The sequence below is a fragment of the Falco peregrinus genome, chromosome 2, assembly GCF_023634155.1.
Source record: "Falco peregrinus isolate bFalPer1 chromosome 2, bFalPer1.pri, whole genome shotgun sequence".
Classification (NCBI taxonomy): domain Eukaryota; kingdom Metazoa; phylum Chordata; class Aves; order Falconiformes; family Falconidae; genus Falco; species Falco peregrinus.
The window spans coordinates 55238819-55364311 of record NC_073722.1 but is presented as its reverse complement, the minus strand read 5'-3'; the positions used below and the strand labels follow the sequence as shown (position 1 = coordinate 55364311).

General features: G+C 40.0%; 3 protein-coding genes across 5 annotated transcripts in view; 1 reads left to right on the top strand and 2 right to left on the bottom strand.

Annotated features, from left to right (window-relative positions):
• Positions 1 to 19322: 19322 nt before the first annotated feature.
• BEND4 (BEN domain containing 4) lies at positions 19323 to 56055 on the top strand. Its single transcript, XM_055794901.1, is given in 6 exon segments — positions 19323 to 19652; positions 19654 to 19751; positions 27713 to 28279; positions 41169 to 41260; positions 45289 to 45529; positions 48796 to 56055. Coding segments are annotated over 6 exon segments (1488 nt in total). The 5' UTR covers positions 19323 to 19380; the 3' UTR covers positions 49014 to 56055.
• A 3295-nt stretch (positions 56056 to 59350) lies between these two features.
• On the bottom strand, positions 59351 to 98323 carry SLC30A9 (solute carrier family 30 member 9). Of its 2 annotated transcripts, none has more exons than XM_055794900.1 (18): positions 97999 to 98323; positions 96061 to 96237; positions 92605 to 92667; positions 88605 to 88704; positions 87148 to 87240; positions 86682 to 86764; positions 85255 to 85313; positions 84439 to 84506; positions 82212 to 82314; positions 80260 to 80315; positions 78767 to 78902; positions 78308 to 78347; positions 77789 to 77860; positions 77216 to 77323; positions 75793 to 75958; positions 69671 to 69800; positions 67183 to 67296; positions 59351 to 65688 (listed from the first exon to the last, which is right to left on the bottom strand). In XM_055794900.1, exons 1-18 carry the CDS (start codon positions 98093 to 98095, stop codon positions 65644 to 65646), a joined length of 1710 nt encoding a protein of 569 aa, XP_055650875.1. In that variant the 5' UTR covers positions 98096 to 98323; the 3' UTR covers positions 59351 to 65643. The 2 variants fall into 2 exon arrangements, with proteins under 2 accessions (XP_055650875.1, XP_055650874.1); XM_055794899.1 differs by lacking the exon at positions 59351 to 65688 and adding an exon at positions 69151 to 69284 and having other exon boundaries at positions 97999 to 98229.
• Positions 98324 to 107519: 9196 nt separating this feature from the next.
• TMEM33 (transmembrane protein 33) overlaps positions 107520 to 125493 on the bottom strand; it is a 42429-nt gene continuing 24455 nt past the window's right edge. Inside the window, exons 2-9 of one of the 2 annotated variants that reach the window (XM_055795965.1) lie at positions 118615 to 118640; positions 118442 to 118506; positions 117255 to 117349; positions 116666 to 116853; positions 115627 to 115694; positions 114711 to 114844; positions 111855 to 111938; positions 107520 to 110470 (exon numbers count right to left, since the gene is read on the bottom strand). In XM_055795965.1, coding sequence (XP_055651940.1) covers positions 110341 to 110470; positions 111855 to 111938; positions 114711 to 114844; positions 115627 to 115694; positions 116666 to 116853; positions 117255 to 117349; positions 118442 to 118498 — 756 coding nt within the window. In that variant the 5' untranslated portion in view covers positions 118499 to 118506; positions 118615 to 118640 and the 3' untranslated portion in view covers positions 107520 to 110340. The other variant, XM_055795964.1, reaches the window with a different exon arrangement.

Genomic DNA, 125493 nt, shown 5'->3' with positions numbered 1-125493 from the left:
TGCTTTTCTTATTTGTATAGTGTTACCAAGGCATATATGAAATACATTTCAAAGTACAGATATCAGCTCATTTACAGCTAATTATAATAGGCAAGTGGTGCAGTAAATGGAACACCCGATTTTCTCCCCGCTTTTTTTTCCTTTTGGTTGAAGCTTTTGTGATGTTCTCCAGGTGACTCCCATGCATAATGTAACACTAGCAATGCTGTTTGCATAATAAGCTATTTTCTACCACAGAAGCAGAAACATTTTATCACTATAGAGAAGGCTTGGATTATGAATACATTTTCATATAAGTTGATTTATGTGAAAATTACCAATAAATGCATTCTAGCCATAAGTAAAATGTTTGTTCCTACTTTAAGAAGTAGTATTATTTGAAACTTAGGGGGAGGGGAAATGCATATCCCACCAAGGGAAACTATTTCATTAATATGATTCAAATGTCAGAGCTTGCAGTCACCTTCCAAAGCATGGAGCTCCCTCAGTTTGCTCCAGTGAAGTCAATGAGAGTGGAAAATGCTCAGCACTAGACAGAAGTACTCTGCATCTCACCACATTGAACCACCAGTTCTAGGGCACTTAATGCAGTATAAACAGCAAAGCAAGCCCTGCTCCAACCCAAAGGCACCTGTTGCCATCTTCACAATAGTTGTTTGTTGCCCTCTAGCTCAAAATGCTACATTTTCGTATTATGAGGTGCATGTTTCCTTATGAGTCTTTTTTAAACATATTTATTGGAATTACAGCAACATTCTCAATAAGACCTGGAGTCTCACTCACCTGCCCAGCACTACAGGAGCTGGACTATGAAGCCTGGGTCTAGTCCAGCAAATGCAGGCAGGCATCCTCCATGCACTGGAGCAGCCCCACTCTACTTTCATACCCATGCTGCAGCAAGTGGAGCGGTGGGGTTAAAAAAGGCTCCACGTGGCCCTACACACATTTTGAGATCAGCGCAAGATCACAGCTCGTGTGTTTGGTCACAGATGAAATGTGACCTAGATGCATATAAAGCACCAGCACCAGTCTCAAAACCGACACCCTTGAGACTAAGCTGGTGCCCTTTGAAGCCAGCAAAATAGAGGGCTTTGGATCTGGCCATTTGCATTGGAGGGTATCCCAGAACCAATTAATTGCCATTGCAAGTGTGTTTTTGATGGGCTAGGGTAAAGAGGCTTTCCTCGGGAAGCGCTGGACTTGCTCCTATTCAATGAGGAGCTGATCCTGCAAAGTACATGCTGTAGGCAAGCCCCAGTCCTCCTGAGCCTGCAGGGACCTTGGCGGAGCTGCCTGACAGAGCAAGGCTCTATCCCAGCGGAGCGGATCAAGCCTCCACCTTTGAAACAATGAATAAATGTACACCTCCATTTTTCAAAGCAATATGCCACTCAGATCTCCAGCTACAGTAAATCAAGGTGGTTTTATTGACACCAGAGGAGTTCTGCTGATTTACATGAGCTGAATGTCTGATCCAGAGCTGGTGATCAAGATTATTTCTGCTTAATAGAGATAACTCACAGAAGAAAACTTTTCATACAATATGTCAATGGCTTTCAACTCTACAAAATTAAGAGGCTAACACTGTAGTTAGTGCGGGGAGGGAGGGGGGAATTGACTACTACAAATGAACACACAATATTTTTTTGCTTCAGATGCCATTCTTTAGTTGTAAACATTGCTTAATGTCATAATTTCCCTGCAGATTTTGTAAGCTGCTGCAAAAATACTCTGTAGAAATCCATTGACTTTACCTGCATTATACCACAAAGGCTGGTGTGGATTTTTTTCCAAATACTTTTTTTTTTCTCTAGATGCCTTCCACTTTTACTAATTAACTTCCTTCTCTTTTCCCTGAAGACCTGCCTGTGAGGAAGAGCACTGTTCAGCAAACAGCCTTGAGCACTACACACCATTCTTCAGTTCAGCAGCTGCGAAAACGCTGCGAGCCTTTAGCAGGTGTCACTGAACCTCGGTGGGGAACGGAGCCCTCCGCAGCGGGCTCGGCGGTGCTCAGACCCACGCCACTTGCGGTCCAGCTCCTGTTGACAGCAGGATACGCAGTGCACTATCTTTGTGCAAGATCTGACAACGCTGCTGCCCTGGGTTGCCTCCGGGCAAAATCCAGCATCGTTCATTCCCACTCTCTGCTGCCAAGAAGTGTTTGTACCTACCTCTGCTTCTTACTTACATTTGCTGTTAGGGTCACCTTATAGAGCCCAGCTCACTATATTTCTCACTGGAGTGAGGGGTGTTTTGTATAAAAATGTAAATTAAACTCTTTTCCAAAGGGGGATATTCCCCGGGCACACCTTGAGTCCCAGCTTCCCTGCGTGACAGGGGCAGCACTGCTTTGTCCTGAAGGCTGCTGCTCAGGTGGCCAGCTCCACACCATCAGCCCAGCAGCACAAGTCAGCCAGCCCCTGTGTCTTGTTACCCATGGTATATTTTCAGCTCCTCTCAGGTGAGTGTTGTCCACATGTTTTGTCTGGGGATCTCTTTTTATGAGTACCACAAATCCTTGCAACCCTCCCTGCATAGTGTCCCCCTCCTGCTGTGCACTCATCCAGTCCCCACTGCATACAGATCCTGCCCTGTAGCCTGCTTGGTAGCTCTACCTTCATACCCAGGAGTCTGGCTAATACCGCTAAAGATGCCTTAGCAATGTTTCTTCCCCCTTGAGATTTCCGTCTGCTCTCTGTGCTCTGCCAGTGTCACTGCTGGCACTGGTGCTGTGGCAGCTCCATTGGCCCCAGCTGTAGCTCACTGAGCCAAAATCTCTGACATGAAGAAGGAACAGCCCAGGTTACCCAGCTGTGGACACACCAGCCTCTCCAAGTAGCAGGTACCACCAGGAAAGCTCTGGACAGGTTCCCTCATTTATCACTGAACCTGGGGCATGGGGAGTCTGTTCCAGCGCCCCTGGTCCTACTCCCCTGTAAAACAAAACTGATGCTAATTCACTAACACTGAGCCCTACATCTTCATATTTTCAATTTTAAAACATTTAAAACTATATTTTACTACCATTAAATAAATATGTGCCTCTATGATAGTAACTAGTACTGCTGCTGGAGCAGGGATTCAAGAAATTAATTCATATTCAGATGAGATGGTGTTGTAGAGGCGAAAGGTGGGAAGCAAGCTACAGAATGGGGGTGTTAGATCATGCAGTCTTAGTTACACATTTACTGTATCTATAACAGCTCACTTTTCTATTTTAAACCCTACTAAGTGGAGACTATTTAAATGTACTGCTGTAGTAATAAAGAAAAGGTCAACTCAATGTCTGCCTTGGCCATTAATCAATCTTTCCCACACTTTCTAATTATCTTGATTGCCTCATTGAATGAAGCATGGGACAGTGATCATATCTATATGTTCCTTGGTTGTATCTGCTCTTGGCACCTTTTTTTTTTTTTTTTGTGGAGACCAGAAAGGATATTTTCAAATGGCAACTTTTTTTCAAAAAATATCCCCAACTTCTTCCTCTGATAACCAACTCCTTTTCTGCCTTATCTCCCACCATTTTCTGTAGCAATTTTGCAGGCTGTTCCCTATAAAATTTTGAAGTGTCTTTAATCATCTCAGGCAGCAATTTTGTGTTGGTTTTTTCCTCTCTTTTCAGTAATCTGGGATTCCCAGCATTATTCTCTCTCTCTGATTATGAATTGTAGCTTTTTATTTTTAGAGGGAGCTTAATGCAATGCAATAACACACAAACACACAGGAACGAATTATAGACATGAAAAGATCAGATTTTTTTATAGTGATAATTCCATTTTACTCCTGGGTGTCACATACCCATGAGGGACCCAAGAACTTCAGCAAGAGCAGCCAGATAGCTTGTTACCAAGGCACCCAGGGGCTGCACAGCAGATCTCCATCCCCAGGTGACAGTGAGGGCTTTGTGGAAAGAGTGTGGCAAGGGACAGGCAGCAGGTCACATGCAGACTGCTTAGATCCAGCCTAGGGACTAGGAATGTATGTAGCAAATGTCATACAGAAAGGGGCAATTGTGCAGCTGCCATATGAGCTCTGGGAGATGGTTTAGTCTCAGTTCTGCTGTATGGAGAGTACCACAGAGACAGGAGACCTGCAAGGATGGAAACCTTGTCTTAATTCTTCTGTACCGAATGCACTGGGAGTTTGGGATGTTTGAAGAATGCAGAATGGGACCCTTTGGGAGCATTTCTCACCCCCTTTGATTATCTTTACAGCTTGATTGAATGAGTCATGCAACCCAGCTCCTTCAGATATCCATTAATGACAGGCAAAAAAAGTGTATTCAAGCCATCACTGTTTTTTGTGAGCTTTGTTTTATTCCTGTTCATAAATAGCTTCAGAACAAATGTATTCATTGTTCAAAATCTTTGGCCAGTAATTTTTGCAACTTAACAGAGCCTACAATTTGCTCAAGTAATAGCTTATGGTGAGCACAGTCGTCCTCCGAAGCTGCGTCAGTAGGCAAGCAGCTTCAACAGCCTTTCAGCAGAAGGCACCAGCAGTAAACCTCTACAAGCCTTGTCCCTTGCCAGAACTAGTGCACTGCTAGTGTGAAGCTCAGGTGCTCCAGCCACATCACAAAACCCCAGATCAGACTGGGTTTCTGTGGCATGATACATAAAGGGAGCTGCAATATTGCTGGCAAGGGGTCTCCTATTTTTCCTGGGACAAATAGTGCTACCAAAAAGATAACTGCAACTGTTAACATCCCCATTCTTTACATACTGACACCCTTAAAACCAGGGTGATTTCCCCAGCAACTCGAGGGCAGTGGGCTGAAGCTGGGGGAATTGAAGCCCACGACACTCCCCAGCACAGCACCAGGATCCCTAATCCAGGGCTGAGTGAGCTGGGACCTTTGCAAAGCAGATATCACCTTGGGTCCCAAAAGAGGTCAGCTGAGGTTGCTGGAGTGTCACAGCCATTTCTTTTCCACTCTTCCCCGCTTTCATGGCAGAAACAATCCACAGTGATGTTTGAGTGGATCCTGCTCCTCCACGTACCCTACTGGCTAACTCTTGGTGCTTCCCTGCTCCACATATTAACCACCCCCCAGATGCATATGTCTCTCCCCACTGAATATTTAGAGAGCTTGGCAGTCTGATTTCTCTCTCTCTGTCTGTCTTAATTGAGCATTTTGTTGGAACCAGCTACTGATTTCATACATTGCAGAGCCACACTGGCAGTACATGTGGTACCTTGCTAGATCTTACCCCTGGTAAATGGTGCATGCTACTCTAGAAATGAACAGTACAGCCAGGTTAGCACAGGTTAAGGGAGATTACCGTTATATGACTTAGTCTCATTTCCTAGTCTTCCAAAGACAATCCCATAGTGATAAATGAAACAGTATTTCTAATGGAGAATTACTAGCCGCAAAATTACAAACTTCAGATTCAGTAATAGTGCATTCAGGCAATATTTACATGACAAATAAGAAAAACCTCTGACAGAAGAATCCTTCATGTACTTGCCTGGTTTTATCACTCAGCTCACAGTTTTATCTTGCATTTAATCATATTGCCCTTCATCTGCCATCCAGTAGCCAAAGTACTAAAACAGCCTTAATCTCTCTGTATCTCATTACAATGTAAGACTCTGTTTTTGCAAAACTTTCTGTTAAGTATGATATATCTCAGCTGCATAAAATACATGCCCAAAATGCATACAGTACATGGAATAGTACTATAAATTCTAGGACCATCTTAAAAGCAAAAGCACTGGATAAAATGAAGCAGAAAATACAGTGATGGGTAGGTAAAGTGTTATTAATAGATCATAAAGGCAAATGAAAAATATCAAATGCAATCTCATTTAATAAAGAACACAGAAAAATACACATCAGTGGATTTGATGCCGTAAGACTTACTTTGAAGATTGTGCCCGTCCTTCCTCAGAGCTTATAATAAAGGGCTCCATGATGTCTGTTTAGGGCAAATACAACTATGGAGAAAACATTTTGTTTTGGTTTTAATCTCTAAATCTGTAATCAGTATGACATAATGTACTTTCGGGCCAGCACAACACGATACAGTAAGTCAACAATATTTATGATGATCGCTATTTACTTGATTAACTCCTCATCAGCTTTAGGCCATAGACATTCAGTACTGCATAGCACTAGGTCCTTAATTGGATGTGATTGTTGTCACACCTTGGTGTTAAATTTACTCTTCACCTGCCTGGCATTTGCAAGTGGAAATCCCTTTAGGCAAATGTATGTGTGAATAACTAATTATTATCATTATTGTTGTTATTTTAGCCTCATCTTGATGGAGATTTACACTCTGAAGAGTGGTAAGTGGCACTTTGGAAGTCTCTGGAATGACTGAATTTGGGCTGTAATATTATACTGCGGATAGCTGGTAATTTATTAGTTACACATTCCATTTGTCTACACCGGTTTCTGTATATTTTAAGATCTCTGCTTTTAAGTATCTCTAAGACCCCTGTTGTTTCAATTACTTGTCACTGTGGCCTGAGGTATCATTACTACACTGAGGATAATAAACAACTCCTCCTATTTCTGTTGCTAGAGCTGTGACTAACTTAGCATGATCAAGAAGCAGCATAGGATGGAGAAGTAAGTGCCATATGGTAGGCGGTTGATCCTAAATCATAACCTGCTCTGCCAGCTTTGTTACGTGGTCTTGGGCAAACCTCTAAACCTTACTTTTTGGAAGAGCTGAGCACTATATAAACCCACAACATATACTGACTACACAAGATCACATAGTAGTTTTGAAATTATATATCCTCTGCATTTTCTTTGCTGTAATAGGGTTGAGGTCTGATGCTAGGAATAGCAGGAATCTATTTAATGCAGCAAATTTAGAAAAGCAACATTGCAGGATTAAACATCAGAGTCATTTCATTTACATTACAGCGTGTGGCTGGATGTCAGTGTATGTTCTGATGGGGATAGCTTTAACACTTAGGGTCTGAGATGTTTGCCTTCTCACATGAAGTTTTAATGCTTTACTGAATATCGATTTTGACAACTGACCCGCAACTGTACTGTTGCCATCAAAGTCTAGGTACAGTTTCATCTGGTTCTTTCTGCGACTGTCTTATTAAGGCTCTCTCCATAGCTTCTTGTCATTTTCTCACAGCCGGTAATAACATTTGACCCATTTAACACAGAATTTGGGCCACGTAACTGCTGCTAATTTATTATGACCAGGTTCATCCTGTTGATCAAAAAAGTCCTCGTCTACAAGACCTGTGCCAGCCCTGAAGAATGCAGTAGTTCAGAGTTACATCTCATCTGTGTCCGTGCATCATCTAACTTAAAGTCAATTTTAAGGGCAAAGAATTATGTCATTTTTTATTTGTTTACAATGCCACAGAAGTTATACATTAAGCGCTCCTCCCTTTATAGAGGAGCAGAAAAAATGCTCTGTAAACTCAAAGCTCATACAGAATCCTGCTGTTAGGATTTTTGCAATCATATCTTTCAGCTCCTTTTTCCATTAAGTGTAATGTTAAAGAAAAGAACTGCTTTGCAAACATTTAATAGCTTCTATCTGTCTGAACAAATGAATCCATAAGTTCTTGCCTCTATATATCTTCCCCCCCCCCCCCCCCCCCCCCCCCGATATTCAAAAGAAGCAGTTTCTGGTTGTTTTTTCCTGCAGGTGCGAGACTGTGAGGTCCCAGGCATTTGAACATTGCTTCTTTTTCTGGGGTTTTGTGGACTGACCAGGCTGCAGGCTCAGAGTGTGAGCTGCACTGCTACACCATAGGACTATGTTCTTTCCTTATGCTGCCTGTAATAGGCTATGAGCACAAAAAACTCTGGTGGTGGGACCAGACAGAGAGCTGGGGTCAGTCTTAAAATGGCCAGTGTGGTTTGTTAAAGGACTGCAGTCAGAGTCCAAAATCTTTGATGCTGCCTTCCCCCACAGACTTTGCTACACTAGGCTGTTTGCTTGGAGGGGAAAACCATTAAATGAAGTATCACAAAACAAAAGAAAAAAAAATAGAAGAGCAAATGTAAGAAGAAATGGAAGAGATGGAAGAAGAGGAATGTGAATATGCATAGGTTCAAATTGTCGCTTTACACTCTGGAGTGAGCATTGGTTTGGTCTAAATAGGGAATTTAACCAGTACCAAGTTAGGGCGAATTTCTATCCCAGAAACTAACTACACATAAACTGTAGAAATGATGCTCGTACATGGCCAATGCAAAGCACAATTCCACCTGCAAAGGACACCAGCTGCCTTGAACGCAGCCAGCTGCCAGTGAAACCTGTCCATGTTGGATATGAGATTTTTTATTTTCTTAGGTCTAGGTGACCTAAACGTGGACTTGCCATCCCAAAAAGCTGCAAGTTCAATAAGAAGGTTCAAAACCCAAGGCTGCTGAGATCTCCAGGGACAGTAGCTGCTGGTAGCTGGGTCTCCTGCACAGATAAAAAGACTGGCAGCCTTTTGTCTACCCATTACTGGAATGGTTAGTCTCCAATTTGGGAAAGAAAACAAATATTGTTGAAAATTAAAACAGAGACAAAAGGGTTGTTTGTAATCTCCACGTTAAAGTTGTGCAATGGGATACAGAGTTACATTCCCTAGTGCTGGAAGTGGTGTGCAGTGATTTCCTCCAGTGCAGTGTTGCTACAACACTTGTATTTTATACCCCACCTAAATGGCAGAACAATAGGGAATGAAACCCCTCACATTGCTAACAACCTCTTTTTTTACCATGCAGGTGAGTAATGGGATAGCTGCATACAGTCAGCACTTTTAAGTTTGTGTCCTTACCACAAAATTGTAATTCCTCTCACATTTACTTTTCCCCTCCCTGCTTAAAAATCTTATTATATGAGCCACTATAGCATGGCAGATGTAAGCATCAAGCTTAGTTTTCCCCACATAGAGAAAATTAACTCCTCCCTCAATAAAGACAGACCAGCTTTTTTTTTTTGATACCTCACCCAAATATAATCTTGAGATGTTACAGACAGATCAGCATTACAGATAGTTACAGACATTTTACAAGACACAAAAATAAGAATTCACGTCTTTTAAAATGAAAATTTACTCTGGTTTTATATTGCTCTCTCTGTAATGGCATGAAGAACCGCAGACTTCAGAGGGAGCAAAAATCATCACATATATTTTCTAAAATATATTTCCCCAAAATAACCTTTGTATATGCATAATCTTCTAATTGTAGATTATTTTGTGTTAATTATATAAAATACCTTACTATCTGTCAAGACTCCCTCAACATCCAATTGCAAAACTAGTATTTTTTGATCTTTAACTATGTAAAACAGTGACTTTAAACCCAGTGAAGAGTGAAATAACAGACCTTAAAACCGCCAATGGAACAACACTGTCATTTCAGGCCTGTCAGGGAGTGAAGGAAGGACTGTTCTACATGTTGGGAAAAGAAAGGACCATTCCTCTAGCAACTCAGTGAGTTGTTAAGCCACAATTGTTTAAAGAACCTCATTAGCATAAGAAAAAGACTCTTGGTAGAAATGAATTAGCAGTCACAGTGCAGGTGAAGCAGACAGATAATATATGCAAGGTAATGGAATTTATTGTGAATATGGTCTAACACATGGCTGTCATCTCAGCCTGCTCTTTTTCTGATATATACTCCCATGTCATAGAAAAACAGCCTCACTGAAGTGTCCCACTCCATGTGGGAACAGAGCCTGTACCTGGAGAGTGTATCAACTTCTATGGCCCTTTGGGCATCTTTGGTCCAGAGCTCCCAGGGATGCTCACCATAACTGGCTGGCCCACCAAGGCCACCCCATGCCAGCCAGCGGTGGATTGCAACAATCTCATAACCGACACCTCTGGCAACTGAGTCAGGGAGAGGAGGCATTGAAGCACAGGTACACGTGTCTCAAACTGCAGGGACATATGAAGAAGGATCCAGTTGTCCTCCACGCAGTGCTTAAAACACACAGGTATACAGATCTCAGGTAAGATCCTGTCTGAATGTGGAGCAGTGAGCAGGAATGGAGACTTACAGGGACAGTCCTGCAAAACTTTTAGGTTGTATCACTGGGTTATTAATGTGCACAGAAACGTCTCTGTTAAGGAGTGATTCAGAGGATGGGGTTCTCAGCTGGTAAACAGGAGCCACATCTTCCCAAGACCAAGGGGTCACACTTATCTCTCCTTTCCTTGTGGCAAGGATCCCAAATACGAGGTATTACTGTCATTGTCATCATTGTCGTCATCGTCGTCATCATCATCATCATCATTACTTTGTATGGAAACACTGGTAACTGCTACTCTTTTGAAACCATGGTTAGCAGTGGTTGTTTGGAGAAAGAATAGAAGAAAAATTGAAGAAAAAAGAAATGAGCTCTTCTCAGACATATCCTCCCAACTCCTAGCCACCAACAATTTAGTGACTTCTTGGCATGGGCATTGTACCCATAACTCACATTTAAGAGTCAGCAATGGCTCTATGCTCTACATATTTCTCTGATATCTTTTGGATACATTACACTTCGGACCTCCTCAGCAGTCTACGGTGGTGAGTTGAGTTCATGCATGTGGCATATAGAATATCCTTGTTTTAAACTTGCTGGTTGAGTCTATGTGTGTCCCCCCAGCTTTTACAGTGGAAGGAATACTGAATCAGCATTCTTCATTCACCTTTCCCACACCACTCATGATTTTATAACCCCTTGTTATAAACCCTTTCAGTTACCCCTTCTCCAAACTGACGAGTCCACATTTATTTGGAGTCTTTTCATATGGAGGTTTGTACAAATGGTCCTGCCTAATTCACCTCACACTTTTCAGGAAGAAAAAAATGTAGATATTATACTGTATAATCTGAGAAATAATATTTGATCATGTAATTAGACTGTATCATAGGCAAATGCACCAGGGAACAGAGTTAATGTTGCATGTACAACCTTAATTTTATTTCCTGACTTTTAAATGCCGAACTAGGCAACTTTAACATTTTCTTAATGCAATTTTTGTATGGAATATTATATAGCCTATTACATATGCATGCATATTGAAATATGAAATACATTAGGCTGTAGCACACAGATTGTGGCACACACATCTGAGTACTAGGTGTCGGCACTAGTCTTGACTGGCAGTGGCACAAAGTTACACAGGTCATTTCACAGTAGTGCTCTTAATGCTTTGGATGACACTGCCCTGTTGTTTATTTTCTATATACACTGTAAGTCTTACAAAGCAGTGTAACAGAGACTTTGTTTGAGAACATTTTTTTTTAATTTAATTGATGCTGCTTTTTACAAACTCCTTACAAACCTAGCCTTATTCAAATATCGAGGCTTCAGTAACTTAAAAGGAAAAGTATGTCCTCAGAAACTTTAAAAATTATGAAAATGTGAAAGAATACTATAAAAACCTAAGTAATTTCCAAACATAATAATATCATGGCTTTACTTCCTGATCTCTGCAGACCTCCCTGGGTATGAAGACAGTACAATAGAAAGCTAAGAATTTCCCTTTTCAAGTGATAAGTGTAAGAAGTCCTTTTCTAGCTACAAAGGGCTATAAGATGATTGACTTCAAGGCTGACTTGTAAAGGATTAGACACTGTCCTTTCTCCATCTTGTTCCCCACTGTAATGTCAGGGTATCTCTGAAGCTACATGGCAGTTTTAGAGGTTAGAAGAAATCCTTTGCAGAGACATATTACTGAGCAAACTGCAGGGAAGACACTCGGATGAGCCAGAGTATGGGATTGATTGAAGTGGCTAATCTAAATAATTCAATACTCAGTCATCAAATGAAAAATAAAACACATCATACATGTGTCGTCATGAATGTGTGACACAAAAGGGTGCTGTCGGACATGGGGTGTCATTTCCCTGGTCAAAGACATCTAGTCTGTGTCAGGTTTACAAAAGGTTAATATCATATGACAGGAGCAAGAAATCTGCTGCCTTCAGAGGTTACTCTTGAAGAATGTCACCATGGACTGGATGGAATATACCACTAATAAATCACAGCAATGTTCTTCCAATAGACTAAGTGATTTTTTAAAAGGGCAAAAAAAATCAAATAACATATTCAGCTAACAGGTTTTGATCAGCCGATCATCTAGTGAATATTAAAAAAGCTGATCTGATGAATAAATTATTCAGTGGAAGCAGGAAAAATTAACAAATTATGTATTTGCTGAACAACAGCTAAACCATTCAGCATATATATAATTAAATATTTAGCCATACATATTTATATTGTTTCATCCAGGTGAATAAAAACTCCCGACTTTTTTTCTTTCTTCTGAGGAAAGTGGAAATAGCCTGTCTTCAGAAAGCTTGATCTCAGGTCAGCATCTCAGCGAAGCCAGCTTCATTTGCATTTTTAATCAGATGCCTATGTAAGTGAACATGTAAAATCTTAACTGTGCAAGTGTCAGATTTTAATATTTAGTTTTCCATTTTTCTGGATGCGTGTGTATCTGCATGACAGTGTGAAGAAAGAAAGGCTGTGTCTGTGCTCATGTTTTGGCTGGATGTACTTGAGCACCGTACCTTCTTTCAAGCCCAGACAGCTGTCTCTCTTGGTACTTGGGTTTTCCAGGAGCCAGAGCCTCTTGGTTTCAAACATACATATGTTCTGAAAACAATTAGGGAAGCTAATGCCCTTTCCTTGGAAAGCATGGTTTACTTCATCATTAATAGAGCTGATCAGAAAGGATTTTTATCTCGGCAAAAGAAAATTACAATAACCATTAAAAAATAAAACAAAAGGGGCTGGAGAATTACAGAGACAAAAAGAAAAAAAAAAGTTAAAAAATAAACCAAACCAAAACACCACAACCCTTTTTTTCTTAACAAGCTAAATCCTACATAAGTGAAATAGATGTTTGTGGAGGGAGAGCAAGAAATACTGTCTTCCTTGAAAAGCCACTTTCCTACCAGCTGAGAGGAAGATTTTCATAAATTTTTAAATGTTAGTCCAGATTAAAATAATGTAAATGACCTAAATTCTGATCTCCTTTACTCTAACTAAGGGTGGCAGAATCAGCACCAAAACCACTAGATATTTCTAAGGATGGTAGATGATAGAAGATTTCCTCAATTATAAAGACATTCAGGGACAGAGCATTAGTTAAAGTTAACTCTCCCCTCTCTGTTAATAGTCACAGGCAAGTTTCTCTCTCCTGTTTTAAGATGTAAATCCATTGTCACATAGCAAGGAAACAAGTCTATGATAACAAGGATGCTGAATAATGGCCAGGATATAAAGAGATTCTCATGATAGAGTAATCAAAAAAGTAAATCTGATAGATGCTTGGGGTATTATCATATTATTGTCTAAGACAACCACACACATATTTTTTTTTTCAGATCCTTTGCATTTAAACAAGTAAAAGCGTACATTTTTATAGAATGTCACTTATTTGAAGAGCTGTTCTGAGATCACCTCTGGATGTCTTTTGGGTACAACTCATCTGTGTGCAGAGAGCCAGAGGTGGGTGGTGCATCAGGTGAATTTCAGCCTTTGCAAATACAACATCTGTACATTTGCCATTGAGCAAACACAGGTTTACCTATTTACTTTTTTTTCTAAGCAGATGCAGCTTGTGATGGACATGTCACCATGCATGAAGACTTGCGGAGTGATGGAATTTGTTCTCACTTGAAACCACAGAACCACAGCACCACAGCAGTCTCCTGGCCCTGCTCCCACACAATTTTGCCTTTATGTACTGCTGTCTTCCCGCCCGCGCCCCCCCCCCCCCCCCCCATTTCTTTTAATGTGGGTGTTTCAGTTAAGTTTGTGTTTCAAAGGTTTTAGCACCTCTCCCAACAGAGCCATTTTGTGTTGCACCAGCCAGTGTGCAGTCAAGGTCTCAGGAGACTCAGGGTTTTGCCTATTGATTTCCTTTTTTCTGGACTGTAAGTAATGATTTTTGCCTCCAAGGACATCTTTTTGGGGTTTCCCACAGGATTACTAGTGTTACTTCTACACGATTATTAATGTAGAGGAAGTCCTTCATTTCATTTCCATGAAGTGATTGAACTCTGCATTTAAGAATGAGCTGTTAAATTGTCATGATTTCATGCAAGGTTTAGGGGTTGCCTGATAATGGAATAGTGATGGAGGCAAATGCAGGGAGGATTTTACACCCTCCAGTTCCTAACAGGCCCTCTTTAAAGCTGGGAAAGGCATCTAACCTGGGGTGAAGCCTATATTCAGCAAAGAATCCTGTGTCATGGATACCTTCCAGCATGGGTGGTATCTCCAGGCATCTGTCAGGCCTGTGTTTTCCATCAAATTAAGCCCAGGTGACTCTGCTTGGTAGATGCCGCATGGCTGATCATGTATATCCTGTTACGTGGAACTGCAGCCAGGTTCCCCATCTAGATGAGCTTGAGGAAGATTCCGCTTCCAGCTGTTTTCCTCTGTCCGTCCCATCTGTGTTTTAACTGCAGCTGATGCGCACAGCTTGCCTGACAAAATACTTGGCAGTATTTCTGAACAGCCACCGAGCTGCGTAGGTGCCGGGCCCGAACATTAACACTTTGATGTGAAATATCAGTAACATCTCTACCTGGGGAAACCAGGTTTTTCCACTCTAATTGAGTTCTAGCTCGGTGTGACTTCTGTCCTGCAAGGACCACCCTTTTGCAGGCCTGGGTAACAGGGGCTGGAAAGCAGATGAAGGGCAGGATCTAGCAGCACCAGCGAGGGTCACATCACTTTGGCAAAGCAGCTCTACGTTACGTGGTACTGGCCAAGACAAGAGCACCAAGCCTGGGCAAAGACAAGAGCTAATGCTCCAGGAAGGTGAAGCTATTCCAAACTGCTCCGACATAGTGAAGCTTTTATAGGGCAGACAAAAGTTTGGACTCTGTTATGTCATCTGTTTCACCCATGATGTATTTCTAAAACATTCTCAGCAACAAGTACCATATACTATTTCTCCTTTCTTCAAACTGCTTTATGTAAGCTATCTTTAATTAAAACGAGCTTTTCCATGTGTCCACAATTGATTCCTTAAAATATTAATAATTTTCCCTACATCGAGTATCAAAGCCATTACTTTTTCCTGTGTGTCCTTTAACTATATTTAAATAATTCATTTATCCATTTTCCAGCCCTCAGGGAGACTGGTTCTTTTTTTTTTCTTTTTCTTTTTTTTTTTTTTTACACAATGTGATCCCATTTAAAACACAGGGTATTTCCTCCTCCTAAAGTTATAGGATGTTTTCTTTCTCGCCAGTGTTTACTCAGCACAAGAATCCAGCTAGCTACCATTTTATTAAGACACAAATGTAGCACGTAAATGTGTCTGCCTGTGTATAAATGCCCTTTCCACTGCTCATCAATCTTGCGCTAATTAGAAAGACAAAAATATTTTAAAACCAATTAATGTCACTGAGAAACATTCCAGTAATTCTCAAAATACAATGTATCAGTGATAGATACATTTCAATTATTTCCAAGCATTTTCACAGAACACTGAGTAAGCGTAAGGGAAAAGCAGGGGCTAAAAGCTGGGTCACTTGCCTGATGGATCTCTGACATAGGATGTGGATGAAGGTTTAAGTGAGACCAGCAGCTCATGTTCTCCCTCAAAAAGCTCCTGAGTCACCTGATTAAAGTGCAACCTTGACAAATATGCACAGCGTTGTCTCTCACAGTTGGAATCACCAAAGAGGCTAAAAACAGCACCATGCGCTGCATAATCTCTAACCTCAGGGGACAACAAAAACAGAGAATTGCTGTGTCAATCTCATTTCCTTGTTAGGCTCATTATCATAAATGCAGGCCTTTGGTTTTGAATGCCACACTTCAATAACATTTACCTATCAACAGCTGCTGAAATATTGAATTCCACAGTCATCTTTTCCTTTTGATGCTTTCCCTTTTGTTTCTTTATCCATAAACATGAGCAACTGAGCTAAGCTTAAATTAACTAGCTGGGGTTAAATGTTTAGGGCATCAAATTATGGCTAGCCTGCTTGCAGAGTGGTTTAGATTACAGAGGAGAGTTGCCAATCTTAGCTCTCATCATGCACTCCAAATGCGCAGAGCAGTTCATGGCCAAATCCTGCATGCTTTAGTTATCACAGGAGCACTGCTCCCATGAATAAGTGGAGCGAGATTTAGCCCCTGCTCAGAAGATAGAGATGAATCGCACTTTTATTCTTTGAGTACCTCATGGTACCTTCAGCACAGGCATGTTCAGTGATTGATAGCCTGTGTCTAGATTGGGTATTTTTCTATATACTGACAAATATTCTGTTTGCGGCGATTTCTAGGGGCAGAGGAGTATACACTGCAGCAATGTTGGGTTTCTTGTTTTTCATTGTGCTCTTTATCTTTGTTTTGATTAGGGTTTTTTTCTGATGGTCAGTTACTTCCCATCCTTTTTCCGCTCAGAGATCTCTGAAATAATCCTGTTACAGATCTCCAGCCCTTAGCGTCAGTAAAACAGTGGAAACTTGCATCAGTAAACAGGTAGGGAAAGACATAACCTCCGCTTCAGGGTCAAATCCCAAGTGGTAACACAGTCTAAGGGAAATGAAGGTGTTTGGCTTTCTTGAAATGAGCTGCTGGTATCAGCTAAGGCTTCTCTTTTTCTGCCTTTTTTTTTTTTTTTTAAATTGATCAAGGTAAGGGCTGTGTCTTAACTGTTTTAATCCAGTGTGCAATCAAAATGGGACCATAATTCAGAGATAAATGTTGGGTTAATAGTAATTTCATGACTACATGCTACTCACGAGACCACTTGGGTGCTGTGAATGTGCTGTGCAGGGAGCGGCTGTGGCAGGGGGCAGCCCACAACTGCTTGCAGCAGGTACAGCTGCATCTGCCCATACTTCAAGACCATCCCTTCACCCAGACTGCCTTTTTGCCAGTCTAGGGCCACACTCCTCACCTGCAAAGCCATGTCAGTCCTTCTGCAAAAGGACTGCATACCTGTACAGAATTTTTAAGTAAAATAGTGTTCCCTTAAGAAGGGGCATCCCACAAAGCCAAAGGTGGGGCTGCCAGGGTTAAATGCTTCTGCTCCACAGGGCTGAGCTGCAGGAGCCCCTCATCTGAGGCACAACACACAGCCTTTGGGCCAGCACCAGAGTCCCTCCTCTGAAACTCAGGGGAAGAGTGGTAGAAGGAAAGAGGGGGCAGGTGAGCCCAATACATTTTTTAGGTCTACATACCCAGAAGAATCACTGGGTATGTAGACCCAAAAAGAGAGCAGAACAGATGAAAAGCCAAGCCTTCCTAAAAACAACCAAAGGGGCATTTGGTGGTGGGCACTGTCAAACCTCAGCAGAAGGAAATTCAGTGCATAAAGTATCTATTTCGTTTTCCTCTTGGCTGAGGTCCCCACCTTATTTCAGTGGCTTTGGACTCCTTTAACCCCAAACTGGCTTCTCTCTTCATGTCCGTAGAGATCCAGCATCTGCCTGATGAGCTGCAGGGACCCCGGATAAAGGAGGCAGCTTGGAGGACGTCACCTGCCAACCCCAGTTTTCTGTGTGAGGCTTGTGGTAGGGCAAGGGTTGTTTCCTCCAGCAGGAGCAGAGGGGTAGGCGTCAACACCAAACAGTAGCGAGTGCCTAGGGATGTAGTTGACACTTCAGCAGGTCATTTTGGGCTGTTTCTTTGAAACTAACTACTAACAGCCTAATATTAACTTTATACAATTTTATTAATGTACTGACCTGCGATAGCTGCTGGTCGCAGCTGCGGTAGAGGCTGGTCAGATGAGACAAGGTGGAGGACGCATTTCATTTCTGAGTGGAAGCAGAGTTTCTCTCTACACTTATTTCCAGTCTCTCTTTCGCATTACAGTACTTTTTTTTTTTTTTTAAGGCACAGGCGATCAAAGAGTCAGTCAGAAAACAAAAAGACTTATGATAGATTTTGCTTAAGTAAAGTAGTGATTTCTATTACACTAGCCTTTACTTAGAGGCTTTTGGCTGCTACAAGGAATTGATTTATTCTACTTGTCAAAAAAATCAAAACCAGCAACAGCCCAGCTCCTTGTACGCCCTGCCTGAAAGAAATGCCTGGCTTGTAGAAGTTAGCTCGACTTTTCTGCAGGAGAGGGGCCGAAGACCGCGGGAGTTAATTACATCAGTAGAGAAGGGTCGCTTCTCATTTCCAGCGAGCCCAACTCCGACTAAATAAATAAAGCTGAAATGGGAGAGCGATGACCACAATATGTGGCCGAAACTCCACGTGATGACAGAGGAATGATTTCCCACCACCACCGCTTAAATATAACTAAGGTGTTCTGTAATTTTACTTCCACAAGCCAGAGGGCTTATTGTAATCCTGATAAATTATAGCAGCAGAAGCAGGAGAGAAGTGGGACAGAAGAAGGGAAATGTTAATGCAAAATATAAAATTGCCTCGCAGAAAAAGAATGGGGAGAGCGAGCGAGCGGTTTGTTATCATTTATTTTTCTTCAACATATCATTCAGTTTCAGCTGTCTCCCATCTCACCCAGATCTCCACCATTTCTCAGAAACGTCTCTCGATGGCATCTCATTCTCCTCCTGTCTTTCACCAGCGCTTCATTATTTCTTAACTGTCCCTGAAAGGGTCTGGGCAGGAGGCGGGGGAGCGGCGGGGGGGTGCAGCGGGGCCAGCCTTTGCCCCGGCGTCCGCCTCATTCCAGCACTTTGCAAAAAGCGGGGAGCCGGGGGGGGGGGGGGGTGGGGGGCGTTGCAAATAATGTTAAATGTGATTAATCTCCCGGATTCCTGGAAATATGACATGCATGAGTTACAGCGAAACCTCTTTTATTTCGCCATGAAATGCTTTTGCATAATGAGAAAGAAAATGTCCTCTGTGCCCTAATCAACTCTGACAGGTCCTGGACTCCCAAATACTTTTATTTACGGCATTATTTATTGCACCCCTGGTAAGCGGGGAGGCGGGCCGGCGGCTTGCTCGCTGCGGGGGGAGCAGGGCCAGGCCGGGCCGGGCAGGGCGGCGGGGGCAGCGGCGGCCGCGCTCCGCGCCCGGCACAGGGGCCACAAAGTTTTCGCGGCGGCTCCGCGCAGCGCGGCCCGGGCCGTGCCCCGCCGCCCCGGAGGGCCGTGCCGGCCCGGGCGGGGGGCGGGGGGTCGCGGGGGCTCCGCGGCCGCTCACCCCGCGCGGCGGCGCCCAGCGGCTCACCTGCCCCCGCGGCGGGGTGCCGGGGGCGGTGGCGGCCCCGCCAGAGCCCGCCTCCCCGCCCCGCTGCCATTAGCAGAGATTACCCTAAACACTTGCCGGTCGCCGCCCGTCTCCCTCCAGGCATTGGCGCGGCCGCCTGTCAATCAGGCCGGCGCCCTGCCGCGCCGTGGCTCCGCCGTGCCACAGAGACGAGCCGCGGCGGCGGCAGACACAGCCCCGGAGCGGGGCCGCGGCGGGCCGGGGGAGGCGGCGGAGGATGGAGGAGGAGATGCAGCCGGCGGAGGAGGGGCCCAGCACCCCCAAAATCTACAAGCAGCGGGGCCCCTACAGCGTCCTGAAGACCTTCCCCGGGAAGCGGGCGGCGCTGGCCAAGCGCTACGAGAGACCCACCATGGTGGAGGTGCCCCGCGGGCGCGGAGCGGGGCAGCCCTTCCCGCACGCCGCCGAGCCGCTGCCCTACGCGCCGCACGGCCCCTTCCCCAACGGGCCCGCCCGCCCCGCCGCCGCCCCCGGCGCTGCCCAGGGCCACCCCCCGCCCGCCGCCGCCGCCGCCGGCCCCGAGCTCCTCGGGCCGCTACGGCCCCTGCCCGGCGGCGGCGGGGGGCGGCGGCGCGGAGCTGAGCGCAGGTACCCGCAACTCCTCTCCTCCGCCGTGCAACTTCGCGGGGCACTTTGCAGCAGGCGGGAGCGGGATGGGGGCCGCGGGCTCCCCCCCCCCCCCGCACGCACACACGCGGCCCCCTCCCCCGGGGGGTGGCGGCGGGCTCGGCCCCTGGCGGGGGTGCCCCACCTCGGGGCTGGCGGCGGCCGGCGCCCCGGGGCTGGGCGCGGGGGGCGCGGGGCGAACGGCCGGCTCCGCCCGCCGGTCGGGCATCGCTAAAGTTCCCGGGGGCGGGCGGGGCCGGGGCGGCTGCCCGGCCGGCGGCGCCCCCGGGGCGGCGGGGGACCGGGGAGGAGGTGGCGGCCGCCCCCCCCCCTCCCCCGCGCTGCCGTCGGGGCCGTGCCGCCAGCCGCCGGCGGGGCGAGCCGCCGCCGGGCGGTTCGCACCTGCGGGAGCGGCGCTGCCGTCTGCGGGGCGGGGGGGGCAGCCCCGGGCTGGCGGTCGCGGCCGGAGGGGGGGGCGGCAGGCCGGGGCTGGCTGCCGGAGGGAGCCGCTGGTGACGGCGAGGCTGCTGGTACAGGGGTGGCGGTTTTCACAGAGGGAAAATAGATCGGCTGCTCGCCCGCACCGTTTCCGTAAGATGCAGCGAGGAACGGGAGATCGGGTTATTTCATTTTTTTTTCTTTAAAGGTGTAAGATACCGAGATGCTGAAGGCATATCTTTCTTCTGGTGATGGCTTGGAGTTAAAAACCACGTAGATCTTGATATGCAACCTAAATTTGGCATCAGGAAATGGGAAATTGCATCTTTAAGCAGAGTACAATCAAAAATGAATTACAATAAATCCTATATAATTGCATAGGTCATTCTCTTTAATGAGATTTTATTAACCTGACTGTCAAGCTTTTGAGTCAGGCAGATATTTTATCTTCTTCAACTGATAAAAGTGTCAGCTATAAACCACCATATAAATATTCATAAATCTACACATCTGTGGCAGCCTATCAGCATCATTCTTTTGGACATTAAAAGCATTCTAATTACTTTCTGTCTAGCAGAGCTGAAATGCTGCCTGTTATAGTATGTGCTTGGCAGGCATGATTGCTTTTGTTTGCCATCACAAATAGCAGCATCCTATTTTATATACTGATGGTCCAGAATATATTCAGGGTTTGACTGAACAGGATGAATGTTATGAAGCACCATCTGGTTTTGATAACATCGGGTATATTAACTCATCTGTTAATTTTTGACACATCATTGATTTATTTATTTAGAAAAATTGGATCCTGTTTTGGTATGTTGCTGTTTGCCTTTGTAACAAATGTGATGACATTTCCTTACTAAACAGGGAGATATGCTAGTTAATAGGATATATGGCTGTGTTTTAATGCCTGTTTTTGCACAGAAGCAGCCGTGTACTGGATTAATTTTATCATGTCTTGTTACAAATAATTCAAGTACTTTGCCAAAAAAGTTTAATACTTGAATAGATTAGCCTGAAAATTCACGGCTCTGACACATCGTCCTGTGATCCGTGGCAGAAGGTCATCTTTTCTTTTTTCTTGAAAGTACTTCTTATGAAATGCCCAAATGGTGGTAGTTCAGTATTTTTTTGTAGCCCACAATCAAAACGTTGCCGATACATGTGACACCTACGTTTCTTTACAGAAGCAGACTACACCATGGAAAACAGCTGTATGGTAGATGATATATGAGGCCAAATTCACAGCAAAACCCTCTGGGCTTTGATGAGCAGAAGTTTGGACTTTCTCATGCCTCTGTAGACTGTACTAACCGGGTGCTGTGCTAGAACAGGCTTCAGAGCTTGGCATTGATTCAGTCCTATGCTGAAAGAAAAAGGTAGTTAAGGAACAGCCATTTGTGCACTGAAGTTCTGTGAAGTCCCTGTCCTGTCACGTACACATCCAGGCTTTACTTTAGGTTCCAATATAGGTCCCAACATAGCCTTCTCTCAGCTAAGACTTAAGTACCAAGCCAAACAGAACAGGAGAAAACAAACCAAAAACTTGTTACTGTGTGCAGAAGTGGAATTTTGTACAAGTTGTTACCAGAGGCTGATAAAGCAAGTAGCAAGGTTTAGACCTCCTGGGTATGGTAATCCTGAGGTACGAGCTTTGCTGATCCTACTTGGTGGTGGAGAAGCACCAGGTGCTTGTGTTGGAGGAGGTGTGGCACCAATAAGCTGAGCAGGGAGCTGTGAGGGTGAGCTAGGGGGGACCTCGGGGATGTATGTATGTGAAGTGCTTCCATCTTGTCATCCAGAGCCTTGAAATGCTCTTAACAAATGTGTGAGCCAATTTAATAGCTCAGACTGCTGCTCGGGAAGCAGAACTGGGGTTTTGCCACAGGGGAGTGGGAGTGTTTGTCTGTGCTCCGTGCATGGTTGCTCTGTGCTTTGCCCGATGCCCACAGGGTCTCTGCCCACCCAGCTCCTGGGTTCCCCACAGCAGCAAGGGGCACAGGCTGGGCCCTTTCCAGAGCACCTCATAGCCAGAGGTTCATCTTCCAAGTGGTGGATGTTGTAGGAAGGGAAGGATCCATCCTTTAGCATGTATCCAGCTGCAGGTCCACTGAGTTGTTCTCCACAAGGCAAGACAGTCACCATCCCTGACTCGCACAGTTTTCCCACGTAGCTTACCCGTCGCACTTGGTGGGTGATTACTTGAATGAAGGGGTGGAGGGCTATGGATCACGATTTTGTAGGGACACCCATTTTGCAAGGTCAATTTCAGAGATTCCCCTCTTTTTGCTGATACCTCTCCACTTGTCCAGGCAACAGTGAGCAAGCTGGCTAGTAAAATACCATTCCTGGGATGTCTAACTAGGTGCTAGCAACTTAAACCTTAATGCAGTTGGTTCTTAATCTTCAGGCATGACATTTCTGGCCCCTTGGGAGTCAGAGCACCAAGTTTTCTTTTGAGAGTGGGCATCTCACACACAGCCACAAGTAAGGACTCTTCCTGATTTTTTTTAAGCTTTTCCTAATGGTTGAAGCTCTTGCCAAGAATGAATTGTTTCTTCCTCAGTCCCTCTCTTAAGAGACCACCCTGGCCTGCAGACTCCACAAGAATTGCAGGAAGTGGGGTTAGCAGAAGGAGGAAAAGCAGGTGTTCTTCATCCTGTGACATGGTGAGGAAAGATCTAGCTCAGGATCCCATCTTGTAGAGAAAGATCCTGAATGAGAAATGTCATCTTACAGTGAGAAATGTGGAGCTGCGCTGCAACACAAGCCTTCTCTGCTCTACTGAATAGTGGTTACCCTGACCACTGCTGCTGCAGTAAGCCACACAAACAGGTACATTCAAAGCACCAGCAGATACCCATTTTCTCCTGTAAAATATTAATTTTTTAATAGTCTGTTCAGATTATTTTCCTGGTACGAAAACAGTGTGTGTCTTTGTGTTTGGTAGCATGTAAGTTAAACAGTATCATAGTCCACCAAAGAAAGTCTTCTTCCTTAGGAAGGCATGTTGTAGACCTTACAACGTGCCTTAAATTTTAAGGTGGGCTTTGATGAAAAGTAGAGAAGAGCAGAGCTGTCTTAGAGCTGTTATTCCAGTGATAACACCTGGCATGTTTAACATGACCAGTTAATAAAACTTCTATCATGTCTAGACTGGTCAAAGTGTTTTTAAGTGAACAAAGAAGGTGAAGATCATTTTTTTTGGCCTGCACTGAGAAGTTGGGAACCCTCATCTAGAAGTAGATTGTCAGATCAGTACTGCAGTGATCAAACACTTGCAGTCTACATCCAGTGGGCTATCAGTGGTCTTCATGCAAAATCCTCTAGAAAGCACCACTTAATTATGGGAGGTGTCAAATGCTTTCAGTTTTGTGACCCAATCATAGATATTTACAGCAGTGTTCATATCTAAAAACATAATGACAAAGTCTGTATGAATGGATAGTCATTTGGGAGGGTACAGAGCTGCTGCCCCAGGGCCTAAATTAATAATAATATGATACTAATAAAAAAAATCAAGAAATACAAATCATCAGGTGAGAGGACTGAAACACTGCAAGGTAAAGTGTGAGATGATTGAAATTGCTAAGAAGCCTGGACTTTGGAATCTTGCTGAAAATTAAGCACCAATGAATACATGCCCTGCAGGGGAGAGTGTATGGTATTGAGTTCAGACCCACTCAATAATTAAGACTTCTTAAACCAGCTGCCCAAGATTACGAAGGAAACTATGGAAAAGCCACCACCTGAATCCAGAGCCACTGAGACCCAGCACGATTCCTTAGTAATAAAGCTGTCTGGTCTAAGTATTGAAAAGATCCTCAGGTGTAGGAAAAGCTGATGTTACACCTGCCAGTCTTTTGAGACATCTTTCTGATGCATCAGTGTATGTTGTCAGGTTGAGTTTTGGAAGTTTGTTCTTCCTAAAACACTGGTTTTAGTCTGGCACTTGGATAAGAAGCCCTGTAGTTCAGCATGAATGAGAAAAAGATGTAAAGATGAATGCGGTATTTGGGAGCTGGTACCTGATTTGCCATATGATGGTATCTTCTGGTTGCTTGCACTCTTAAATAATCTGGTTAGGAATACTGACACTTTTAGCCATTTAATCCTGCTCTGTTAGCACTTTATGGGCCTGATCTGGCAAGTCCACCTTTAGGCAAAAGTCTAGTTAAAGCCAATAGAAGTTCTGTAAGACTAAAGACTGCGGGGTCTGAGGCATTAGAATTACATAGTTGGTGAGCATCATAATAAGGAAAAGGAGTATCACAGTAAGACTTTCATAAACTGTTTACACCGTTTTAGTCCGGTGCAGTCATTTCAATAGAATCCTCCGTTCCTAGAAAATACATATATTACATTAAATCAATTAGGGATCATAGATGAGTGATTATTCAGCAGTAATCACATAAAAACAACTTTTTGTCATTTCTTAGTGATTAGACATTGCACAGTGCTTGCATTTCTAATTACAGTCAGTCCGTAAAAGCTGAAATCCCAGTTTTTATGATATATGCTAAATGGGCAGCATTTGTTTTTGTTTCTTCTCCATCACAAGAAATAACCGCAGTTATCATTCTCATTTAGGGTTGTTCAGACTGTGGGTACGTGTACTGTTGCTGATGTAGAAGTCGCTTCAAAGTAGTACCCGCTTCAGCACAGAGACAGATGTTTCCAGAACGCGTGCTGAGAACATCCCTCGCTATTACTGCCCAGCAGCACCCACAAAAAAAACATTTGCAAATCTTTGTGCTAGCATTTCAGAATAGTCTTGCCTTGTCATGACTTTCATTTTTAAATCTTTGAGTATGGGTTAAAGTTAAGAAAAAAAACGGTAATTGCTGTTACTGTGTCTTTGTAGTTGATCTGATACTGAACTGAAGATTAAATCAATACTGTCATTTCTGTATAAAATTTCGGTTACATTTTAAGCCAGTATCACGGTGAATATGCCTAATGCATTCAATTTTATAAAAGAACTCATCATTAATTTTATCTTTACTGATATTAGTGTGTATTATAGAATTCTTCAGAAACGGGTATGTGAAATGTCAGGTTACTTTTTGCCATATTTTAGGAGAAACAATAATATTAGAGTAACATCTCTCATGCTAATCTAATCCCTTTTCAGTTGTTTCATTCATATTTTGTCCCCTTGCAACAAGGATATGCAAAGAATGAGTGACTGTTTTGTCAACAAGGACCATAATGATTAAAATACAAACAGTAAATATGACTTAAGGTCTGGAATCAGATTATAGGATTAAAATGAATGAAAAAACTGTTCTGCAGCAGGATTGCAAAGTTCTGATCAATATCATCCTGTAATAATTTTAAAGGGAAAATGTGGGAAGTAAAGAAGTAAAGCAGAGAAAGCATAGCTTGAAGTTCTTGGGGATGCTTGAGTTTCTTGATTTTCTTCTGGTCTATCACTAGGTCCCAGCCAGAAATCTGCAAAGTCACTGGGGTTCTGTGCTTTTAACTGATGTTACATCTGTTGTGCTGTGTTATTTTGAGCTTGCATCATAAGGGTTAAAGACAGGACAGCAGGTATGGAGGCTATAGAGCACCTGGCCCCTCACCAGCACCCACTTGCAAAGAGGGCAGCCGTGCCCCTGCATTTCTGCCCTTTTTGAGTTTGTAGTGTGGACAGAGGGCAATGCTTAACGTTTCGCATCAAAGATGTGTTGGAGAAATCTGCCCTGGTTTGTCTGAGCCTGTCTACAAGGGTGTGGTGTGACTCGTTAGCACAAGAGGCTGATTGCAAGGATGTTCTTGGGGCCAGCCCAATCCTTCCTTCACATGCTGGTGGGCTTTCTCTTCTCGGCCCTGGGCAGCCTTGCAGCCCAGCACTGCACCAGTGCTGGCTCTGTCCCCCTCACGTCCCTGCTCTTACGGCGAAGATCACGTGCCTGGGTGCCATGCCGGGCAGGTCTCCTCGGGCTGCCTTCAAGGCTGGAGGCACTTGTGTGCTGCTTCAGCCTGGCCCTCTTTGCAGAGATCTGGAGGATGGTAAAAATGCAGATCAGTGTTCTTTCAAATATTCTTCAGGCCAGCTGTACTAACCTTGGTGTGAAGTAGATTTTCCACCAGAAGGTGTATCTTCTGTGTCGTGGAGAAGTACTGTGAGAAGTGCCACCTCTTTAAAGGCCCAAATTCTGAACCTTTCTGTTCTTTACGTATTATCAGTGTGATGAGGCCAAGTTTTCATCTCTGCTGATGAAGTTAAGATAAATGAAGGTCTGGGGTGCTTAGTCTCATTTATGTAGCAGGTTGCCTTTTCAAAAGTAAATGCATTTGTCACTTTCTAAAAGTCAAGCCTGCCTGAGAAAGCTCTCCAAAATTGGCAGCGCTTAAACCTACCAGTCTTTTTTTTTTCTTTTTTTTCCTCATGCAAAATGTTAGTTACATCTTCTTAGACACCTAGAGGAACTCAGCTATGAATAAGCTAAAAAAATCTAAAAGGCATTATTTTTATTGGGGAACCTAACAGGTCGTATCATAAATGTCATGGTCATTTTCCATCCACGTCCAAGAGCTGTTACAGAGCTTGGGCTGTATACATAGCCACTGCAGAATGAAACATCCTACTGTGTAGGTTTAGGTTGTAGCTGCTATTGCTCCCTGAGACGTGACACCTCCTGTCACTAGAGGCAGGTCTGATTAGGTGCAGCATGGCATCTTTACCCTACTTCCAGATCTGGGCTGCTGCTTCCAGAAACTGCTGCACAGCCCTATGTAGGGTTTCCTGATTATGTCCAGAGAAGCTTGAAGAATCTGTACTGCTCTTTGCTGCATGATACTGGGCTACCCACAAACTCATAGGAGGTTAGCAGGACAGAAAAAAATTCCTCTTCTGACCAGAGGAGCTTCGTAGTTTACATTTGATGCCTTTCCTCAGTGTGAGAAGAGGGGTTTGTGCTTATTGCTCTTGAGTTGTTCTTGGACATACCTGGAACTTAAAGCAAAAGGAACAGAAACAAAGTCCATAGAATTGGGAGTGGGTCATGTGAAGTGTCTCATGCATAGTGTCAAGCAAGTGCAGCAAAGATGAAAGTTGGGGGGGGGGGAAGCTTGGAAGCCTTGTTGGAGAGGAACAGGGCATAGGATGAAGGTGTAGTGCAAAGTCCTGCAAATATGTACTGGCAATACCCACCAGCAGCCTGAAGTAGGCTTCCACAGATAGGATGGAATTTGTATCTTCTTCCCCATTTACTTTCTTAGTCCCTCTGAAAGAAGATGGCAGTAAGCAGTGACTGTCATCACAATGCGTTTCTGATGAACAGCAAGGGCATGAGGGCACTCTCAAAATAGAAGCAAAGTCAGGGTTGTTTTAAATCACAGTGTTGCAGAAGTATTAAAGCAGAAGCCATAATTTTAATGTGTTCAGAAATAAAATGCATGCTACTGTAAACAGTTCTGTACATCCATCTAGCTGCTACTGCCTGGCATAACCTTTTGCATTGGGTTTCTGTGATTCATCTTTTCTTTTGTTGCAGAGAGTCGAATGATTCTGGATGCCTTTGCCCAACAATGCAGCCGGGTTCTAAGTCTCTTAAATTGTGGTGGAAAACTACTGGACAACAACCACTCTCAGTCCATGATTTCTTGTATAAAGCAGGAAAACCCAAATTATAGTGAAAGACAAGAGCAATGTCAGCTTGGGAAAATGGTCCATAGTCAGACGTCAGACATTTTAGACATAGAGATGCAGTATATGCAAAAGAAGCAACAAACCTCAGCCTTTCTGAGAGTTTTTACCGATTCCCTTCAGAACTATTTGCTTTCTGGGAGCTTTCCTTCTCAGAACACCTCATCAGTAAATGATTTTAGCCATTTGGCAGATGTGGATCCACTTTCAACCTCTCCAGTACATACTTTAGGTGGATGGACATCTCCAGCAACATCTGAATCTCATGGTCACCCATCATCTTCTACACTTCCAGAGGAGGAAGAGGAGGAAGAGGAAGAAGGTTACTGCCCTCGATGTCAAGAGCTAGAGCAGGAGGTAATTTCATTGCAACAAGAAAATGAGGAACTTCGTAGAAAATTGGAGAGCATTCCAGGTAAGTAATCCCCTGCCATCTGATACTGTCAGTCAGTGATAAAAACAGTTTGGGTAGTAGTTTGTTTGAAGTTGTTCTCATCATTTTTTAATATTGCGATCATAGCAATCGAACACTGGAATTTGTCTCCAGCCAAAATTCCTGTAGCTGTGCCCGGCAGAAAATTATCTTCTGGTACTCATCCATATGGATCTTGATTCCTAGATTAGTAGGCTGTGTTCAGGATGGGGTGTACTGTTAATCCCAAATTCCAAACATCAGGTGGTTTGTCACAGTAATTTCAAACATATGCTTTTATACCTAATTATCTGTCTTGTTCTTTAAGTTACGTTGCAGCTTATAAACCTAATTCCTCTTTGGGGCTTCTTTTTTGGTTACTTAAAGAAACTATTCAAAGTTGCATCCGTACTTTTAACTGAAATAGATTTGCCTTTTACCTTGAACAGTATCTCTTAAATTGCTGTTAGCTCAGTGAGAAGCATAAATACAGCTCCTCCCATTCATCTTCAAATAAAACCTGAAAAAAAAGCTTGACAACAACTTATCCAGTTCAGCAATACCTACCAGCCACTGGGAGAGAGAAAGCAGACAGAAAAACCTTATCTAATAGAAACCTCCTCTGTGGAAAACATCTCTTGCCCCTTTAAACTTGGTTCTCATTGTTAAGGTGCACTGAGATACTTGAAGAGTATATGGTGTTGGATAAGAACAAAATATCTTGGACCCATGTCCTCTAAAATTTAAGACAGGCAAAAATACACCTCAAATAATACTAAAAGCAAATTGGAATTTAGCAAAGAAAGGAAGTCTGCAACACACTTCTGACACATATAAATGTTGGGGAGCTGCAGCTTTCTAGATGAAGCTTGAGGTGCTTAGGGTAGGTACGTGCAAAGTTAATTGAACTAATCCCTAAGTGGCAGAAAAGCACGGATAACATAGCATGGGTTGCAAGAGAGAAAATATCTCAGAGATGTTAACTATGTAGAAAGTAAGAAGGCAGTAACCAACCGCTGCCCCAGTATGTACCTGCGGTTGCAAAATCTGAGCAAAAAGCAAGCAGCAGTCTTCATAATTCTCCCCAGCTCTCAGTGATGTATCATGCATTATTTGTTTTACATTGTGTTTTTCCTTTGTACATTGGTCCCTAGGGGTACCAGCAAATCCCATAAGCAACACTGTGCAGAGAAAACCCAAAATTTAGAATGTTTCCCCCACCTCTCCCAAAATCTGGAGTCACCATAACTCATGCACTCTCACTGGATTCAGTAGTGGTTCATACATCATGTGGAAACACTGTGACAAAGGGAATCATGTGGACTTCAACTCCTGTTGAGCCCTGGCTTTAGGTGTATAAGACCAAAAATGATCATTAGGGTCTGTAATCTGACCTACAGCTTTCATTCAGTCACCTATATTGAACCCAGCAATCTTTATGACTGACTAAAGCACAACTCATATTTGACTCAAGTGGTATCTCAGAAGACCTCCAGTCCTGAGTTGGAGACTCTGGTGAGCAGTAGCTCTGCCTCTGACCCTCACAGCTGACTCCAGTGGTTAATTACACTGGTGAAAACGAGTGCCTTATTCCTTGCCTATCTGAAATCAGCTTGTAGCCATTGGCTTTGCTCCACTAAATGAAGTGCTGTATAGGCCTTGGTAATTTTTCTGTTTGAAAGTACTTGCGGATTGAAAGCTGACTTAATTTCCATCTTAGATAAACTAAGCAAACAGAGCTGTTCAGAACTCCTCAAATGAGTTGAATCCTTCTTTGCAGTTCTTTTCTCCCCTTCTGCTCATTTCTTTAAAATCTGGGCACTGGAGAGACATGCAATATGTTACCATCTGCCTGGGCAAAGGTGAGTAGTCTCTCTGTTCCCACCCACGGACCATGCCCTGGTCATTTGGCCATGGGTCATGCAGCTGAGCTTCTTGTTCTGTGCTCATTTCTTCGTAGATGTACATAGTTTGTATTTGGCTGTGTTCATGTACTAGGTGATCTGGATTGCTTTGGCTGCCCTGTTTGCCCAGTGTTTGCTGGTTCACCAGTTTCTGCGTCATCCAGATTTTTTTTGATTGTTTTTAAATTAACTTTATGATTCTGGTTAGAAACGTTCAATGGTATTGAAACTGCTGGAAGTCCCTGTCGAGCCTTGCTAGAAACACATCTTTTTGTGATGATTCCCTCAGTGACAAATACTGGAGATGTCAGTAGCAGGTTCTTAATCCATGTATGCTGATGTTGAGTGTTGCTGCTTTTGCAATCAGGTAACTCATGGTAGTAAGTTAAATGCCCTTCAGGAACCTAGGTATATTACATCTGTTCAACCCAACTTTTTCACACGAACCTGTAATCTCATCAAAGAATGACAATTGGGTTAGTCTGACAAGATCCACTTTCCGTAAGACCATTTTGACTGGCATTAATTATATTCATATTCCTTAGTCCTTAGCCAATCGAATCCCATTGCAATTGTCTGTATTTTGCTAGGATTAGTGCCGGGCTAAGCAGCCGGTGTTTACCTGGGTCATCAGTTACCCTTCATCTCCCTTTAAGTGAGAGATAAACATACATAAGCACAGCTGTTTTCCACCCCCCCAGAAATAATGAACCACCTTGTTAACAGTGTATCAAAGGGAGCAGACAAACATAAAGTAAATGTGCGAGGAAGGACATATGACTTCATCAGCCAACATAAAACTGTTACCAGATGCATCTGCTGCTGTCTGGGTGAGGTATACAGATAGGTCTAAAGTGACCCTTGCAATTGGGAAAGTGTTAAGAGCCACAGAAGCTGCCCTCGGATTTTGCTACATGGTAGGATAAAGGTCAGAGCTCCCCAGGCAGTCCCACAGCCACCACTGAGCAAGGTTAATCAAAAATCAACTAAAGGCAATGTCTAATTATTTTTGTCTCCAGTGCTGACTTTGCTCCAGTAAGCTTCTGCTGCCAAAGAAGGCAGCAGAAATTCTTCTATCACCTGGAACACCCAGCTCTGTATGTAAACAGGCGCAACACCCATTCTCTGAGCATTTTTTTGCCCATTAAGGCGTTGCACGCCTTGGGAGGGAGCCAGAATCACTCTGCTGAGGGTTTCAGAGTTGTTTGCCACTATCTGTCACATCAGAGTCATCTCAGAGCACAAACTTTGATGCACAAACCTCATGCTGGGCATCTGACAGGCCAGGCAATGTAATTAGTGCAGAGGCGAAGCAACTGCGGAGGCAGCTAGACGAGCGTGGAGGCTGCCATACTGTCCCATCAAGCTGCTGAAAGAGCTTTCTTTTTTTCGGATATAGTGGTTTTCCTTCTCATCCTTGAGGGAGCTGGGCTGGAGCTGCTGGGTGAGGCTGGCAGGGGACCCTGTGGGGCGGTGGGAGGCATGAACCGTGTTCTCCCCGCAGGTGCTGAGGCTCTCACCAGCAACCCTGTCAACAGAAGATAAAAGCACCAACCCCTCCTTTCTGCTCTGTCTATGAATCATTTTATCCTTTTCCTGAAATACTTTGCATTTCTTCTTTTTTTACTTTCCATATGCAAAAGCCCTTTTAAAATCCATGAGAGTTTGCGATCTAAAAATAGTTACCGCTGTACTTCTCTGCCTCTAGCTCTGCAAAGCACCATTTGCATGGCTCACAAAGAGAATACCGAGAAGTAGAGTGTTTTCTCAGCAGATGTAAAGGCAACGACTTTTTTTTAACAAATATTTCAGACAACATATCCTCCTGTAGCTTTTGGACACAGAAAATAAGATTTTTCAGTTTTTAAAACTCTGCCCTGTTGCTGTAGAAGCCCTCCAGTCCTGTAGGATCTTTTTTCCCATTGCCTAGCCTCACTCTTCAGCAGATCACCACTGGAGAAAAACAATTACATGGGTGAAATATTGCATATGTTTTGGTTGTTGGTTTGGTGTTTGTTTTTTTTTTTTCTCAAAAAATACCCATTTGATTTGACTGAAACAATACGTAAATTTATGTGAAATCTTAATTGTTTCAGCTATGGAATAAATTAAGAAAAATTTATATTTCAGTGCTTTGGTTTTGGAGCAATGTGCGTTCTTGCAGCTTGTGCAGTTTTCCCCAATATGTTTTTTTTTAGGCAAAAACATTAACCAAACGTTTTCAGTTTTCAGTTAATTTGAAAAGAAGAGAAACATTTTTATTCAGTGCATTATTTAGTCTTGCTTTGAAAAATAATTAAAGATTATTCCAGTTCCTGGAAGGAGTTTGGCAAATTTATCATTGACTCTTTAAGGTTTTGAGGCTGTCAAGAACATAGCAAAGTAATCCATCTATACAAGGAGAAAAGTGTCTCCTAATCTCTTTCCTCTGTATAAAAATTACTGTGGCTGTGATACATTCCCAGTAGTGAAATTAAAGACTTATTTGTGAAACTGCATGTAAGACCTGGATTTAGACCGTCTAATATATAAGGATATTAAGGAGTTCTCCTTCGCTATTGTCAGCATGATTTTCTCACGAGTTTTTGGCCTAAAAGGGAGAAATTATTTCCAGGTGGTTAAAGCAAAGGCCAGGAGTCATGAGCGAGGTTTTGCCTCCTGGTGCTCCTGGCTTTGCTGCATGGTTTTGGGCAAACCAGCCTGGAAGCAGTGAAAAGGTATAAGTAAGTAAGATGAAGATGTGTGTCATAAATACAGTAATTATTCTTACCTCATTAGCCCAGCAGCAAAAGATACTCCAGCAAAGAGCAGAAGGATGGGGGTGAAAACCCCCTCAAATGTAGAGAGGTGATCGCCTATAGAGACAGCGTTCATGGTGGCCGCAAGTAGGCAGAGCAAAGCAGGATTTGCAGGTAGAGTTAATATCAATGTAATTGAAAAAGAGTTTTCCGGGAGGTTTTGTGTGCCCAAGGCTTGACTTTTTTTTTTTTTTTTTTTCCTGACTCTATCGGATGATCTAATAAAAGATATTACTTTTCCCTACAAATCCTGTCTCCTTTATACTTTCAGAGCATCGCATTTCCAAAGAGCCTACCACAGCTGCAGTGTAGATAAAGCAGCCATCAAGGGTTATGATGAACACTTTTTCATGTCTTTTTTTTTTTTTTTTTTTTTTTGTCCTGTTTCTTGATGTTCACATTTAACCACTTCTTTGGTTTCCCTTGATGTTCTGGATGTTTTGGTCTGATCTCTGCCCTCGTTCTACTGTTCAGCTTCAAAGCATGAAGTTACTTCGGGAAGAGGGAGCCTCAAGCACGGTTGCCCAGTGTTTGGCATGAGAACCCCTTTGAATTTGCAGCATGGCTTTGCTTGCAGCTTGGGGCTGCCAGCTTAGTTTGCGAAGCCAGTCAGAGTACAAAAACTTACTGAAACACCTAACTGCAGCAGACCAGGGCTTTATTAATCTTTTTGGGATGCTTCTGGGTAAAAGCCCACAAGAATTTGGGGGGTCAGGTTTCTTAGCCTACTTTGTGGAGCAAGAGCTGGTAGGAGTTCTGTGGGGAGCTGCAGTTCAGCCTGGCGAGGCTGAACTCCCTGGTCTCAACTTCGGTTTGTGTTTTGCTCCTCAGCATTTTAGCAACACAAACTGCTGTCCCCGCTCACCGGGTGCTCCTTGGTTTCCCTGTTTGTTGTCAGCGGTTTAAATGTGTAGAGGGTTTACAGGGGAGATCCCTGCCCTGAAGAATTCATGGCCGAAAGGGAGGACAAGAAGAGGTACCTTCTATTAAGTAGAAGGACAGCGAGGGAACACCGGCAAAAATGAAAGCCACAGGAGCATGTGGCAGCATCGCTTAAATGAGATGCACAGCTGCCTTGTTTGAGCTCTTTCTCTTCTGTGGCTTAGGCAGAGGTGTACATCCCAGGGGCGTATGCAAGGGGCACATGTTTTCTTCTTTCTGGGAGAAATATTTTTGTAAAAGAAAATTGAAAGAAATACAATGGCTTTTCAGATGCAGATTAACAGAAGTTGAGTAGTTTTCCACTCCACCTAGAAAACACAACTGAGAGGAATTTTAAAAGTAATGGGATATTTGCTGTAATTTTTTCTCCCTTCCTTGCTTTTGGCAGGCACGTAGGTCAGTTTAGCCAATCTTTAACACCTTTCTGCATGTAATGACGGTTCTTCTGATGTCTGCTGGCTGCTCTCACTACAAATGGGTGCTGGTTTTGTTTTGCCATCCAGTTAAAGCATCCAGATTTGTAGGGTCTTGAGTACTGAGATCAATTCCTCTTTGCTAACCCCCATCTCTCCTTGCCCCTCACTCTTTTTCCAGCTCATGGTACCCCAACAACTTGTCTTTGCAGCCCATCCATGCAACTTCTCACTGGCTTTCAGCTGACGCTTAAAATAAATTAGTGTATGAGCTAAAATAATCCAAGCCATGTTATACTGCACACTTGTCCAAATCTCAGGCAGAGAAGGCATCTCCGTTAATGCTACAAGAAATTCATACTGCCATGTAGTTCGTCAGCAGGTTCCCTATCATTTGTTACATCTTTTTGACAGTCAAGCATCAATTTAGAAATGCCCTGCAATGAACTCAGAGTGAAGCATTGCTCAAGGTCGAATGAAGGAGGACGTGTTGCAGTTCTGAGCCACTCTTAACTAACAGCTGCCGATCAGAGTGGGGTGGATGTAGACGTACACCCTTCCCAATTCTCCTCCTCGCTGGCAAGTCAGAAGTAAATGGCCTTGAGTGCTAAGGGATTCATCTGCTGCTGTGCAGAACACCAGGAGAAATACTAGCCGGTGTCGGCTACACATCGCAAAATCTCATTAATGAACAGAATAATCAGATTTCTTACTGTCTGCCTGTGGGGCTGAGGCCGCTGTGGGGAGACACACAGCCAAGCTGGGGGTGAGCCATCCCTTCTTGCTAGGGCTATCTGATGCTTTGGGAGAGGTTGGATATATCAGTTATTTACATTGGAGATACGCCTTATTTACAGCAGAGCCCAAGTATCTCTTCCTAGTGCTGTGCTTTGGCAGTATAAACTGCCCTGGAGTGTGTTACACAGGAGGCCACATTCTGGGGAGGATAAATGAGAGCACTCATTTTGACAGACACCAGTACAAGTGATTGTAGCCCGATAACACCTACAATGAGCAAAAACTCAGCCCAGACTAGTAATGGAGAAGTTCTTGGCACTTCATAAAAAGTTCGAAACAATTATTAGAGCCAAAGGTTAAAAAAAAAGGAGCTGGTGGTAACTTGGAAACATTAGAAGTATGTTGTTGAAGGCCCCAGAAGACTATCTAGGAGGAAGAGGTTCATGCTGGTTACAGAAACAACCAGCTTAGAGGGAAGGCAAAGGAACAGAAGTATAACAAGCGGAGCAGAGGGAAAGTTGATGGTGATGAGTAAAAATCAGGGGTTAGGATCAATGGAAATTTAATAATTAAAATTAACACTGGAGTGCTGTGTTCAGGAAGGAAGTTAAAGGGAAAATATGGCATCCTAATAACAGTATCGGGCAACTACCAGGTGGAAGTAGTAGGGTTTGTCAATAATATGGAACTGCTCATTGGGTATTTCTGTTCTGGTACTTGCCAAGAATAATCCCATGCAGTCACACCGATATGATGACGATGGTAAGCAGATGGAAGTATTTTCCATTTCCACTGTAACTCTGGGTGTTAGCACACACTCAACAGGAGCTTCAGGTGGGACTGCAACCTCAGCTGTTTGCCCTCCTGGTGTCGGGACAACTGGAGAGCTTGTTAGCACCAGAATTGCCAGCCCTTTTAGAAATGATAAAGAGATGCTGGTTCGAGCAGAGGTTGTAAGACGGAGCAGTTCAAGAGTGGAGTCAGGAGTAGCTCTTTCGGAGACTGGCATCGCCAGGGGAGCTGCAGCACAGGCCACCCGGAGCAGTAGCTGCTTGGGCACACCAGCTTTTCATCCCTAAGTGCACATCAAATTATTACCAGAAGCATTAGGCAGCTGCTACCAAAGCACAGTGCTTTCAAAATCATGAGATTTTGACAACTCACTTCAGGAGCTAAAAGAAAAATGAAGGTGGACAAAGAGGACTCTGACTCGTTCTTTTATGTTTTGGAATATTTGGGGTGCTCCAGAAGACTGAAAGATGCAAATACTATATGATTTTTATTTGTTTTTATAAGGATACACGAGATGTCCTGGATGATTGTAGGCTCATTGGCCTGATACTGAGCCCAGACAAACTTAATTGCACAACTGATACTGGCTTCAATTAATAGATTACTAGAAGAGAATAATGGAGTTTGTTCCAAGCAACATCTTGCCAAATTATGGTTTTGATAAGATTAAAAGTTTGGCTTGCTGAGGGTATTGCAGATACTCAGGGTGTTACATAACATATTACAAAAAGTGATTTAAAAAATGCAAATATATTTGTGTTCAGGAAATTGCCATAGTGCAGCTGAATTTCTGGAGGGATTCTTTCTGAAACTCTTTACAGCCCATGTTTTTAATACTGTCATCGGTGAAAGGTAGCATACAGTCATTGCTCACAGCTTGCAAGTGGTGCAGAGGTGGCAGTGAGTGAGCAAGATGAGAGGTGAGACTTGGTCAAACATGGTGTAGCATTACTATGTGTTGAGGCACAGAGAAGCTTTACTTGGTTTCAGCCCCTGAGAAATGGACACTTAGAAAAGCTTTTGGAGGACATGATGGCTTTCTGGCCAAGTATTGATGCACAGTGCAGCCAAAAGGGCTGGTGTGGTCTTCAGATACACGGACACCTAAGTAGGTGTAGGGACTCTTGCTTTTAGCCGGAGCCCAGCGTGTCGGGAAGGTCAGTGTTGAGCTTAGCAAAGACAAGACAGAGAAATTACTTCACCACTAACTATAGGTACATAACAGGTAACAGGCATTTTCCATTTCTTTTCCAAAGACTTTACAAAACCCCACTGAAGGAAACCAAAATGCGGACTTGAAATAAGGTGTGTGTTCCTGAGGGTGAAATAACACATGCCATAACAACGAGCCGTGGGTAGAAGCTGCATCGCTGGGAGGTGACGGCTTGGGTTGTACTGTGTTGTACTTGCCGATGCTGTCTGGTGCAAAAAGGATTTAGTCTGGGAAGTTGCTGTGCTGTGTAGCAGGCCAGACTCGGAGATCACAGCCCAGCTTTTGTCGTTGGCACAGTCGGTGGCCACCACACTATTCAGCTATTTAATAGAAATTAGGATACTCCGCAAAGAAAGCTGTGTCAAGCCAAAGAAGCACTTGTTACAGCATACAGATGCCTAGAATAACAATGAAGCCTTAAAACTGGGATCAATAAACAACAAAGACCTGCCGCCTCTTACGCGTGTCCTGCTTAGCATCTTGGCAAAGCCAGCCTTCCCCAGCACGCTCGGGTCCCCGGTCGCGCTCCTCCTCACCCTTTAGCTCCCACAAAGATCTCACTCTTCACTCGCTGCAGGCCCGGTTACCTTGGCACTTCCAGTGTCTTTTCTGAGACACTGGCACTTTCAGAAGGTAAAGGCTGTGGAAACTTCTTGCTAATGGGCAGGAAAATTACTGCCTCCCCGCAGACTTTCTACTATATCGTAAGAAGTGTTATTTCGACATCAGTGTCTTTCCCTTGGTTACAGTAGGCACAGATCCCTGTTGGTGATGCCGGTGACAGTGGATACGTGCATAAGCATGCAGAGCATCAGCTCTCAGGGTTATGATCTTGTTAACTCCCCAGAGATCGCATGAAATTCAAAGAAATACAAAATAAATAAGCTATTAGGTTTAAATGATTATTCGTCCTCACAGCTGGGAGGCGCAGGCTCTTAGAATGTTACATTTGCTGCAGGGTTTGGAGGAAAAACTTCCTGTCATCTCTCAGCAAAGAGAATATTTGCAGAGCCATAAGAGGGACGCAAAAGCAAAACCAAAGCTTTGACTCTCAGCCTCGTGCTGCCCTCTTTGTGGCTTCCTTTAGGCTTCGATTAACGCAGCAGCCGAAGAAGCCTTGGCTTTGCAAGTAGCATCTGGTGTTTGAACAGACTGAGCTTATTTGTACCAACAGCAGACCGTGATGTACGATAGCTTTACAAGTCAGAAATGCTCAGAATCCTCCAGTCACTAGAATGATAACTAAATCATACAATTTTGTGCTGGAAACATTACTGCTTTTATGAAGACAGAAATTTTTATGAGCATCGGCCAGCTTTTAGCAGCTTTGTATTTCTCACTGGTAATGAGAAAGCATTTCATCAGCAGAATACAGGTGAAATAGAGCTGTACTTCATCTGCCAGGGACACAACAGGTTAAACCATTTTCTGTGTCTTCTCACTTGTGCCCCATCGCTTTGAAAGAACATGGGTAAATACATCTTTGGATAGCCTGCAGTGAAATTACTTACTGTGGGTAAAATACCATCCAGCTGTGAGATCAGCTCCTAAAAATTAGAAATTTTTGATGCATTATATTCTGTTCACTTTCAGGCCCCACGTTGTTCCACATAATTACAGGTAATATTACCAAGTATGGCTGAGAGCCATCAGGTTGTCACCAGGGACTTTTGCTAATAGAGATAACCAGAAAAGCAAGTGCAAACTTCAAGACTGTTTTGAGCACAGCTTCAAGGGCCCAAAGAAGTCTAAAGCTTCCAGGTACTGCGGATGCTTTGGCAACTGGGACATCAGTGAACTTGCTAAACAAAAAGTGACACATTTAGACAGGGCAGGAAAAGGATACTTCGTAAGTATCTCTGATTTCCCAGCTGTCACTCAACTCTCCTCCAAGTTCAAGTATCGTGCATCTTTCAGGCAGTAGTACAGCCATCCGTCATAGGCTCGTCCATCCTTCCTGTTACCTTGCAGGAGATGTGGGGGTCTCACAGGAGATGCTGGTTGCCCACGATACTTTCCATGCAGGTGGGAGGTTTTGCCGACCTTGTCACAGGGTTTCTGACACTGCTCAGGGCAGCAAGCCTGCATGATCATCGCTGTGCCTCTTTCTTGGGCGCCTACTTAATCAGAGAGTAAACTCTGTTCTTAGTTTAATCTTCGTCTTAGGCATGCCAGACAGCAAACACATGTGGAGTTTAAGGAAAGGGTCTCCAAATACAATCTTGCCCTTCAATCTTACCTTACATGGCGGGGGGGGAGGGGGGGGGGAGCGTGTGTAATCATTTCTTTTTCCCACATGATTTCCTGTATACAAAAATGGCGGGAGAGGGGGAGTCAAATCCTTTTTTTGCCACCCCTTCTTACAAATATCCAGTGTACTAAAATGTTCTATGTTGTTACTTTTCTCCTTTATTCCACGTAAGATCTTTTATTGAATTTTTGATTGCTGCTATATGCTAAGTACAGGGCAACTCATCACAGGAAGGCCACAGAACATGTTGGTAGGACTGTTAAGTTTGACTGCCCTTTTGACTTTTTCAGAAACTATCCAATGACACTTAAAGTGCTTTTTTTCCTACAAGAAAAAAAAAAGCATCCAGGCCCTGGTGCTCATATGGCAGCGTCACTATGTAGCAACTGCGCTACCGAGACCCTGCCCTGGTCTAGCAATAGGTGGTGGAGGCACTGGAGAAATGAAACAGGTACAAGTCGCTTGAAATGCTAACTTTTGCCTAGTGCTTAACTTCCTAACCTCCTATGGCAATGTGTGACGTATCAAATGAAACAGGAGTAAACAACAGCGATGGGTCCTCTTTACAGGCAAGCCAGTGTGGAGTGAAAAGGCATTGGAGTTTATTATTCATACACGGCATTTTGAGTGACTTCTGTATGCAGACTGCTGGGTGTAACGCCACTTTGCTCTTAATAAAGAGTCTGTTTTGCACAGTGTAAAGGTGTTTTGCACCCTGGCTGCCTAGACAAGGGCGTAGTTACTGCACAGTGTGAATGCCCAGGAAAGAGTGCAAAATACCTGCAGATCCTACCTTGAGACATTCTCACTGATTTCAGCGCTTGCTTTTAGATTGCCAGCTTAAAGACAAAGCCCAGAACACCACATTTTTCCAGGTGTAAAGGCTGAATGCCAAGAAATAATAAAATAAAAAAAAAAAGAAGGAACACTGAAGTATTTTTTTCTGGATTTTTAGCTGCAGCTATGATTATCTCTGAATATTTTAGACACACCACTGGTATGAAATGTGAGAGTGATAAGGTACCTTAAAAATGATGCTTATTTAATTTTGCACAAGTCAGTCATAATGTTGGGTTAATATCTGTTTAATTCTCCTACGGTGTTTCAGGCTCAGGAGAAAAGCACTGTATCTCAAAAATACTCCAGAGTTAATCAGGGACGTGGCAGCATCTGCTTAAGAGAGACCCGTAATTGAATCATCCCTAATTAACCTATCACCTCAGCAGAAGGGAATAGGGTGTTGGTACCACTACTGAAATGGATGAGAGTGCTGGGAATAGAAAGGGGGGAGGATGAGGGAAAAAGAAATAAAGCCATTTGCCTAACACCTAGTTTTATAACAAATTTGGGAGGAGGGAGGGAAAAGAAATTAAAGTATATGAATCATTAAATCTGTTCAGTATAGTTAATCAGACTGTAGTTTCAAAAACGTTTGACCATATTTACATGTTAATCAGTGCATGATTTAGGTCCAAGAAATGTTTTCTTCTTTGTGGGGTTTGGGCTATTTACAGTATTTACAGATTTTTTTTCTTATTATCATTACTGCTGACCTAATTTGTATTATAATAATTATAATTTCAAACTAGGAAAAAAACTCTTGGAAACTAGTGGGCAGAAAATAAAAGCAATGTCAGAGATCTCAACATAGGAAATACAGCATCTGTTGTATATTTATTGAATGACATGTCTGCACAAATCAAAATGAGAGGTATTTCCTATTTGAAATAAATCTCACAGACATACAAAACAGATCCTGAAGAACACTGCTTGATTTAATATTGTTCTTGTATTTTGTGCTAGATAGCTAATATACAGTAATTGCAATTTGTTTCATGCAGTGCCCTGCCAGACTGTTTTAGATTATTTGAAGACTGTACTTCAGCATCACAACCAGCTTATGGTACCACAGCCAACAGACCATCCGACTGAGGTAGTATACAGTGAAGACAAGCTACATCTCTTTATGTTTGACAATTCATTGAAAACCTGTAGGCAAATAAATCAGTAGGTGCTGGAAGAATACATTTAGTAGTAAAAATATGTAAAATCTGTTATTAAACTGTCATTCTTAGATACAGTAATCCCCCAAATGGAGGAGACTCATCACTAGTATAATCTAAGATGACTTTATTGAGCAGTGCATAACCCCCTCCATCCGCACCAGCTGCACTTTCCTTGTTTTGGTTAATTTTTCTCTCGCCTTTCCTCAGAAGCATCACTTTTATGGGTAGTATCTAGGCTAGGGCTAGCCTGGTGAAAACTGTAGCAGGGTGATTGACGGTGGCTGCACGCAGCAGCTGCCCAGTGCGCAGGGGCTGCAGCCCACGCATGGAGGCACCAACATGTCATGTATGGACTCGGACATGCATATGTATAGAGTTAGTATAGCTCTAATGCAGTCCTGAGATGGTTAACACTAAGATATAAGTTTCCTTCGTTTTGCAAATAGACCCAAATATAGACTTCTGCAAGTCTTTGGAATGCTCGTGCTTTACAGAAAGCATCCCAAACAAAATGTTGAGGTTTGACAATTTTATACTTGATACAGAGTTTGGGGATTTTTGTAGTTATGATCTGTGTAAAAGCGCTGCAGTGAAAAAGCAGGAAATTTTAAGACCTCCCCTTCTCTAGAAAGTAGATGTATAGATTTATCTATGATCAATTGTAGTGTGACTCATGTTAATTTTGCTCCAGTGTGTTTCTACCCAGGCTTGTAAAAATGCTTCAAATTTAGTGGGTTTTGCTGAGACTTTTCTAGTTTGGAGTGTCTGTATTTGAGGTTCTTGCTATGCATGTTTTTGTATATGTAGTGTATATTTGTCATTACCCATTATTCACACAAACAAAATCAGAAGAGGGAAGTCTTATGTTTAATCTGACCTTCCTGTGTACAAATATGTGTGGTGCAAGCCTCATGTAGTCCAACTTACCGTAGTTTTACTGAAGATGCTTTGCAGCAGTTCAGGCTGTGCATCACATTGCTCCTCCATTCAGTTTTATCCTGTGGAAATTACAATGTACATATATATAGTTATATTTATATGTATCATTAGCTGTTATCACTCAAATATATTCCAAGAATCCATTTTCCTTTTTTTAATGTTCTTTTGCTTAACTAAAATTTTCAAGCACTGTAAAAAACGAGGCTGTTCTGTAACATCCCACATGGAATAGCTTGTCATGATGTGACAGAATTTTTTATTCAATTAAACACATAGATGCTAATCTTTTATTCATAAGCTTAATCATGTACAAATACAAGCATGAACGCATTTGTACTTTGGTTCTTCCTTCAGGGTCTGCTTATTTCATTTCTGGAAGGTTTTCTGTTTGTTTTAGTTTAATGACTGCTGGACACAGCAAACTGCATCATACATTTACCGAGAATCTTTTGCCCAGAAGTGCTTTACTTTCAGAGAAAGTAATGAAAGTATATCTGTAGCAGGAACCCAGTAATTGTTTAACAAAGTAGCATAACTCTATATCATGCCTTTGGAGAAGAATAAGGAAAAATATCCTAAATTTCAGGGGGAATAAGAAGTATAATAAAATTGGGGCTGAGGAAGTTACACAAAATTTATTACCTTCTCCTCAATAGTAATGTGAGCTCTCATGAAATTAAGATGTTAGGCTTTTCTGCACCCTATTTCCATATTTCCATCAGTGCAATACATTTAAACACAGAGGTAGCTTCTGGGATAGCTTGCTGCTTAGCAAAGGCACACAGGAGCATCTGACCTAACGCACATGAGCAAGGCTGGAGCCTGACCCTTACGGCTTGCATGGCATTGCTTTTGCCTGCCAGGCCTTAAAAGCGAAGCAGTGCCTACAGAGTTAGCTGCAGCTCGTACTTACTTGGTGCTGGTATCAGTAAGGAGGGTTCTTGCTTCACTAAAGTTTTTTCAATAGGGAAAAAAATAGGTTTCAGAAACTTAAGGTAGGAAAGTAATTCGCTTTATATAAAAGGGATGTGGCTCTAGATGCTGAAAATAATAAGTAGCAATGTGGGGGTGTCAGATGGTCCTGTGCGTTACCTCTGTGGTGGAACAAGCCAGGGAAATGCCAGTGGCAGCTCCCCCTGAGAGGGAGTGGTCACAGCCACTTCAGCAGAAGAGTATAATACCCCCAAAGGGCTTTCCTTGCTGCACCCTGGCTCTTCCTCCTTCCCCTGTCCCTTCACCTCGTTGGCAGAGTCTGAGGAGCTGGACTGGATGGAGGGTAATGTTCTTTCCATGGCAGAGCTCCTCAGACACACTACAGGTTTCCCGGGGTGTGTGTACCTAGCAAAAATTCAAGCAGCTTCTTGTAGCGTGAGTGGAGGGGGAGGCATTGACTGCTGCCCTGTTGCAGCGGTAGGAGGAGACAAGTGAAGCGCAAAGAGAAAGTCTCGGATGGTAACAGAGTTGAACTATAGGCGAAAGGTCTTTTTCTTAGGGATTACAAACTTGGATTTACAAGCTGCAGAGGGAAGGAAGAGTTGAGATGTTTCAGGGGGAGGGGAGGGGTGCCTCAGACAAAGCCCATCTCTTCCTTTATATTTTGGCTTCCTTTGCAGAGCTTTGGATTTGCTTGTAGCTGTCTGTGCCAACAATTTGCACCACAGGGAACAAGTAGTCACATAGGCTCAGCTCCCAGTGATGCTAACCCCCCCTGGGAGGTAGTGGTATCCTAAACCATACAGATTCTCTAATGACCCCCTGATCAGTCTTCACTAAATTAAACCTTCCATGTATTTATCTAACTTGCAAAAAAAATTAAAAGCAAATACCTGAGGAAAAACATGAGCAAAGATGCAACATGAGGAAAGATGCTCCCAAGCTGTCTCGCAGGATGCTATAATAAACATATGAAAGGAGGCAAGGGTAGTCCTTAAAATAGTTTTGAGATATCGAAGATCTGGAAGTGAGGAGGAGGACTTTACAACATTTGCCTACCAGTGCAGCATGCGGCTGATTGCCTCTGTTGAACATCAGACCCTTGTTTCTCTAGTTCGCTGTGACCTCCTATCTAAGCTGGAGGCTATACAAAGATTTTACTAATTGGGCCTCCAGATTTATGTGTTGTAATAAAAAAAGAGTAGCTGTAAAAGTGAGTGAGTCTCTAGAAGGGTGTGGTTTGGGTTTTTTGTGTACTTCAGTTATTTCAGCTATATTAACAGTACCATCTTACATTAATTGGGTAATCCTGAACTATGGCATTTTATGGGCAACAAGAATTAAGTACAATTTAGGTACAATCGACGAAAGAGGGCTTATAAATGTGTGTGGATTACAGGAATCCCCATAATTAGTCCCACGGCATTAATTTAGTGTTGGAATATTGAAGCACACAAATGATGAAGGTTAAAAGCAAAATTTCTTTCCACCTGACATGGTGGCATCTCCGTAAAGCTATAATTTGAGTTAATATGGCATTCATTAATAATAACGAAGCTTTTAGTTTTCATAGTTCCTTTATTTATTTTCTTTATATTTTTCACAGTAACATAACTGCTGTCAAGTTTCAGGTGTGTTCTACAGAATTAATAAATTTCTTACAAAAATAGACCAAAAGAGTCACCTCTGAAGTAAACTGTCAGCTGCGATGAAGTGATCCATTTGATCACGCTCTTCAAAGACCCTTTTTATGCATTTTAAGAGATTAAGAAGAAAGGTTATACTAAATAGTATGCCCAGTCACTGATTCTTTACTTTTTCTTAACCTGCTGTTAAAGTGGAAATTACCAATAGCCACCTCTCAAAACGTATTCCTTGCACCTCACCAAATTCATGTTCTAGAAATTGGAAATGTAATTTTAAAAGTACTCATTCTCAGTAAGAGCAATTATGTTGTGTGTTCACTTCAGGATGTGTTTCGCTGTCAGAACCGCAGCTAGTTAAAAAGCATATTTTTTATTGCAACTGACATCTTTACTTATTTGCCTTGTAAAATCACAATAGAAATATTTCACTTTTTCAGGGGAGCAAGCAGTTGCTGAACAACTACCCTGTCTACATTACTAGTAAACAGTGGGATGAGGCTGTAAATTCTTCCAAGAAAGATGGACGACGGCTCCTTCGCTATCTCATCAGATTTGTTTTCACAACCGATGAGCTTAAGTACTCATGCGGCCTTGGAAAAAGGAAAAGGTCAGTGCAGTCAGGAGAGACAGGTCCTGAAAGACGTCCTCTGGATCCAGTAAAAGTAACATGTCTCAGAGGTACTGCATCTTTTCGCTCAGTGTCCACCTTATGTGATCTCATTTCACCACATTGGCTCTGGCTCAGTAGAAGCGTTTGGCTGACAGTTGCAGAACTAGAAGGGGTTTCACAGGCGGGTGAAAAGCAGCCAGAAACCCTCCGCTTTTCTTTTTTTTTATATACATACATATATATGTGTGTATGTATGTATTATATATGTGCTTTTGGTTTTTTTAAATGGGAAAAACAGGGCTGCTTATTTAAGAGAGGAGACAAATACGAGGGCACATGACACTGATATACTTGAAGCAGCAAACAAGGAAAAATCAGACAACTCTGATGACACCCTTTTATAATAAACTACAGGGCATTCTTTAACACTGATGTACAGCAGAATTAACCAGGGAATACTTATAGCCTAATGTGTAGTAGGTATATGGCACTCAAGGCTACAGTGCATCATTGGAGTTAAAAGCTAACCAAGTTTCAGAATAGGTTTGAACATTTTGTAGGGCCAAGAACATCTACAAGTTAATGACATACAAAGTGTGTGCAAATGCGTTGTCAAGGATTTAACTTTTTCTGGAGCAGTGATGCAACATTGACTGAAAAAAGTTAGGGGACAACTTTCCCCTATGTTTAGCCTGATGAGGAGGGGGAATTTTGCAAGCATTTCACGGTGTCAGAGAGCGAGTATGTTGGATAATACAGAGAAAGGGTCCAGACTGAGAAGAATTATCTGTTGTGGCAGTTCATACTTTGGTTTCCTAAAATTGTTCGAAAGGCCTGGTACTGGGCTTTGTAATGAAACAAACAAACCAGGACTTTTTAGACCCCAATTAAAAACATGTTTGTAGTATCAGCATCTGCATTTTATAGATGCATATGCTTATCATTTCGTTAATAAACTCACAGTTAACTTTTTGTAGCATTTTGTGAACACATAGACAAAACTTTGGTTGAACTGATTTCAAGAACGTTTTACTAATCGATGCAGTGTTAAAAGGTGTATTATGGTCAGTCAGTGATAAAAATATCTTTAATCATCCAACTGGATTCCAAAGTGGTTATGTACACCAGATCGAGCCTCTTCCCGTCTAGGATAGAAGAATCCAACAAGGCCAAGTAGATAAGACTTGTAGTTGGGGTACATTGGCGTAACCAGGTAACGAACTCAGATTTTACATACAGCCAAATTAGGCAGATGCTGGGTTTTTACTACAAAGGAACCAGTTGACCTGTTATATGATACTCTACCAGACCTTGTACTCTATCAGAGCTTAATAGAAGGGCAAGTCTGTTGCACACCATGCTGCACAGAGACCTGGAATGAGATGCAGGGTCCCTAAAGCTCCCCTGGAAATGGAAGGCTGAATACAAGTGCATTGACCATTTACTAAATGGCTTTAAAGTTCTCTGAATAATTTATGCACAAGCAGCGTTAATACCCTTCTCTTTCCCTTTCTTCACCTGCCTCCCACCAAGACTTAACAGTAAATCCAGCTGTAGATGGACTTTTGCTTATGGCCACTCTCCTTCCTGGGGTCCTGGACACACAGAACCAGTGGAGCACTCCCTGGGAGAAGGAGAAAGGCCAATTTCCTTAATTTTCAGAAGCTTGACAAGGAAGCCAAAACGTTCATTATCTAAGAACCAGTTAAGAAAACAGAGTAGACAGCTCTCCCTTGGGCTTTCATGCATGGGTGGGAATATGACAACTTTCTCCACAGAGCCAAGAGTTGGCCGCTATCTCCTACCCATTTGCAAGCCAAGGTAACAAGTGTCTGACTAATTCTCAGCACATCCAATTATTGCCTTCCCACCATAGCAGGGAGTACGAACTGCTTCTCTCCCTGCACTCAGAGTAGTTTAAACATCTGTAAACATTTTTAATATACTCCTACAATTGACTGATGTCTGGAACCAGCTTGAAAACAGCCTGGCATGCTTAAATTCTAGCATTACTCCTTTACGTGGTAACCATTTCTCCGAGAAAAACGCCAGTCTGTGGAGCCCCACGTGAACTTAACTAGGTAGGAATTACTGTTGCCTGTGTGGATATCTAGGGAAATGAATTTAAAACCGAGATAGCTATCACTTTTGCAGACACACTGCTGGAAGAGCTATGCAAAAATCACATCCTAATTGTCCAACAGATGAGATACCTTCCAGGCACAGGAACTCATGCAGAAGCACAGCATTCCCTGGTCTCGAGATGTGGTGACAGTAATGAAGTTACCTTATGCCACGTATTGTGCTGTTGGCTTGTCAACAGCAGAAAACAGAATTTAAAAACATCCTGGGACACACAATACTGAATGAGGAAATAACTAATGTTACAGAATAAATAAGCTCAGTTTCCATATGAGGTACAGCGTATCCAATATATCTAATAAGGTACCTTCACATTTAAAATCATATTTGGACATTTCAAAGTCCAAATACTTCTGTTTGAGCTATGTCTAGCAGTTAACTCCAGAATTGGTAAGGCACCTTCTGCAAGTTTAGCATGTTGCATGTCAAAGAATCCAAAAAAGAAGTTATAAAAAAATGTAATCATCACATACAAATAGCTGTATGTGGAAGCACCAGCTACTTAAATAGCCCGATTACATACAGTACAATTCATTTTCTCCTGCCTTGAAAAATATCGCCAGGCTCCCCAAAATTAGCCCTCTCATCTCACGTAGCTATTTCTAAGGCAAATTTAGTCTCTGAAGAATAGGTGTCAGATTCAGGAAGATGGAGGAAGCAGGACTTAAAATGAAAGATATTCCAAACGGGAAGGAGCACCAAACTGAAGTGACAGTGGTGACATTTTCAAGCAGGTTGTGGGCAGCTGCAAGCCTGCAGATGTTGAAGCAGCCAGCAGAGGGAGACGATAAAGACCCGCAAGAGTAATCACCTTAAGGTATTAATACACAACAGGTTCCAAATGAAATACATCCTGGTTCATGCTAGCTTTCACACATACTGCACATGCTGAATTACAACCATCACTTCAAGTTAGTTCTTTTTATTTCCACAAGAAGGGATTTTATCTCCAGATCCCATGCGTCACATATTTAGCTCAGGTATAAGAATATACAGTGCATGTGGAGAAACACACTTGTACAGAAATAAAATAGGTCCGAGTGGCATTATCATGGCATCCCCATAAGGCTTTACTTCTGCCTAAATAGAGCAGTAATGCCCCCTTTCTTATTTCCCATGAGCTTTTGACACCTGGGCGATAACGGATGCTACAAAACCAAGTTGGTTTTTATCCTTGCATGTTTTCCTGCAGAATTCATTAGGATGCATTGTACTTCCAACCCGGACTGGTGGATGCCATCCGAAGAGCAAATAAACAAGGTATTCAGTGACGCAGTAGGACATGCTCGTCAAGGGCGTGCAGTGGGGACTTTTCTTCACAATGGGAACTCGTATTACGAAGGGACTGACCATCCAGGATCACAGGATGAAGTCTTCAATAGAGGTATGCAAGATGGATCTGCTGATTGATGGCAGTGAGAAGAACCTCATACAACAGTAGCAACCACTTAATTTAGGAGAGACTGTTTGTTAAACATACTTATCCTGCTGTCATTTAAGAGTCCAAAGCATGTTTGAACACATACTGCCTACATTTCAGCTTCTCCATCCTACCATGTCCCAGTTAACTGAAAGAAATACATTTCAAGACCTGCTCTATGGGACTTCTCAGTGCCTATTATTTCCAAATCCTTCATAGCACCCTCAAAGGGAAATTGCAGTTCATTTCATCTAGTTCCAGAGGAAAGGTAATTTAAAAACTATGAAAATGTCAAAAGAAACAGGAGCTACTATCTCATCTGCCTATTGCTAACAAGCCCAGGTCTGGACACAGGACAGCTGGGTACCCTTTGCTTTCCCTGTGTAGGAGATGTAAGAACAACTCTGCACACTTACTAAAAAAAAAAGCAGTCTCCCATTTCCTAACAGAAAATAATGTAATTATAGATGCTACCTTAAAATACCACACAAGATGGAAAATTCAGGGACTTCCTTTAGCCAGCTGCCAAGGAAATTAAGCTTCCCGGGTAAAACAGCAGCACTTGTCAACAGCAGAATCCTTCAAAGACCCAGAACAATAACAGGCACTTCTAATAGATAAAAATTGCTTTGTATAACAGATAGACACTGTATTTATCTAGATTTATAGGGGATTAGAGTTGATCATGACAGTTTTCATTAAAATAAGATTGCTAAAAACAAATTGCCATTTCAGAAGACAGGTTTTGCTTTGTCTGTTCCTATTCTACAGCCATATTATGTAGCTTTAGAGGCTTTAAATTGCCTTTTCTTGGTTTTGCTTTCATTTGTGTTTTATATCCATTCCTTGAAATAAATGAGGCAGCGTGCTGGTCTTAACAGTCAGATGCTCAGTGTTCCATTCAGGGAGAAGCTGGGTAAGAAAAGCCAACTTACAACTTGTGTTGTAGTTAAACCTGGGGTCCAGGCTGAGAGCTGTAAGAAAAGAGCTGTACTAGAGCAGAATTGTACTAGAGCATACAACATCGGAAGCAGATACCAAATTGAAAAAAAAAAAAAAAAACCACAAAAAAAACCCCACAACAAATCAGTCCACTGAAAACCTTTAATTTTAAAGGCTTGGGAGTCCACTGTCCCTCCAAATTGATGCACTGCAGAAATTATACAATGCCAAAGAAACGATACCCTTTCCTTCCCGTGTCAGGGTGTTTCCATCTCCTTTCCCTTGTCCGGTTGCTCAGGCCAGTGCTGGTGCCCTTCGCAGCCCGAACCAGCTCTCCTCGAGGCCACGTTTCCCCACTGGCCCATACAGGGAACTGCTTTTTGGGAAGAAAGTTCACTTTGCTTTTGACCATCCTTAGTGCTACCTCATCAGCGTTGGCTCTCCTGAACGTGTGTCTCATACTCCCCAGCTTTCCTAACCACCTTGTGCAAGCGACGAGAGAAGCTACTAATTGCTCCTTTTACCCTTCTCCTTCCCGACGGCCTCCCCGCGCACCGGGCAGGGCAGGAGGCACCTGGCCCCTTCCTCAAAGCTCGGGAAGGGCCCTCTGGGGCGAAGCGCTCCTTTCGCTCCGGCCTGATGGCGGATGGAGGACTGAGGCAGCCCCCCGGGGCTCAGCTCACCCACCCGATAGTCTCTTCCCACCGTTTGCCACCTCTTTGCCTGCGGTTGTGACCCGTCCCTCACAGCCGGCCGGCAGGACGTCTTGGGACATAGGGTCACCGTGCACCGCTGTAGAGGGGACCTTGCTCGGCTGGGATGTGCTTTAGGCCCTTAAATGTCTGATACCTCTCAATTAACTTTATTTGTGGTGACTTTTACAAGGGGGTTGGAAGGCACTCACTTGCCCCAGCCTAACTCAGAAGTTTTCTGAAAGGGAACAAGCAGTTTAGTCACGCTGCACGCACCAGGCCGAGGGGTTTGGGAGAGCATCCCTCACCAGGGGCAGGAGATGACTTTCTTTGAGCTGTCAACGGTGCATGGTGGCCTCTGGAGGAGAAACTCGGTGTATAGAAATGTCACGGTACAGCTATCCTACAGTAGCTTTTCAGTGTTGAACTTACACTTTTTTTAAAAGAACTGTAATAGAAGATGTTACATTGCTCAGATGGTGTAAGTCTTGCTGGTCTATGTTTAATGTGGTGACACTTGCCAGAACTACTTGGTAAAACATGTCAGAACGTGTGAGTCAACATTATACTGTAAATTTGTCCACGGCGATATGTATCATGCTGTATTTTTGTAAACATTGTGATGGTTTCCTTTCAAATGGTTAATTGTATGAGGTTAAAAATACAAACGCTTCATTTTTAACAGTCACAGAACGAATTACTGGACTGGACAGACCTCTCTCACTTAATAACCTAAAGATTTGCTGAAATAACTAGTAAGCCTAGCTTTATTTTTTAGTGTAAAAAATGTAGCCAGCGTCCTGGAACCACTCAATCCTCTGCTCTCATATTGTGCAAAGTAACCAAATGTATAGTGCTTCATCCTGAAAGCCACTCTGGCAGTAGAAATGGCTTTGCAGGTTTGGACCTTTCTTTACAAACAAAGTTTTGCCCTCAGTTGCTTGCATGCACTGGCCAGTGACATGAATCGGTAGTCACAGACAGGCATTAGCAGACACCAGCTCATTTTTTTTGGTTCATGTTTCCTTTTAAAATAATGGAGTACGACAACTTTTCTCAGTTGTCTTTGTATCCATCGTGGCCACTCGACTCTTGACCCACCATTTTAAAAACAAAAAACCCAAACCGTTCACAACAGCTTACTCCGATTATATTCGTTCATGAAGCATTATAAATTCATTCACATTGAAGTGTCTACATACCTGCAAGATGTTAGGTATAATAGCGTGGGACCTGAAGTAATAGATAGCACATAAGCCCTTGCAGAGCAAGATATCCATACTTAAGCAGTGTGCTTTGAAAGTCAGCACATCCCTTCCCAGCTATGGATGTAGACAGCAGGCTTGCAACAGAAGGAAACTGCTATCTATCATGTCACTCCAGAAAGTCCCAGGAGGATAGAGATTCTTGTCTTATCATTCCATACTCTTTAATCTTACTGTCATTTATGTATCTGCCTTCTCTCAAACTTTGTGTAGCAGTACCACACGCCCATCTGTGCCAACATGCCTTCGCTATATTTTCTATGACAAATATTTGTGGAGAAACTGTGATTAAAAAACCATTAATCCTGATATTTTTATTGTTATGGTGTAGTTAATTCTATGAATACTTTCTAATGATGATTGTACTGTGTAGAGTAAGTACAGGTTAGGGATAGACCTTTACCAGATATTGTACAAAAGAAGTGCATAGTGTAATATAGACTAGTAAGGTTTTTGTGACAATTTCTATAGGATGTGTGAATTGTTTTCTATGTGGCAACACACATTTCTTTTAAAGAATATAAAAACTTAGAGAATTTTTTAAACAGTCAATATTTTTTAATTATAAAGACATTTGTTACCTACAGTTTACTATTTCAGGTGTTAATTCTAATTTGAATATTGGTTTTATTACTGCATACCTCCAGTTCCATTTGTTCTGTTGCATAAAAATGCACAATAAAAGTTAGTCTCTGGTTAACCCCTCTCTCTCTCGGCGTTGCTGTGTTGGTGTGACAGCCATTGCAACTGGTTCTCACTATAAATATATATTAAAAGTTTTAGGCTCATATTTACATAAAAAGCTAGAGGGTTGTCTTTTGCATTAAATTCTTGTTTGGTGTGAAGCACTGGCAAGTGCAGTGAAAGATTATGAATTCAAGTATGAATATAATATAAATCATTTTCACCTCAAAATACAACCACATATATTTATGTGCTGGTTAGATAGAAAGACTGCTCAGAGAAAGTACCCATCTGCAATCTTAAGACCTGGATTTTCAAGCAGTGAAGTTTAAATCCCATTTTAATTCAAAATTCAGTGATGGCTGAATGTCTCCCGTTCTCTTCAACGCTTTAGAAAATCCCAACTCCAAATAATTTGTAGAGGAATTACAGTGACAAACATTCACCATGGCAAACCCCTTCTGCTGGGCTGTGAAGCCAGACGGGTCAGACTGCAGGCTGGTGCCATTCATTAGAAATGCTTGCCAAATGTTTCCATTATAAAACAAACATTTCAGGTGCCTGTAACGTTGCGAAACTAACAGGGGTTGGGCCAGGATTTTCTGGATCCAGGCTTCAGCCTACTGAGTTTTTTGTGAAAGTCCTTATTGGTGAAAAGCCTTATTAGTAAGATCCTCACCAAAATAATTCACGTGATTTTGAGAAATGTATGTAAAAAACTGTGTTAATCCCTCTGAAAAAAATTGTCTCTGGAACTTCTCTTTGGAACGCTCTGACTTAGACTTTTTGATGGGGCAGTACAGGCAGGGAACTGGCAGGGAAGGAGAGCATGTAGGTAAGGAACCGGAGCAGCAACTGGGTTTCTGAAGCTTGGAAAGATTCCCAGAGAGATTAGGTCTAATAGTGGAGTCCATAAGCAGCTGGTAAGCGTGAGAGGTAGCGACTGGGGCTGGACAGGCAGAGAAAGGGTAAGGAAGAAGTCCCTGGGATGGGGGAGAACCAGGCCTGGGAAATAAGGGGAACTGGCAGCACAGTTGGCTGGTCCTTCAGAAGCATGGCCCACCACTGCCGGCAGTTACGCCTTTGCTCAAGTACAAAGATGTCCCCGAAGAGAACCTGTAACTTCAAAGTCAGCCATTGAATTTCATGCATATAAAGGAATTTCATTTTTACCTCATTTGTTTAGAACAAGCTCATGTGCAAGCTCGCTGTAATGAAAGTCTTCGTAATCTTACTTTAATAAAACTATTCAAGTTGCAAAATCTAGCCCTCAGGAGTTCAGCTAGGCAGGAACTGCCGTGTTCTCTGCCACCTTCCCTGTGCTGAGGCAACACTGTGACCGAAGCAGTCAGTCCAGGACAAGTTTCAGAATAAGAAGTGCATCAGAGTCCCAGGGAACACAGCACGACGTGGCACATTTCAACCTTCATCCCACTGTGCCCAAAACTGGGATGGTTCTACCTCTTCTTCCATAGTGGGATTGTGTGCGAAGGCTGGTGTTACTGAAGAACCAGAGCTATAGTGCCAAGCACAACAGAAAAGCCCTTGAAGACGGTAACAAGCCTGCCCACAGACTAGCTTCAGCGCATGCAGTACATAAAACCAGGCCACCGATCAAGGATAAAACCAAACAGTAAACCACTGCTGAAGAAGCAGCACCCTCCTCAAATGGCTGAGGCTCTGGGCAACAACAGCATTGTAGAGATAACGACTCCCAGGCATAAGCAGACCGAGATACTTTTGCACAGCAGCATTCATTTTGCTCTCTCCTAACATCCGAGGCCTTAAGATACTGCCTTTGCAACATTCCCTTCTCATACCTTTGCAATCAAGTAGCTCACACAGCACAGGCACCACCACCACAAGGTGAGTGCTGACCTGCAAAGTTTAGCTTTGGTTTGTAAACATGCGCATAGACAATATCTCAAAACAACCAGGGAAGAACGAACCTCCCTTGCCTTACCTGGTACTTATGCTCATCTGCGCCATGGGTGACAGATGGCCCCCAGGTGCTTCAGCAGGAGGAAAGCATGAGCACAGCTCCAGATGACAGTCATATAAATCTTTGTTATTGATACAGCAAACCAATACCACTGATGTGACTTAGGCACTCACTCCTTGAGTGGGGCCGGTTTAAACCAAAGTTTCTGTCTTGGTTATTTCCTAGCAAGTTCGTGCATGAACAGCTCTCCAGAGATAAATCCTCCCTGCTGCAGCTTGCAGTCCCTCGGTATGCTTGGCAGATCTCTGTATATGACCTTACCCTGTGAATACAAAAACCCTCCTCAAAGACTCTTCAACACCTGAAGTAGAAAAGCACCTTCCATTGCAGATGTATGGCATTAACAGGGGGGAAAAAAAAATATCCACCAGCAGATTAATTATCTGAGTCAAGAGAAAAAAAAAATCTGACATGAACTTAGATAACAGCATTGGGGAAAAAGCTAAAAAACCTTTTGTCCTTAAACTCTCCCACTCATCTGGCAGATATAATTGCCACAGCCAAGGCAGTCTTTGTAGGAAAATGGAAAGAAACAGGTTTGTTAATGACTCAAAGTAGTTTCCCATTAGTAAAGTTAATATTAAATTTAATTCTCATTTAGGAACAAGGTCAGTAACACAGCAGAAAAAGTCTAATTAACCCTTTCAAAAATGCCTTGTAGTAACGTGAGTGAAAAACTGAAGTCTTCTTGCAAAAGGATGAGAACCTGAAAGAGCTAACAACTGAACTACTTACTGAACTGATGGAAAGAGGGATTTTTTTCTAAAGGATAATCCAAAATGAGAAGCAGAGCAGCAAGCAGTTCTAACACAAGTCTCTTGACAAAAGGAACGTGAAGGAAACACCTAGGCTACCTTTCTCATCCACAGCATCAGGAAGACAGTTCCAGGGTGTGGCTAATCATTGAGGGGAAAAAAAAAAATCAGCCTTGGCAGGTTTGTGAACCCACCAAACACTAGCTAGAGCATTGCTGCACATCTCCCCCAATGACCCAGAAGTGTCTAATCGTCGCCTGAGCAGGTGGAGCTCTTAGAACGTAGAATTTGGAATTAGTGTTCTCCACCCCAAACCCCTTGTTTTGAACCACCTGGAGACTGAAGCTACATATTTGTCAGGTCAGAACCAAGGAAGTCGGTGCAAGGCATAAAGGGAAGGAGCAGAACGGGTCAAAGTCCACAAGTTTTGCATAGACCTAGCTAGAAGTAGCAGTCATGTCCCTTGCTAAGTTCTCTGTGATGAGATTATGTGAGTATTTACCTATTTCTTTTGATCAAAACCTAAGCTCTTAGTGGAAGCAACAGATCTGAGCTGTTTAGAGAAGCTGGGGACAATCAGGTTCTAAGGAAGTTTGGCTTTCTTCAATGGCAGAAGAAAGAACAAATGCCCTCCTATTTATGCCTGGAGAGAATTAAGAAATGTGAACAACATACCAATTCATGAACTTCAGCAACAGACATAAGCGTTTTGGGGTCATAAGTTGGCATACTGTGGAAATCTTGCACAACCGTAACTTGCAAGAGGAACATTTCCTCAATCAAATTCAACAACTACCAAAGCAAGCATTATTTCCTGTCTGTCACCATGGGACCAAATCTTAAAGGCAGAAATCTCATTCAACATTAAGAAACAAACCAACAACAACAACACGGCTCCTCTTCTCACCCCTCTCTGAACGAAGGAAATTAAAGGCTGCAAAAAGACTTCTCCCACAAGTGACTCATCCCCATGACTAGACTTGGGGGTGCCTTGCCAGTGCCTCAACCTTAGTCCAAGGCTAGGGCTGGAAAAAGATCATGCAGAGGGAGGTGTCTGGTTTTCATTGTTCTCTGCTCACTTTTGTTCTGCTGGGGATACATCATTTTTGATCTTTTCTTCAGGTAGAGCAGGGCTAGAAAATGGGCTGTCAGGAGAAACTGAGAGCTGCCAAAAGTGTTCTCCCACCGAGGAACTAATCTGAGCTCAGCCCAGAACGTCTTGTTTAGGCATCAGCTTTTGTTAAGGATTAGCACTGACATTAATTTATCTTTAGCATCAAAATTATGCATCAATATCAAAATTATGCATCCCCAGCAAACAGAGGTGAGCTGAGAACATGGAGGGAGAACTCAAAGAAAAAACCCACACACATCTCTACCCAAGTCACTTTAAAATTGTTTCTTTTATGTACATCAAACATATCAGAGTATATCAAAGCAATAAACTTTGTCACAAAATTATTCAAACTTCTCCCTGTTGTGAAAAGCATCCCTCTTCCACTTCTCTTAAGTTAACCTGCACTGTAACACATGATGGTATAGCTCAGGTATCCCCTTGTACCGTGTCTTGCTTAGTATTACTTGTGAAGTTGACTGTTTCATTGCTCAGTTTTCCCTACCTTCTTCCTCTCGTGTCCCTCAGTCTGAGCAGACACACAGGGTTCACCTCAGGCCTGTTAAGCCTCTCTGTGCTGTCTCCAACATCTGGACAGCAGCCAGAAGAAAAGGTAGGGCAGAACGCAGAACACCACAAGTCTGGTCTTCTCAAGGCCACAGCCTCAGTGAAACATCTTCCTTTCAACAAAGTTTCCAAATTGTCCAAATTCATTAGAATCTTCTTACGCAGTATTTAGTTTTTGTTTTTCCTAAGATACCTGTCCTCTTTCAGGAGAAACACAATCAGTGAGGTACAAATATATAACCAAAAATACCTACATACAATTATAACATCCAGAGACCAAGTTCACATACAAATGTATTTGTATGTGCATCAAATGCAAGATGGATTTTCCTTATGATTGTAACTTGATGTGGAAAAAACCATTTTGACCCTAAATTTAATGCTTTGTGTATCCAGAATGGCCTGATTTATTTCAGTTGTAAATTCCTGGTCAGTATTTCCAGGGGGAAGGGGGGAACGACACCAGAAGAAAAAAAAAAAAAAATCTCTAAAGCACCAAGTATCAGTCTACAATAGAGCACTGAATAACATTTAAGCCATCTCGTTTGTAGGAAAAGAGGGCCTAGAAAAGATCCTGCTAAACCCCAATTCAGCACCAGAAGAACTGAAGGAGTCTAAATTGGGAAAAAAAAAAATCACAACAGAACTTGGTTGGGTAAGTCAATACTAGAAGCAAGCTTCTGTGAAGGCAGGAATTATGTCCCTTTCCCAATGCTTTCAAAAAGTTTAATTCAAGCGGTAAAGGAAGGTTTATTCCCCATGATCTTTTAATGACATCTCCCATAAAATATTAGGAAAGACAGACAAAACTGATTCTTGAATGGAACTGTTAAGATCACCTCCAACCAGTTGACTGCAAGGTCCCACTCCAACCCATTATCAACCATTTGAAACAACTATTTAAGAATGGCCCTTCAACAAATACCGCAAGTGGAATAAAGGGGTTTGAAGATTCCAGCTTACATTATGTGAGGAGACAGAGTGCTCTCCCTCTTTTGAAATGGCTGAGCCCATCCACCTGGTTATTGAAACAGCCCAAAAAACAGTCCAATATTTAGACTTCACCTCAAACAGACAAGGCCCTGAAGTCTGTCACTCCCCTGCTCAGGCAGATTTTGTGCCATTTAGTTCATTTAATAAACAAAATAAACAACAACAAAAAATCCCAAACAAACAAACAAAAAAACCCCCACAAAAAAAAACCACAAGAAAACACAAAACTCAAACAAAAACTATTGGCAATGGTTACATCACCCAAAAATAACGTTGCTGAATGTGGGAGCTGAGTGTTTGACTTGCAGCCTTTTGGGAACTGACCACCACACATTACCGTCCAGTGTCTCTGCAAGAAAATCCCTTGAGAAAGGGAGTCTCTTAACCTCTTAACTATGAAACGAAACATCTTTAGCAATCAAGACATATGCTGTATATCCAAAATCTTTCCTGAAATATGTTGCTTGACCACCTTATTTCTGATATCTGATACCATACAGACAAAAAAACTCCACCGTTTTCCAAGTTCTCCACTTTATCATCCAGGCTTGTTGCATTTTTGTCTCTTCCTTCCAACCACATACAGATATTTTTTTTAGCCCAACTGAAATAGTTCTTTCCAAACTGGATAAATCACCAGTTTTCATCAGTATTACTGATAAAAAGTGACACTTGAATGAACCAGACAGTACATTAAATCCTTTCCAAGATGACTAATTTCAAGTGAATGATACCTAGCTTTTTCTTAAAAGGCTTGGACAGCTTTGCCGGGATTGTCAAACTACAGTTACTGTGTACGTCTAACACACAAACCCACCTTCTTCAAGAAATTCTCCACACCCTTGACTGTACACAGACATGCGACCCATCTGTCTTACTACTTTTCTTCAGGTCACCCTTAGAGCTGGATCAGATCAGTCCGAACTGGAGACAGCAGCAGCACGGCCTCCGAGCCAGGCAGAAAGAGCTTACTCGGTACTAGGGAAGGAGATGCGCGCTCTGGGGGCGAACAGGATGAAAGGCACAGGTGCCAGTTAAGTACAAGCGGTTAACAAATACAGCTTGGCTATCCTAGGCAGGTTGCTCATGTTCTGAGTACATGCTATTTAAGAGTGTGTACTGTCAACATCACAAAGGCAAATTGAATAACTAATACAAACAGATGGCTATAACAACCTTTGTTTTGCATCCATAAAATACTGTTACATGCATTTTGAATTCAGAATTGTAGCAAATCACCAACTGCTTAAAGCCAGTGTTACCACTTACCTTTACAATATGTATCAAATTGCTTAAATTAACAGAACACAACCTTTACCAGCTATGTAACATTTTTACTGGGTAATTACAACTTCCAGACATTTTACAGGATGTACCGAATTCAAGTATTACAAAAGAAGGAACATATGCAGAGAAATATCTAGATGCCTACACCTCACCAATCAAAATTACTTCCCCAAACTAATATGAAGTAACCCAAGACACAGAATGAAAAAGCCTGTACACCAAAAAGCACGGCTGGGGGAACACACTCAATTAAAAGGCTGCGTGGAAAAACATGTTTCAGCTTTGCGATTGCTCTTTGAAAGTTCTACCCTAGTGACAGTCCTCACCACTGACTTTCAGATTTAATACAATTTTGGCAATAGCCAAAATGCTTTCCAAATGTTTCTTCTCACATAGCTCTTCAGCATCTTTAATTTGAAGATAAACTTACAAAAAAACCTTTATAGTACATCATTTATACAACATTGCATATTTTTTCTTCTGTCTTCAGATTTGAAGCAGCGGATCACAACCTCAAAATTTTTAAATACAGTCTAAATACAGAAATCAAACATATCCTAGAGTGTGGAACTGTACTCCACTATTTTAACAGACACCTCCTCTCTGTAACAGCACTACAAATGCTGGCAATACAAAAATTTGACCAGGCTTACTGTTAGTGTAACACTACAGAAAGTAACCAAGACCTTTTATTGTAATTGGTGGCTTTGGTTTACATAGAAAAAAAGAAATTGTCCTCAAAAGCCTCATGTGATATAGGATAGAACAACAGTTTTCTGCCTACCTGCTATAATCCGTTGCAGTATGTCTGTGGTATTTTAAAAACACACATCCTTTTCACATTACATTTTGAATGTTTTAACTCCTTTTCAGAATGTGATGATTTAACTGTAAGTCTCCGTTATCCACAGAAAAATATGCAACTTGAAAAATAGTAACATATTCACCAATGATTACAGTCCACTGCAAGAATTCGGTGGAACTTAGAAACTGCACCTTTTTTTTCCTTTTCTGTAGCATCTTCAGTATGGTGTTTCAATCATTTTCTGGCTGAAAGAAACTATTCGTTTTCTCTTGAATTTAGTCCAGCTCCCATTCCCACAATCACAATTACTCACCCTCCACTCACCAAATACATACCTCACCAACAGAACTCCAGACTGAGATTATACCATTGCCCTTAGCAATAAGACTGTTTTCAGAGGGCAAATAGAATTATACCTGTGAGACTCAATACCTTATTAAGAAACAGTTAAACTGAGGCACTTATTTTCATTGGGGGGGGGGGGGGGGCAGGAGATTATTTTTTGCTAGGGGTGGGAGGGAGGAATCACCCACCTATCTGAATATTGCTAGAATGTCATACTACATAGTTTTATGCATTCTAATGAAGTATTATTTTACCGTCCTTCTCTCCAATCATAATTTCTTATTTCTGGCCAATTTTTCAGTTTGTGTTCATCTGTTCCTATTCCCAAGCGCTCAACACCTTAGTTTTTTCCCTTCCTTGTATTCTTTTTCTTTTTACCACACACTTTGTTACTGTTTCCTTTCTTTTGCTTCAGCAAAGCCTGATTGAGTGCTGTTTCTGTAGTCCATACAACCACTTAAAAGAGTTCCTGGCACATTTTATTTTCCTCAAAGCAAAGATTTCTGAAGTGCATGTCCTTTAGAAGTCTGGATTCCTATATCTTTCCGTTTGTAATAAAGATATAGTCTACTTTTGATCTGAAATATTTGCTTCTCACTAACAAGAAAGGAAAAATTAATTATTTAACCCTCGTAACCCCTCCACAAAAGTATCTTTTTGATACACCTCAACTTCTCATTTACATTAAGTAAACTGCATGAGAGGTTAGTTGTACTCTGTTCAGAGCTGACAGCAAGAATAGAAGCAGCACAATACTTAAGCTAGAAGGGAAAAAAAGAAACCAAATTGTTATTTTATGTTCATTTCTACAATGTAAGCCTTTAGGCATGCACAGAAGTTCAATTTTTGTGCAGGAGTCAATATTAATCAATTGTTCTATTCTACCAAGCCAAAATGCCTTAAAAGTACATATGACTATAAAATGAAATACTTGTATTTCAGATCTTGAACAATATGCTTCTGTGGATGCTTTTGTAAGAAACACATCTAGGTCAACTTTAGAACAAGGATTACTTGACTGAAATTTTCAAAAATTGCCACACTTTCAATACACAAAAGCCTAAAAACCCTTTGCAGGAAGCGTGTATTTGATGCACTCATCCTTAGTAGAGGTACCTCCCATAACGCATACTTTTTAGTTTGTTACAGAAAAAAGATAAAACAGCTAAAACTATAACAAATAAGGAGAACACAGAACTGCAATCAGTGTACTACTAGACAAAAAAAACATACTTAAAACTCTTCCCCGTACTCCCCCTTATCAAAATGGAGCCAGTAAAAATCCCTCAATAAAAACTGACTCTCCGGATATAGCTAAAAAAACTGCACCTGCCAGAATCAGAGAGCTCTGGTAGTTTTGGCTAACGCAATTTGTAGTTTTCAAAACAGCAATCACTGTTGTCAACTCAATGAACAAGCACAGTACGAATTCCAGAGACCAAAAGTAGCATCTAGCCCTGCTATTTAAAACTTAAGACACTCGTAACAGCTTCCTCCTCTAAAAGCAGAAAAAAATAATAAAATCTGTGTGGGAATTGAAGGAAGGAGAAAAGCAGAGGCTAAAAAACCTTCAGTCTGAGAATGAGTCACAGAAGATGAAGAATGCAACTTGTCCTTAAAACATATATTCTCCCGTTGCCCAAATCCCTGCTACTTCTAGGGCAGAAAACACAGCAGTCTCTGTAATAGTCGCCCATTGAAGCATATTTTAGTGGTAAATACTTAACAACTGCTTTAGGAAGTGGAGGGATAGAGGGGGACCACATCAAATACTGAACTCCAGCGTATAAAAGAAATAATTTAGACTTGAAATTGATTCATGGGGGAAAGATAATCACCTCAGAATTTTATCTTTTATAGAAAAATGAATTCTACAGGAAAGCACATATTATTAATGTCCAGCCAGCTTTGACTTAAAATACATTAAAATCACTCAGTATATTGGAACATGAAGATATTTTTTCAAACACACAAATTTTACAGAATTATGAGACACTGCGCAACACATAAGCAATCTTTCACAAAGCCGAGGGCCGTAGTACTTTGAACACAATTTGAAAAAATAGAACCTGCAAGGTCAGTATACAAAAATAAATTTTAAAAGACCACATCTTGAACAAAATCCTAGACTATAACTTTGTTAACTTTATTTTAGCGAGTGCTAAATCCTTACTCCTTTTCTTTCAAGTCAATCTAAAAGAAAATTATTATGTAATTGCATTTGTGATAAAAAAAATCCACTCATCCACACTTCGTAAGTTCTCTTTAATTCTGAGGATTCTATCATATATCACTCTATCAGCTAAGTATTTTCCCCAAAAACACTTAAAACAAAAGTAAACTAAGTAGTGGACCCACGTCACCTCAAGTTTTAGACCATAAAGACAGTTAAGAAAAAAGCGCAGTAAAAATGTCAAAATGGTTAAAACAATCTGCAAATTGTAACGTATATTAAAATGTAACAGCTTGGAATTACTTTTCCTTTCCAATCTGTCAGGCTCAATGAATTGATATTTTCATACATCTGCAAGACATGTAAACTTACAAGGTACTGCCAAAACCAGTCTGCCTGCCTTTTTGTGGTACATCACCATCCTGGTTGTTTTTAAAAATGGAACTGGGTCCTCAAACTACGCAACTGTTGTGCACCCAAAAACATCCAACTTCCAGTTCCTTAAATTTAACATACTGTGATGCTATCATCAGTAAGGTAACTGGGAGACAAGGATCTGAATTTTATCTTGCAATACGAAAGATGTGCGGATGGGTATGCGTCTGACTCATAAGGAAATCAGATTCCATTCGAATTAATCTCTGATGAACGAGAAAAACATTTTAGTAGACTTTTGGAGCAAATGCCCTATAAGAACATAAACTCACACCTCCTCTTAAACAAGGTATGGGAACACTTTAGTATTGATGTAACATTTACTGACCTCAAATATACAACTGCAAAGTGCATACCTACACTACTCACTCGTTAATAACTCCAGCATACAAACCACTTAGGATCACACTGGCTGTCTCCACTAACCTCCCGAGTAGAACACTTTCTCAGTTTTACTTCTCTTCTGGTTTTTAAGAGTTGTGGAATAACAAGTTTATTAAAGTGTTTATTCAAATTCAAATTCCATATAAATATTCTAGGAAGAAGGAAAAAGATTATGCATTATCAGATTCCAGTGCTCTTCATGAATAAGACTAAGATCAGCAGAGCGCATACTTTGAGATGAGGTTTACATGGAAGGGTGAGGAGAAAGGTAAATGCTTTATAATGTGCTAAAATATGCCTTATTTATTTGATACAGTCTACTTCCAAATTACTTTTAAACTGCATTTCAAATCATCAGGCTTAAATATACTACCTAGTTCTACAATAGGAGAAAACCAGATAAAAGTAAGCTTTCTTTTGGATTAGCCATAATAACCTCATATGCTATAAAGAAGCCACCAGTGAATAGGGCTTACGGACAATGGTACTAAAAAGACCCCTTCACCCACAACTACTGTATGTGAAGTCCCATCTGTAACTAAACTCTGGAATGTTTTTCTACTTAAAATGACCAGCATGTGAAGTGCTTTGCAGTTGTCAAAAGGCAGGCTATTTTAAATTCTCATCATTCACTGGTGAGTGACACTTAGTATAAAAACTCTAAAAAGCTTTTAGTCAAACTGGACATATTGGTCTCCACAATTACCATTTGCTGCAGTACCTACAATTTAATCTTAAACTGATTTTTGAAGACTGCTGTTTCCTATCAACACTTCTTCTTTCAGCAAGTCAGTCATTTACTCAGCAACTGAGTCACTAAGACTGTCTTATTACTACCTCTCACCCATGAGCAATTCTCATTTTACTGACATACGTTAAAGTGCATAAAGGATTTTCCTCAGTTATTTATATGCAGTTATTTCACTTATATTTCAACTTCCATGACCAGTACTCATGGCCTATTTAATAAAGGCTGGGTCTCAAAGAATCTGGTATAACTTGGGTGCCTATTTCAGAAAGCCTTGAGGCTGATTATATACAGCACTAGAATTGCACATTTCAAAGTCATAAACTCTTACAAACTTATCTCGGGATTGTTGAGGACCACTGACAGAACTACTTTACTTTCCCAAACAAGCAAGGCCAATTCTTAAAGAGCACAAAATAAGCAGTTTAGAATTCAAATAACAGATCATGTCTAGATGTAAATAAATTAAGAATACAATGTATTCATTTGTTTAATTATAAATAGTTCTAATAATTTTACTATTCTAACTTCCAACTACATCTCTTACGCCTTCTAGCAAAGACTGTAAGTGGCAACACAGCCTATTAAAAGTATAAAAAGCCAAAAATGCCAGTTAACTTTTAATAAGCACTACCATAAATATCTCCCAGATTACATCTGCAGATACTTACAAATAAGAGAACAAGCATCAAAGTAGGGAAAAAAAGAACAAAATTTAAACAAGAGGAAGTTCACTGAAATCTCTACAGGGTAATTTCTTCACAGTAACTTAACATACTCTGGCTAACCACATCCAGCTAACTCCACTGAGGAGAAAAACCTTATTTTTCTGAAGTGTGGTTGGTAATCACAACAGTGGCAAAAAGCAGGTTTCCAGGTCATCGTACTTGGAGAGAAGGCCAGTGCCTGTTTGAAAGAAATTATCTCATAGAAAAGAAAAACTGTGAAAGAATCACACAGTTGAAATACTACAATTAGTTTAAGGTTGGCAGGTTCCACTGGAACAAACTCTTCCTAGCTAATCTTAATATCTCTCAAGAACCTTTAATGATATCTTGAAAGAAACTAAAGAAGTGCAAACTGACTGCAAAGGGACACAAATGGAAAAACTGTGTTGTATATTTTCAGGCAGCTATATCTGCCTAACTAACCCTCAAGTCTTAAGTTCTGAATTGCAGTAAATATACCCTGACAGACTCTCCTGTGGAATTTAAGTCAAGTAGTTTTTTAAAACTGATTTTGCCATGGAAATCTTTGTCTGCAAGTCTAGTGCTTTTCCAGAAACAGAAGCAGTGCTAACAGTCCAGGAAGCCTACAGCAAAAGTAAGCGAGGTATGATGCTGAGGTCACTGCAATTTCAGAAACTTTTCAGCCCTTTACATGACTTCTTTCCAAAATGGTAGCAACCTGAAGATTTCTTCTGCCAAGTCTATAATATCTCCAAATCCACATGACGAACATCAGGATTTCGTTGCTGAAATAAAATAAATAAATTCAAAATTCAAAATATTCAAACACATTTTTGCACATGGATACAAGTTATGTATTCCTGGTATGATGTTGGCAACTGGATAACAAATCCCCTTTTCTGGTAACATAGGGACTATTTTAACACAGGGAGCTCTTTAAAATGAGGAATAGCTTCAACAAACATTGCCCATAGTATAAGCAATTTTTTGAAGGCCAAGTCATCTTTTTACTTGATGAATACTTTTCAACATCACAAATAAACTGGTTCTTATGCATTATAAAGAAGCTCTCAATTTTTAAAAGGCTGTTAAAGTGAGATGCATATATATATATGTTTATTTGGAGAGTTTTATATAAAAACTTAAGAAAGTTTTAACAGATACTTCCCTGAATAATGGGTAAGATTGCTGACAATTTGTTCTATGTCATTGAAGCTATTTATAGAGATTCAAAATACTGTTGCTATTAAAAAATATGCATTTTCTGATACTGTAGAAATATGTTATCGTTACATGAACTGTATAATCCATGAGAGGTTTAATCAAAGTCAGTGACTTCAAAATCATCCAGCACGTGAACGTGACTAGCATATTTAGTAAAGCATGTTCAACAGCAACACAACCACTAAAGTTCCTGCCTATACCAAGAAACAGTATTCATGTTTATAGAATAATTAGTCATGAACCTGCCCCTTGAAAACCATGAAGAACTGGATCTCCTAGGGCAATTAAACTCAAAAAATAGTATTTTGATTTTTAAAAAGCACCAGTCTAGGAACAGAAATTAAAACTAGAATATTATCAAATATAATAAGCAAGGACAGACATGCTGTTGAGCAGTGTCTCATGACCAGAAAAGGCCATCATGACAGGACTGTATTTGCCTGGCAGTGAGTATACTTATAGATCTGTATTCATGTCAGAAAAGGTAAGATTAACAGTCACAATATTTTACAAAATTAAAAATGGAAACAATCCTTTGTTGCATCAACCAAAGAATATTTAAATAGCAGAATGGGAAAAAAAAAGTAATTATAAGAAAGCTATGACAGGTTTATAAATGAAGTAAACACTGTACTGCTTCAACAGGAACAAAAAATGTGGACTAAAGCCCTCACCACACACATACACTTGATATAATGCTAAATACGAGATTTAAAAAAAAAAAATTAGTAACTGAAATTTGGTGCTTTACAACCAAAACATAATTCAACAGCCTGTAAATAACCTGATATTCTGAGAATATAGTAACAAAGACACAATTGGGTCTTATTTCACAAAAAAATATTGTTCTAAACTGAACAAAATACATAACAAATGGATCAATGGCAAAGTAAGGGTTTGCTGCTGGTGAGAACTTAGTTAATGATACTATCATTAGGATTATCAACCTCTTCCCTCTCCCATACTTATAACCAAAATCCCAAAAAGCAGATGCAGTGACACTGTTTAAAATGTAGCACAGAATAAGCACTCCCTAATAAGCAGTTAAATTTTACCTTCAGGTCCTTCTCAAGTCTGTCTACTTCAGCTCCCAGTGTGTCAATGATATTCTCGCCATGCTTAAGCATGAAGGCTTCTAATTCTTCAAGGGTTTTCACTTGTTGAATTTCCTAGGAACAAATCAAATTTAAGACATTTTGATGAAGAAAAGAAAAGAAAGGAGTAACACTACAGAGCGTCCTGACACATTTCAAGTGGGGAAAACCAAACAAAAAAACCCTAACACTTTTCAGATTTCCTTTCAAAATATCATCTGTTCTTATGTCTCAAAGACACAGAAGAGTAGTATCTATTCAATGAAACAGCTGGGTTACACCTGCACTTGATACAAAACCTTCTTGTATCTTTAATGGATTTCCTGCTTGACTTTCCAAGTAAGTTTAAAGAATTTCTTTCATTTCCTAGAAGTTTCTGGGGTATCCCTTGCTCACAGCAAGGCAGAGCAGGGTACCCCTGTGTATTTTTTCCTGATTTTCTTAATGTTCTTACTATTCCATTACACTGCTTACTCTGGGCATCACATTACCAACTCATCCGAAAATCCGCAAGGATTACTATGAGTGCTGCTGTAAATACAGCTCTTCCATAATATTAAAAAACTTGAAAGTAGTTGATAGGAACTGAGACTAGGAGATCCATAGCATATGAGACTGCAGGAATGAGGTTAAAGATGACAGGATGCTATGCCCTTCCCTCCAAAAAACCCACAAACATCAATCAGTAGCATCAAAGCAGGTTTTACATTACAGCCTTGTCATAAGCTTTCCTTAGAGGTCTCACACCAAGTTGGCCAGAAGCCATTTGCCCTGCAGTATCTCAGCCACAGTTTAGGCGATACCAGTTGTGGTACATTTAGGGCAAGTCAGTTATTGCTAACAGATAAGCGTAATTATTAAATAGCTAATTCTTCTTGTGTATACCGCTACAACACAACGTTAATTTCTACCCCTGGCATTACTCTCAACTGAAGAGGAATAATGTGCTTAGAAGATATTCCAACCACAATAACCTATGGCAACGATCACAGCAAGTCTCACAAGAAAAAGAAACCAGATTAATCTGAATGACAGTATTTCAACAAATATTTCACAACTTTAGAAAGAGTAACGTTGATACAAATGCTAGTTGAATGAACTAATTGTTTGAAAAACTATAGATCAAAAGGCAAGTGCTATGTCTGCCCTTGACTTCAGGTGGCTGTGTCCTGCTGAAAGAGGCCATTCTTCATGGTTTTATAGCTGACACAAGGTTACTACATGAAACTACAATGACCTGTGTAAGAAACAGTTGCCAGACTAGAGACAATCAGAAAGAACTTTCCCAACATCATTAATTGGAAGTCCCAGTGAAGGTTGTATGCAATCACCAAAGGGAACAGTGGGTAAAGGACAAAAGCTAACAAAGCCTTTGAAAAGTAGCCACTAAGCTGCAACAGCAAAGCCACCAAGACTCTAATATAAAACTAAGCAAACCTGCAGTGCCACAGTTGTACCAAGCTGATGGCATTCTTCCTCTCAAAATATATTAAACAAACTCGACACATGAACAGATCACTTACTGCACTACATAACATATATACATTCTTATTATGACATTAAAAGGCAGTACTTTTTAAAAATAACTGGGAAATTAATGGTTTCAAAACTTGCAGTAATTTAAATGTAAACTTAGATAACTTCTAAGTCATATTTAATAGACAGACATAAAATGCAGACATCTGATATCTAGTTTTCACTTTGAAAGGGTGGCAAAATATATAAGCAAGTTATTGGTGAAAGCGGGTAAGCAAGCAAATGTTTTGCCTAATTAAAACTCCTTGTAATTCAGATAAATTATTCTTTACTTCATACTTCATAGCTTTGCTGCGTAGAACCCAGCTGAAAGCAGTTTTGTATTTCTATATGGAGGAGAGGGATTAAGAAAAGCTACTCTGAAGGACACTGAAATCAGAGACAGACACTTACTTAAGGGTGGTTAATTGTTAAACGCTGTCAAAATGCTAAGACATGTGATGCCAGCAATCCATATTCAAGCCTAGTTTGAATGGCAGGATCTGTAAACCATAACACTGCATCTTCAGCACCCAAGGCGAATGGCTCTGCCAAAACAGATGCTTATTCTCAGGTGACAGGCTTCCAGTTTTAACTAGAGTTCTTGTAATTCAATAAAATATTATTGGAAGAAATATGTTCTCATCAAAATTATTTTGGACAAGTCTGTATTTTCTAACAAAAACTTGAATTAAAAAACATCTGCCCTCCTCAGCTCAGAAGTGGCTCTGTTTCAGCAGCACATAATAGGATTCCATATACAGATATTTAACACAGTAACACAAAATAAAAACATCTGCAATCCTTCAAAATGAAGAAGCGGAACAGATCTCACCTACTTGAAAATCTTGGGTTTAGACATACTTGAAATTGCAAAGTAAATATCAAATACTGGATGTTACAAAATCTTTTTTTTAAAAAAAAAAAAACATACTTGTAGCAGCTGTTCAATGTCTTGTTTTTCCAGGTAAGAACGAGTAACAACCCGTCCATCAAAGTCTACTTCTGCCTTGAATCTCACTTTGCTCATTCCCATGTCTGTAGCTTTAACATCATGAATTGCTCTGAAACACATAATTTTTAAAGAAAATGTATAACAACATAAAACAAACAACTAGCTAGTTTGACTTCTGATATTAACAATATTGTCACAGTAAAATGATCCTTTTAAAAGGCCACTGCCTTTGACTAACATATCCTTATTTTGCCACCACACTCTTCCATTAAATACTGATTTTTATTTAACTGGTTATGCTGTTTCTATAGTTATCTGCTACACTAACACATCCATACACAGTTTGCTGCAATAAAAGACAGACCACAAGAAGCATCACAGATTCAGAACTAGACTAATAGTATTTTAAAAAAAATCCTACATTAGAAAGTGAGAACTTCCCTATTCTTGAGTTAAACTTCTAAGTTCAACTTACTTGCTACTGCAAAGTTTTAAGCATATACTGACCCTATTTAACAATCTTTAAGTACCATCAATTCTGAAGTAAAAGAACAATAACTACTGTCAACTACTGAAAGCACACACTGCAATTACAGAAGTGTCCTTTCCTAGATAATTACAATTTGTAAAGGCATGACCTTCTGGAGAATTTTTTATTCAAAGTAACATTTGATGTAAGAAAAACTTACAGATACTGTGTTTGGAACTCATTTTTGACTGTACTGAGTTACTGATCATGATTAATCACAGCACAGCTGTTTGTAAATGCTGAAATGCGTTATTTAAAGGTTCCTAATAGATACCAGAACATGAATGTTGCAATATGTTCACATTTTGGTCCTTTGAAAACTCCTGGTTTTCCATAGCATATTTTTGTTCTGGTTTGTTAGATAAACTCCATGATGCATGAACATGGGTAATAAACAAAAAGTGCTCTAATAAGGTATGAAGTAAACTCACAACCCAGACATACTGTGGTATATTTCAACAGTGAAATAAATATAAAATAAAACATTAAAATAATCTTATTAGAAAAACCCTAGAGTAACAAACTTAGTTATCTTTAAAGCCAAGTATAATTTAAAATTGCCACTGCAGAGTAAGTTTCCATATTTTTTCTATCAAGACCAGAAAAAAGTGGAAACTAAAATACAGGACAAATCGCCAAGAAGTTTCAAATGTTTTAAATTCTTTCTTTTGACATTTCCAAAGCAAAGCAAGTAAATATTCCACAGACTTTGGTTTTATTACACAGAAAAATGCAATAAAATCTAACACACAATTTAGATTCACCAATAAAGCTGACTTGATGGAAGGTAGTAAACCTTTTCCCCCCCGTTCATCTAAGTGGTGCAATTTCACAGCATCTTTAAATTTAGCTTGTCCTTTGTTTTAAGCAAATTTACTCCTCCCAACTAGAAATGTTTCTTCTCATCTAAATGTTTATAAATCAGAACTAAACTAACTTCACAGGCAGTGCAGGAAGAAAGCAGAAGGCATGTATTTTGAAAGTAGCCTGATAGAGTGAACAGCCAACAAAGAACAGGAGACAGAAATTTAAGATTAACAGTCACAGGAAATGTTTATGGAATGTTTCTTGTAATACTCAGGTAGAGGACGGGTAAGCACAGTAAAAAAAAAAAAAAAACCACCATGAAATATATATAGATACACCAAAATATACATCTTAGTAAACATTTAAGCAGATTAAAAGAACTATAAGCTTCATGGTAGCCATAAAGAATTTCTAGCTCTAATCAAATTTACACAGCTTTCTGTGGGAAGCTACCAAATCAAAACAGTATTAACTGGAGTAACCTAAAGGACATCGAGCTACCTCCTCACACAAGAGGGTATTTAAGATAACTGGTGCAGTTCAATGAAGGTTATTGAATTCAGAGAACTTGTATCCATGTGATATATCTTCAACATTTTTGAATCAAGTGCCTATCAGAGCTAAGCAAGAAGCTAAGAGGTATTTGAGATTCTCATTAAGTAGTAACCTGATAAAATTCAGTGGAATGATGCATATTCTGTAAATGTGAAGGAAAAAAAGTCTACCTTACTGCTTATAATCTGTCCAGGAAAGATAAAGACATTGAGTCGGAAGGAGAAAACACTAATAATTCAAAAATACAAATGTGTATGCTAAAACTTAAGCTACAAAGCTTACTTATGGAAGCTTCTAGATGGCTAGTAGACACCATCAATCCAATCTAGGGAAAAGAGTAAATTTCACATTAAAGAAACATTTGTCAGAGGACACCAAGTTATTGGTTTTGAGCCATCAGTTATAATTTTTTTTTCTCCAAACCAGACAGCCAGATTTTCCAGCACAACACAGTAGCACAATTACCCAACAGCTGTTACAATGAAGTAAATATTGAAGATGAAAATGTCACTAAGAATAGTTTATGCCATAAGAACAGAATCAGGGCAGTCTGTACCACATCATATACTTTATTTCACAGTTCTGAAAGCCTAATTTTCCTGTGAAATGAGGAAGTCTTTTAGCATCAAGCCTAACACTTCAGTTAAACTGAACACAAAGATTTAGGCACCAAAAGTAGCAATGAGAATTAAGAATGGAATGTTTGTATAGCAAAAAATAAAATCAAATAATTTTTCAGCTGAGAGAAACTCACTGAAAGCCCATTCTGGATCATAAACAAAGTAAGGGCTACCACTAGAAGTTACCAAGCTAAATGAAAAGAAAGAGGAAATAAATAACAGCCATGAGCCTAAAAAAGAAATTATGAAGTCCAGCAAACTGACAGAAGTATACAAACCAACTTTTTTTAAGTATAGCAAAACCAAAGGATAACCTCGAAACAAGCCTGCTACTAGATGGAAATCGTAAAATTGTTACTGATGATATAGAACAGACAGAAACATACAGTAATCATTGTTTTCTTGGTCTAAAAAAAGCAAAACAATATATTACTACTACAAAGCATTTCCCTATTAGTAGCAGAGAAGCATATTGGATATTTAAAAGGGAAAAAAAGCTTCTAATTCAGCAGGCTCCATAACTTGCATTCAAAAGCAAAAAGAACTAAGAATAACTGTGAAGGCAAATAAATTTTTCATCCTGCAACACTGATGAGAATTAAAAAAAACAGATTATATTAACACCACTGTGCCACAATTTAAGACCAGCAAATGAGGCAATCCATTTAACTAAAGACAACTTCACCTGACAACCCAAGGAAAAATAGTGAAAAAGGTGGCAGGAAAAAATTATATATTAAGAGCATTAATTCCAGTCATTAAGGTTTTAGAGAATGCAGGTCCTGTCAAACAACATGGTTAAAAAAAAAAACTTTTAAAAATCAAAAAACCCTCAAGATTTAGCTGAAAAAAAAAGATCAACAACACAGAGATTAATTATTTCAGTAGGACAGCAGTTAGCACTGTCTGATAAATCACATACTTTATAATTGCCAGTGGAACACAACGCTCAGGCAAGCAGCTGCTGGAATAGTAAGTTAAGTGGTGGTGGCAGCAGTGACAGGGGCAGTGGGGAGTTGAAATCAGAGCCTCTGGATCCTTTGGTCAATTTGAATCTAGAATACCTTCTGATGAATACTAAATGATTCCCTAGTAATTCTCCTACATATTTGGCAGAATGCATCTGAAAATAAAGATTGAAAACTCTCCATGAAAGAACAAGGGACGACTGTTCTGGGAAGCAGCAACTGCAGAAAGGATTGCATTAAGAACTCTGGTAGTTTGGTAGCTAAAAAACCTGAAAGGTTGAAGTAAAAAGAGCAAATATTAGTCACAGCTTTAGAAGCAGACCAGCACTCAGGAGCTTTTTCTTTTACATTTGGTGCCAGTAGGAAAAGTCTAAGAGTAGAGCATACTACTGCAACACTCCATTTAAGAAAACGGGAGAGTTTGAATGTTGATGAAAATGCTGAAACTCCTACAATCCCAAAGCTGTTGATGAAAATGTACAAGCAGCCTTTTGAAGAAAGGCATGTCCAAAGAAGGGCAACAAAGCTTGTGAAGGGTCTGCAGCACAAGTCTTATGATGAGCAGCTGAAGGAATCTGGGTTGTTTAGCCTGGAGAGGATGAGGCTCAGGGGCGAACTTATTGCTCTCCACAACTACCTGAAAGGAGGCTGTAGGCAGGTGGCAGTAGGCCTCTTCTCCCAGGTAACAAGCAACAGGACAAGAGGAAACAGCCTTAAGTTACACCAGGGGAGGTCTAGATTGGGTATTAGGAAAAATTTCTTCACTAAAAGGGCAATCAAGCATTGGAACAGGCTGCCCAGGGAAGTCGTAGAATCACCATCCCTGAAATGTTCAAAAAATGTGTAGATGTGGTGCTTACAAGTATGATTTAGTGGTGGACTTGACAATCCTGGGTTAACAGACTTGATGATTTCAAAGGTCTTTCCAATCTAAATGATTCTACAAGTCTATGAAACACTTGATGCTAAAAAGACTTCCTCATTTCACAGGAAAAATTTGAAAACAAACCAAAAACTAACCAATGGCTGGAATAATTAAAAAAAATTAAGAGTAGCTTCTTCCCCAGATTATGCCTAGTTACAAGCAAGGTTAATTATATATTTACATTTGAGAGAATTCTGAGATGAAGAACAGGTGTCTTATCAGAAGGTGTAAGTTAACCAAGCTCAAAATATCCGGCTTGTTACAAGAAGAACTTGGTCAAAAACAAAAGCTGCACTACAAGAAAACAAAGCAGATAATATAATGGATCTAAGAAAAGAGATCACTCCAGACAAAGTGCACACAGAAAGAAGGTCCTGCAAATGACGTTACGAAAAGCAACTAAACATGTTTCAGCTTCTAACCTTAAGAGAAACACACAGTTTCTTACCAAGTCTTCACTTGTTTTTTTCACATGCTTTTTTAAAGTTGTTACTTCTTGTTTCAAAAAAGTATCTACGGCAAGGAGACAAACTAAGCCTGCTCTGTTGAGAAGCTACAGCCATCTACAAAATGGAATACAATATAAAACGGTGCTTGGGATAGAAGAAATTTTATGATTCCAGACTGAGACAAGTAAAAGCCACCTGTGCACTTTGGAAAAAAGAACTACAGAAGCTGAGTACCAATAACCATATGAATTCACCTACTCTAACACAGTACTGTTGACACATGCTCCACACTCAGACTAATCCAGGACCACCACAAATACTTTAAGCAGAGCTTAGTTACTGACATGTGGAAATTCTAACACAATTCTATTCCAAACCAGGAATCTGGTTTAGCTTCTGGAATGAAAGGTATGTCATTCAGACCTGTTGCTTGCAACTGAGATAATGCAGTACTTAATTTCTTTCTATTATTCTGGTGCTAACTAATGGGCTTGGGGTTTTTCCTCCAGAGCTCAGTAATGACTACAAATAAAAAAAGCACTAAAATATTCCAGCTGATTTACACAGAAATACATTCCCGAATAAAGATTTTGAAGAAAACAAAAAGGGGTTTTGCTTCTAAATCAAGCTTAGTAGGGTTAAAGCTAAAATAGCTCCCTAAAAAGCATTTAAACAAGATTTCAGAATTACAGTGAGCTATAAGTCTATTTCACTACAAATTGCAGATTTCCAAAGAAAAAGAAATTAGCATTAAGTTCATTCTGTAAGCATCTAACATGCAGAATCTATTACATCATAATACTACTGCAGCACTTCACTGCCAACTGCTACAGAATTCCAGACACTGAATATTAACAGTAACAGAATTTAAATATTTAAGTGCTAATAAACTATAAAAGCAACATTACAGTGTCATTTAGAAGTGGTTGCATTTCATGCATTTGAAAACAGTTCTGTTTGTGATGGCTTTCTCATTAAGTCATTGTCAACTCCTTTAATGTAACTGTTAGAAGATATTTGCAATTTTATTTCAGCTGTGGAACATCTGAGAGGTACAAGTATTCACTTACTGAAATTTTTAGCACAGAAATAGAAGTTAGCAGATTCTACAATCTCAGATGAATCCACCCTAAAAATAATCAATCTCACCAGGTTTCTCCCATTTAAAGTGCTTGAACTATTTTTTCCAAATGCTATTTTCTTGCTCTTTGCTGTTCTTAGCAGAGATTGAGCTGTAAAGATTCTCACCTTACTACAGGATCACTTTCCAGTAACTCGGTGAGTCGCTGCAGTTGTTCAGGTTGAATGGATCGTCCCAGCAGGGCTTCAGTGTTAGTATAGATTAGAAATGCTGACACAGTTCCTAACAGAGTTCCAACACCTAGAGACCCCACACTGTCATAATAAGGATTTCCTAAATAAGATACATCAAATTAGTTTCACATAGTATTTCTAAGACATAGCAGATAATTCAGAGATCACACTGAAAAGAGTATATAGTTGGGGGGGGGGGGGGGGGCGCAGTTTGGGTTTTTGCTTTTTGATTGGATTTTTTATTTCTGGATGGGGTTGGGGGGTGGGGCGGGGGCGTGGTTTTTTTAAGGCACTGGCAATTCTTTCCTACCAAGGAACAAGGTGAAGCTGCAAGAAAAGAAATTATCTTAAGATAAAGTCTCCAGTCCCTCCTGTCACCTGCAGGACTAATAAATGAGTAAATTCTTGTCAGCTATTTGGGTTTATGTGTACAGAATTACCTTTATTATTATAACATTATATACACCTAAACACAGTAGTAGCACAAAAGTCTGTTCTTTCATCAGTAACTCAAAAATTTGGAAGTATTAACCATTTCTGGAATACAGTAGGTTTTAAACGTGTACTCATGCATATTCAGATTTGTAGAAACGGTAATCTATTTTTAAGTTTATGAAGGAAACTAGAGAACTGACTTCTACATAAAAAAATGCAACATGCAATTAACTCATTAAAAGCCAAAACCCAACAAAATTACCATATTTATTTTGTTAAACAATTGAAAAGCCAAAGCCAATACTTATTTGTCCCTTTTTAAGTAATCTTCCCTCTTTAGAAAGCTTAACTGTGCAGCAAATTGAGACTTTGAATCAGCTGCCATATAGAACATCCTATCTGCACCACTTGCATTTGCCACACTGCTCAGGAGCAGCTGTTGTAATCTAAAGATAACATTAATAGCACTATGTATCAAAAGGAAGGAAAGGGCTGCTTCCTTAAATCCTCCCCACATGCACGTGGAGCTGCACACCAACTAATGAAACTCAAATTATGTAATCCCACCATGGCACAAAGTGATTTATATAACTGACGGCAATAAATATACCTTTAGTAAAAAATATCTTAGTTTGTATTACAAAATCGCTCAAAAGAAAGTCAGACCCATCTGCATGTCCTCTTTCAAGCTTAACCCCATCAATAACAGACATGAAAAAAACCCAAACTTTTAAAGTATTTTCAAATCAAACTACTAGAAATCAGATCAGATAACAGTATAAACCTCTAGAAGCTTACGCAGTACAAGTATCAGGGTAGATATGTGTTTAAGGCAACCAAAATAAACTAAATGCTCTGTGTTCATGTCGTGCACAGGAAGAAATTCACATCCTGATTGCCTCAGCTTGAGGCAGAATTTTACCTGTTAAAGAAGTCAGACCCATACAGGTAGCAGCTACAGCCACACTCAAAACTGCTGCAGCATCCTCCAGTAACACCACATTTGTACTAGGATCACGACTCTGCACAACTGCATATACAACAACAAAAATTACATTGCTTTGGAAAGCTTTACTTTACTACATTATGCACAGTACTTAAGCTACACTAACATCAGCAACTTAAAAGAAAAATTTCTGTAAGTATAGAAGAGTAAACTCAATTTCTGCATACGCACACAATTCTGGAAGCATTCATTAATACAAGGAACAAGCCCTGTGCCAATTACAGAAGCTTCCCTAAAATGTTTGAAAAAATTAAAGGGGCACTTATCCTGAAAAATGCAAGTAGTTTAGTAGAAGTATCTAAGTAGCGTTACTTAAATCAACAGGTTTTCATCGAATTTGTCAAATGTATTTATTATTACAATAGAAAGCAGATCAATAAAGCAAGGGGAAAGGAAAATCAGACAAAACTGTTTTGATCCTTATGCAAATACTGGTAAATAGATTCTGTTTTAAATAATCACATACCTTACTGCTATAACGACACATACCATATTGATAAAATGACAGACCCTTGGCTCGAGCACTCCTGCGAATTTCATTTATAGCAACAAGAAGGGTAGCTGAAACAACACCAAAGTAGTTACTGAAAATGGTTAGCGGCAAAAAGACCTGTTTCCATTTTGAAGAGGGGGAATTTTTCTTTATATCATAGTACAAGATCATCAAGAAAGCTCCAATTATTGATACTTTGAATAATGACAAAGCATAAAGTTACCTTATTTTCTACCTGTCTCCCCCATACAAAGCAGAACAGCTATATCCACTGACAGTTTAATACCAAAAGGAATTCTACGTATACTTTCCAAGTGATGTGTTCTTCAACTTCTTATTATATAGACAGATAATAATTTTTTCCCACTTTTTCTTTTTTGTTTGTTTACAACACAAGTATGTGCAACAGAGTGCAAAACTACTGTGTAAGCAAGGACCAATTATTACTGTAACTACTCATATTGTACACTTGGACATTAAAAAAATAAATAGAACTGTTTCTTGAAACTGCATACCTCCTTCAGATACCAGTGACCCTGCTAAAATGCAGTATGCCTGTATGTAAAAAAAAAAAAAGGCTCAATTATTATGTTATATGCATATTTGTACAGATCTCTTCACCATAGACTATCCAAATGCAGCATTCCAGAACCTCATTACCCACTGTGCTGTGTAGGTGTCCCTAAACAGAAGGCAGCCAACAAGATTTGAATTGTGCAATATATTGTAAAGTGGGAAAGGAGGACCTCTTGGGAGATGTGAAGGGAAGATGCAGGGTTTAAAAAACAGCTCATTTTGCTGTAAGTTCAGCTACAGTTTAACATGATTCTTTTTCTTAAAAACATTCTCAATAAGGATGGTTTGAGTTAATTGTGCTGGGATTCAAACTGACTCAGGAAGTGAATTTCAGACTGTGCCATTACTTTCTATTAAGTCACCAGAGTTAGATACAATATCAAACAAGATTAGCTTACCCAGAGAAGAGATTCTATAGGATGAGGGTGGAGTAAACCTATGATCCCATGATACCAAGAAAGTCCTGCACCCATCATGAAAATGCCCACCCCACTAATTAGGGAGGCAATATAGCGCATGTTTGTGAAACCATACCTAGATGAAAACAAAGAAAGTGATTTAGGAAAGTAAGATTCTGTATCTCTGCAAACATAGCTACAAGTTTTTCCATGTCTGAAATTACCATCATAGGACTGGACATCTATCTAAAACAAAGCTGCTAAATCCAACCTAATACAAGGAAAAGAAAAGCCACTTGGAAAAGGGTACCTAGAACATGCAAGGACATCAAGCATAGATATCTAATTCATTTTTAAACAAGCTATTTACACAGCTGTATTAGCTCTTGTGCAAAGACTATGGGTTTTACTACCGTTAAAAAAAAAAAAATCAAACCAATAGTCATGTCACTTTTACATTTTATTGAAATGCTACTTCTAAATGAAAACTTTAGCCTTATATCCAGCCAGTCTACATATTTTAAAATACTAATTTAAAGCGAATAAAGCTTGTGACACCTTTAAGCAGCTCAGCTTAACTACACACATTCAAGGCTTGCAGTTTTTAAAAACAGTGGGAAGAGCTAAGGCAGTATTTAGGAGTGTATCTTTATTCCCCTTTTTTTTTTTTATTTTTTTTTTTTATTAACTGGTACTAGAAACCATACATTTCTTTAGCAATACTGAAAAACCAGTAGTACAAAAGACTACACTGAGGAAGAAGGGAAAAAAGTGAGGGAGGGGAAGGAGATACAATGAATATTTAGCCAAATTTAAGATTAAAATATTTTTCAAATTATCTGACGTTTTTAATGCAGAAAAGCTTAATTAATTCTGTACATTAGGTGTATTTCGAACTAGTGCTTACAGTATGACTGCTCAAACATGTGAAGTGTAAAGCAGGTCAATACCAAGAAAGTATCATAGAGAATACAGCTTCTAACTTTCATAAGTTGTAAGAACTTGTCAATAATATCCCTATTACTCAGATAAAAACAAAGAGCAGTTTGTCACACACATCTCCTTATGATACAAGTGGCTGCCTTGCAGAAAAGCACTTTGTTGAAAACAGAAAAAGGGCAGTATTTCTTGTTTCTAAAAGATCTCGCCATTCACGTGAACAGTGCTTAAAAACAAAGTAAATCTATCCACTGGAGAGTCCAAAATAACTTGAAGAAGTAATGTAAATTAAAACCATATCAAAAAACATACCACTGAAAAATAAAATAAAATAAAAAACCAGTAAATATAACATGCATCAAGCCACTGAAGCTGCAACTCCTGCAGTTTGGAAGAAATCTCTTTCCATATTTTATCTATTGTAAAATCAGAAACAATGCATTTCAGAAATTATACAAAATGGCAGATTAAAAAGAACAAGATGACACACAAACAATAACTGATCTTACTCCTCTATATAATTACCAAAATCATTATTTACTCAAAAAGCTTACGGATGACTAGGGTCTGGCGTCCTTGCAGACTGACTGATGCCCAAAGCTAGCAATGCCTAATTAGGACAAATGGAAAAAAACCTTTGTTATTAAAAATAAATTTAGAAACCTTTATCAACTGAACTTGAAAGATAAAGGCAGATGCAGTTTGCTTATCTGCACATATGCTTTGTAACTGATACTTTATTAGAGCTGGAATATAATCCTCAAAATCTGTCATCAAAATCTACCACCCAAAAAAAATTGTTAATTATACCTATATGTAAGTATTTCTATAGTGTGTGTCTGTGTGTGTGTGGATATACATATAATTACTGTTAATTATAATTTTAGAATTGCAACTGAAAGTGAACATTACATGCAATCACAAGTGTTGTTGATCTGCTTCAATGTGAAGGAATGAAGTTGTTCAGGAAACACAGCTATTTAAATAAATCCCTCTTGAAAAGAAATTATACTGAGACTATGGTGACGGCATTCTACATTTAAAGCAATAATTTTACACTGCAGCTTCTTTCAGTAGTGAACTTCGTATTCTCCAAACTGTAGAAAAGAATTATTTTGAAGTAAGATAGCAAGAGGTTTTTATTTCTAAATGGCCTGTTTGGCATATATTTAATTAGGATGTATTACACTATTGATGCAGTAAGTTATAAATCTACACCTTAATTCTGTGAAGCATGTGCTTTGTTTTAGGACTATGAATTATTGAAACATAATAACAAGTATTAAAATTTAGACACTTCAGTCTTCACAGCAGCAAGCTGCTTTGAGGCAGCAAGGTTTCTCCTGTGTTTTTTCCCAAAACCACATACTCGAATATTTGAGCAAAAACCCCAGGCATTTCCAGTGGAACATTTAACTTTCACATTTAAAAACCAGAATAGCTCTTCCACACATAAGTGGTCAATAATGCCACTATCAAACTTGGTTCACCTATAAATTGACACACTGGGCCAAATGAGTATCACACACTAAGGCTGCCTCCCCATAAATTTAAATATTATCAATTGAGTGAGTAGCACCCTTCCCTTCACTTTACAGCTGGAATAGGTGAAAGTTTGTGTAAACCCATTTACAGAAAAATAGCAAACAAAATGTGAGTCCTCAAATCAGTTGTTCTGGACAGAGAAGCATACCAGGTACAACTGAAGCAAAAAGGTATCCCAAACTATTTTATAATGCTTTTTAAGATATTAAGTCTGCTCTAATGTTCCATACATTCTTTAAAATTGGAGAGGCATAAGACTGTTGCGTTTTATATGAGGCACAAGCTATCCAAGGAATCCTTGCGTGAGTTGCAGGATGGTTTCAGCCACTCATTTTTAGGTGGGTTTTTTTGTTTCCAAAGCCTTGCTATACCAAAAACTGCAACAAGAAAGATTATTTCTCCATTGAGAGGAGAAATTTAAAGGTCTTGTAATGTATGCCTCAAGCATGCTAAAGAAAATAGTGGGAAAACGAGCATTAATTTTGTCCCTGCATACTAATATTACTTGTCCAGCTCTGAGTCTGCCGTACCACCTCCCAAAGTAAATGTGCCAGGTATGTGGCTACTTGTGCTGTAAGAGGCTGCTAAGGCAGTCTAGAAATAGAAAAAAAAACAGAGAGGGTCATATTCTCATTATTCTACCAAGAGATGACTAAGCAACAAAGTCTGTCATTCTATTACAACAACGAACAGGAAAAGTATTTGAAATATGAACCAAAATAAGAAAGAGGTATACTTTGTACATCATCTTAGTTTCAAGTCCCACTTATCTATGAAGTAGCCAAGTGTAAGTCTGCTTACAACAACTCTTCTCTTTCAACTCACTTCTAAAAAAACTTCAGAATCTAACTTTTTTTTTTTTTTTGCTTTCAAGTGTAATACAACTACTCTAAGTATCTATCTTTATTCCTGAAAAACTATTACAAGTGTTAACTTAAGCAGAATGGAAAAAAATACTCACCTGGTTACATGTGTCTGCTAAAGAATGTATGGCTTCTGAAAACATACTTGCAGAACCCGTGTAAACCCAAGCAAGTAGCTTAAAGAAGAAGTTCAACCCATTTCTGAAAACAAAGCAAAGAAATAAACTAAACGCCAACAGAATATCTGGTCCTTAATATTCTCAGCAAAACCACAAGTGCTGTACAATCATGCATCACCTACTGGCAAGTAGTGAAACCAAGTGTCAATTTAATCACTAAGTGTCAATTTAATCATTAGAGGCAAATACAACATACAGATTTTCTGCATGGTTACTATTGCAAAGCTCTTTCAACTAAACTTGATATGTAAAGATATACACTTTACTTTTGCAAACTAGTTAATTTCTAAGCAGTTCCAATACGTTACACTTCCTGAAAACTACCATCACATTCACTACTCAGAACAACTAACTGCCTATTCAACAGGAGAATACAAGCCGTAAAAATTTCCTTTTCTCGTTCTTCAGTCCTTTCACTCCTATACATTCCCTTCCAATCCTGGATGGAGTGCAAGGTTCCCCACTTCAATCTCAGCTTGGGCAATTCAAACAAACATAAGACAACAGACAGGAAGACAAGGCTGTCATTAGATTACACTGAAAAATTATCTATGGAATTTTTCCATTAAGATGTCCAGGGTGACCTGTCAAGTCTTTTTTAGGCTACAAGCTCACTGGACTGTGAGCATTGTGTTATGTTGTACAGAGAAAGGTAACAGCACTAAAATGCCAGTCCACATTCTCACTTCAAACATTCATTACCAGGTTACAATCATGTTGCAAAGAAAATCATACCAGAGGATTGTAACATTCTCCTTTACCTTTTTTAATACACTTCAATTTAGCTTACTGGCAATTTTAAAAAGTATTCAAATGCAATTACGTGTTATAAATAAGTATTAACAACATCTTGTAGCTGCAGTTTTGAACAACCACATGCCAAGAAACTATATTTATAAAGTTAGAGGAAGCACGAGTCCAGCCCCTTGATATACACAAAACTATACACTTAATTAAGTAACATGCATTGTCAAGGTCATCCTTAAAGAATTTTTGTGAGACTACATCCACTCCTTCAAGCAAGGGGTAGCACTGTTTTCTATACCTCTGTTCACTCATGGACCTGAATGTGCTTTACAATTTTTAATTCAGTCTCATTACCTCATGAGATGGTAAAGCATCACCATAACTTACAGGTAAGAAGTATAAATAATGCATAAGTTAGCGGACAACCCAAGAAGAAAGGAAGGCTGTTTTAACACTAAACCATAATTTAAACTCCCTGTGTTAATTACAAGTTCTTCCAACTCACAGCATAGTGCATCTTTAGCACAGAAAGAAAAATACATTGAATGAGATTCATGAGCACAGTCTCTTGACTTTTGTATTATTCTTCTCAATGTTGTATTAAGGGAGTTAACAGCTTATCTGAAGGTACAATTCAGCTGTGGGGCCCTCAACTCTTCAGATAATACAACAGGCACTCAGCTTATGTTTTATTGCACCCCTACAAATTCCGAATCTGTGGGGGGATTTGACGTCCTAAAAATCTAAAAAGAAGCCACACTAAGATTTTTGAAAAATTCACAGGTTTTATGGCAAGTAAATTTTAGTCATCATTTCCTGAGAAAAACTCAATATACTTCTATGTATTTCATGCCAGAGAGTCTCTGTTCATTTGCTTTACATCTGGATCATTAGTTTAGTTTTGTTTCATTCAAACTTGTAAGGCATGTGAAAGGCAAAAACCTCTCCTAAAATATCCCACTTTCAGTTAGAGAGGAAAAGAGCTGAATAACAGCAGAAAAAGAAAAGTGAATTCTTTTTGTTGGTTATATGGAAGATTGTTTAAAACATATGAAAAGCTTCCTTGCAAGAAGGAGCAAGAAAAAAGGAAAACTTCAAATGCCTGCCTCTCCATGTCCTTCAAGATTTCAGTTTTCACTTTAATAAACTGTTTAGTCTGATCAACTTCAAAAAATTTGCTCTTCTATGATCAGAGATATATTCTATCCCTGATCTCTACATATTGATGAATGTATTTACCTAAAACTTTTCCTGCCAATAATGAATAAACAAATTTATTAACTTCAGTTACAGAGACACACAGTTATCTTTAGCTTGAATACAGACTGTTCTAATTTCCAGGATAATAAAAATAAATCGTTTTATACTTGCATAAACAAAACATTTATTTTTAACTTACATGCAAATAGCTACCATCACCACCTTCCCTGGTCCCTTGAAAAACATAGCTGCTGCACTGGAGCGTGGCTATATAAAGAAATAAGAGATTATTAAAATAAAATGACCATATATTGACCTCATGAAGGACCTACCATACAAATTATTAAATAAAATCTTTGCATTGCCCTGTACTACCAAATTGAAGCTACAGTCCTTGAAGCCTACTAATTTACTGCTGCATTCTCACCCAAACTGCAGTTGGGTGTTACACATTTGTACAAATGTATGGCTATAAAAAGGATAAACCTAAAAGGCCTCCAGCAAGGGCCACTGCAACCGTAAGGACAGGAGCCAGCTGTGCAGCAGAAAGATTATCACAGCAGAGCCACTGGATCTAGGGAATGGGTCTGCTTAAGCAAAGAGGAAGGGCCAGAGCACAGTGTTCATGTTTGGGGTTTTTTTCCTTGGGAAAAATATTTCATTTCTTTAAATTAACAATATATTTACTATACATGTTTATAGGCTATAGATGAAATCACTAATACACCTGCGATCTTTTTAATAAGACAATTGACTGAAAAAAAAACCAACCACAAACCACACCCCACCTTACTCGTGGACTACACTGCCACAGTAGGAACACATTTAAACTGGCATCGAAACATTTACCACTACATTACAATCAGGAATAGATCTGGTATATTACGGTGCAAATAAATGTTCAAATAAAATCGTTAGTTAAGCTTATGCAACCATTTCACAACTTTTTTACTTCAAAAGATGTCAGTACATCTCATGGCATTTTTCTAGACAAAAACTTTAAAACACATCTTACCTTAGTATTTCCAAAGAACTCCTTGTATTCCCTCAGCAGCCTTTGGTTTCTAAATAGGTCTGCAATACAAAATTGTTATCATGAATACATACTAGTAACCAGTAGTTTAAGGGATTGAAGTTTTGGGGGTTTTTTTAATGTAGCAGCCAACTTCTAGTAAGAGCTACATGGTCTATCTTTCTTCGTGAAAAACTCCTCTCCTAATATTTTTAATCAGAACCACCTAATACTATATACTAATGCAAAATGCCAAATAGAGTCTATCATGATTCTATATATCACCACCATTTCTACCAACAAAGGATGATACACAGAGGGAAAAGCACCAAATCCAGGTACTCTACTGCCCCTCTCCTGCCCCTTAACCACAAAGGAAAGGGGGAAGGATGCTACAAAGCAAGTCTCTTATCAGCATTTTTCCATCCACTAACAATGTTCAGTAACTTCAAAATAAACTTTGCTATACTACAGTATCTAGAAGCTGCAGTGCTAGATTCTCCCCTACAAAGTTATACAAAACACATTGTACGCAACAATTTAAATAGAGTAAAACAGCCAGTAGTACAAGGATAGTTTGCAAAAAAAAAAGATTACCACTTCAAGTATACATGTTTCAGTATGTTATTATGACTGAGTATTTTTTTAATCTCATTTTTTTAATTGTCCAAGAATTATTCTGCTTGGTCACTAAAAATTTTGAAGCTACTGACTGCACCCTCAGTACACACACTTACAGGTACCTTAACAAGTACCTGCAGCTCTAACCCTTTTACTAGGAGCATGTTCCAGTGGCACAATATTTCAAAGAAATTAACAAGACCTCTAATTTTAAGGTGCATAATTGGAATAAGTACCTTGAAGTACTATTGCTTCTCCTGTGATTTTAACTGACTAGACAGATCAAAATCCATTACAAGCTACTGATATGACTGTACCTGTTACTGATAATACCAGCAAGGATGATAACAATGATATTAAGCAAAAAGATGATTTGGGGGTGTTTCCCCCCTCCCCTTCTGAAGCATAAAGGAAAGCTGAATTATTTTCAAAGGAAAAATAAATGAGTAATGGTATAGTATAAAAATCTGGATTGGTTTTAAGTCTTCCCAAAGCTCTCAATAAAAAAAAAAAATCTGAAACCACTGAAGATGTTAATCATAATCTAAAAATTGAACCCCCCAAAGAATGACTACAGATCTCAACTGGATGTATATTCTTGCTATATCAGATAGATGACAAAATGTAAGATAGTAACAGAGTATATCTGCATAAATAGTTAACATGTTACTCTAACACTATGCTATAAAACTTTATCAGCAGCTGCCAATTCAAAATTTGTACGTTGATGAAATAATGTAACATCTAGTGGATTTCTAACAATTACTCTGTTGTTTAAATTTGAAGTTATCTGAAAACTCTATACTCACTTTCTCTGTACTTGATTTCTGCCTCTTTACGTCGTTTTCTTTCTCTAGCAAGAGCCTCTGGACTACCCCACACTTCAAGAGATCTGCAAAGAGTAAAAGCACCTTAACAGCGGTTCTATTTCAGCAATTTCTTTGCAGTTTGACATTACAAATGCCTTTCGTAAAAGCAAAACATTACATCATTCTTTCTGATAGGAAACCATGCAGACTACTTTACAGAATAAAAAGCTGGGCAAGAGGAGGCTAAGGACAAGCACTTAAGCTTTGGACACATGAAACATGCCCTCCAATTTTACTTACACCATGTAATTATTACAATAACGGGGATATAAAATGTGTTCTGACAGAAAATAGAAAACATTATTGCCTTTTCACATTGTAAACCTGATTTTTAAAAGGTTTTTCTCTCTCTCATATAATCCATTTTAAACAATCCTAACATTTTCCTTCATAAAAATGTTCTTACTTTGCCTCTACATCTGATCTCAGGTACACAGTGAATGTCTCAATGTCATCGTGGGGGCTTCGTCGTCTAATTTTCCTCAGCTGGTCTAGATCACTAAGGAAAGTGGACAAACAGTTTAGTGCAAGAAAAAGTTCATATTATTCTAATTTTACTTTTATATCTGGGTGATCTTCCACAATTTTAATATTATTGCTTTGCAGTAAAAAAAACTGAAGTTGTTTACTTGAGACAAACAGAACAGATTCACCACATGAAGCAAGCAATCCCTAGGATGTAATAAAAACCACTGTTTTCTCCACACTCAGAAGTTCAAATCATGTCCTCACAATATGAAATACTATACATGGAAGACAATGTAATAAAAACTGAGTAATAAAACATCCAAGGAATGATCTGCATGTAAATAATAATGTGCACAAATCCTAAACAAGAGGGTTCATGGCTTAATGTCTCTACATGGAAATCGTTAAGTCATGTGACATGAAAATTTAAGAAATTTAATTTCAAAACCTACACAGCCCACACAAGCCGCAAAAGGTTTGAGATAAACCTATTTCGGGGAACTGATAAATTTCCTGTGCTGAGCTCCACATTAGGGCATCTACGTTAAGAAGCATCAGGGATTTTATTTATTATTTTTTTAAATAAAACAGAACATTTCATTTTTAGCCCAACCAATTATCCAGTCCCTTTTTCTTCCCTCCCTTTTGGTCAATCCAGGAAAACTTTAGCAAGTTATTTCTCTGCACAGCAAGCCAATTATGACAAAAACATGGAAGAGGACTAAGCATAACTTGTTACTGGATTTTCTGCAAAGACCAAGTCTAGCAACGTACACTGTATGTAAAAGCTGGGCGGAACAGTGTCAGCATAAGAAGTTGCTAAGCCTTTAGATTTAATATGGGTCACACATTCACACATCCAACATGCATGAAATCTGACAGACACTTCAACTACAGCAATACTCAGTCAGACCTGCTGGCAGGCATGGCACATAGTAAAAGGCAGTAAATATGAATCAAGTAACAACAGTTAGGTCACAATGAATAAGATCATATTATATTTTATTCCAAAGTACAGAGCCCATGTAACATGAAGTTTCCACTGATCTTTTAGAAGTGTTCACATCATCACAACCTCAATATGCTGAAACGAAAGTTATTTGCCTTACCCCCTGCAACCAGCTGCTTTAGAGGTGGACTCCCCCCAGTTAGATTTATGGTCACATTAAGTACAAATAAACTCCATTAAGAAGCAAGTACAAAAACATGTAAACTGCAACTTCCTAACCCACTGTAACAGTAAGTAAACAAGAACTAACTTCAGCCACTTATGATTATGTATACCACAAAAGCATTTAGAAAAAGTTGCTGTGCAAAAATCACTCTGCAATCACAAGTACTTCTGAAGCACATACAAATATTCACCATTTAAATTTCAACTCAAGCCCATCATACCTGGATTTAAGACAAAACTCATTTATTGCTCTGACTCCAGTGATGAAGTTATTCTGTGTGTATTTTGGTCCATACTCTCTTTTTTTAAGGACTGCTTTCACTTAAAAACAGAAATCGATAAGCAAGTTAAGCCATAGGTGGAGACCATAGCAGAAACTTCAAAAGGTAATTCAATCTAGTGTCGTATTACACCTCTAAGCGGAGATCTGAAAAACAATACTTGTCAATGAGACAGAAAACTTACAGCAAAGAGAAAGGAATATTCTTCATTGTAGAAATGAGTAAAAGTAGAATGATTTACCTCGAAAAATGCTACTTGCTACATTGTAGTTCACAGCTCTCAAACATCCCACACACTTAACTGCCATGGTCAGCTACTGCTCCAACTTTGATGTCAGAGATCGTGTTTGGCTACTACGATAGATTTCAAATATGGCAATTTGGAAACCCTCATCCTAGCAACTGAAACAGCAACTTAGAGCTCCACATCTTTTTCCAACACTTAACCAACTGTACCTTCTGCAGATAGGATTTTTGACCTTTGCAGACTATACAGAGAACAGAGACCGCCTGTACACATTGTTTTTCTCACCTATTACTTTCAAAATTAGCACACTTAATATGGCCATTTATAAAAATTAAAAATCTATATTATTTATAATGCTTTGAATTTCTAGAAGGTGTACTCTGATCACATCAGATTTTCATGCTCAAGGAAAAGAATACCACATGTATTCAGAAAAAGGATGAATGGAATTTTAAATTTATGCCATTACTCCTTGCTGGTCTATACGTACATAACTTCATCTTATCTTCAAAAGTAAGTCACTACATACTCACCTCCGTTAAAAACGTTACACTTAGTAGTAGAAGAGTTACAACTGTTGAAAGGTATAACATTACAGAACACAACTGAAAACACAATGCTCAAATTCTGCAGATGAGAAAACTTATGAGCACACGTGAACTTCTTGTATATCACAGGACTGATAAGACTTCTAGTTAAGTCCAAAACTTCTCCTTTAATCACAGGATACTTACAGAAAGATACTGCTTTTAAAGACTTTGAGAAAAATTTTCTCAGAGCTCTACATTGCCTTATTTTTGAGTCTTGAAGGCTTAAAGGTAAAATATATTGCTTGACACTCAACAATGCACTAACACTTCAAATATTGCTATTTACCATAATAATATTTCTGTCATCCAGTTTGAACTTAAACAGTTTTAGTATTTGAGTAATCACATGCATCCCACAATGCTCCTGAGCAAAGGTGACAAAGAAAATTAGAGATTTCCTAACAACAGTCCATCATTAACTAAAGCTAGAACAGGATGAACATTTTTAAACAAGAATGCTTCCCATTTCTTTTTATTTGAAACAGGTATATATCCAAAGTGTATTGACCTTAGTGAAACATAACTTGTGGATTTATCAAACACTTAACTAATCCATCTTTCAGAAATGCAGGTAAATTTCACTAAAAGAAAATACTGTAACCAAATGCTCACTGCAGAGTATCTCAACAATCCTACCCCTAGTTCAAATAACTGTATAAAACCGGTGCTAAACAGGGGGAATCAATTTGGTATTTTCAAGAGAAGGACAAAGCCCAATAAAAATGATGTAAATAAAATACTTTAAATAGCACAAATTTTTAAGATCAGTGACCCTTTAAAAACGTTATTGTCTTACTAATACTTGGATCATTAAGTTTCTAAGTCACAGCAGCATGTGAAGACCAGAATTCCACATTCTAGACACTATCAAAATCTTTAACATAAACATTCTTGCTTGCATGTCTATAACCTACAGAGCCAAAACTCTCTTCTCACTGAAGGATGTATCTATTTTTACAATTATTTCACAATCTAATTTCTCCTATCTACCTTGTATGTTCTCCTTGCATGCATGCACTAAGTGACAAGAGACCCAAAGAAATTTACGTAAAGGATGTAGACAAGAGTGTACAGAAAAAAGACAGAGACAGAGTCACTGATGTCACCTTATAACCAGCAAGTACTATCACTTGATGTTTCTTTACATTTGGGGAAAGACAGAAGGAATCTTGATATAGTTTCAGTCTGCTGAATCACTTTCACTTGAGAGAATATATTATTTTTTTTGATGGAGTTTGAAGAGAAGTGGTAACTTCTATTTTGGTAAAGTTCTTTCCATACATAAAAGGCTAGGAGAGATCAAAAACCCCAAAAAGATGGGTTTTTAATAGGATAAATCTCACAACGTAACAAAAACTACTGGAGTGAAGATGGAGTGAAGTAAGTCATGATAAATTAAAAACATGAAACTTAGTTATGTTCTTATTTTATCTGCTTATGTTTTTAAACCATGTAACTAAAGACAAAAACATGTACTTATTTGTATTGGGTTTGTGAAACAAGGTTTTAGTGGAGGGGGCTACAAGGGTGGCTTCTGTGAAGAAGCTGCCCCTATGTCTGATGGAGCCAATGCCAGCCAGCTCCAAAACAGAACCCTGACACTGCCCAACACTGAGCCCATCAGTGACAGTGGTAGCACCTCTGGGATAGCACATTTAATGGGGCGGGCGCAGTGGGAGTGGGGAGAGACTGCACAACTGCAGCCAAAGAGAAAAGTGAGAACATGTGAGAGCAACAGCCCTGCAGACACCCAGGTCAGTGAAGAAGGAAGGGGAAAAGGTGCTCCAGGCACCAGAGCAGGTATTCCCCGGCAGCCTGTGATGAAGACACGGTGGGGCAGGCTGTGCCCTTCAGCCCATGGAGGTCTACAGTGGAGCAGATATCCATCTGCAGCTGAGGGAGGACCCCACACTGGAGCAGGTGTGTGCCTGAAGGAGGCTGTGACCTCGTGGGAAGCCTGTGCTGGAGCAGGGGCCTGGCAGGACCTGTGAATCCATGGAGAGAGGAGCCCAGGCTGGAGCAGGGTTGCTGGCAGGGCTTGTGATCCTGTAGGGGAGCCAGGCTGGGGCAGTCTACTCCTGAAGGACTGAACCCTGTGGAAGGGACCCATGCTGGAGTAGTTCATGAAGAACTATAGTCAATGGGAAGGACTCACGTTGAAGAAGTTCATGGAGGACCGTCTCCCATGGGAGGGACCCCACACTGAAGCAGGGGAAGACTGTGATGAGCCCTTTCCCTAAGGAGGAAGAAGTGGCAGAGACAACCTGTGATGAACTGACTGCAACCCCCATTCCTTATCCCCCTGCACGGCTAGGGGGAGGAGGCAGAAAAAATCAAGAGTAAAGTTAAGCCTGGGGTAGAAGAAGAAGCTGTTTTAAGATTCAGTTTTTATTTCTCATTACCCTATCCTGATTTGACTGGTAATAAATTCAACTGATTTGCCCAAGTTGAGTTTGTTTTGCCCATGACAGTAATTGCTGAGTGATTTTTTTTTTTACTCCCTGTCCTTATCTCAACCCACAAGCCTTTTGTTATATTTTTTCTTGCCTGTGTTTAGTTGAGGAGGGTAGTGATAGAGCAGCTTTGATGGGCACCTGGCATTCAGCTATGGTCAACCCACCACATCACTACTACAGGAACAAATGGGAACATCGCAGGATTCAGATTAGGCAGTTCATGTGGTCAAAATATATTTAGAAGCAACACTGATTAGATTAACTCAGCAATAAGAAGGAACAGAGGAAGATTTAGAACAACAAACAGGGGAAGATCAAGTATTCAGCTTAGCCACATTAAGACTGAGTCGGTGAATGGACATGCCTAGAAAACAAATAAGTGTTTTCCTGACAAACTCATCAGCTTAAATGAAACAAAAACAGACGCAGAAGAGCGAGTAATTAGAAAGAATACTGCTATATTTAATTTTTCAGGAACCATTTTCAAACAAATGGGTACCAAACAAAGCCGACATACGAATGTGTTTTAAAATGTTATTCACTAACTTGTTATACAATTGAAGAGGAACCACAGTTTCCTTACACATAACTTTTTTTTACTACTAGCAGACAGTAGTGAAGCTTCAATACAGTAAGTATTACTTTACCTTTTACTTGGATTGGCTCTTTAAGGAAAGACTGGTTTAGGCCTGCATTGGTGGTATCTTGTCCTGTAAGATAAAAATAAAGCTCACTGGAAATATGGAAGTACCTACTTTTCTTATTGGTAAAGAGTTTGGTTGACATAAAATAAGAATATATCTTAAAATTGTTTCCCATCCTGACAATAAAAAACATTTTTGCGATATTTCCAACATTTAACAGTCTCAAAATAAAAGACAGAAACTGTAAAAAATAAATAACAAAATAAGAAATTTAATGGAGCATAGATCAATAAACTCATAGCAGCCTGCAGAAGAGCACCAACTTGCAACATAGTTCAGAAAAGTATCCTGAAGTTTTAAAAAAATATTTTAACAGTGTACTTACAGCCTGTGCCAATTTTTATGCAAAATTTAAATAATTTTAGGTAATAAATTATATATAGTTTATGGTTGCTGATCACCCAAGCTTCATAGAGCTTTCAAGCTGTAATTCAGTTTTAAAGGACTAAAGCTTTTTCACTTACAAAAAGCTAGTTCCTTAAAATACAGAATATTTAAACTAAAATCCACAGCTCTCATGTTACAAGCTAGAATTAGAATGAAAACAAAGTATTTTAGCTGGTTCTGAAACTTGAGGATATGATTCAATGCGAAGTCACTGAAAAATAATTTACAATACTGTTAAGTGAATCTTAGCATTTGGAAAATAATAAATTCCAGTAATTTCTGTGAGATTTCTACTTAGAAATCAGAAGTACTACTTAAAGATGCCATATTTGTATTTTCATCTGCTACATCTCAACATAGCTTTCAGAACAAAAACCTTATGATTCTAGCATGTTGAATCAACATACCCACTCTTTTGTGACCTAACACACTTCTAACACTGCAGGTTTGCCATTAACAAAATTAACACTGTTGTTATTGAAAATTATATTTTTTTAAAAAATCAAAAATTTTCGAGCAGGTTTGTGTTGATTAATGAGATACTGCTAGCTTAACACGCTACTTGAATTACTCAGAGGTCAGATATTCTTGAAGGTTGGACTACATAACTATCTTTCCATCAGGCAATTAATTACTGCCCTAACAGCAACTGAGGACTAAGGCCAATAACAATCCAAGCATACTTTCTTGGAAAAATAACACTTATAAGTTTATGAAACTGATCTTAATACACCACAAAAAAGGCCGGACCATAAATAACTAGCATTCCTAAAACAGTAATCCCTATCAGTCATTGTTTGACTTGAAAACAACATCAAAAAACCCTTTGCTGTTCCTTTCCTTTCTTTTCTTACCTGGTTTAATTTTCATGATAAAAAACTTCAGCTAAGATTGCTTAGCAAAAACTGAGTAGTAGCTTCTTTTCAGAAACTGTGTGCAACCATTGGTTATTAAAAGAAGTATCACCAACACCATTTAACAAAAGATTGGGTCATAAGATTTTGGGGGAGGGGGGCAGCAGACAAATAAAAATTTAGATACTTTTGTATGCACAGAGATTGATGTACATCAAATACCCTCTTACAGTTTACCACCTTGGCCTAGAGACTGGACAAAAATAGCAGTGCATGAGTGAGAAAAAAAATATGCAGAGGCTGATATGATAGATTATTTCAAGATTAATGCATTAATATTTTCAATATCACATTAACAAGAAAAGCATTTCCCAAGTTTACTGATAAAGAAATGAAGGTCCAAAAGAGGTCATTATTTGCTAAATATTTAAGTTACTGGACAAGTATGGCAATCTTTACAAGTAGTATATTACCTTTTCAGAATTCTACCAAAACATCATGCTTTTTTTAAAAATAAACAGTAGTAATACATCCATAATGCATAAGAATATCCTATCCACTAGACCCCAGAAAACACCCCCTATACGAAGCGTGCATATAACAATATGCATTCGAAAATAAACTTCAAAGCTACTGTTCATCTATGCACAGTATCTCTAGATAGCAGTTTCATAGACACTCAGGTAAGTCAGCCCCCACTCTCAACAGAAGGTAAGTCTGATGGTGCTGATGTGGTGCAGTTCCACTCAGGCTTACTATGACACAAGGCTACACTGCCACAAAGGGCAGCATCTCTCCTCCAGACATTTTACATGAGCAGGGTCAGCTTACGGATCCATCCTACCTCTACCCTAGCTCTGCAAAGCAAGAAAGTAAATAATTGTTCACAAAACAGGCCTAAACGTCATTAATGCCAGCACAAGATAGTGAACAATCAGAGAGGGGTAGGAGAAGGTGGCAACACTCCTTCTGATGACAGTCAACAATTATATAAACAAGGCAAGCATGAAAGCAATAGTGCTAGACTATTTTCACATGTCCGAATTTTAACACCAGTAACTGCACATTAAGAATCCAGAAAGCACCAACAACTCCAGTGGGCTCTCCAGTCTTTCACGGTATTCAGGAAGACATTCTTCTGCAAGAACCTCGCCCTCTAGCAACCACCTTCAGCTCAAGGCTTTCCAAGGAACATAAACGGTCTTAAGTATTATCCTCTTCTCAAATCCAATCACAGACTTAACAAACATCTAACTGTTACACTTACAAAAACATGGAAGATCCACTTTTGTACTTCCAAACATCAGAAAAATAAGACTCTTAGTTGGCTATAGTTACCAGTTTTTAAAGACTGCTGCAAGCCTCAGGTTACTAAACAAAGAGAATACCTGTTAACCTGACAATGAAGAGTAGGAAATTTTCTTTAGTAAACCGCTTAGTTTTAGACAAAAGCACACAGAAAGAGCTTTCATTTTGAAAAGCATTTCTTCTGTCTTAAGCAGTAGTCTTCCAAACATATCTGTGCAGTCCTACATTTAATAAACATAAAAAATAGAGGATGCTACTATGGACCAAGGACAAGACTGTTCTGAATTTCACAAGCACCTAACTAGCACAAGACTGACAATCAAACTGAACAGCAAGGAAGGTCAGGTTATGTCCATTATATCAAGCGCTCAATGTGAATGCTGCAGTTTTGACAACTGTCAGGTTAGAAAGCTCTAGCAGATGAAACAGCTCAACCTTTACCAGTCATCTATAGCCTGACCTGGTGAAGTCATGGCACTCCGTATTCACATTCATTCAATTTTTATCACTAGTTCATTGCACACAACAAACCTGAAATACTACAAAAAGAATTCAAGCAAGCAAGCAAAGTGGTAAAAGACAAGTAACACATTCCATTTCTTATCCCTCAAGTTACCTAATCCCTTCTGATAACCACATTTTATCATCACCACTTTAATTACTCTAAACTTAAATTTCAGCATTCCTCCCTGCTTATGCATTTGAAATTTATATGTAGATGCCGACAAGCAAATATGCTTATCATATTTGCTTTAATATCAACAACATTGATAACAAATAAGTTACCAATTGTTAAATACAAAAAGGTTTTACATTTATATAAATACCTTTTATTTTAGCTTAGTACTACCTGTTCCAACTTTACGCAGGTTTTCTTCAGAGGTGGATCTATTTGTATCTTCTGATCCAAGATCTTTTTTCTGACCACTGGAGGTATAAACTCTCACTTGACTCATCAACTGCACAGGCAGACGATTGCATGGCAGAATATAAGTCAGACTCCCATTTTTCATTGAAGTGTGCCATCCTAACACCAGGAGGAAAAAAAAAGATGTTTCAGGCAACCATTTTGGAAAGAAAAAGAAGGGAAAGTGGTTCAGCTATACCAGCTTAAGCTAGCTTTTATGTACTGATCTGTGCTTATTTTACCCATGCTTAGGCATTACAAAATGGGAGTACACAGCATGCTTTCACTGCTTCCCTTCAAATACCCACTTTTAAACTTCATTTTAACACTAAGGTTTTTCCCCATACAATCTGGTACGCACTTTTTCCAAAGACCTCTCAATGACCTTAAATGGGTTAAAAACAAAAATGATACGAAGTTATTTGATAAGATTGGCTGATACATTGTCCTGTTCTAGTCACACTGCCTCAAAATCTTTAAAAAACAAATACTGATAAAAGAACAAATACAGACCACTACAAAACTATAAGCCACCGCTGTCATTTCATTTCGCTCTGTGTACACTTTGTACAAACCACAGCTTGTGGTTTGCACACAGCTCATAAATTCAGAAAAACTTAACTGTGTGCATTACACATTAAGAGTTGTATACAGTACAGGCCAACCTGTATTAGCAACCAGTTTATTTTAGGCAGCACAAACACTTCTGTAGAGAGGGTATATAACTCCTCCAACCACAAACACAACAGGCAAACTGGCTGCTTTGGAAAACACTCATTAAAAGAATAAATAAAATCAAAAAAAGTTAAGCTATGCCAGTAAATCGAGTCATGCAAAGTATGACGAATGATACATGAATAACACACCTCTCACAAAATGGTAGTATTTTATAAAACTGTTTATTCCCTAAAAGTCTCAACAGCTTTTATTTTAGTCCTCTACAGTACTGAAGCACCTGCATGCGTGCATGCACAATTTGGACCTTATAGAAGAACAATTTCACCAACAAAAGTCAGATCCGCTCTTACTATTAGTTGTTGCTAATGTGACAAAAGCCCAGAAAAATCACCTCATCCCAGCTCAGCAAGCTTACTGATCGCAGCTCATAAAACACCACAATGAATACATGGCACAAGATGAGCACTATTGTTTCCTAAGGTTTGGTGATACTGGAATGGCTGAAAAGGTAAACTTGATCAGCGTGTTTAGAGGATGTTTTTCCTACTAATGCACACATACACAAGGAATCATTAAAGAAAAAGGGTATTTGCTGCAATTCAACCGTAAGTGATTACATGAAGAGGGACAAATATGGTCAGACTGAATTCCGTGGGATCTGTGGCCTAAAGCCAGGGCCCACCTCGCAGACCAACACAAATGCTGTCAGACCACGCTTGGTTTTACAGAATCACTGCAAACCAACCCCAACGCGGGCATGACGTGCCAGTTTTACGTAACACCGGGGCTGACCGGGCAGCAGGCCTGCAAGGGGCGCGTGAAAACACGGGCGACGAGGGGCCACGCTGTCAGGATACACCTCACCTGCCGGGCGGTTACGGGTTGGAACATTTTCCTTCTTTTTGAAGCGGATACCGAGAAGGCCGCCTGCGCCCTCCGGCGGCTCCCGGCCCGGGGGTGCCCCTCAGCCGAGGGCAGTGTCGCTGCCCCGAAGGAAAGCCCTTCCCGCCGGTGCGGCCGCCCCAGGCCCGGCGAGCGCCGGCACTGGCTCTGCCCCACGCGGACTCGGGGCTCGGCTGCGGCTTCTTACGGGACCCGACCTAGGAAGACGGGGGCCCGCCACCCCGGCCCGGTCCTACCAGCCCCGGGGGGTGGCGGCAGCCCGCCGGCGCGGCGCAGCGGGCCGGGCCCCGAGGGACTCACCGTGGCAAGCGCGGGGGAGCGGCGCCGCCTGGCACCGCAGGTACAGGCGATAGAGGCCACGGCAGCCCCGCCGCTGGGCGGCCAGGGCCGGCATCATGGCGGCGACGGCCCGCGCAGCCCGGCCGCTCCCCGCCGCACGCCAGCGGCCGGCGAGCGGGCGACGATTCGCATCGGAGAAGCCCGGCGCGGCTCCCGCTGGCCCCGGGCGGCAGCGGCGGCACCCGGGAGGCCGGCGGTGGGCGGCGCCGCGGCACCCGGATGTGCGGAAGGGACAGGGGCCGCGCCCGGGCGCGACGCCCCGCGGCCGCCGCTGACTCACCCGCCCCGCCCGCTGCGCCTGCGCGCGCCGCCTCAGGGCGGCGGGGCCCCGGCACGGAGCGTGTGGCGCCGCGACGGGACGGGCCCCGCCCGGCCTGCAGCGCCCGCCGGGAGCGCCTCCTGCCCCCCTTTACCGCTCGTAACGGAGAGGGAGCGTATACGTGTGCGTAACACGCGTACGCGCGCTACGTTTGTTAGCGCGGGTAAAGACGCCTGACAGTGCGCTGTTGTAGGTAACATCGAAGATGGCCAGGCGGAAACGCGCGCCCCTGCCCTAGGCTCCTCCCTACAGCGCGCCCCGAACGGGTTCCCGCCGCCGAGGGGGCTGCCCCCGCGCCTCCCTCAGCCCCTCGCCAAGGCCCGGCCCTCGCCTCGGCTCTCCGGCGGGCTTTTTTATAAAAAGTTTTTCCAGAAGAGCTTTGATACTAATTTACATGACTCCAAGAAAAAGTTTCTGGCTTCTTTGTCTTCATTTGCGTGCTGGGAGGAACACGGGAGCTCGCCAGAAGTTAGCTTGGCAGGGAATGTGAATAATTAATGTACCCGATAGTCCACAAAGCGTTTGATCGCTGAGGAGAATTACTACGGTGCCTGTCTTTCACATACCAAATTAGATTTTGAACAAGGTTTGCTGGCACGTAGCTTCTTTACCAGGCAGCGAGTGATTAGCATTGCCAATACGAGTTTTCCTAGAAGCCCAAAGGAAGCAAATTAAAATAAAATACTTGCATAAAATAATTAACACTCATCTACCCCGTAGCCCGGTTGCAGCCATAACCTGTGAAGCGGGAGTATTGCAACAGATGCTGTATCATTAGGTACCAGATGCACCACAATAGAGTTAAGTGCTAAATTCACTGCAAGCTATAGAGTAGCAAAGGTGAGGTCAATTCGCCAGTTTTAGTCAAGGTCTAACATGCAGCTGATGTATGTTTTGCTGTCTGCTTGTTTTGGCAAAAGCCTAACAATTAAAAATAAAAAATAAATAAAAAAAAAAAACAAAACAAAAAATGACACACATGAGGTTTAGAGTTCACTTTCCTTTCTTTACATAAAGATCTTTGAAAGAATATAGAAATTCCCGAAACAGTTGTAATTCCTGAAGTCTTTTCTATACTCTAGATGAGACTGTAACTGTTACATTACTTCTAAAAATATTTTTGTTTGTTTCTCATTTCCTATCCAAAACCAAATGGAATTACTAAACTATTTCATATTATTTTATCCAGCTGAATAACTGTATTTGCTTGTCTGGTTTTGTTGTTGTAAATACAAAACAAGGAGGAAAATACTAAAGCTGGAATATCATAGACAGATTAATACTACTGGTGTGGCCGTCAACCAGGATTTACATGATCAAGGGCTCTGCATGAACCACCCTACCAATAAACACTGAAACCTGAGGAAGGCAAAGAACAAGCAAAAAGAGCACCAGTAACAGCCTATTCAGCCTGGGATAGCCAAGTACATAAAACAATTGATAATGAATTACCATGCCTCACGGCACGTAGCTGCAGCATCCTTAGACAAAAATCTCAAATCCTTATTTATGAGCATCACAACCATTAGTTATCAATCACTAGCAATAAATGCAGAAACACCCTAAATTACACGGAACTGATTATGTATTTCAGTACATCCAAACTATATTAAAACAACTTTTTGCCTATGGAGAAGACTACTATATGTAGCCATAGCGAAATGGTGAGATCTTGTTTCTCATTTGGTGACAAAATTTTCATTCAGTATAGCTGGAATTGCATCCTAAGGTTTAATTTTGAATAATAGTTATTCAGTAGCTATTTAAAGCCTGTATTCCATGAAATCAAGCCAGTTTAAAGCAAAAACCATAAAAATAAACCCCCTCATTCACATTCAAGTTGCTAAACTTTGCACTTATAAAAAAAAAAATTATATGCCATGCTTGTACAGGGGCTTCTGTGCCATCTGAACCCCTGGCTACAGGACAGAAGTTCTCATACACCTATTGTGTGAAAATCATGATATACTGCTCATAAGCAGAGGGAGGCTAGCTACTATATTGGGGTCATTTCCTCAGGCATCCTTCTGCAAAAATTCTAGAACGCTGTTGTATAAAGCATATTATCCTGTCAGTAAAAACTTAACAGGTTAAGTTGCTTTACCAGGTCCTCAGGGAAAAACAGGGACTTTGTGGGTGCCACTTTTTAAGATTGAGAACCTGCTTTATGGAGACACTTGAAAAGTTTCTTGATCTGTAAGTGGTCCTAAGTAAAGACAGGCAACTTGATTGATATATAGACCTTTGGAAACTTTTTCCCTTGTTCCTGTTTATTTAAAAGTAGTAACTAACTGACTGGATAACTCAAGCTACAACAGTACATTATGATGAAATTCACCAGTGTTACTGCGTAGCTTTGTGTATCATGGATTTCTTGCTAATATACAGTGAAGGATTTTTGTGTTCCTTACATGAAAAATGATGTAATATAAACCCAATTTGAATATTTTTAAATCTGAAATTCATTAAAGATTTCAAGTTCATATAATGGAGGAGACTTGCAATGTCTCTAGACCAGTGGCAAGAGCTGAGGTAATTACTTAATATAGTTTACATTACTCTTTGGGATTCCCATAACATCCTATCTTTTTATGATCCTAAAACCAAGTAAATACGTAATTATAGTTAAAAAAAAGTGTGAATACATGGAGTGTCCAGTGATCCCAAAGAGACAAGTTTTTCAGGTGAAATATTTAACAGAAAAAGAATAAATATTTCACAGCATGCAGTTGCATGAGAGGAACGACTCTTCTGAAGCACGACATGGTGAATCTACAGAAGTCTGCATAACACCATTCAGTCACATAGATCTGTAAAGTAATTTTGTGGTCACTGGGTCAAAGATCAACATAAGGTAGAAACAGGTATCTTTCATTTCCAGCACGTGGGTGTTTTCAGTTATTCACATGCAGCTCATTCACCTGAACACCAGCAGTTACCTTGGTTTCTTGCACCGTGTGCAGCAGCACTCAACAAGCCCTTTCAACTCCAGTAGCAGCCAGGCAGCTAGTGACCTGCTGCTGCTGGAGCAGCTTGCTGTCCTCTCACAGCACAGGCTGGAAACCGCATCCTTTCCTCAGGAATCCGGGTGATGCACGCCAGATCTTCTCAGAGGCTAAGCTGACATCAATACTGCAGAATCAGTTGAAATAGGAGTACGAGTACAATAAAGCAGAGGGAGGGAATTCCAGAAGAGAGAAAGGGTATCACAAGAGCAGACGGCAACAGGAGATGTGACAGGTAAAGAAGGAAAGGAACATCAGGATAGGAGAAAGATGGTATAAACTTTGAGGGCTAGAGATTGACAGCAGAGGCAGAGATATCATTTGGCCCTTTATTTAGAGTTGAAACACTTCAGGACACCATGTGTTGTCTCCATGGTTTGGAAGCCCTCCGTTGCCGCATGTACTCTGTACACACATGAGAACCTGGTAGTAATGCAGCCCCCACCAGTCAGACCTGACAAGAGACTAGGGTTTACTAGGAGTCTAGAGCAGACTTACCATGAAACCAAACTGGAACATGAGAACAATCAGTGGTTTTGCTTTAAAAAAATCCAGTATGGCTCCAATTTAACACTCCAGTGCAGGCACTCCTTTTAGCTACCCAGCACTCTGTTTTCCTAAAGGGACATGTTACACTTTCACATTACACTTCTAAAATATTTGCTCTCCCACTGGGGAATGCAGGCTCACTTGCCTATCTCAACAAAAATCGATGGGAGTTATACTGGGACACAGGCAGCTACAATCAAATTATGGAGAAGGGAAAGATTCATACAACATATATCCAGAAGTGTGTGCTCCATTGTTATGGAAAAGTACAAAAAATATTTACTGTTCCCGGATCAATAATTCCATACCCACACATGCAGGAAATACTTCTATTGTAAAGCAGCAACATCCTAAGCAAAAAGAAATCAGGATTCTGCTAATATAAATTACCATGCTTTATGACTGCAAGGATTTGACAATAAATGTTTTTAAACAGATCTTTATTATGAGATGCTCTCACAGATCATGGGGTCTTTTAGCATCCCAACAATCATAAACATTTAGACTTACAAGCGGTTACTTCTTTAAAGAAACCTTAACCATAAATCTGGTTTTCTTCTGATCTCCTTTCTAATGCATAAGGCAGACAAATTCTTGCAAAGCCAAAGTACAATAAATCATGGAGAGACATTATTCTTCTGAAAAATTTAAAGGGGAAAAAAAAAAAAAAAAAAGACTCTCCTATAGCCAATAGGCACATGAAGAGCACATGGGATTACTAAAATGTTGTGCTTCATAGTTGCAGACTGGCCACTAGAGGTCAGTAGTTTGGAATAAAATTAGCACACGGAAGAATGCCAGTTCATTTCAAATGAAAAAAATCGTATTATCAAATTAAACTTCCAGCCTTTAAGTAAGGAAAAAGAATTCTTTAAGGTTAGAGCACTCATCTTTATCCTAAATCATAAAGCTAGTTCAACATCCTTAAACACAATACTAGGTATATAATACATGGAAAAAACTACTCTTTTTTCTCTAGAGTAATATGCAGACATGCATAGAAACACCAGAACAGCCGAAGCTTTCTGCATCATCAGGTCTAGTCTCCTGCTACTCCACCTGTCCTACAGTCTCGTACATGAACAAATCAAGGACCAGCTTAAAAGCAGCTCAATTCTTCTGCTTGTAAGGAAAAAAAAATATTATAAAAATGTGAAATAAGTTTGACTAGTACTTTTGAAGTGTATAAAGGCAGGATATTAGAAGCATTTATGTAGCACAAGAATCTTTTTTAAAAAACTATTTCCCTTACAAACGTGTAACACTGCAAAGAGGCAAGGCTGGCAGAGGGCAGGAAGAGGTTTTCTTCATTATAAAGAACAAAGTGTATTAATATATCCCAATGGCAAAAAAACCCAATTAAAATACATGTTTCATTTAGTCATTTATCTGCTGCTTTCAGTATACATACACACCATCAATCCACAGCACACTGATGCAACCAAACGTCTGGCTTACCTCTGCCCCAGGAGTGATGTTAAAAAATTTGAGAGAATTAAAAATGTGACTGGAACCACTGGATGCTAAACAAAACACCTGCTGAATTAATGCTTGATGCTGTAACTAGTTTCTAAGGCTTCACTATGTGTCTTGCACAATTATACAACTGAAAAAATGCCAGTGGATATAGGATAACTCAGGAAGTCAACTACAGATTTCTATCTGCCATAATGGCTTTCATTTAAACTTAACACTGAAAGGATTCACAAGGATTTTTGTTGTGCTTTAGTTAGAACCTAACTGAAGTTGCTATAGCAGAAAGTATTTTGAAAGGAATTGTAACAGACAAACATCTGTCATCTCAAAACACTGGTCAGATTGTCTAGTTTTAAAAAATTAAATCAAAAATGTTAAAGATAAATTACACATATATTCTATATGTGTCTTTACACACAGAAGCAAACATCAGTAAAAAACCCCATGCAGTTGCATATACATCTTCCACTAGATTGCCAATATAAAAAAGTAGCAAAGCAACACAAAGGTAAAAGCTTAAAAAGTCAAGTAACCCAGTAGCAATATAGAGCAGAGGAAGTGTTTATTTCTCTACTTTTCCACTACAGGAACTTCAAACAGAATGGACAAGAACACGTAATTGCACTGCAGCAGTTTTCCATTTTAAGTAAACCAAGATCAGCATGTCAGCTCTTGCACAACGAGGCAGCATCCAAACGTGCTATTCCAATAGTATTTTCATAAAGACTAGAGTCAGCAATAATTTACAACTAAAACTTAAGTGCTATCCATAGGATACTGATGGCATAAACCCATTAATGGTGAGTTTGGGTTTGTGAAAGCAACAGAGCACCAAGTAGGATTTCCAAATCTTTTTACCAGAGCTCAGCTCTTCTGTGTTCTCGTTATTCTCCCCATTCTTCCTCCTTCTCCTTCTGTTATATTTCTACCTTTGTGAGAAGTTCTGAAAAGTTGACATTGCTTTAACCCTTGCAGATAAGCTGAAAATCAGAAGCTATAAAGGTGCAGGGTTAATTTTCCTGCGAAATATCTCAACCAAGTGATGCACCACCTTCATCCAACACACTCTTGCCCTTCACATTGGCAAAGATGCATGAACATTCATAGGAACACACACAGCAATGAAAATACCAAGACCTGCACTTGTTCTCAGAGCCAGGTTCCCCACCCCAGGCAGGAGCCTGGACTGCTGCAACACTTCACTGGCCTCACCAGCAAGACACCATGATCAGGCACATGGAAACCGATAAAGGGAGATGATCAAATTAAGTTAAGAGCAAAATCATGCCTCCTCAGAATACAATCCACACTGCTGCTTCTACAAAACTGCAGCTGGGTGGTGGTAGCCAGCTGCAGCAGAATAAAGCCCACGTGGTTGGCACCGGGGCTGAACAGAAGTCAGCTATGTAATGTGCCACCACAAATGAGCTAAGCCTAGCCCTCGAGAAGAGGGTAACACAAGGCCACACTACTAACACTGGTTTACAGTTTGCTTACTAGTTGCAAAACACATTACTATACTGATCCAAATGCCAAGTAATCAGGCCCTAGCTATGCCTTGGTTTCAGTTCAGCAGTAGCACTTAGTTAGTAGGATGTAATCATAGTCACAAAGTAACCTACTTTAAGATTAAAGGGACAGGACTCCTGCCAAAACACAGGTGTACAGTGTTTCTCTATTAACACCTGCACTGAAAACACAGCAGTACACTGAGCACACAGATATATTTTTTCACAGGTTCATGTTACATATGCCAAGTATAAAGCAGAATAGCTCCAATGACCGTGATCAACTTTTGTTGTGGTTGATATACAACTTAATCTTGCTGTTTCTCTAGACAAAGCAAATGAGAAGCCGCAGTACCTCACTGCATCCTGCACCGGACGGACACACACACAAAAACACAACAAAAAACCTCACCCCACAACAGCCAACACACACCTAGAACGTTTAACATGGAAAGCTGTTGGTCAGTAGCGCAAACTTGGAGTTTTGAACTTAAACAAGCGCTATTTTGCAACACAACATTAGTAATATTTTAAATCCAGGAAAAAAAAACCTGTGCAATTTGATTTCAAAAACATCAACAAAACCATAGCTATATCAATACAGAAAACAATTTAATTTGTTTCAAAATAAATATTTGACATACAAAGCACATACAGTGAAAAAAGGTCACAAATTACAAATGGAGATACTTGCTCATTCACTGAGAAAAGCCCTTGGTATTTCCAATTTCGTTCCATCAAATTTATCATTCTTGCTGATTTAAGCACAGCACTAAACAAATATGAATCCCAGTGCTCTCTTTCACAGGTACTGGTATGGATAATTTACTGCAGTGATCTAATTTGAAAATCAGTAGGGACCAGTAAATCGCTGCATAAAAGAAAGAGCGAATGAGGTGCTTTTTCCTTAGTGTCAGCAGCCTGTGATTATTATGTTTATTAGATTTTCTTGAAAGAGCTTCACATTTTCTCAAATATGCAGGAGAACTATATTTCCCCTCTGAGCCCTTACATTAGCATTTTGTGCCTCAGTCCTTGAATACAAGTAAAAGATGAATTTTCCAATTAATTTTAGAAGTTTGTACCATCTGGATGGCACAGAGCTAAGCAATGAAACTCCCTTACCTGCACAGTATCTGCCATTATCACAGAGCTGGCTTCTGCAGAAAACTTGGTAAGTAATGCTGACATTTTATGAAAAAGATATTTTTGAATCCACATTTAAGATTAAATTCAATTACATTTTGCTTCCTGATAATGCATCTTTAAAATACAGGATTGCTTAAGGTTCTATCCTTGAAAGGCAATTTAAGACAGCAAGGCCTGAGTCTTCCTGTGATTTTAAGAAAATTATAGCACAAGAGAAGTTACAGTACAAAGATACAGTAACCAATTTCAGTGTGTATATATAGTTTAACCACAAATACTTGTATCGCAACAATTAAAAATTATGGTCAATTACAACAGATCAACATACTTTACTAACATCTAGCATGCAAGTGCTTGCGATCTTATTCTACTGTTATTTTTCCTCACCAGAAAGATGAGGATACCAGGGGCCGTACCTAGCTCTTGCACATGGGAATCAATTTTTGACGTCATTTTAAAAGAACATGCTGTTGTTCTAGCTTAATGGTCTTTTGCTACCCTTAATCTAGGTGCTGTAAGGTACAGTACCTTTTGAAACTGTTTAAGCAGCAGTTAGTATCATTTTGGAAAAAGGACTGAGCAGTCTTATGTGGTGTAGAAACAAATCAGTTGCCTGTGGATGCTTGTCCAACTTTTTTTTTTTTAATCTATTTCCTGCTCTGCCATAGCTCTTACATTGCCTCAGGTGAGTGCTCTTTCCTTCCATGCCTCAGTTCCTGTCTGTAAAGTGGGCAAGAAGTGTACTTCCTTAATTAACAAGGGATCTGTACAGCAAGTCTTACAACATGGTGCCTAACAATAAAAGAGGTCCAACACAGACCGTACAAAATAACCAGCTACATTATTTGTTTGGACAGTACTATTACATACATGGTTAGCAGCTCAAAAACTGTTGGAACAAATAGTGGTTCATGATTATGTTAAAAATCCTTAAAACATGTAACTAAATATTAATGGATATTGCTCCCTTTGAACGTCCATCAAAAGGGAACAAAACATAAAACTGACAGCACAAAAATGACAATAGAAGTGTAACAGTAGATAAAAGACAATAAAGAAAAGGATGGAGGCTTTAGTGAATTACTTTGCATATAAGAAGTTCAAAAAGTGAGAACAGACAAGTCTTATGTCACAGCATCACTTCCACAGCAAGCTTGTGCACAGCAAGGGGTAGGTCTACCCACAGAATCTATGCAAAAGCACTTTTAATTCACAAAAGCCAAGACCATCAAAGACTATGACCAGTGTGATTTGTATCAGTGGAAACAGTTGCCACATTAGGTAGATAACCTTTCAGTGGGACAAAAACCTCTTCTGTTTCGCATTTGGGGTTGGCAAGCATTTTATGGTCAGTTGCAAAACTTTACTACCAGACTTCTGTTACAGCCTCTGCATCACAGCTAGCTGTTGACAGCACAGCAGCATGAACATACGGCTCTTTTCACCAGAAAAAACCTCAAGCTAACAGCACGCAACCAGCATTTCATGTGTTTAATTTAATCGTTAGCATAGAAACAGTCACAAACTGTGGTAAGGAAGCAAGAACAAGGACAGAATGGTTTTGCCAGCATTGAGGAAACAATGTTACCACTTCAGCAGCATAAAGGCTGCAGTAAAAATCGAAGTTGAAGCAGAGTATAGGTCAGTTGCCCTATTTATTTTGCTTGGAAGTTATTCTTACCCCATGGTTCCACGTTGTCTTGGCACATCAGAGAGGTAAGTTTTACTAGGCCACAAGTAAAATCCAGACCTCATTTGTCAAGCAACATCTTGCAAAGCCAAGAATATACTACTAGCCAAATCAAACCCCACTTATGAAACATATTCCTCTGCTTGACCCATTTTTAAGACTTAATGAAAAGAGTTAACAAGAATTCAGTATCCACATATAAGGCCTACTTCATAACACCGTCTTCCAGCCCTCTCTTTACTGAAACCTCATTCACTTACTCCTTTTAATCTTCCTCAACCATCCAGAGTAAGAGCTCATGACTTTGCATCCTTCAGTTACAGTTGCAATACATCAGATCCAATTTAGACTCCTCTCTAATTTAATAACAGCATACAATTAAAGGAACAGTAGACTGCACCCAGAACAGCAGTCTTAGACCACAAAAATTTGCTCAGAAGTAACATGATATTTTGCTTATATTAATTACAATAGTATTTATTTGCCTTCCACTCCCAGTATGGCAGACCAACCTACATGATCAAATTAATTTTTAAATCAGTGGTGCAAATAGCTGAACAGAATCTGACGTCACCACTTGAAAAATATACCATGGAACATGAAAGAGGGTCTAGAATAGCACTGAAGAATTAAAATAGTAAGAGGTACGTCTAGATTTCTGCTCTGATTAGACACCATTGTTGCAGTGCTTATTCTTGGGTTAGATTTTGAAGGAAAAGGGTCATACATTTTTGCACTTTAGAAGGCAAAAATTCCCTATAAAACAATTTAGAAACACACAAGACATTATGTCCCAGTTCAGAAGCAGCCATGGGAATGTAAGAACATGCACACGTACACGTCAGCATTCTGCTCAACTTCCGGGTTCAAGCATCAGTATGTTCTGTTAGAGAGAAAATAAGCTTGAAGAGCCTAGCAAATTACATTTAACACTCCTTTTATTGCAGTAGAAATTTTAGTTTTTATAAAATCCTCAAATTACAGGATATACATATAATTAATCTTGTTGCAAGTCTTTAGTAGCTGTAGAGCGTTACTGCATGCAGTTGCTTCTGCAGTGTTCTATAAATAGCTAATCATGTTCAGAGAGCAAGACAAGTAGCCAAAGAATATATTCAATTACCAATTGGTTCATCAGCACCAAGAGGTTGAGCAAAAAATGAAGTTTATAAATACATGGCTCTGATCTAACAAACTAATACAAGTGGGAAGTCTGAATGATATCCACATCACAAACAAGGTAATTCAATAGTTACAGGAAAATACTTGGCTTCAAGACTGTTTTTCAAAGTGTTTCATATAAGATTTCTCTGACCAAGGAAGAATAGTTAAGTACAGTGCTATAGAAGTTTACAGAAGGTCAATGAAAACCATTTAATTTTATGCAATTAATTACAGAACAGTTTACAGAAAAATTAACTACAGAAAATTAGGCAAATACTTTGCCTTGAATTTACGGAAAGAAGTTGTGTTCAGACAATATTCTTTTTCTACTACCTACCTTTCAGCTGCTGGGTGAATGCATTATCAGCACACAATTTAATATTCATTTCTGTAGTCATGACATTGGCTTCAGATCAGTCATCAGATGGATTTATGCCAAAAAAATCCTACACCCGTTTGTTTCAGAAGCTGCCTAAACAGGTGCAATCCTTTATGCAAATGTCCCATCACAACCAGAGTCTCAGAAACTGAAAGAACCATTTATATAGCACTAGCTACAGATTAACTTCCTAAAAAGCTGACATGCTTGAATTACTGCAGCGTCATATTTCTGTGGACACAAGAACTAATCTGCTATGATTCTGCAACAGTTACTTCATTTACATTGATTCACTTAAGAGATGGTTAAGTTTAAGCATTGCATCTTTGTCTGGAAAGCCTATAGGTCAGCAATTTGGCTTGGTAAAACATCTTGTTATGACTAGATAACTGCACAGTTTTCTATGATCAGTCTCGATTATTTCTTCCAACAACATAACGTAAGATTGTCACAAGGTAGAAACTTGGAAAAGTTCTTTTTAAGTATTATTAATAAAAATAGCCTCTCCTCAGAAAAGGTGTTAACTATGTCAGCTTGATAGATTTTAATCCCTTTTGTTAAATTCAAAGTGGACCATATTTTTACATTGGGTTTAGTAATTTAGACAAAATGGTTCTACAGATACATTTAGTAAGCAGAAGAATACTGTCCGAAGTGTTCTGCATAGGTATGTGTACCAATGCTATCCACTGGAGACATCCTACAGTGGCTATAGTTCCAACTAACATAAACCTACTGAGCACAGACTTCTTAAGAGTTTTAGTTAACCTCAAACACTCCTCAATTCAAAAAAACCACAATTCCTTATGACTGGGCATGTTTTGGATAGGATGCAGCTACTTTCCCCCACCCCCTCAGCCCACCAGTTAGCAACACAGCACAGTAATTTTAAGTTTCCATGACTTGCTTTTCATATTCTAAGTTTCATATTATCTCCAAGAAAAGCATATACACATTTTTTATACAGCCTGGAGTGAGATCAGTGTAAAACCAGGAATTTATAATCATCAGCAGAAGTGCCAGCTGCTCATAATGTTCACAAAACATAAGTGCCTGAAATTTGGCTATGCAACGGTTGGTGCCAATCTGCTTATAAAGGAAATGCTGCTGAGGCACAGTCTTCTTACAAAAACGGGGCATGAGGGTTTCATTATTAAGTGTTCAACAACAATCCTCAGCTCAGTGAAAAGAGTCCTGAAAAAAAACAGATTTGAAGAGTTTTAAAATCCTACAACATTTATCAGAAGTATCATCTAAATCTATGTTTTTCATTCACTTCTTTTCTCAACACCACACACACACACTCTAGTTCGCAAATTCTATAGATCAGCTAGGTGTTGTAATATCTTGCAAGAGCTTCAGAATTCTTGTCTTTTAAATATTAAGCGTTTTAATTAACTTTAGTTCAGCAGCTTCCAGCTGAGGACAGACAAAGACAGCAGAAAAATTCTACCTTCAAGCAAAAAAAAAAAAAGTTATTAAAAAAGAAACAGTAATGCTTTATCAGAAATAGCCTAAGAACTTGGGAGGTAATTGTGCGTTTGCACTGCTTCTTGTCAAAACGCAAGAACCCTGCATTCTAGAAGCAACTATTAGAAGACAGACATGAGAAGTAAAACCCACACCACTAGTTTCCCTTAAAACTACATAAATGCCAGTAGAACATCTTGAATAAACTAGTTCTATTGCAAATTAGTTTTAGTATTGCACAACTTAAATTATTTTTAGATACCAAAGTAGTAAAGGGCCTTCATAGATCTATTTTTTTTATTAAAAGACTACATGTACTAAGATGGAACAATTGATCTCTTACAAAATAGTAAGGAATAGGAGGCAACTAAGCTTATAATTCTCAGACCTGTCTTTACATACTATGGCAGCCAAAGCTACTTCCTTAATACTTTAAAAAAACATTTTCTAATCAAGTAGTGATCGGACTGGAAAGCATGTTCACAAAAATCTTACACAATGTAATGCCTGTCATGTGCAGTTCTAAGAAAACACTGACCTGAGCAAATCCTCACAGAAATACCTATGATTTCGAAGTTTAAAGCAGTATTATTGGCTTGACCAACTTTCAAACAAAATCAATAAGGCTCTATTTCTATTATAATTCACCTGACTTATGAATTTAACTAAAGGAGGTAATGAACATGTTGACAGAAAAAAAATCTGTGGATGATCTTAAACATTACACAAGTTCATAAGCACCTGTTCATGTATAGGCTTAGCCTCAGACAGGCCTGGAATCTAAAATCTTTCTGGTAAATGGTTGCAGAACAGTTGGAAGACTTTCTTCTCCCAAAACATAGTTTTAATTACTCAAGCATGCTCTGAAAGCTTCCATTCAAGAATGGTGGTACACTTCAGAAAAGTACAGTTAGATAAAATGAATGTCACCTTGAACCAGCTGTGTGTTTTGGGTTTTTTTTAGAATCCAGATGTATTCCACATTCTATGATTACCAATTGCAGATTTAGTATTATGAGCTATGCATTCATTTTAGAATGAAAATGAATGCATATGCCTGAACACTATGCAGTTAAACATTAACTTTCAAAATCAATTTAGTGCTTACCGACAGTATGGATTTCGCCGAGAGGAGTAGCGTAATGTAAGAAATCTATAGTAAATGAATGGCTGGAGCAGACTCCCTTGCCCACTGAAAGAGAATAGAGAAGCAGAGCTTAATACTGACAGGAAAAAAAAAAATCAGTACTTTTCCTAATAAAAGCAAACAAACTACTTAGGCTCAAAAAAAGCTAGATTGGGGTCACATCGGTTCAGATAATCTAAATCTGGCAAGAAAAACACATACCCATATACTTATGAAAGCAGAAACTTACATTATAGAACTGCTCAATGAAGCACCTGAAGTGCTGTTCTTGTATTGATTTTATATTTATTAAGTTTTTTTTACATGCCTCATTTCTGGTGGCGTGTAGAGGGATGAAGCTGAGTTAATTAACATTGATAATATACAGCTGTGGGCTGGCTTCAGGGGCTGTGAGGGACTGCTTCTGTTTAAAGGTTGGGCAGCCAAGGAAGAGAGAGCAGCCAAGGAAGAGAGAGGAGGAAGAAGCAGAGAGAAGAGAGGACGCGCACCCAGGATGAGGAGAAACTAGGAGAAGGCAGCAGAGGGACTGACATGAAGAGTATGTTGGTATGAGATGGTAAAGGACCTTGTTGCAGCCAGTTAGTTTGGAGAGTGCTGTGACAGTCGTGAGCAAAGAATCACAGAAACGATGGTGGATGCCTATTCAGTGTTAAAAAAAGCTTGCTGGTCAAGCACAGAAATTGGCTGACAAAGAGTCCAGTTAGAGCAAGCTGCTTCAGCTCTAATTGCAGCACTTTCAGCATGTGGACCATATTTTAGTATATTTTGAAAAACTCAGAACACACTGGATATTACAGATATTTTGAGACACAAACACCAAGCTGATACCCGACTACGTCAGCGTACACTGAAATTAGGTTTTGATACTATATAAGGCTGCTGTTTCACATGATGGTGCTGTAAAATAGTGAAAGGATAGCACACAAACCACATACAGCAAACCACTGAAATACCACAAGTTTCATTTTAATGACTGAAGCTTCTTCCTTATATAACACAGTATTAAAAAGCTCCATCTGAAGTTGAACATAACAGTTCCGGTAGCTACAGCTCCTTCAAGTATGAGCAATATCTTTACCCAGAAGAAAAAATACAAAGTGAAAAGGAAAGTGAGCTACAGGACAGGGGGAAAGAGGAAATATTGCACTTCTACAGTATTTACAAGCAATTTAATATGATAAAACAGTTTAAAGAATAAATTCTCACAATAGCTGCATTTAACCATTATATTATTTTACAATTTGGTATATGATCTTTTATAAACTTCAGTATCTACTAGGTGACATATGAAATAGTAACACTTCACATACTAACTTCTCCAGAGAGAGACGCTAAAAAACTTCTCCTAAAGACACGTTTCAGATACTGAATACAGAATAACTGTCAGTTGGTAAGCAGCCTTAAATAAACTGAATCCTCCAGGGCAGAAGTACTGAAGTGTTCAGCTGACATATCAAAAGATAAAAGACAAATTATACATTCTATCAACTTCCAAGAAGATAAAGCCTCTCTTCTGCTGCCTGTGAGACCACTCAAGACAAATGCTCTCACTGGGCTATGACTTGTATAGAACAAAGGGGCATATTCCCCCTCCAAATATTAAAAGGCAATGACCCAAACTTCAGTGACTGGCAGGTCATTATGCCTATACGATTCCAACATGCATATGTTCAAGATCCCTAAAATCAATACAACAGGCTGCACAGCAGGCAAAACCAACCGGAATTTAAAAAAAAAAAAAAAAAAAAGAGAGACAAGGGTCACTGGTCAGAAGTAACATAGGAGAGGACACAATCTACTCCTGTTTGCCTACTTCGGGCACAAAGCAATTTCATGCCACTTAAATTTCTGGAATCTAACAGTCAAAAATAAAGAGTTTGCTCCCAGGGAAGCTGAAGATCTTAATATTCTATTACAAAATTAAACTTACTGAACAATGTAGGAGAACACAAGTTACAGGCCTGAAAAACTTTGATTTGACCCAACAACGTCATCCATGCTATGAAAGGGAAGTGGGTTTTGGTACTCATTTATATCAGTGTGAATGCTTTTTGATTTCATGATGCACCAACTTGAGAAGTCTAGGAATCCAGTAAATTTAACTCTAAGTTCAAGTCTCATGTGGTTTGACCCCAGCTGGCAACTAAGTACCACGCAGCTGTTCACTCATTCACATATGCACACACATCCCCGGTGGAATGGGGAGGAGAATCAGAAAAAGGTAAAACTTATGAGTTGAGGTAAGAACAAGATAATAACTGAAAGTAAAATATAATAATAACAACAGCTGCAATGAAAAGGGGAGAGAGAGGGAGGAAGAGAGGGAACGAAAGGAATAAAGCCCAAGGCAAGTGATGCACAATACAATTGCTCACCACCTGCTGACCAATGTCCACCCTGAGCCCATCAGTGGCCCCCAGCCAACTCCCCTCCGGTTTATATAATGAGCACAATGTTCTGTGGTATGGAATATCGCTTTAGCTAGTTCTGGTCAGCTGTCTTGACTCTGCTCCCTCCCAGATTCTTGCACACCTGCTCACTGGCAGAGCATGGGAAACTGAAAAGCCCTTGAGTTAGTATAAACATCACCTAGCAACAACTAAAAACATCAGCATTATCAACATTATTCTCATACCAAATCCAAAACACAGCACTGTACCAGCTATTAAGTAAATTAACTTTATCCTAGCCAAAACCAGAACAACTTGGTCAGCCAGAACCATCCAAATTGAGATCTGTGACCCATGTAACTCAATCCCAAAAAGTAATCTTGTGTAAAAAGTTTCTAATTCTGAAAATACTTATTGTAATTCTTACCTGAAGAGCATAAAAACTGTAGCTGGCATCAGGAAAATTTCATTGCAAGCAATGAATTTTAGAATATTCTGTTGATTAGCATTCAGTTTCTCTAGAAGATTTCTCAGAAAGGGCAGACTATTTGAACTTCGTGCCTTTTAAGAAGAAAAAAAAAGACTGCCAGAAAACTTGCTAGTAACACCTAGCTTCTCTAACACAAAGAAACCAAAATATTAATAATTATCATTTACAACTCGTTTCAACATTTTAAGACTAGATCCTTTAAAAACATTGAGATCAGTATCCTGAAGAAAACTACCGGAAGCTTAGAACTCCATAATTACATGAAGTACAATTAAAAACAGAAGGTGTTGCAATTCCCTCACCCATTTATTTTAAGTTCAACTGCACAGAGATAGCCACAAGCCTGAGTCTGTCCACTAGGAGGAAGTGCCTATGGTAGCAAGACAGCCCAGTTAAGAACACCAAAGGTCAGCCTTACATTAGGCTGCACAAATCAGTTCATTGAGCAGCAGGTCCAACTGGCAAGTATTCTGCTTGCTAGCCTCACCCTGCAGTTTGTTATTTTACTACTGAAATAGAGTATTAAATTTCACAGATTATGGTTTAGCTTGGAAAGACATGTCTTAAGTTTCGACTTAACTGTTACACAGCTTTTACTTCATTCAAAGAACAGCAGTTGAAGAAAGACAGTGTCAACTCCAACACATCACTGGGTCATAACAGAAGTGGGGAGAAGGGGGGCCAGAAAGAACCCAAAAAAAAAAAAGGGACTTCTCAGATTCTCTGTGCTCAGATTCCACAATACACTAACTCCTCTAGCAGCTAAAGGAAACCATAATTGCAACTCAAATCTGTTTATAAACCCCAAAAATAGCAGCAGCATTAATTGTATCACACATCATATCATACTTACATCAAGAACCTTCTTTGTATACGTGGCAGCATGAAGCAAAGAGAACAGCAGAACTGGAAAAATACTCACTGAAGCAAGCAATAAGGAAAATGACAAGCTGCACAAGTGCTTTATTTCTCTGTGATGTTATGCTAACACAGAAGTCATAGCTTGATGGCTCTTTGCAAGAGGTTGGTTGGAATGACCTATACCGGATTAAGATATGTATGTCTAACATCTGTATTTATAGCTCTTCCCTGTTTCTTACACCTCTTCACTACCGATTTTTATTAATTTCAAAATATGTGTATATGCAGGTATGCAAAAGTACAACATACACCATTATACACCAGTGCATTTCTACTGAAATGCATTCTTTCTGCATGAAAGACACAAGAGATTACTACTTAAAACCTATCAAATACATGTAATCATAATATTTTTTTTATTAAGAGATGCTACAGAATGGATTTCTTTGTCAAAGAACATGCAGTTGCCAGCCATGCAGACTCTAGAGAGCAAGAACATGGACATTCCTTTGCCAGTGACATTTAACAGTAGGACATTAAGCATATAGAGAGAGCGGCACAAAGAAAAGTCTGTTCTTACATATCTTTGATAAGCCACAGGAGTAAGTCTTTTTTGCAGACTATCTGTTTAATAACTCATCTGAAAAAGCTAGTACTGAATAATTGTCTCTCTACATGACGTATATCCTACTTACAGTTAGCACTCATATATAAACCCAGTACTGGTAATAAATTAAAGTTAGCAGCTTCTCTAAGTACCACTTGAGGCTGGTCATATAATCCACCAAACTTATGCCTCACAAAAAGAAAACTTAAGTAACTAGAGACTGCAGTGCACTTAGTTACAGAGGTCATTAACCTGAATATGGATCAATCATCATAAGCCTCTCCTATTTTACATAGAGTATGTTCTATGAATAGCAAACATTCTAGTTTAAACTAGTTTTTAAAATCGTGGCACAGGTGAGGAAATGAATCAAGTTTTTTAAATATTTAAAAAACATTACCAGGATGACACAAGTAAAGGATACTTGTAACAGGGTAGGAATTCACAAAGATAAGAGAGTACAACAGGTAGTGGCAGCTGTCCTCCAGCAAAGCCTGGGCCAGAAACGCCCTGCTAAGCTGAAAGTGCGGTAGCCTTTGGTGTAGTCGGAGGGCACTAGTAAGAGCATTTGCCAGCAAGGCACGCTGATAAAAGCTTGCTGCTTCATGCAACCTGCAAATCATCAGAGGAGACGTTACCATATGAACAAGCCCCTGCTCAGAAGTCTTCCACCCTTGAGAATTGCATCATAATTGAACAATACCCAAAAATAAAACTCAAGAACTGGTAACACGGACTTACTACAGGTACCAAAGGTAAAACAACTTAATACATTACTCCGTAACTTAACATAAAAACATGCATTTGCCACTATTTTGCAGTTGCTCAACGTATTTCTCCAAACATATCTACAACTGGTTTAAAACAATCTAAAATCTGTAAACTGTTCTGACAAAAAGCATCCAAGTCAGCTGAATAACAGACATTTACCCTTACATAAAAAACAACTCTATGAAAAGGGAATATAGTTACTTTGTATTTTTTATGCTAGTTTACAATATTACAATACATACCCTAGAAGAGGCAGGACAAATAAAGCTGAGCAGTAAACTGTGAACAAGCGGGAAATCCACATTGCTGTATCCAACTTGTTAGCCATCAAAAATTGCTACATTGGACGAAGAAAAGAAAAAACCCAACCCCCACAGAAATTGGTATCTTAGTATTTGCATATAATGAACACTCTTCCCTTCTATATTAAATTGACAGTTTTTCTCCAACCTTGAGCAGAAGCAAATTATAGCTTGAAGCAAAGAGCATCTTTTTATTCATCAATATTTGATTCATATGAAGTTACTAACCAGATCAACAACAGCCAGGCTTCCTCAGAACCAAAAGGTTCCTTTGTACACTACAACTAAATACAGTCGTAAGATCTTCTATGGAAGTATTTTTTCTACAGAAACCAACCTCACTAAACAGCCAACTTCAAAAATGTAATCATGCAAAGTTCTGTTTAGAATACACTACCCACACCTGGGGCTAAATCTCCACAATTCTTACTGGGGAGAAAAAAAAAGAAAGGGTCTGGCAAAGTTAGCATAACTACACTGTAAGGCAACTGGCATCTTTTTGGTCTACATATTCTTGACCTCAAAAAAGCAAAAAGCTTTTAACAGTAACCTAGCACCTCTCCCATTACTGGGGCTCTCCTTAACCACAGCCATCTTCACTCCTGATACAGTCTCTGTACCAGAAAAGCTCTAATGAAACACAGCATGTTTTTGCCTGCTAGGTGCCTAAGAGTCAAAACATCAGCTTCCTTTCACCCGAAAGAGCTCTAAGGTTTTTTCCAAATACGAAAAATACGAGCTTTTTAAGACTTTTCCTCTATGTTCCCAGACCCTTTTTATGAAAGTGACCTGAAATTAACCTGACCTGCAAACCATATTCGTATCATTATCTTCTGCCTCACTTGCACAATTTAAGTATAGACAGATAGCTGCTGCGACACGGAGTTAGATTTTATTAAGGTATTTTCAAGAATGGCGGCGCTGCAACAACACGTTTTTATGAAGTGAAAAAACGCTTCCCGTGCCGTCCCCGGCCGAGCTACCGGCCATACTGCGATCCCAGCAGGGCAAGGGGTGTCCGCGCCACTGGAACAACGCCGCGGCCGGCCCACGGCCCTCACGCTCACCCCCACCCCGCACGGGCCGAGCCGGGCCGGCGCGGCGGCCTGCTCCCGCACCCCCCTTACCACGGCTCCGCCGCCGGCTCCGCCTTGCATGGGCCCGTTCTGCGTGGAGTCTGCCATGGCCGCACCTGCGGGGAGAGAAGCGCCTGAACTACAGCACCGACGACCGCGGCGGCCGCCACCTCCCGAGCGTCCGCTCCCAGGCCGACACCGCAGCGCGGCCGCCCGCCACCCACCCCAAGCGCCACGCACGGCACGGCACCACGCACTGCCCCGCGCCGCGCGGACACGGCCAGACGTCACTTCCGGCGGGCCGCAGGGGCTGCCGGGCAATGTAGGCCGGGCAGCGTAGGCCCGGCGGCGCGGCGCGGCCCTGCTGGGAGGCGGGGCGGGGTGCCGCGGCCCCTGGCCCCTCCGGGAGCGGCATCTCCCGCGGCCCGGCCCCTGCCTCCGCCAGAGCCCCTCGGGTGCGGCGCCTTGCCCGGCGTTGCTGCTCAGCTGGCCCTAGGGGGCCTTCTGTGTTCTGACAGCAAAAGCAACAATATTAATGCTCGCTTCCCTGCTAGTGTGGGGAGTGTTTACTTACTGAGGGCCAAACGGGCCTTACAGAGCCCCTTAGCAAAACACAGACTTAGTGCTGCGCATCTGCAGTGTAAATGGGAATCGTAAGGTGACAGGTCCTAGACAGGGCGCTCTCCCGTTCCTTAGTGCTGCGGTAGCAGGGTCAGGTCACACAGAAATGATGCACTGTGCAAATTAAATATTGTGCTGCCTTGTGCTGTGTCCATGTGTTGGTAGTGTTACTAGTTCCCTATAACATAGTAAGACAAAAAAACAAAAGCCTTTTAAAAGCCGTGTGTACCCAAAAGTTCATACTGTGAGGGGTATTAGATTAAAATGCAGCAGCTCTGAAATAAGTTTCTGAAATCTTTGGTCAATAATAATTAAATAAAGCTAAGGAGCTTTAATCAAGCACAGGTATATTAGTAACATTGATAGGGGGACCAAGCTGGATAGCACAAAGCAGAAGCCTCCTGCTCACTCTGCAACATGTAGCATTCACCATTTGCGAGGTCTTGGAAAGGGTTAATCCTCCATTAATCTGATCCTTGTCTTTTTTTTTAATGATCTGTGCTGGATAACTATGCAAACATGTGTCTGTTCTCAGCTGGAAGTCTGTAAATCTAGTATAACTCAGCTGAAGGGGTATCAAAGTAAAAATGTGGGCCTCAAGACCAACCCCCTTGACTTGGAGCTCCTGCAGCCTCTGTGGTTTGTAGGGCTGGGTTTCTCTCAGAGATGTGCAGCAGGTTCCCCCTCCTGGCAGCATGGGTTCCAGAACAGCAAGCCATCTGCTCCGGTTTCTAATCATTCCCAGATGCTTTCAATTACTCTTCAGCAGTAAAAAAGACATATTCTGCAACCAAGGATGTTGGAATCAACATCCTCAATCAGCCTCATTTCTGGTTTATGATGATTAAACTTGAAGATTGATTGGAAGAGACTCGGGAAGACATCAGGAGAATATGTAATGAGGTATGATGATGGGGAAGAGCAAAACAAGGGTCAGCTGATAGGGATTCTAATGTCATAACAATTACAAGTAAACTAAGGGTTTAAGCAAATTAACACTTTTTAAATGGAAGATGCAGAACCTGGTTTTCCACTTTTTTCCTAACTCTCATCTCTCACTAAGTAGCTGCAAAGTATGCACAAGAGCTACCTGGTATTTTTGGACCACTTTTCTGCAGGTGGGGAAGACTCTAGTAAACTGCTAAAGAGTTAAGACTCTCAGTGTGTCTCCTGGGTGCTCTCAAATGCGTAATAAAAAGATTAACAAATGTATATGCTAAACAAAAATCAAGGCTTTAAATATAGCCCAAGTAAAGTAAGTTTAACCATTACTAGATTATTTTATTACTAAAGAAAATACTAATATATTTGGGAGATTTATTTAGATGCAACTGAAACATGGATATAGATATCAAAGACCACCAGATATTTAACACTGCCAAACTGAACTATCACAAGGGAAAACAACCTGATCAGTCTTCAAGATTATGTATTTCTTAAAAGAACCTAGGATGACAAATCCATGTCTTTGTTAGGAATGCTTATTTATTTCTTAGCATTTCTAATTTAGGAAGAACTGAATACAGACACATGCAAAGCAGTCATTTCTAGAGTCTGGTTTGCTAACAGTCATAACACTTCTGTATTTTCTTCTAGCAAAAGTTGCCTTTCACAGATTGAACTTAATTTCATTTAAATAGAATGTTAAACCATTGTTTATTACCAAAAGTTAATGCCTTTAGAAGTGCCATACTTTTGAAAATTTAATAAGGAATATCACACTTGGCCCTTTACAGCCAAGAAATCCCCTTTGGTTTATATCAGGTTTTCTTTTCCCAGCTTTCTTCTTCATTTTTGTTCTGCATCTGTTGTCATTTCTTGTTTGATACAGTCTTTCCTGTTGAGCAACTCAGACCACACTACTATTTACTTCAGCTTGAGAGAGGACATTAAATTATATCTTAAGAAATAATCAGCTGTTGGCTTCTCCCTTTCCCAATTCTCCTCTGCTATAATATTGCTGATTGAGCATAGAGGAGGAACAGAAATCGATTCCTGTGTTATTAATGATTTGGTTTCTGACAGTTGTAATGGGGATTCTTCCGGGCCATCAAGGCACCAGTTTGCTTTCACTGTTCATTGATAGTTCAGATATTTAGAAGAGTATCATTGTAATTGCTGAGGACTTGTCTACCTCATTAGCAGTATAGTCCCATTTCTCCTCTGTGGCAGTCCAACACAATCAGTGCAGACATACCTGAAATTGTACTACATATTTCTCTGTTTGCCCCCAGTGAATTATCAGAGAATTATTGGCAGTAATGATAGATGGAATCAGCTCTCTCTTAATTTAAAAAATTATGGATGCAGAGAGATGTATTTTGAACTTTTGGGCCCAAATATATACACCTACTTCCACTAACCCACTTTGAAGTCTCAGGGGAACAAAAATAAAATACCTTAATGTGTCTGTAAAATAATTAATATATTTTAGAAATATATGAAAGAAAATACGCAATGCTTTGCATTTGTTTGCCTCCAGCTGAGATCCTCCAGACACAGTGCAAGTTTACTAGTGCTCATAGCTATTAGATGTTCAACTAGATGCTACATCGCTATTAGATGTTCAATGAAGACTTTAGGTCAAAAAGGTTAGTAATTTGCTTGTAGGCACACGACCAGTTGGGCTTGAAATGGAATCCACAACTCCAGAGTCCCCATTGCCAGATTTCTTCTTAGTTGCTGTGTTTTCAGATTAAATCATATGGAAAACTCCGTATGTAATTTGAAGACAGTTTGAGTATCTGAAGAAGAAGGAGGCTTTTATGGTGTTTCAAATTGATTACTGCAAACCTCATTACAGGCACTATGGAAATACTTTATAAACAACAATTATTATTAAATAAATTTTGACAGCCATAAGAAATAATTTTATAGAACCAGTATTTTGCATTACAGGTTGTTTTAGATTTGAACTTTTTATAAAAAATACTTTAATAGCATCACCATCAGAAACATGCAATCTTTGGTGATCTCCAGTGGCCTTAATTCTCAATCATTTTAAAAGAAGCAGATTTGCCATTATTTAAGTGGTGTTCACGACCTTGCAGCATGGAGCACCTGAGGTTCAGATGATGATTTATCTATTTTGCCTTTCTTGATTTGAAAGGAGGTACTGTTACTAACATCTGTATGCAGTTTTCATTTATTTCAAATAAAAGAGAGAACATTCATCCAAGGTCGATAGGATTGCAGTTCCTCATAGTCAAACTAGCTCCATTATTTGTATCAGTAGGGTATAATGCAAAGCTAAAATAAGTTTTTATGCAAAGTTGTAATGAACAATTTGGTTCTTGTTTGTGGTTATCTCAAGCTGTCTGTCCAAATCTCAAGAAACAATAAAGGACATCGGGTCAATGCCTGTTACATTTTTCAGAAAAAGAAACAGAAGTCTTCTGTCTCCCTCTACCAGATTGCTTTGTGATTTTTGCTCGATGATCTGTTGCAATATCAAACATGGTCTTCTTTCTTTTCCCTTACAGCTGGAGTTTCCATTTACTCACCCTTTCTGGAAGGATTACACTTTTAATCGCTGAGTGCCTGCCAAAGCAGTGAAAAAAGGAAACCACAACCTTTTTGAAGAGGTGCAAAATAGGAAGATATTCCTTCCAGTTGCTTTCTGTGTCAGCATTTTCATAACTGTCAGCATTTTGGTATATCGCTGTGTGACACAGATACATAACACAGAAGCTGCAAGTGTAAGCTTAAGATGGTACAAAGAACTATGATAATTTTTATTTTTTTTTAAAGATTGGAGGTACGGCACAAGGCTTGACATGTGATTGAATCAGAGAGCAGCCTTAGCAGCGTATTAATTCCAGTCCACTAAGGACATGAAAATATTGGAAACTTAAGAATGGAAAGAAAATGGGCAAGTGTTCCTTTAACAAATGCAAAGAAGGTTAGGAAGATTTCAGAATTCTACAGCAAGAGACCATATCAGCAAATGGAGGAAAACGGTGAATTATGGATGTGAACTTTCGACTACCTGTACTGCCCAATTAGAAATACCACAGCAGAAAAGATTGATAAGCATCCTCTTACAAGCTTGAAGAAGTGTCTGGAAGAGTATTGATTAATGCTGAACTCAGTACTGAGTTGTTGGTTAAAGGCTCCTTTTCTCCTACTAATCACAGGCTACAACAAGGGAATAGAAAGAGGACAAGGGAGAAAACCCCAAAGCTGTGAGCTTTCAGTTCATGATGTAAGGAATGTTAGCTGTATGTATGCATAGAAATGTGTAAGGAAATATTGCCTTTCTGAAATAGTGTCTGCTATATGAACAGAGCAAAAAACCCACCAAGTTTGGTGACAGTAACACTTGACATGGTTCTGCATTAATAACTAAAGTCTAATGACACTATAATCTGTGGTCCGATCTTTCTCAGCAGAGATACTCATGAACAGGATTATATTTCTTCTATTCATTCAGTGTAAGCAGATGTTTACAGATAAATAATTAGGATTGCAGGCTGTACAAGCTGAATGAAAATGAACCACTAAGACATACTTTGCTTTTATCTGAAGGTCATGCAAGCCAAAGACTTCCCTCAACATAAGTGTACCAGTCAGAATGCAGAGAATCCCACCCTGTTCACATACAAAACTTATCTCACAACTACAGCAAATGTGGGGGCTGCATGTTTTTTTGTTCTCTGCATCCCCAAAGCTGCCTCTGATTTCATCCACAAGCACCTTTAGATGTTTGTTCATGTCTGCCAGTATCATCTGCACTCTTAAGATCACTATAAAAGTACCAGGGCAGTAAATGTTTTACAGGTGTATATGAAAATCCTTATTAAAATTAGAGGGGGCTTCAGAGAGCTTTTCATTTTGGACAGTTTTTACACAATCCAGTATGTCTTCCTAACCAGAGTAGGTTCCAGTACTCTCGTTTATAATATTACATAAATTCTTCTTGATCTTCTACCATGTATTCCGGGTGCTGAGTTTAAAAGTCCTTTGCAGTACAGATATACTCTGAAATCAGTAACTTTCTTCATTCTTTGTGAGATCCCATTGAGAAATTCAGTCACAGAAAACTGGATGGATGATTACATGATAGGAATATGTGGAAATATATTTGATATTAAATTGTTTAAACACGAAGATTGGCAATCTTCTGTAGATATTTTACTGTTGCTTTTTTTTTTTAAGGTATTTTTATTTGTTGGTGTTTATTCATTCACAGCATATCCACTTCCAAACATAGGAGGCAAATGCTCCAAAGGGTCCAGTTTATGTAATTAATCCCTCTATTTTTTATTTTATTCTATATAATTTAATTAGATTAATCTAGGTTTATAATCATTGCCAAAAAAAGTATATGCATATTTTATCCAACTGTTTTTTGTAGCTACTGATAATCAATAATAGCTTAGAACTTAGAAAAGATAAAGAATACATGGAAAGACAATCAGGTTAATTAGATTTGTCCTTCCAAACAGTCATAGGTAAAGTCCATCCATTTAAATCTGATCTAATCATGTGCTAAAGTGGCGTGAAATTGAATGAAATCAAGCTGTCCATATCCCAGAAAATGTTCTTACTGAGATATAAAAATCCTCAAGGATACCAATTAGTCAGATAGTCTACTGATAAGTCAAGGATAAGTTTCTCACTCAGTCGTAATGCTTCCGATTTATATATTGACCACGGTGACTGGTAATGGAAGAATATTCTTTGAGGCTCATAACTTCTTATTGAATTCAGCCTTCCATGTTATGACTCTGGCAGAAAAGAACTATCTTACATTTCTTCTTTGTCAATCTTTGGTTGCTTATATATAGCCACTAGTAATTGCTTTATTAGGAATGTAAAATATAGAGGGGTTAGGGTTCAAGGGAGATATCTGCCATTATAGAAAGGAAATCATAAGCAATCTAGAGAGAGTCACAAGTGAAATGAAGAGTTACACACAAAGCAAGATTTTTGACAGGGATGACGGCTTCTGAAACATAATAGTCAGTGGCATGGGAAGAGAGGCGCAGGGAATTCAGGGCATGTCTGTAGCAAACTATCTGTGCTTACTGTTAGCTTTTTCACTGAGGTTTAATAAGACTTTTCATGACTTATACTATTTATTCTTGCTGACAGGAATTTTGATGAGTTGCACACTTCTGAGAAGTAACCAAATGCCCTTGATCTCATTTTCTTAATCAAAAGATAAAACAGAGATTTAAAAAAAAAAAAAAATCTTTGTCATAGATAAGTTTGCTTTACATTACAGTTTGCCCAAGACTACTACAAATAGTTCTCGTCTGGACCTATGTTTTAATCTTCATGGATGACATAAGGGAGAGGGTCTTTACAAAAAGCCTTGAAATATTAAGAAGTCTGGCAAGCTTGTCATGTGATTCCTTCAGAGTCATTTGTCTGGAGCAGGAAACAATGTGCAGATGTAAAGTTTAAAGTAATTCTCAGGAGATGAAGGAAATTTTTGGAAGTTCACCTAATGATAAAATTCAATGACTTCATGGGTA

Coding starts and splice junctions, on each gene's coding strand:
- SLC30A9 (XM_055794900.1), bottom strand. CDS start 98,095: ATGATGCCGGCCCTGGCCGCCCAGCGGCGGGGCTGCCGTGGCCTCTAT. Junction 96,238..97,998: donor GCTCCCCCGCGCTTGCCACG/GTGAGTCCCTCG, acceptor TCCTGGTGTTAG/GATGGCACACTTCAATGAAA. Junction 86,765..87,147: donor AGATCAGATGTAGAGGCAAA/GTAAGAACATTT, acceptor TACTCTTTGCAG/ATCTCTTGAAGTGTGGGGTA.